Source organism: Pipra filicauda, unplaced genomic scaffold (genome assembly GCF_003945595.2).
Source record: "Pipra filicauda isolate LSUMZ 115617 unplaced genomic scaffold, ASM394559v2 scaffold7_size6619720_pilon, whole genome shotgun sequence".
Taxonomy (NCBI): domain Eukaryota; kingdom Metazoa; phylum Chordata; class Aves; order Passeriformes; family Pipridae; genus Pipra; species Pipra filicauda.
The window spans coordinates 5,813,211-5,955,055 of record NW_024104976.1 but is presented as its reverse complement, the minus strand read 5'-3'; the positions used below and the strand labels follow the sequence as shown (position 1 = coordinate 5,955,055).

Below are 141,845 nucleotides of genomic sequence, written 5' to 3'. Positions count from 1 at the left end.
GCTGATCAGGTGAGTGGAGCATTTTCCCTATGAGGACAGGCTGAGAGGGTTGGGGTTGTGTAGCTGAGAGAAGAGAAGAGAAAGCTCCCAGCAGACATTCAGTAAAGCGGCAGAGGAATATTTGGTCAGGGTTTGTAGTGATAGGACAAGGGGTAATGGTTTTAAACTGTGAGTGGGTAAATGTAGATTAGAGATGAGAAACAAATTGTTTCCGCTGAGTGTGTTGAGACATTGGAACAGGTCTTCCACAGAAGTTTGGGATAACATGTCAGGGGGCTGGGACTTGATGATCTTCAAAGTCCTGGTCATCTCTAAATAATTCCTAGATTGAGGAGACAAATCTGTGTTGTATGAAGTGGGAGAACAACATTTCAGATGAAAGAGGAAAGGACTTAATCAGCAAAGAAGCCTTACAAGTGATGACTACCAGGTGTTTAGATGTTTCATGGGCAAGGAATGTTTGTGGCCCCACAGGGCTCAGGGACACAGCATAAAAGGCTGTGCTGCTGCAGTTTCTGCATCCTCCTCTCTTGCCTCCCTTTCCTCGAGGAACGAGGTAAGCCTGAGTCTGCTCCATCTCTCTCTGTGGGCTGAAGGGCTGCCATGGTCACTCCTCAGGTTGATCCTTGGGTGTCTCAGCTTGGCCTTGACACAGAGTTGTTGAAGGGCTGTCAGCCTTTTCATGGTGGTGGCTGGGGAGAGCTGGGAATTTGGAATTAAGGGTTTAGTTCCAGCAAAAAGGGATCAAGGGCTCAGAGCTGCAAGGGGATCTGCCTAACAGAATTTGCACTTGCAGTGCTGGAATGAAATGGCTCAGTGCATCCCCTGACATCTCTAACACAGCCAAGTCTGTTCTGGAGATGGACTGTGATCAATCTTTTCACAGATGCCTTAAACCCACTCTCCTAGGTCCTATTCATAAACCTGGGCAGCCTTCTTGTGCTTTTTGTCTCATAGGCCATGATGAGGGTTGTGGGAGTGTTAGACTCAGTGTGCTTTTAAAGCAAATGGTGTCTAGGTAGATTACTGTAGGAAAGAGAGACAAACTGATCCTGAGGTTGTTGCTCCCTGCTCTGTGTTCCAGCTCTGCCTCCTTCACCCAGAGATGTCTTGCTGCAGACCCTGTCCCCCACGCCCCTGCGGCCCCTGTGGCCCAACCCCACTCGCCAGCAGCTGCACTGAGCCCTGTTACGCCCGCTGCGCTGACTCCACCGTCTACATCGAGGCCACCCCGGTGGTGGTGACCATGCCGGGCCCCATCCTCACCTCCTTCCCTCAGAACACAGCCGTGGGATCCTCTCTGTCAGCTGCTGTTGGCAGCTCCCTCAGCTCCTCGGGGGTTCCCATCTCTTCTGGGGGCTCCCTTGGTCTGGGGGGGTCTGGGCTGTGTCTGCCTATCCCCCGCTACAGCATGAACTGCTGAGGATGGCACAGCATCCCCTTGCTCCTTGGGAAATGGGCCCCCCTGACCCCTGCAAAAGCCTTTCTTGGTCTCTGCTCTGTTCCACTGCATTTGCTCCTTCTCATTAAAGCCTTTTGTGCAGCATCACTGGAGAGTCGTGGTCCTTTGTTCTCCTCCTCCCTCAGGTTACCAGCTGGTCTGCCAGGATGAGCACTGGCTGCTGTCCTGAGCTTACCATCAGCTGCAGAGAGAGCTCCCTGAGCTTAGAGCAGTGCACCCTGAGCTTAGCAGCAAGGACATGGACTCAAAATAAAAGAGGGTGAATGGCTTTAGCAGCACTTGATCACTGACTGATTCAATATTTAGGAAGCAATATGATAGGACTGGCTGCAAATATAAAAATGAATTAATTCTAGATTTACAGTAAGCTTTCATTCCATCACAAACCTACAGGCACAGAGATGTGCACATCTGTGTTTTGGTGTGTAAATGTAGCTATCAAAAATTTCCCTTGGTCTTTGTGAAATACTCACATCAAATCCCTTTGCATTTCTCAAGAAGTGTGGGCTGGACTTGGAGGAGTGTGTGAGTGGGGGCAGTGTATCAGCCAAGGCCTCCTTGTCAGAGGTGCTCTTTCAGGTATCCCAACCTGATGGTTCTCAAGCTCCCAGAGACATCCCACTCAGAGGGAGGTGCTGGCACAGCCTGTAGCAGTCCAGGAGACCTCAAGGGATGGCTCTTTAGAGGGTGCCAAGATGCTTTCCTAGGCAGGAGGTTCCATCCTGCCTACAACCCAAGTCGGTAACTCCTGGCAACAATGTCCAAGACATTTGAGAATTGTTTCCAAAACTGCAGCAATAGTGGTGGTCTTCCACTTGGGCTCCAGTTCAGGCAGGGAATGCTGGAAGGCTGTGAGGGGCTGACTGCTGATCCTCTGTCCCCCAGCGTGGTTGCAAAGCTGATGTTGCTGTTGTTGTCAGGGCTGTCCCCACCCATAACATGCAACAGCCCCTGGTGTGGGGAAGGACATTTCACCTCCCAAAGGCTTCTGTAAAGGGACACGTCAGCTCTCAGCCTAGAATAAGAGCTTTTTTTTTTCAGGGTAAACATGACCAGCATTTGGCTAGGGCACCACAGCAGACCTAAAAGAGGATAATGAATTCCCTGTTAATTCAAAGCAAAGAGTCTCTCCCTCACTCCTTGGCCAGCAAGGAACTGAACTGTATCGAGGGTACAGTCCCACAGCACCCTGGGAGCACAGCTGGATTTGTGGTGAGGGCTGCAGCCCTCATGGTCTCCCTGGACTGGAGGTGTCCTGGGCCCTGCAAAGCCCTGCGTGCAGGGTCGCCTTGAGCAGCTGCAGAGGGAGTGGGTGGTGGCCGTGCATGGCTGTGGGCAGGAGGTGTGGGAGGAGGGCAAGGCTCGGCTCTGGAGTTTGTGATGCTGGTGGGAAAGGAGGTGAAGTTTTGCGGGAGCCCCTTTGGGTGGCGTGTGAGGTGATCGGAGAGAGGCAGGGAGGGAGGGGGTGCGGCAGCGCCAGGGAGCGCCGGGCCGGGCTGGGGCGTGTGGGAGCTGAGTGGGGGAGCAGAGTGGCGCAGCGGGAGCGTGCTGGGCCCATAACCCAGAGGTCGATGAATCGAAACCATCCTCTGCTAAGACACCTTTTGCACCGCTGCTGCCTCAGCCCACAACTTTTCCCCTGCGCTGCTGCAGCTGTCGCGGCACCCACGGCCATGGCCCTGCTCTGTCTTCTGCCCCTGCTCCCTCACAGTGCCACCTGCTTTCTCCTCTGCTTTCTCAGGTGCCAGCACTCCCCACATGCCCCTCAGCAAGGCAGAGGTTGGCATGGAAAGGTGAGGTCACAAGAGGAGCCTGTCTAAAAGGAGACAGAGAGAGGTCTTCTACTTAAAAAAAGTCCCAGAAAGCACCAGGGGCGTTGGCAGCAAATTCCTCTGGCTCTGCCAGCATGGGACATCCACAGCAAATGCTGGCAAAAGCAGGAGCCTCCAAGCACAAGGTGTCCATCTGGCAAGGGATGCGTGGAATGATTGGGAAGTGCTCCTGTCTCAGCCTGGGATGGGCTCCTTGTAGGCTGAATCCAAGCTGACAGAGAACATGCTGCAGAAATCCGTCTAAAAGGCACAACTCTCCTGGGGCTGTTCTGAGGCCTGGGTTGGCTCAGCTCCTGCTCTGGATAGCCTGTGGCGGGCTGGCCAGGAAATCCTCTGAGCTCAGCAGCTGCAGGATCTGCTCCAAGCTGTGTCTCTGTAGCTCCAGCCAGCCAGTTTTGGGCACAACTCTCCTACCAAGCTGTGAGGATGCTGCCCCCCACATAACCACCTTCTCATAGTGGAAATCTCTGATGCTCTGGTTCTTGTGTTTCCAGGCTGAGCCACAGCTGTGCAAAGAAAGGCCTTGCTGCTGTTTCCTAGCTACCTGCTTTGACAAGGTCCAAACTGCTGTAAACCGTGTGGCCTTGGCCTTGGGAAAGCACTCCAGCCAGACTGGCCCCTCTCCTCTTGGCCTCTGCCCCTCCTTAGCCACATATTCAGAGGTGTTCAGAGCTGCCTGTGAGCAGCTCCCAAAGCAATGATGCTCTATGGGTGGGCTGCAGGGAATGGCAGAGATCCTGGGCAGGATATAGGGGACAGAATCAAGAGGAATCTTCTGCACTTCCCACTCCTCCCCCTGCTCATGGGGTCCTCCAGGCAGCCAGCCACTCTGCAAGGCTGCTGATGGGCATACATATGTCACACTTATAGACAGTGCTGGGGGTGGTGGGAGATTCAGTGCCACTGAACACAGGCTGCTGGGCAAGGCCTGTTGCTGGCCTGAGATGTGGTGACAACACCCAAGGTCAGTATCCATGTACTGAACAACTCTCTGGAGAGATGTGCATTCCGTCACATTACACCAAACGCTGTCATGAAGGAAACCTACCTCACCCAGATGGTGGAGTCCACCCGCTTCACGTGGCAAGGGGAAACCTTCCTGTGTCCACTTATACTCGTGAGGCACATTCTTCCCCAGATGGTTAAGAAGAGGAAGGAAGCAAGGAAAAAAACCTACATTTTCCAGTCTGTCTCTCAGACAAAGGCTTGTGAGCAGTGCTGGCCGGAGCAACAACTGTGCTGAGAAGCAGCAGCTCAAGCAGGAGAGCTGATACAGTGTGCTGACAACCTCTGGGCAGGCACATCTATCTGTTGGTGACTTTAGCCTATGGTGAAGCTTCTCAGAAGCAATGGGTTTTTGAAAGTGTCATGGCTTATAGAAAAAAAAGATGTTTTCACCTTTGAAAAACAGTTCAGCTGAAGGTGAGGCTTTTACACTAAAATGCCATCTACCACTCACCTCACCCCATGCTTGTAGCCTGAATGATACACTTTAAATATGCAGTGACAGTGATACCTGTATGTGAGTGAGCATCATCTTCCTTAGTCACAGATACACTGTTTGGATGTGCTGTTTCCCAGGCTTGGTTGTCCCTTCACTGGCTTGACTAAAACTGCCTCAGCTTGTTCTCTGCCCGAGCAACAGTCACCATGGCACAGGGCAGGTGGCAGAAGGAAGAGATCTCCCGTCCTCCATCAGCATGCCACCAAGTGACACTGTCTGCCTTTCCCCAGAGAGCACCTGCCATCCTCTTCTGCTCACCATGGACACTTGGTAGAAGACCAAGTGGGAGTCCATTCAAAAGTGACTGGCCCGCAAATGAGACAAGGGCAGAGTGGAATGGCTGAGCAGGAGCCTGTGCATCAACCAGTAGAGAAAATCTCCAGCCCCCCGGCACACACTGGCCAGGGGCAGTTGCAATTTCAGGAGAAAGAAACACAAGAAGACTCGGGCTGTGATGAAGCATTGCTTTAATGCAAACAGAAAGGGCTTTGGGAGAGGAGGGGGAAGAGTGCTGAGCACGAGAGGGAGAGGGCTCCACAGGACATCACCCCTTGCAGCAGCGGGATGCAGAGCACCTGCAAGGCGCTCCTTTCTCCCCATCACAGCTAGAGCTGGTGAGAATCGCCCCCCATCCACAGCAAGGGCAGGGGAAGTGCTTTGCCTTGGTCAGGGCAAAAGCTCCGGAGCCTGGGAGGGAGGGAGGGTGAGGGGCTAGCTGAGGATAACAAGGAAAGCATAGGAAGATTAAGAGCAAGAAGTGCACAATGTCAAGGGATGACACACGGCTCCTGTGCGTGGAGGGGAAGAGGCAGGAGCCCCACACACTGTGAAACCACAGGCATCTCCCCCATCCTGGATCCAGATCTCGTTTGTTCGTTCCTGGTCGTCCTTCCCAACATGAGGGATCCACCGTCCCTACCAGCAGGGATTGCACAAACGCAGGGACCCACAGAGACCGCTCCCAAGGCCTGCAAATCTCCCAAATCCAAGGGAGCCCCCAGAAGAGATGGGAACCCCCGCAGAGCTGAGGTTGCTGCCAACAGCAGCTGACAGAGAGGATCCCACGGCTGTGCTCTGAGGGAAGGAGGTGAGGATGGGGCCCGGCATGGTCACCACCACCGGGGAGGGCTCGATGTACACGGTGGAGTCAGCGCAGCGCTGGACACAGGGCTCGTTGCAGCTGCTTGCAAGGGGAGCTGGGCCGCAGGGGCCACAGGGACATGGGGGACAGGGTCTGTAGCAAGACATCTCTGGGTGAAGGAGGCAGAGCTGGAACACAGAGCAGGGCGTGAGCATGACATGGAAGCTGAGGGGAGACAACAGATCAGAACATCAAGTGCCTGTGCAAAGAGCCCGGTGCGGTTCAGACTTACCTGGCTGACAGGGGAGATGGCAGCGAGGGCAGTGGATGGCAGCTGTGGAGACACAGGGACTTTTATACCCTGTCTCCAAAGCCTTGGGGGGCCCAAAGCATTCTTTTTGCATGAAGCATTCTCCTGACTTGCAGTATTTGCTTGCAACGTGCTCCTGGATGTTTACACATTTCCCCCTTTCATCAGACAGGGTTTGCTCCCATTGAACACGTGGGCAAGAATAAAGGTGCCCTTTGAAGTTCATCAGTCGTTATGCTGCTTCTTAAAGCCACGGGTCTTGTTGTCCATCTTGTCTAGGCTGCCCGCAGAAACACACAGCGGCATTGCTGGCCACGCACATTCCTGGGGCACGGTCTCCACCACCGCCCTTCCACACCACACACTGACCTCAGGCACTCAGGAGTTCAGCACCTGAAGACACCTCAATGTTGGTTCCGGCTCAGGGCCTTGGCCTGCCCAGCAGAGACTCATTGGCTTTGCAGTTGTCTTTAGACATTTGGGCAATGATCCACCAGAATCTTTTTTGACCCATCCTCTGCCCAGCTCTTGCACTCTTCTGCACCCAGTACAGGAACTGTTTCTTCTGATCCTTACACAACAGAAGCACCTCAGAGCTCTGGTTCCTAGTCTTTCCCACATCTCAGAGAGGCTGTTTGCCTCCAGGATGAGCATGAGGAGAAAAACAAAGCCATTTTGGCTTGGCTCAGTCTCAGACAAGGAGTCATAAGGCTCTTCGAACATACCTTTCATAGACTTGTTTTTCAGTAAACAACAAACTCTCTCAGCTGAACTCATATGCCCAGTGGGAAGAAGAAAAACAATGGTTATATTGTCTAGGAATAACACCTTTCCCATCCAGGAGTGAAACAGCTGGACAGTCCTCATGAGAGTGAGCAGTTCAGCTCTTTGGCCTACCCTTTGATGTTTTGCTGATGTCCATATGACTTGGACAGTGGGTGAGCCACAAGGACTGATAACCACAGGCCACAGTGAAGGCATATGTCAACAGGTGGGGTGCTTCAGGTGCTGAACTCCTGAGTGCCTGAGGTCAGTGTGTGGTGTGGAAGGGCGGTGGTGGAGACCGTGCCCCAGGAATGTGCGTGGCCAGCAATGCCGCTGTGTGTTTCTGCGGGCAGCCTAGACAAGATGGACAACAAGACCCGTGGCTTTAAGAAGCAGCATAACGATTGATGAACTTCAAAGGGCACCTTTATTCTTGCCCACGTGTTCAATGGGAGCAAACCCTGTCTGATGAAAGGGGGAAATGTGTAAACATCCAGGAGCACGTTGCAAGCAAATACTGCAAGTCAGGAGAATGCTTCATGCAAAAAGAATGCTTTGGGCCCCCCAAGGCTTTGGAGACAGGGTATAAAAGTCCCTGTGTCTCCACAGCTGCCATCCACTGCCCTCGCTGCCATCTCCCCTGTCAGCCAGGTAAGTCTGAACCGCACCGGGCTCTTTGCACAGGCACTTGATGTTCTGATCTGTTGTCTCCCCTCAGCTTCCATGTCATGCTCACGCCCTGCTCTGTGTTCCAGCTCTGCCTCCTTCACCCAGAGATGTCTTGCTACAGACCCTGTCCCCCATGTCCCTGTGGCCCCTGCGGCCCAGCTCCCCTTGCAAGCAGCTGCAACGAGCCCTGTGTCCAGCGCTGCGCTGACTCCACCGTGTACATCGAGCCCTCCCCGGTGGTGGTGACCATGCCGGGCCCCATCCTCACCTCCTTCCCTCAGAGCACAGCCGTGGGATCCTCTCTGTCAGCTGCTGTTGGCAGCAACCTCAGCTCTGCGGGGGTTCCCATCTCTTCTGGGGGCTCCCTTGGATTTGGGAGATTTGCAGGCCTTGGGAGCGGTCTCTGTGGGTCCCTGCGTTTGTGCAATCCCTGCTGGTAGGGACGGTGGATCCCTCATGTTGGGAAGGACGACCAGGAACGAACAAACGAGATCTGGATCCAGGATGGGGGAGATGCCTGTGGTTTCACAGTGTGTGGGGCTCCTGCCTCTTCCCCTCCACGCACAGGAGCCGTGTGTCATCCCTTGACATTGTGCACTTCTTGCTCTTAATCTTCCTATGCTTTCCTTGTTATCCTCAGCTAGACCCTCACCCTCCCTCCCTCCCAGGCTCCGGAGCTTTTGCCCTGACCAAGGCAAAGCACTTCCCCTGCCCTTGCTGTGGATGGGGGGCGATTCTCACCAGCTCTAGCTGTGATGGGGAGAAAGGAGCGCCTTGCAGGTGCTCTGCATCCCGCTGCTGCAAGGGGTGATGTCCTGTGGAGCCCTCTCCCTCTCGTGCTCAGCACTCTTCCCCCTCCTCTCCCAAAGCCCTTTCTGTTTGCATTAAAGCAATGCTTCATCACAGCCCGAGTCTCCTTGTGTTTCTTTCTCCTGAAATTGCAACTGCCCCTGGCCAGTGTGTGCCGGGGGGCTGGAGATTTTCTCTACTGGTTGATGCACAGGCTCCTGCTCAGCCATTCCACTCTGCCCTTGTCTCATTTGCGGGCCAGTCACTTTTGAATGGACTCCCTCTTGGTCTTCTACCAAGTGTCCAAGCAGAAGAGGATGGCAGGTGCTCTCTGGGGAAAGGCAGACAGTGAAGTTATGGTGAACAGGAACAATAGGGTTTCTATCACTTGGGAATCATTTCCTCTCAGTAACACTGGCAGTATTTTTGCTGAGGTAACAAAAGTGTGAGTGGGTTGTGGATATTGTTACAGCTACAAAAAATATTCTACAGCAAGAAAAGAGACCGAAGTGGTTCAGTTTCATCAGGACTTCACTGATTTTTTTTCCTTCTCTTACTAACAAGGTCTCCCTTGCACATGTATCATCAGTCCCTTGTTGCTATTGTGCCCCATGGAGTGTCTCCACCCATGGCATTAATCCTCAGAGATCATTAGCAAGGTTTGAAATCCATGCTTGGTACAGTTCAGCTTTTATCTCTGTCTCTGTGTCTCTGTGAAAGCCGAGATTGACCAAGAGGGAGGTCACTTTGAAAGTGTTTCTATCCAAGATGATGTTTTAGTCAGTGTAAGGGTTTAGTAATAGGACTCAAACTACAGAGTACCAGATAATTAATTAATATTTCTGATACTGACATTAATTGTGCCTTAACTCCCAAAAATAACAAAGTTACTGATGCATACACCCTTAGACAAGGGCCTGAATGCAGATTGAAACCTACTTGCACCTAATGCATTCACAGCTTGGAAAACAGCTCTGGAAAAATTGGACACATGCTGAATATTATGTGCATTGTTTCATCTGTAAGTAACCAGGTACCACTGCCATGTGTATCAGCATTATTTTGAACATGGAAAATGGAGTTCTTAATCAATGCTCTTAATCAATGGCTAGTAAAAGATTATTCTCTATTGTTTCTGTTCTTGAGGTGGAAATTATATCTTCACTCAAAGCATTTAACAAGAAATAATAGTTTGCTGATTAATCCTTGTGAAAGTTTGCTGTCCTTCATGAGAGAACATTTTGAGAGGATTCTTATTTGTACCCTTATATGTGTATGGACCATGCAAATAATTACCTACATTTTTATGAAAAAAACCATGTGTGCATTAACGAGTGGAATATTCAATGCAATAATCACTGTTGATTATGTATATAAGTTTTTATTTCTTCCAGCAGAAAGCAGATCCTTGGTGTGTGTGTGTCTAAGTTCATAAACTGTATACCTGTAAGTATATAATTTTATGGTATTGATTAGTATAAATTATACCTTTATATATTTGTGCACTTTCTTATACATATATTTGTGTGCAACTGGACTATTTGCAATGTATTCTATAACTGTCAGTGTCAAGTTTATGAAATACGTGTTAAAACTTACATTTCATGAGAGAAAGAGTCCAGGAAAGTACAGGGTGAAAAGGACAGAACTGGTAGTGATTTTGATGCTGTTCCCAAAGTTTTATTTGAGAATCCTAATCTTTATAAATTTTAACCACTGAAAGTTATCATATTCTGATACTGATATTTTCCTTAGCAGACAAATCCTAGCTCTTTCTGAGAGATGACAAATGTTACAGCAGTGCTGGAATTCAAGCTACTGGGCTTCAGCAGCAACCCATACTGTCAGATCTTGCTATTCATGGTGGTTATGGTTATTTATATTCTCACCATCTTAGGAAACATCATTATTATATTGGTGGTGAAACTGGAGCCAAAACTTCATTCACCCATGTTCAGATTTCTCCAGAACCTTTCTTTCCTGGAAGTCTGTTACACCACCACAATTGTTCCTAAGATGTTGTCCAATCTGCTGGCAAAGAGGAAGAGCATCTCTTTCTCAGGATGCATGGCACAGCTTTACTATTTCGTTTCCCTGGGAATTACTGAATGCTACCTCTTGGCAGCGATGGCATACGACCGATTCCTCGCGGTCTGTCAGCCCCTGCAGTACAGTGTGGTCATGACTGATGAGTGTTACACACGTCTGGCTGTGGGCTCCTGGGTCACTGGTGTTTTCACTGGTGTTCTGCCCTGCCTGATGATCTCCAGGTTGCATTTTTGCAGCTACAACCTCATTGATCACTTCTTCTGTGATATCTCTCCGCTGTTGAAGCTCTCATGCTCAGACACCACTGTCACAGAAGCTGTCATCTTCATGATCTCTCTCCTGGTCCTTCCCAGCTGCTTTCTTTTGACTCTGGTTTCATACCTCTTTATAATCCTTACCATCCTGAAGATACCCTCTGCTTCTGGAAAAAGAGTAACCTTCTCCACCTGCAGCTCACACCTCATGGTGGTGACTATATACTATGGTACAACGATTTTCATATATGTCCGTCCCACCTACGGCCTCTCCTCAGACCTCAATAAAGCTGTTGCTGTGCTCTACACCGTGGTCACACCCCTTCTGAACCCAGTCATCTACAGCTTGAGAAACAAGGCGTTCCAGAAGGCCTTGGAAAAAACACTCTTCAGACACCATCGCCTTCATTCTTCATAATTTGGGAACTCTTCAATACTGACTTTTTGTTTTCGACTTTTTGTCTTGATTTGCCTTGATTTTGTTTTTTTTTTGGGGGGAGAGGTTGCTTGTTTGGGTTTGGGGTTTTTTTTTGTTGTATTTTTTTTTAATTTACTTATTCAGAATAAATGTCATCCTGTTTTTCTCATACATCACTTGACATGAAACCAGTCTAGTGACATAGAATAGAAAAAATGTATATGCCTTTTATGAGGAAAACATATCTCAGACCCACATTTTTATTGTTACTGCACAATAGTTTACAAGAAGTTAATGTGATATAACAATAAAAGCAACCTCAGCTGCGCCTTGTATGGCCTCTCTAGATCCTTCACCATCTTCGTGTCCCTCCTCTGAATGCTCTCTAATAGCTCTAATCCTTTCTTATATTGTAGCACTCGAAACTGCCCCCAGGACTCGAGGTGAGGCCGCCCCAGTGCAGAGCAGAGAGGGACAATCCCCTCCCTTCCCAGCCAGTGGTGCTTTGCCTGATGCCCCCTTGGACATGGTTGGCCCTCCTGGCTGCCAGGGCACTGCTGACTCATATCCAATTTGCACTGACCAAGACCTCCAGGTCCCTCTCCACAGCACTGTTCTCCGGTCTCTTTCTTCCCAGTCTGTCCATATATGCAGGGTTGCCCCAACCCACACACTTCCCTTTGTTAAACTTCATAAGACCGTGGAAAACCTGATCCAGAAGGGCTTTTGATCTGGACATAATTGCACCAAGCACTTACTGTCAGGAGGAGGACTTCTCATAAGTTAGTTCTGATTTTGAAGAAATGTGTGAGTCACTCAAGCAGAAGGAAACCATTGTATCTCCTCCCCCTGAAAGGGCAGTTCCAGATTGTTAGGAGGTTTGAGCTGCAGGAAAACTCTACCAGCCCAGGTATGACTGTATTTGAACCCAGCTACAGGAACAAAGACATGTACCTCAGAGCCTTCTTGGTGTAAAAGGTATGTGAGCTTTAGTGTTCTTGGGTTTAGATTCCATATATTTTTATTTTACTGAAACTGGTTTTTTTAACCCTATGGATTTGGAGTGGGAACTGAAGAAGAAAAGGAAGAGGGAAAAAAAAGAAATTAGTTAAACAGAGAAAAAATAAAGAAAGAAAGAAAGAGAGAAAGAGAGAAAGAAAGAGAAAGAAAGAGAAAGAAAAAGAAAGAAAGAAAAAACCAAAAAACAGCTGAATAACAAAAACTACATCCATAATTTCAACAAAGTAACAGACACAAGTATAAGAGTCATTACTTGTAGCTACAATAAGGTTGTCTACAAGTACAAAATCACAAGGGGTTCTCATAGAGGCACATCCATTCCACCAGAGCACGGGTATGACTCTGTGCTCCAGGATATAGAGTACAGCTATGTTATGATTTACTGACAAAATGACTGGGTATATAGTAAATATCAAAGCATTATGTGCTGTTAAAACAAAATCTGTGGCTTTACTGTTGGTGGGGTCATAAGGGAAATAAACTAGTTACCCCCAAGAGTGGAATTCCCTTTCCAATTTAATTGCATTATCCCAGGATACCTTTTGAATTTAAGTGGGCAAATTGCTTTCCTCTCCTTCTTTAATAGTTAATGTCACAGTAAATTGCATCCACAACTGAGAAGCATGTGTGGTGCAGAATATGCTATAGTTACCACATTGATTAGCATAAATAAAAGAAGGGAGGGGTCTCCACCCTGTGGATCGAGCTTGTTGATGTGCAAACCAAATTTAGTTTGTGCTGGCAATGGTTGCTCCTGCAAGAACGACAAGCTGTCCTCTGATGGTTGGTTAACTTGATCTTCAGTGAGGGTGTGCTGGTATCATTTCTGGAAAGACAAAACAACACAAGTCTTGGTGGGGTTTGTCCAGACAGGTTACCCCTTGGTGGCTCAAACTGTTTAACAGCTTGGAGTAATGACAAAAGTCCTTTTTCCCACTCAGAATATCTCTGTTCTGTCTCTTGAAATGCACTTGAGTTGAATAGTAAAGACCTCTTTAGTCCGCCAGGACCAGTTTGACCTTAATATTTCTCAGGTGAATCTCAGCTTCTACTTAATTAAGTACTTGCTACCCTGCTGCTGCTTCTTCTCCCACCTTTTTTTGGGGGGGGGGGGCAGGGAAGGGGTCTCCTGCAATTAGAGTTGCCCTCCACTAGTGGGACACTCTCTGAATTTGAGTTACCAATTGCACAAAATCCAGCACAGCAGTACTTAAAGGTGCAGTGTTGACATTCAGTTACCTGCAGTAAACAGTAAGCCACGTCTGTCTCTTTGGCTCTTTCACTGAACCAGACATGAGAATTGGAAGGGGCATGTGAGTGATCATAGCTCTTTTCTCCAAATCTGTCACCACCTAACCAATGCCCAAGATGGCAGCTGCTTGCATTGTGGCTGTGGGGTCTGCAGTGTTGGGCACCAGTGCTGATATAGTGGGGTCAAATCAATTAGAACTTCAGCAAAAGTCCAGCACTGTGGTACACCAGCAGTCCTTGAATCAGGGAGTTCAGGCATCATGTTAAGTGAGCACACAGATGTCTCTGGGTTTCTTTCAAGGTTAATGTTCAACACACACACAACTGCCTTCCATTGTTGAGAACGTTGAAACACAAAAAGTTTGCAATATGGACTTCAACTGCAAAGTGAGTAGTTGACATCTGCTTCTTACCCAGGAGCCATATATTAATCTTAGCATCTTGTCAGATAACATTTGCTCCGTTTAATCCAGTCTTTGCCACGTGGGTTGTACAACCAGCTCCTTGGCATCCAGCTCTGTCAGTATTGAATGTGCTCCTGTATCTATTAGAAATTTAATTAACTGCTGATGAGAACTAACTGGAATTAGAATTATTATGTATACATTGATAGGATACCACTTGCTGGATTTTAATATTTCCTCATTTATGGACATAATTCTCTTGCAAATCAGCCACCTGAATTGGATTGAATGGGGTCGTTTTTCTTGTGTGATTTCCTGCTTCACTGCAAGGTGTAGTAGATCCAAGGGGAGCTGAAGGACATAAGGAATCATCATTCCCTAGTTCTCTGTTGTCTGGATCACCCATATGTTTCCATCTTGTGAAAGTCTGCTATATTTTTCCTGCAACTCTGATATCTTTGATATCTTTGGTATTCCATATACAGCAGCACTTTAGTAGCAATTTGCTGACCATCACCTGTGTGTTCAGTTTTGGTTGGGGGTTGTAATGTTACTTCCTCATCATCAGAAGACTGTGCAAATATTATGCCTTTTTGTCAGGATCATAGACCGCTTTACAGTCTTCCAACTCCTTAATTGGATACAAAAAGTTACAGTTACAAGAGGGTGTTTCTGCAAATGATTCAAACTTTAAACCCTGCAATTCCCCTGGTAAGATTTTCCCTCTCCCCACATCCTCAAGCTTCTCCTGAGGTTGCCACAAGCAATGCCTCTGCCTGCAGCATTCTCTCCCTCTCATGACTCTGCTCAGCAGCAAGTAGCTCCTCTGCCTGCAGCCTCTTTTCTTTTTACTGATTGTTCCCAGCAGGAAGCAACTCTTTCTCCCAAAGGTGGCTTTCTCTCTCCTCATTTAACTGATCCTGCAATCTTTTCCCCAAACGCTGCAGAGGTCCGATCATTTCTCCCTCTGCCCGTTTGTTGGCATATTTCTCATTTTGGGCAGCGATTAAAGCCACTCCCAAAATTGCTCATAGAACTGCATTACCTTTTCCCTTTCATAACTTTTGTTCACTTAACACTACATTTACCCATTTAACCACAGCTTCAGGGTTACACAAATTTTCATTTACCCATTCCAGGTGCAGGGGAGACAGGCAGGCATTATATCCTCTCAACTTTTCTGAATTCAGGGAGCTGACAATATCCTTACCCAGATCAAGGACCCTAAAGAGAGTATTACTCTCATCTGAAAAAAGCTGTTACTCGGGAAAAGAAAAAAAAAAAAAGAAACCCAAACCTACCCTGAAAAAGAAAAAAGACTCACTCGATAAAATCCCCCCAAAAAACAAAGCCAGGAAACAGGCAGTGCACTGGCAGCAATAAAAACAACATTGTGATTACATTTATTTTGCTTGGCTGTTCTAGTTGGATCCCAGTTTCAGGAAATAGACTTCATAGTTGAGCAATAGTGGCAAAAAGAAGTTTATTTTCCCTATGAACAGGCCACTCCTGATCATATTACAATCCTCATAAATCTATAGTTTCCATCTTAATAGAATCATATAATGAAAGATTCATAGGATTACAGAATGCTTTGGGTTGGAAGTTACTGTCAAAGATAATCTATATCAATCCCCCTACCATGGGCAGGATATATTTCACTAGATCAAGTTGTCCAAAGCCTTGTTGTCCACATGGCCTTGAATGCTTCCAGTGACTGGGGTAACCACAACTTCTTTGAGCTACCTATTCTGGTGTCTCATCACCCTCATCAAAAATATTTCGTTTTTACATCCAGTATAACTTTTTTAGTTGTAAACCATTGCCATCACTCTTTTCACTACAGACCCTAGTAAAAAATCTTTCTCCATTTTTCTTACAACTCATCTTACACCGTTAAAATACCGCATTAATGTCTCCCTGGTGAGTTGTCTTCACCAGTCTGCAAAACTGCAACTCTCTCAACTTTTCTTCATAGAAGAGGTATTTCAGCCCTCTGATTTTTGTGGCTTCCTCTGGACCTTTTCTAAGAGGTCCATGTCTTTCTTGTGCTGGGATCCCAGAGCTGTACTCAGTACTGCAGCTGGACTCTCACAAGAGCAGAGAGAATCGTGTCCATCAACCTGCTGGTCATGTTTATGCAACCTAGCACACAATTCCAAGTGCACACTGACAGCTCAAGTCCAATTTTTCACCCACCAGTATCCCCAAATACTTTACCACTGGTCTGCTCTGAATACATTGAATCGTAGAATCACAGAATGGTTTGGGTTGGAAGGGACCCTAAAGATCATCTCGTTCCAACCCCCCTGCCACGGGCAGGGACACCTTTCACTAGCTCAGGTTGCTCCAAGCCCTGTCCAACCTGGCCTTGAACACTTCCAGTGATGGGACAGCTACAGCTTCTCTGGGCAACCTACACCAGGGCCTCCGTCACAGGGAAGATTTTTTTCTAATATCTGATCTCTACTCTCTGTCAGTTTGAAGCCATTCCCCCTTGTTCTGTCACTCCAGGCCCTTGTAAATAGTCTATATCCATCTGTCTTGCAGGCTCCCTACAGATACTGGAAGTCCAGAAAAATCTGAATTCTCTCAGCCTTTCCTCACAGCAGAGGTGCTCCAGCCCTCTCATCAACTTCATAACCTCTTCTGGAGTCACTCCAACAAGCTGATGGCCTTCCTGTGCTTCATTCCCCCCTCCAAATGACAAACAGCATCACCAGGGAGGTGTATGTCAAGCCAGAACTGCTGAAGATGCACAAGTTATGGGTCCTGTTGCTGGCTGTAGCTCTAGTCTCATTTGTCTCCATGGGATTTCTGGTGTTGCAAAGCATGTAAGTGAGGGAGAGGGTAGAGAAATTGTGTTCCCCCTGCCCTGGAAAGGAAGTGGGAACATGGAGAGTGTCTCCAGGAGGCCTCCAGCGGAGGAATCAATAGGGTAGGAGAGGAAATAGGCATAGCAAAGGGATGCAATTATGCTTGTTTCAGGTGAATGTCTCAGGGTTGGGGTGGTGGCAGGCAGTGCCAGGAGATGGCCAAGGGGAGACATTGGGATACAGGACTGTTGGGGTGGAGCAATGGAGGAAAGCTGTGTGAGGACATGGTATTCTGGCTCAGTTTAACCCTTCGTTTTTTTTCCCCAGACCTGACATTGATGTTCCAGAAGCAGAAGCATGTCAAGGACTATTGAGCAACATAACACAGCCTCAGAAGTGAGAGTCATGGCTGCAAGTGTGCTGGGAAGTGGCAGACGGGCAACTATCTTGACAGGGTCACCTGGTGGCCTCAGCGAAGGCCCAGGGTGTAGGAAGGGATGCAACAGAGAGTCATTGGTTTTCAGCAAGTCTTTGTGAGAGCATTCAACTCGCTTTCTTACAAGCTCTTTCTGCCCTAGGGTGAATGAGGTTTGGAGCCTGGAACACCTGAAATTAATGCAGAGCTGCCGCTGGAAGTTCAACGCTACTGCCTTGGCCAAATACAGGTGATTCCCACCACTCACAGAGAAAAGCTATTCAGTTCATCTACTTCAATAAAATCACGACCAAAGTGGTTTATTAATTTAATGATGACACATGCTTAACCCAAAATGGGTGAACTAGAAATTCAGGATCAAATATCAATAAGGAAGCACATAAACCAAAATGTTAAGATGCTTACAAAATTGTCAATATACAACTACAAATTTCTAAATACCCTTCTGCAAATAAGCCCAAGAAATTCTAATCACACAGAGCCACACTTATTGACACACTTACAAGCAAATCCTCCTCACGGCGTGTCTGTGTGCTCTAGATTTGTGGGAACCCCTTTTTCTCTCCAGTACACAAGCTTGAATCCAGATATGCACACTGTCCATGCAGTGGGTCCCTGCTTGCTGCACCCAGTGCTGACAGGCTGCATGCAGGCTCTGCACAACATTTGACTGTGAAGCTGCTCTACCTGGTTCTGGCAGATGTTGTGCTGGTGAGGCAACTTCTGGCACAGTCAGATCAAGTTTTGGCTGCTGCTCTTTTTTGGCCCTCATGAAAAATGGTCATGTTTCATTCATATTTTGTTTCAGGTGACTCCTTCTTTACTCCAACAGTCTCTTGGTCATCTTCTTTTGCATGATGAGTTTTGGGTGAATGCCTGCCCAGGTTTTTTTATTAGATTGATCCTTGCATGACTGCCTGCACCTCCAATTGTATCTAAAGAGATGATGTTCTTCAGGATGGAAAATGCGGACACACCCATACCCAACCTCCTTGCATAACACTTGTTACCCTGTCGCATCCCATATGCTGGCCTTTTATCTCACACATCTAAGCTATGAGGAGAGGGCTTGAATGCAAGCGTGGGTCAAGAGTGAAGCTGAGGATGAAGCAAACAGGAAAGGCTTTGGAACTGTGACTGGGCTACAGAGTGGAAAACAGAGAGAGAATACTCTGGAAGTGTGTGTGGATGAGAAGGAAGAAAATGAAGGATGTGTGGAGATGGATGAACAGAGAGCGTATGACAGAAGTTGTTCTAACTTGACACAATGCCTCCTTTGGGTTCCCTGTACTTTGCAGAGCTTGTTGTCCCTTTACACTGTGCTACTTGTTTACCTAATCCTCTACTTCTGCTTCCACTGTAGCACCTTGCCTAGCCCTCTGTTCTCATTCTCAACTCTCTCTCCTTCTTTATCCCATGGCAGTCCTCCTTCATTCTTCCCCCAGACTTCTGCTCACTCTCTGCCCTTACAGGGCAGAGCTGGGGCGCTGCTGCAATGCCTCTGCCTGGCTGGCTGTGACACAGGAAAATGCACCCCTGGACTCCAGCCTGTTCTATGATGCGAGCAGCTCCAAGAGCTTAAAAGTTAGCAGTGGGTTGCTGGAGATCCTGCCAAAGGTAGGAGTGCTTTATGGTGGAGACTACAACTCACAGTCTGCATGCTTTCCTCTTGTAGACCCTGGAGTGTGTCCAGTTGGAGGATCTGTGACAGGTCTTTACTGTAATTCTCTAAGGATGAGTGCATTTCTACATGATATTCTTTACAGAAATCCCCCTTTCAGGATGGTCTCTACAAAACTTGTGCTGTAGTGGGAAATGGAGGAATCCTCAGGAATAGTAGCTGTGGCTCTAAAATTGATGAGCACGAATTTGTAATCAGGTAATTGCTGCCAGCCTGTCCATGAGACACTGGCCAGAGGAGGGAGCTCTCATGGGAATAGGGTGTTGGTAGAGAAAATGGAGACAGAGGAAATGTTCTGAGTGGGGTTGAAGGTGAGGGGCTGGGGAAATTGTGGATAGTATCACAGAGGGATGGGTAAGATCTCAGGATATCATAGAACATTATTTCTCATTTCCTTCCTTTGCTTATCACCTCAATCAGGTTTAACCTGCCTTCTATGGACTTCCCTGATGATGTGGGCAGAAAGACAAATATTGCCACTGTGAACCCAAGTATCCTTAACACAAGGTAATAGGTGTGCTAGTGAAAACAGAGAACAGGACTCCTAACTTTCTTTCCCCCCCTATACTATGGTCTTGAAGAGGCAATGTCTTTTGCCTCTGCTCTGGGTCCCAGAAAACAGACAGACCTTTGCTACCATGCAAGGCTTGTCCAAAAAAGAAGCTATTGACATTTACTGACATGAGATTCTCCCCTCTGTGCAGAGGTATACAGAGGAATACTGCAAGCCTTGGAGTTATTTGGAGCAGAGTTTTGATCAAGACTGATTGTTTTATCTTACTACTAGAGATTAATAGAATTTCCAGTCGTTCCAGTGAGCTGATCCTCTCAAGGGTGACATCAAGTCAGGCAGAGGGGCTCCCAGCTGCTGCTGTTGGGAGGAGTTCTGATGGGAACTATTCAATCTCACCTAGCTGCATAAATGCTCTTCATATTTAGTGAAGAATATAGGTACTCCTTGTCCTACAGCAGATATGTAAAATAAGACAGATCAGGTTGTGATCCAGCTGTACTTCTTTCCCTTCAGTGACTAAAAAAGACATTTAGGCAATTAGCTCAGATGTAGATACCTGTGTAGTAGATGTCTAAAAGCAGGTGGCATCAACTCTCTCCCAGTCCTCTGCTCCACCAGTATGGGACATCATTCTCCATGAATTTTGAGCTGTGGGACCATGAAGGTTTTAAATTTGAAGATCTCTTTCCAGCATTTTAATCAGCAGCTCACTATCAAACCTTCTGGGTATTTTCAAGCAGCTCCTCTGGTCTGTGTTAGGTGCACCTGAGGATCTGGAACTCAGATCACCCAAAAGGCACGTAGTAAGAGAAAATGGAGGTGAAGAGTACAACTGTTATTTCACTGCTTTGGGGCTGAATAGCATAAGAAGGCAGGAGGGAATGAGGATGGTGTTGGCAGAGGATGACAGTCCCACATCTCTTGCCTCACAGGTTTCGTGGTCTGGTTGGTCGACGCCTGCCGTTTGTGAAGGCAGCATCTTCCTATGGAAAGACTTGGTTTCTCATCCCAGCTTTCTCCTTCCCTGGACTTAGTGATGTTTCTTACCGAGCATTCTATGCCTTAGAGGACGCTGGCTCCCAGTCTCACGTCATTTTCTTCCACCCTCAGTACCTGAGTGCTCTAAGCAAGTACTGGCGTGATCGTGGTTTTCACGTCTATCGCCTCTCCTCTGGTTTCATTCTAGTGAATGCTGCCCTGGAGTTGTGCCAACACATTACACTCTATGGATTCTGGCCGTTCTCTTTGCATCCAGATGGCCATTCCCTGCCCCATCATTACTATGACAACGTGCTTCCCAAAAAGAGCATGCCCAAAGAGTTTGCTTACTATGTGGATATGCACTTCCACGGTGTGCTGCAGCTGCACGTGGGGCAGTGCTGAAGGGTCAAGAAAAAGATGAAGAAACGGGGTCTAAAGAACATATAATTTTAAACTGAAAGAGGAGAGGTTTCAATTAGAAATTCTTTACTGTGAGGATGGTGAAGCCCTGGCACAAGCGCTCCAGAGAAATTGTGGCTGCTCCATGTGGGGCACTGGAACACTGGAACACTGGAACACTGGAACACTGGAACACTGGAACACTGGAAGTGTTCGAGGCCAGGTTGGACAGGGCAACCTGGTCTAGTGTCCCTGCCCATGGCAAAGGGTTTGGAACTGGATGATCTTTAAAGTCCCCTCCAACACAAGTCATTCTGTGATGCTGTGATTCTATGAACATGACTTCTGCTCCTGCTGTTATCCATTCCAGGAACTTCTGATGGAAACACATAGACCTAGATGCAAACCTAGACACTCTAAGGATGAAAAGTATGCACCTTCTCTTTTCCACACTGTTCCAGTAGAGGGTCATCTACTGGATGACCAGTAGATGGCATCAGATAATTTTAATGTTAATTAATTGGGAGGTGCTAATTTTTATCTATTAGGGGTCAAAGCATAACTATAAAGTATTAATTATATAGATATAATTATATAATTAATCATTAATAAAATTATTATATAGTTAATTATTAATTGAATGGTTATTATATTATTAATTATTAATAAATTAATTATATTAATAAATTGCTAGTAAATTCCTTCCTTTCTTGTCAAGAATGCAAACTTATTAACTTATTAACATTTCAGAATTTGAGTACCTACTCTCAAAAGCTTTCATTTCTCTAGCACCACTTGTCAATAAACTATTCAACGCTTGCCACATTTTTATTATGCTTTGTTGGCATCTGTTTGTTTTAATCAGGCTCAGTTAGCTGATTCTTTTATCTAGTTGTCTTACCAGCATTAGTCATAAAGCATTCAGTTCTACCTATTAGTCTGAGCTATGCAGTTAGTCGTCATTCATGCTGTTGCAGATCAGAGTTAATCTGTCAGTCCTCACTGTCTGGGGGATTCCCAGCTGCCCCAACCCCGGCAGTGCTCAAGGCCAGGTTGGATGGGGCTTGGAGCCACGTGGTCTAGTGGGAGGTGTCCCTGCTCACATCAGGGGGGCTGGAACAAAGTGGTCTTTAAGGTTCCATTCCAACCCAAACCATTCTATGATGACATGATTCTATGTCCTCGTGACACTGGAGCCTCAGCAGAGCAGCTCGTTGAATCCCCCGTGGAGGCTGGGTGTCATGTCCTTCACTTGGGATCACAAAGCTCATATCCTATTGCCCCAGGAAGAGCCCTGAGCCATGCATGGGGAGGAGGAGAGTGATAGTCTGGGCTTGGCATTTGCCTTGGTAAATACCCCGAGGCTTTACACAGCATCAGAACCACCTGCGTGGTGCCTCTGCTTGACTCTCATCGCTGCCTCCAGTTTTCAGCATTAATGAGTCCGTGGAGAGGCTTTGTCAGTAAAGGCCCTCAGTGGGGCCAATTAATACTCCAAGAAACTTCAGAATTTCATTCTGACTTTGTCTTCTTGAGCAATTTGTTTAATCTCCTCTCAGTAACTAATTTAGAACCAAATACACCCTGGGGCTCATTAAAATTCTGGAATTTTCTTCAAGTCTTTGAGAATTGTACAGATAATTGGAGAGGTTTCAGGGGAGTAGTGAATGATGAAGATTTCAATGACCATTTAAAAAGAAAGGATTTTTGCTTTTTAAGAATATTATAATAATTTTTCACTTTACAGAAGAAGTGATAGAAGCATGATCCAGAGGGTGTCCTAAGGAGATCTGGGTGGACAGGAAAAGCAGTCTCCTTGAGCCCAGACACTATAACAACAAACTTCCTCATCACCTTCCTTTTATCTGCCCTGTGGGACTTCCATCACTTTTCCTTACATCAGACTTCTCCACTGAAATCTGCAGCTTCAGTGGGATGTTACAGCTCCTTTGCACCAACTCCCACCTGCTTTCCTCAGAGAACTGACTGCACACAGGCACGGGAAGATTTCTCTTCATTGTAAACAAACAAAAGTTACACAAAATACAACTTAATGAACAGGAAAACACTCCTTAACTGTATGCTAAGTCCAAACTGCATGTAGTGATGTCCACAAGGGACAGTGGAACAATAACTTTTTTTGGAAGAGAAATAGGAAATGTTAGATATAAACACAATGATGTAGATTAAAGAGTACATTTTAGTATAAGCAAACCTGTCCCTTGTGCTTATTCTGAACACAATTGTTATGTTCAAGGCAGCTGATAGAGGTATTTCTCTGATCAAATTGAGTCATGTGCCACAGAGAGAGAGAGATGTTCAGTCTCTCTCTTCCCCATTAGCTGTATCTACTAGATGTCCAGTGACTATAAAGGCGGTAGTCTCATGGACATCCCTACATTGCTTCACCTAATCCAGTCCAGCTGCTGAATTTATTAGTCAAATAAAGGCCTTTAGTCCTAATTCAGATATCAAAACCATTGTAGCACATAGCCACAATTGTAGCACATAGCTCGTAAGGGCAGAGCAGGTCATGGTCAACTATCCTCATTCAGAGCTGGTGCACCACAGAATCCTCAGGTCATCTCAGACAGATTCAGCTTGCTTAGGAGAAAACCCTAACACTGAAAGTAGCCCTAATAGCGGGGAGGGAAGGTCTGGCTGCAGAGGAGATGTTTCAGGACTTGGAACACAGAGCCCTGAGGGCAAAGGTTGGTGAGAAGACAAAGGAGCTCGCTCAGAGGAAGCTGTGTGCTTTGAAGGGGATCATAGTTTCTGAATTATCCCTCCCACATTTCTGCTTTTACTTTCCTGTCATACTCTGATCATATTCCTGCTGCCTGGAGATTTTCCTCTTGGGAGATGTTTCCCCTTCCCTAGTTTTTTCCCTATCAGTGCTCACAGACTGCATCCCAAACTTTGTGCACTCACCCATCTCTGCAAGGCACTGGCTGGGCACATGTTCATGTTTGCAGATGGAGAAGGGCAGGTCAAAACAACCTGAAGGGTCTATTAGCATCCAAAGCTGATGCTAATGCTGTCCACAGGCAGAGGAGTGGCTGAAAACACTTTACAAGGCTCCCAGAAGATCTGCTGATCTTTTAAAGTTACAGATTAGGCATCTGAGTGACTTGTTCAAACTGGAGGGCTCCTTTTCCCTCTCTCCCCTCACCCCACTACCTTCAAAGTAGGAAAATGAAAACACAAGAAAGGTCCTTAACTTTAAACTAATCCCTCCATTGAGTTTCCTCTTGAAAAGTCTCTGCTAGAGATGTCCTGTCTGGATGTGTCAGCAGACCTGACTCACACAGCACCCTCCCAAAAGCTGGACCTGCCCTGAAAGGGGTTTCTCTTTCCCCCCAGAGCTTCTTCCTGAGATGCCATGGGAAGCTGTCCAGGCAAGCTGGGTGCTGACCCTGACCCTGGCAGGCAGGAGACCCTGACCCTGGCAGGGAGGAGTCCCTGCCCTGGCACACAGCTTCCTGGGGCACCGGGACCCTGCTCTGAAGGGCAGCCCCGGCCATCTCTGGGTGTACACATGGCTGAGCACCCCTGCAGACCTTCCTGGCAGAAGGAAGATGTTGTGTCCTGTCCTTTGACAGAGCATCAGGGAAAGCCTGCTCAGGAGCACCTTCTCCTCCTCTGCATAAACCATGGTATGTGCCAATTCTAAGAAATACTTCCAGGCTACTGATCTGCATTGCACTGCAGCCAGAGACTTAGCATGTAAAGGTCTGAAAATTTTTCTCCAGCAGTGGGATTTCCTCTGTCCTCCCACACCAGATTTTTAAGCCTCTCTACCTCATTCATCTTGGAGCCTGCAGGCAGTGTCTTCAGCTCTTTTGCTCCTGGGCAGAGGTTCCAGGAGATTCCTCAGACCCAGGAGCCTGTAACAGCTCAACAGCAGAGCACCAGCCTCTCTTGAGGTGTTCTCGAAGGTCCAGGGCTGACAACTCCTGGAATGCTGCAGGGTCCCCCCTGGGGTATGTAGGTTGAAGTGGACTGACATATTTACTGAATGTTCCTCTCTGAACATTGGAGACACTGCATTTGTAAGAGTGATTTGTTCTCCAGAACACAGTAGTCTTTGGGAGAAGGACATTTTCCCCTGCCTCAGCTCCTATCCCTGACATATTGCCAGGCAGGACACCTCAGAAGTGACAGGCAGGGGTCATATCCCCTCATGTAAGGCAGCTGAGGGAGGGAGGATACCACTCCAGAGGAGAAGATCCTCTCCACAGTGTGGAGCTGTCCCCTCCTAGCCACTGCACGACCACAATCATCTCCAGGGCCACAGCCCCTTATAGGAGGTTCAGAGACACAAGGGTGAGGGGCCCTGGGAGGGAAGAGAAGTCCCTGCATTTCCAGTGCAGGCTGAGCAGTACAAAAAAGCAAGTGTGGTTTCCTGCCCCGCCCTGGGCAGCAGTGACATGTGTACCCAACTCCCCCATGTTCAAAGTACCTGCAGCTACAAAGTGCCCAGAAAAGGCTGCAAATCTGCCAGGAGTTGGAAGGAAGTCTGAGCCTTCAGTGCTGGAAGGACAGGCCTTTTCTCTGCTGACCCAAAGAGAGGAATGTGTGAGCCCTTCTCAGCCCCACAATATTACTTTCCTAATTCTCGGTGCACCATGCAAATTCCTCTGGGGAAGCCTGCAATGCTCCTCTGGATGCTGGTCATCACCTTTTCTGCACTCCCTAAAGGTGAGAGCTCTCCCTTTCCTGGGAAGAGTACATAGACAAGGTGGGGGGGGCGGAGTGTGTTTTCCCCTGCCTGGGACACATATAATTCCCAAAATACTTTGTCCTTTCCTGTCCTCCCATAGGATGTGTGGAGGCTGGAGGATGGATGTCTGATATAGCCCTGCAGTACCCCACTGCCAGGCATAGAAGAGAGGTCCACCAGTCCCAGGGCTAGAAGGGATGGGAGCCAGGCTGGGTCTTTGTGCCCTAGGCAGATCTGAGCTCTGCCCTGCCATGGTAACCCAACCCATCTCTGCAGACCCCCAGAGAATGCACTGTCCTGCTGGAGGTGGGGACTGGGGAGAACCAGGCTGTAGCTGGAGGAGAAGGAGCAGGAGGTGGTTCTGATGTTGTCATGTCTTCTCTTGGCAGCAACTGCAGGAGGTAAGACAGGTCCCAAGAGGGGTCTCAGGAACACAGGGCCATTTTGAAGTATCCAGCCTGTGGACAGAGGAAGGTTGTGTCAGGGGATGAGGACATCTTTGGAGCTTTAACTTTCCTCTGTAAAAGGGAGAGGAGCAGGCTGTAGCACCCCAGCATTCTCCTTTCCCCCTACCAAACACCCTGTCCCTGCTGAATGTGCTGTCTGTGGCGGTGGGGAGCAATCCTGAGAGTGTGACACAACAGGTGAAAGTGATGGGGGGCCTTTGAGCACCCTGCACCTATCCTCTTGTGCTTTGGTAGGTGTAAGCTCTCAGGTGCAGCTGGTGACAGGTGGAGAGGGGCTGACAGCACCCAGGGTCTCATTGCACCTCTCCTGTGCCATGTGTCTCCTACATCAGCCACAGTTCTTCCACAATGCAGTGTGGGGCTGCTGTGGACACACAGGCCACCACCCCTAGGAGCAGCTCCCAGAGCACATCTCTAGTTTTGTGCATCCTGCACCCTCAGGACTCACTCTGGAGCTGCACAGTCTCACTCTGAGCAGACTTGGTATTTTCTAGGGGTAGGACATTTCTTGGGAAGGTTTAAGAGCCCCAATAGAAGGCCAAAAAGCTTCTTGTCCCTCTGGTGCTCATGGGCAACTAACAAACCAATTCCTGTGTGTCCACGTCCAGCCTGTTCTCTGCACCCTCTGTGCATGGGGATATGTGTTCAAGCATAGCTGGTGAAAGGAGCAGGCTAACTGGGAAGGGCTGGGAACTCCATGCCTCCATGCTCTCCTTCTACTAAGCTTCTGGATTCATATTTAAAGATACAGCGTTAACGAGAAGTTACACAGGGTCTTGTGAGTCTCCTACCTCAGCAGTTCTTTGGTCTGTGGTGTCTGGACAAGCCACTGCCTCCAGGCATAAGTTCTGGAACTAAAGGCCAAAATTCTGTGGTTTTGTGGACCCTACAACCCCAGGATGGACTACTGCACCCATGAGCTTTCTCACAGACACTCAAATCTCCCACCTGCCCTTATGTCTTTCCAGGTACCCTTTCCAACATAAAGATGGTGGCATCTGGTCCTAAGGCGGGGAAGGTCTCTGGCTCACTCTCACTCACCTGCACTGTAGAGGGAGCAGCTCTGGACAGCCCTCGATATGACTGGAATTGTGTCCGCCAGACCCCAGGAGGGCACCTGCAATTTGTAGGCTGGATCTACCCTTTTGGGAATAACACAGGCTATTCCCTAACCTTCCAAGGCCGAGTTACCCTTTCTGCAGATAAAATCAAAAGCAAGGTCTCCCTGCAGCTGCATTCCCTTACAGCCTCGGACACAGCCACCTACTTCTGTGCCAGGCAGCACACAGTGATGCCATTGCAGGGAGAGGAAGCACAAAAAGGGGGAGGGACTGCAGTGGTGGCAGGGCCCTTTCTCAAATGACAGTTGCCTGGACTCGCTCTGGGAAATATCAGTGAGACTTGGGATCAATAGATGTGGCCTCACCAGCACTGAGCACAGGGGAAGAATCTCTTCCCTGGACCTGTTGGCCACACTGTTCCTGATAAAGGCCAGGATGCCATTGGCCTTCTTGGCCACCTGGGCACACTGCTGGTTCATGTTCAGCTTCCTGTCAATCCAAACTCCCAGGTCCCTTCCTGCCTGGCTGCTCTCCAGCCACTCTGTGCCCAGCCTGTAGTGCTGCAGGGGGTTGTTGTGGCCAAAGTGCAGGACCCGACACTTGGCCTTGTTGAACCTCATCCCCTCGGAATCAGACCATCTCTCCAGCTTGTCCAGGTCCCTCTGCAGAGCCCCCCTGCCTTCCAGCAGATCAACACTCCCCCCCAACTTGGTGTCATCTGCAAATTTGCTAATGGTACACTTGATCCCCTCATCCAGATCATCAATAAAGATATTAAACAGAACTGGGACCAACACTGATGCCTGGGGGACCGCACTAGTGACCGGCTGCCAGCTGTTCACCACCACTCTCTAAGGAATCACTAAGGAATTGTAGTGTCTGTCATGGTGAGGAGAGGCTGGGAGAACCAGGTGGTTCAGCCTGGAGGAAAGGTTGATTGGGAAATGGGGATCTTCTCTGTATAAATACCTGACAGAGGGGAGTAAAGAGGATTAAGCTAAACTCTTCTGAGTAGTACTCAGGGAAAGGACAAGAGCAAATGGGCACAAAGTGAAATGCAGGAAATTCCACTTAAACAAAGCAAAAGATTTTTCACATCCTGGACCTGGGCAGGTCACTCCTGAGAGTGACTGAGCACTGGAACAATTTGCCCAGAGAGGCTGTGGAGTCTTCGTATGCAAAACTCAACTAGACATAGTCCTTGGTGACCTGCTTTATCTGACCTTACTTTGAGCAGGGGGTTAACAGCCTTGTAACATCTCTTCCATTCTCATCTATTCTTTAATTCTCTGTTTCTGGGTCAAATATCACCACCCCTTTCCACCACAACCCCTCGCCCCCCACCCAGAATCCACACAGAAAAAGAGGCAATGATACCAACGAAAATTAACCTCTGAAGAATTTGTGTATCAGAGACTTATTTTTTCTAGACCATGGAAATATTAGAGATATAAATAATTTTAGGTACAGAATAATCTTAATACACAAGAAAATAATCTGACTGTGTCTGGTTCTTGACATTCTTAAGAAAGTATCCTCCCTTAAATCTCTAGAATTTTATTAAAAATATATCTGGAATCAAGTAATTTGAGTTAAAAGGTCTCTTACAATCCAAATTGATCTATATTCAGTGTCACCAACTGTGGGCAATATTTCCGTAAGAGTTGTATTATTACCTTAATCTATCATAAAGGTGATGCTGGCAATGCTATTATTAATAACTGTAACTGTGGTTTGATTTTCCAGCAACAAAAGGGCAGAGGAAGAAAAAATGCAGCATTCAAAAGACATCAAAGAAGAGGTGTCATCTGACATTGAAATGAAAAGACAGTTTTTGTATGACTATTCACCACTGTGTGGTCTCGGTGACACAGTGGTTAAAGGAGACTGAACCACCCAGCACAAACTGACTTCTGGAAAAGCCTGAAGGTGCAACTTAACCCCACTTCCTCACGGCATCATCTTCCCCCAGACAGCTGCATCCTGAAGAACACATCTGATTCTGACTGGGGTTCAAGCTATGGGACAATCACTGTATGCCATGCCAGTTTTTCTCACACTTAAATACAGATGCTGGTCTCCAGATCATTTGATTTTGAACATACTTCTTACCAACTCCAGTTTAGCAGATTCATGTTTTTACTTGACAGAGTTTGGAAGTTTCTATCTAAGTTACCCATTGTGTCCCCTCTACTTCATTGCAGAGAAACAATTGGTTCTAAAGAAATTTTTCGCTTCCCAAGCTACTTTAGAGAGATAGAACAGTTCAGTCAATTGTATTTGGTGCATGACTCTCTTCACAACATCCGGATGACTCTCTCAAATGCAGGCCCTCAAAGCTAGGTAAGAAGATTTTAGCTCCATGTGGCAGGTCTGGTTTTCCCTGACCAGATCATGACCCTACACTCTACTACTGAGCATCACCATTGAGATGGATCCCTCTATCTTCAGCTCAGCTCACAGCAAGCCGTGCCCCTTTATCCACCACCTCCATCTAGTGTTATAATTCTCCCACCCTTCCTGCCTTTTCCACATCTGTTTCTCCTTCCACTCAATGATTTAAGAGATTATGCATTAATTCCCTCTTGATTAATGTTTTCCTCCATGGCCCAGATCGTGATCTCCTTTCTTTGCCCATGACAGATGCAGTTTCTTCCCATTCATTATATCTTCATGGACCACTGCAAGGAACACTGTCTGAGTTTCTGACAATGCCAGTGTACTTCACTATCAGAGCAAATCTAAGTTAATGCATTCATTCTTAAACATCTTCATGGGCTATAGATTAGATTGCTGCAGAATCTCCATAGCTGCTAAACACTAAGGAGGCCTTAGAGCCTGCCTGAAGTCACCCAGGCAACTCATAGCTTCTGGGAAGGAGGAGGGCCCATCAACTCTGAGGCCATTTCCAGTGTGGCCTCTTCATGCCCTGGTCAGCTTAGAGGTCCACTCCCTTCTCCTTTTTGGTGTATGTTTGTTAACCCTCATGGCCAACTTTCAGCACTGCTTTAGTGGAGGACCAGACTAGCACTTTTGCACCTTTTCCACTTGCTGTCCCTGTCACTTGGGTAGAAAAATCCTATACTAGCTCACAATTGCCTTATAATCTCCCACCACATATAAATTTATTTTTTTTCAGGATGTTAATATATTTCCCTTCTTCCTGCCCTTCTCCCTGCTTGACAGCAGTTAGAGATTGGTATTAAAATGTATTTCCTTGGTATACCACCTGTACCCAAGTTTTCTTTTTCCTTATAAGCTGTTAACATGAGTTTAGCTTAGAGCTGCTACCTCAGGGTAAGAGAACCATGACATATCCATTTTCAAGGATTGCTGTTTAAGCACTGTCTGGGGTGGGGGAAGAGGTACCCACGCACTTACCCTACTGCAAATACCACATGATTTGTGTTTCAATTAAAAGTAATTTGCTTGTATCATGTGGCTGTGTTTACATCCTTGCATTACGAAGTCACCTTTTATAGCATCTTCAATAACAGTCAGGCAAGATTTCACCACCACAACTTCCCTTCTAACATTGAAGTGGAAGCTGCTTTGCTGTCCAGCCTACATATGAAGGATGTATTCAAGCAAAATTTATCTTTGCTTGCATTTAATGTTTCACCCAAGTCCTTAGTTTCAGGTGGCACTAAGGATGCAGAACTTGCCCATTGTGCAGGATTTGGTCAATCCTCTTTGCACCACCCAGAGCAAAATCCTTGTTTAATAACTCCTCACATGGAACAATGTATCTCTACCTAGTAAAGAACAATAATTTCTTTTTAATTTTTAAAAATACCAAAAGTAGGATAAAGACTTCCTGAGGCAGCAAATGATCCTCACACTGGCCCATCCAGAAAGATGACAACTCGAAACCCCCAGATTGTGTGTATTCTTTTTCTTCCTGGGCAACAAAATCAGAGCATAGAGAATACAAAAACAACATCAAAAAAGTGCCATGTCTGTAACTCTGAAGAATTTTGCTAATTGCTGTAGAATAATAGTAAGATTCAGTCATGAGACTAGAATCTGAGCCTTACCAGACCAACATTATAATCCTTCATTATAATCTTACAGGTGTCAAGCAGGTTCAAATCTCCTCTTTTCTTTCCACCTTCAGATCCCTATTTTAAAGTCCGTGTGATTTCTTATGTGGTATATAGGGCATATGACTCCAAGTCTCACATGAAACACTGTACAGGAAAAGGGAAGGAAGCAGCACTTTTTGTAACTCAGTATATCACTGTGCTGAGAACTTGGGGTAGCTCACAGTGGCACAAATGCCATAAGGTCTCATTCAAAAACCTCAGATTACCAAAGGGGCAATACATTTTGAAGAAAGAATGGGAAAAGGAAACATATTGAAGAAGAGAACTGCAGAATTCCTAGGAATACTTATTCTGGAAGTATACTGCTTATTGAGGTAATAGAAGAGAGAATCTTTGACCTGGATCAAATTGTTTAAAATCACTCTACAATGAAATTATTGTTTTCTGCCCTCAGGATTTTGCTTATTTTTGAGCACTTTCATTGCTGTCCATATATGGATCCTTTGGACAACTCTGGCATTTTATTGTCTGGTTTTATACACCTTTAGAGCGTGGTGAGGAAGGTGGGTTTATTTGGCTATGTGCAAACAGTGTGGCAACAGACAAGCTCGTATTTGGAACGGGAACAACTTTTTCAGTTGAGCCAAGTAAGTTCCACTTGTTTTACTAATAATGTATTTCTAAAGCCTTCTCTCCCTGTGTGTTATGGTTAAGCCTTTCAGCCTCATCAAGTGAAGCATTTTTGGGTAATTAAAAAAGAACACCAAAACCTTTTAATCTATATCATACATATCAAGCATCTTAAGCTACAGTTGAAGTAAATAGTCTTCTTAGTATTTAATCTTTTTAATTAAAAATTATTATGATAATTTATGTTGTATTCTTAAAACTTCCCTCCCTCATTTCAAGGTCCCTCAGTTAAATATATATATATATATGTGTGTGTGTGTGTGTATATGTATATGAGGACAAGTTTAGGAGTCCAAGAGATTAGAAGCTCCAATGAAAATCCCACCCTTATACTCCCTTTCCATCTTTGATCTCCTCTATGGCAAACAGAAGGAAAAAATAAACATAGAAAGACACTCAGCTGTCAGGGGACAGATGTGGCTGGACTGTATCTGAACCATCCATGATTTAGCTCTCAGAAAAGCATGCAGAAAAATGAAATCAACACAAAACAATGCTTCTTTTTTTCTCAGAGAGTCAAAAAGAATCTGCCCCAGAAGTCATTATGCTCAAATCAAAGAAGCCTAAACAACATGACAACAAACTGAACACGGCTTGTTTGGCGAGGTCTTTCTACCCTGAGAACATCAGCCTTGATGTGCCCGAGAGTGTTGTTTTGTATGACCTGAAGGCACCTCTGGTCACGTCTGGGGGGATGTACAGCACCATGAAGGTCGTTGGAGTGGAGCCAGATGCAGAGGTGACCTGCAAGGCTACGCACAAAGGGAACAGGAGCAAAGCCAGCACAACTCTGCCAGGTACAGTGCTGTTGTCCAAGTGCCGCGTGACTTTGGAAGATGCATGTTCCACGATTTTTTCCTGCCCTTTGAGGATCTAGCAAGGAAAAACGCAGTCAGAAAGATATTTAGGCACTTAGTTAGGTAAAGACAAGATATTTAAAAGCATATAACATATGTGACCTTAATTCAACTATTAAAGCACAACAAAAAACTAAGCCAACCTAAACTTTCCCCATCCCAAAAAAGAATAAAAACAACCCTCTAATATTTGTGAGTCTAACTTTATCTAAGAGAAAATAGTTAAAGGGACACGGGTACACATGCCTGCTAGAAGAAAGCTTGAAATAACTTCTATGAAAAACACAAAATAAAAAAAAGGCATATAATTGTTCTCCAGATATTTTGGTTACCTTTCGATCACTTTTTTAATTGTTGTTTTCCTTCAAAAGGGAGAGAAAAGTAAAACTCAACAATCCTGAGGGGGGTTTTCTGCAATCACAGATAGAAAGCTAATTTTTCTATTCAAGTTAATAATTAATTAATGACCTGCCACCTGATTCTCCAATACTGCTTAACTCCTGCTGGGAAAAGAACTATAGGTATGTTTTGTGCAATTCTTTTTTCGTATAGTTTGGATACAATTTATAGAGTCTGTCTATCATTTGACAGAAGAGAAAACTGAAGAATTTGGAACAGTTAATGATTGCAGCATTACAGATGCTTCTAAAAGAGGTGAGTTGCCTAAAGGAACATCAGAGTACAGTTGCTTTATTGGGGATTCAGTAACAATGCAGGAACGTGCACTGCCTTTGGTACAGAAATGTCTGAATTGGAGATACTTGTTAACCTACACTTTAAGTTTATTAAGCTTATTAAACTGCACTTTCTGCAGGCTCAATATCAAAACATGAATAACTGCTTTCTCCTGTGCAGAAATGTCAGAATTGGAAATACTTATTGAGAAATGACCTTCAGGTTAACAGACTAGATAGTGGACAAATTCCCATGGGATAAAACAGCAATGGGAAGTCCATTCTCCTCTCTTCCCTGCACTTGCTACATTCCTCTCTCATATTTTCCCCAGTTCCTGCATCCCTCATCTGGCTATGTGTGGATTTTCCTTCTTTTTTGGGGGTGAGTGGGGCAGGGTGGGGTTAATATCAAGATGACACTTTCTTCCCTCTTCTTCTTTTTAAAGCAAATGTCAAAACGAACGCACTCTTCGTGGCTGTTTTGGGTTTGAGAGTCCTGCTGGCAAAGAGCATCATCTTCAATGCACTCATGAGTATCAAGCTGTTCCTCTTCTGAGGTAGGAGACACATCATTCAGTCTCTGGGAACACAGGAGGCAAGATCAAAGAGTGGCCATTTGCATCCTTCTGTAACCCCACAAGGAGTGACATCCGTTCAGCTGTTCCTGTTTCCACTGGATGAGTTAATTTATCCTCCAAATTGCACCTTATCCCCAAATCAGGCTAATCCAGAGCATCTCAGGTTCTATTAGAAATCTGCTGGTTGTTTCAAGTGGCAAAGCACAAAGTCTGGGTACACGTCCAAATCAGAAAGAATATAAAGGGAGAATCCCAAAAGCCAACAAAGGCAAAAAGAGGGGCAGGAAAAGAAGGAAGGAAAATGATAAAGATTAGGTAGCCAAACGACCAGAAAGTATTTGGCCACTATATTGCAGATTAACAGGAACTCAGCACCACTGCATTAAATGTGAATAAGAATTTAAAACAAGCATTGTTTGCTCTTTCAGGTACTGGGTGAGACAGCAATGGGCTGAATAAGAGCAGGAAAGAACACACAACAGGGTAACACTGTGTGTCAGCTTTGCTACCCATAAACATCTGAAGAATCAACAAACTGCCCCATTTCTGTAGATCTGTGAGTCTCTTCACTTCATCAAGGTGCTCTTTAGTGAACACCATCTAGAATCCTTCTTATACAGCTAATGCTATATAATGCTGTATAATGCTGAACTCTTGTCTAGCTTAGAATCATTAATAGAACAATTTCTGGTGTTTCTTATTTCCCTCATCCCTCTGTTGAGTAGGAACAGTAAGCTCTCCTACTCCTGGATCCATTGCACTGATACATCCAAATTGCTTACATAGTTTTGAAAACTTAAAATTTAACTGTATACTTAGGATACTTTAAAAATACCACTTCTGGTCATATTACTTTGTTGTCTACAGAAATAATTATCTTCTGCTCAGGGATCCCAGGCACAGGGGGTGTACTGTATAATTTCAGTTTTTACAGGATTTTATCAGTGGCAATTTTGGACCTAAAGGAATTCAATTCAGACAGGCGTAGTGTTTTCATTTCCATTATCATTTTCATTTCCATTTCTTCTTTTGAGCATTTTTTCTCTTTTTTTTTAAAGTATATGGTACCTGCATTTTAGCTTTCCTTAATATGCACCAAAATAAAGTTTTGTTATGTTTGATTTGCACTGTGCCATTTCTTCTGAAAGTTGGATGAAAATCTTTGAAATTCCACTGTCCTACCTGACCACTGAGAACTAGAAAATTACTTATTACATTCTAGATTGCCTTTTCATTAAATTTGCCTTCCTTGGGCTTTCCACGGGGAAAGAGAAAGACTCCCTGGCCAATGTAAAAGATTTCAGGTTAGCTATGAATTCTGGCCCTATTGGGTTTAAATGAATTTTAATTATTCGTGGCCCTTTCAAATTAATCAGGCTCAAAATTGTGGATAACAATACGAGAGACAGGTCTAAAGAGAAAAGGTGAGAGAACAAGCTGCTGCTTTTCCACGCACCAATACTAGGAAGGGGCCAACAGGAAACACTGGGATGTTCTGATAAATCACCCAACTGTTGGCTGGCAGTCACAAAAACCAAACACTAACTTCTCACGAGCTGCAAGCTGACAGGATGCTGTGGTTAAAACACACTGACTCTATCAGGCTACTCAAGACAAATCCCCCCTTGCTTTTAAACACATGTTAACCACTTCCCAGGGGGCAGGGCCCACAACATTTCTCAGGTGCTGACTGAACCACTGTTGACTCCAAAAAGGCCCCCAGAAGGGTGCACGGTGAAATCTATTTAGCTAACTTTGACAGATTTAGTTCAGACCCTCCCTTCAGAAGTTGTGACATTTCTATGGTGAAACCACTGTCTCTAGGTCCTGCAGCTCTGTGCTTGGGTCTCAGGAGCACACAGTGTGGAAAAGCATGGTAGTCTTGTTATTGTTTCCTAGGCATCCCAAGAGCCAGATGGACATGTGGAGCAAGCTGACAGCAAATCTCCCTTGAGACAGCCCCCTTCCTGTCCCAGTTAAACAAGCCATACTCCACCTCTGCAGCCTGAGTGACTCAGCCACAAAACCCCGCTGCTCTCACAGCACCCTTCTGCTACTCTGTTGCTCCCTTTCCACTCTGGCTCCTGAGCCTCAGTTGACTTCTCTGCAGGTAGTGCCCAACACCTGTATTTCCCTCTCTGGGACAAAGGAGGCGGAAAACACGCTGGTTCAGTGCAAGGGCTTGTAGGGAGAGAGGCATCCATGGGAACAGGAGAGTTCCCTCTGCAGTTCCCATCTCCCTGCAGACGTGGACAGGTAGCGCCAGACCAGGCCAAAGCTCGGTGTTCCCTGTGCTCCAAAGGCAATGGATGGAAAGGTGGGAAATGCTGTTGGAGCAGGCCCTGCTCCACCGGGACCATGATTTTCCATCTTCCCAGCTCTTTTCTCCCTTCACTTGGCTTTTCCCTGGAGCTGTGGTATGCCAGCACAGGCAGCCAGTGCCTCCCTTAGTCCCTGAATGCCCAGGACTGGACACAGAGAAAATAACAGGAATATGGAAATCCCTGCACTGGGAGCTTGTGGTGCTCTGGTTTAAATCTTGGATTTATAATGTTAAAATTGTAGGTGAGGTGAGGCATGGGGTCTGAGGAGCGACAGCAGGGAGGGGTGGGAATGGGTGGGGCTGTGGCTATAAAAGGAATGTGTGGGGTGGTGTCACCTGATCAGTTTTTGGGGTCACAGGGAGAAATCCAGTGCTGCATTTGCAGAGCTTGGAACTGAGCCCAAGTCCTGTGATTTGAGGCTCTCAAGCAGACACCCAGTGCTGCATTTTGGGGGCTCAGAACCGGGCTCACTCAGAGAATTTTTAGGGCATTGGACAGGTGTTACCGTCTTCTCTCTTACCTTTTGCATTATGTGATCCTCCCTCAATCAGAGAAGGCATAAAATGGAGCAGGAGGGGGAGCTCATTTCGTTTCTGTGAGCTCCAGGCTTGAGACGGCAGCAGAGTACTTTGTTTTCAAATATTCCTACCAAACACAGTCAATTTTAAGCTCCCTTGGGCACTTTTGGATCTTTCTGTGCTGCTTCTCCTCTGATCTTTTACCTGGGAAGTGTGAGCTCAGAAGCACCTCCCTACTGAATGGGTTTTTATGCTTCCAAATTTTTTTTCTTAGAAAAGCAATCAGGTCTGCCTGCAGGACAGGAGCTGGGGGAAGAGGGAGGGAACTTCAACCCTTTGGGGGGCTGCCCTGTCTTTATTTTTCTAGCAGAGCCCCTTTTTTTTTTTGGGGGGGGGGAATGTATATATTATTAAAGACACGTATATGTATAATATGTATATATTATTAAAGACACGTGCTGCTGTCCACCTTTCTGGGGGTGAGAAAAAGGGAGGGGATTGGAGCCTGGGGGTTGATGATCACATTTGGGACACCTCGATGTCACTGGGAGAGCAATGATGCAATGGAGGAGGAGATGAGTGGGGAATCAAGGGCGTCAGGTGGGATCTCCCCAGAAAGGGAGGTTACAGCCCCAAAATGCCAGAAAATTCATAGGGAGCATGTGTGAAATACTAAAACCTTTAAAGTTTCTCATTTTTATATATGTAAACAAATATTAATTCATACAAAAATTATTTTAAAATAAAACCCCGTGCCTGCTATATTATATATAGGATTTTAGGATATAAGACATTCTTAATACAGATCTATAGGGTTTGAGAATACAAATGTAACTTTTAAATATATATATATATATATATGTATTAACTAACAAAGGGCTGGAAAATGTGAGGAAAGATGATCGATATGAAGGCAATAGGAAGAGCTCTGGGTGTTGGGAGGTTTTTTTTCTGTCCCCTCTGTCACACCCCGAGCTCGGGACCTCGGCTGGGACTGGAATCGTCGCTGTGGTGAAGGCGAGGGACTGCAAGTGTTTGGTGACTCGCGGGTGACGCCTCCTGACCGAAAGCGGCAACATCGAGGTTCTCTGAGAGGGAAAGGGAGGGACAATTTTGGGGTAAAACCTGAGCTAGTCAGGGGATGTTTTAGGGAGTAATATCTAACTTCACGTATAGAGGACAGAATGAACGTTTCTGAGGGAAAAGCAGAGGCAAATTGGGAGGGGGAGCAGCGGTGGCTTTTTTTTTTTTGACAGAAATGCTGAGGTAATTTAGATGAAACAAAATCACGTTTTTTTCAGGGTGAATCCAGGCGTGCTTTGGAGTTGAAAAAAGAGCCTTTCTGAGAGAAAGCCTGGGAACTCAGAGAAGACAGAGGCAGCATTTTGGACAGAAAATCTGGGATTACTCAGAGAGGACAGAGGTGACACTTTTAACTGAAAACCTGACACAGTTGAGAGGGGACACAACCACTGTTTCATGTAGGGAAGTGTGAGGTGATGTAGAGGGGATAGAGGTGGCATTTTGGTGTCTCATGTGCAGGAGATGGGCACTCCATGGGCAGCAAAACCTTTCTGTTCTGTTTCTTTGACTGGGAGGAATCTTCAGCCGTATTCAATTTTGGGAGGCAGACTCGCAATTTCAGCACAATGGGAGTTGTACAATCCTCCTCAGCTCCAAGTCCTAAAGCCTGACAACTCAAACCTCTTCAAATTATTTACCTTGGTGCCAAGTTCCGCAATTGGTGCAAATATGCTGCTTAGTTTCAGACAACCTAATTTCATAAGAAATGGTGACAACCAGGAAGCATCCACCACAAGTAAGCTCTGACAGTGTTTATTTGACATTGAGGTCAAATAAGGATGCAATCTGACCCACACTTTTTGACATTGAAATTGTTTCATAATAACAATGAAGGGGGATGCAGCACAGACTGTCAGGGCCATGGGAACACTAACTAGCTATCCATATTTTCCACACTGACAGTGTCTCTTTCTTTCTAAGGCATCTGGTAATTGTCATTCTCTTTTATTTGAATAATCTTTTGAAGGACCAAGACTTTGGTGATTTTACGTGTAAGTCCTTTGCAAGCACGTATTTATATAAATGGTATTGTTAAAGCATTGCTTTTCTGTGTTTTTAATAACAAATAAGCTCCAACCATGCTAAGTTGGGTATTTGGGAACACAAAGCAAACTTGATGTTTTTTTCCCCTCCCTATTATAAACTCCTTATCATGTGCTCCGCAAAATGGCATGATCAGGATTTTGAGAATTAGTGATGCGATTCTTCGCTGCAGCCTCAGTTTATTCAGCTTCTTGTTTATGAGTGTTATGGAGAAAAGATTTGCAAAGAGCATTTTTAGATAAACTGAAGTGGGACTCCAACATGAGCTATCCAGAGAAGGGCAATGAAGATGGCGAAGGGTCTGGAGCACAAGCTTGATGAGGAGCAGCTGAGGGAGCTGGGGGGGCTCAGCCTGGAGAAAAGGAGGCTCAGGAGGAACCTTCTCACTCTCTGCAACTCCCTGACAGGAGGGTGGAGCCAGGTGGGTGTCAGGCTCTGCTCCCAGGGAACAAGGGACAGGATAAGGGGACAGAGTCTTGAGCTGCGCCCGAGGAGATTTAGGTTGGACGTTAGGAATAATTTCTTCACAGAAAGGCTGACTAGACACTGGAATGGGCTGTCCAGGGAGGTGGTGGAGTCACCGTCCCTGGAGGTATTTAAAGAACGACTGGACGCGGCACTCGGTGCCGTGGCCTGGCTGACACGGTGGTGTTCGGTCACGGGTTGGACTCGGTGGTCTCAGAGGCCTTTCCCAAGCTAATCCGTTCTGTGGATATCGGCACTTCCCAATTGCTCACCGGCCTGGGAGCCGGGCGGGCGGGTCCGTTATTAATTAACACCACAGCAGCGAGGGCTACAAAGCAGAATTCTCTCACTGAGCACGGGTGACGAGAACAGTCCCGCCCCCTCAGGCCCCGGGGCCGGGCCCGGGCGGTGTCAGGGCGGATCGGGCGGGGCGGGGCCGGGCCCGGGGGCGGCGCGGGGCGAACATGGCGGCGGCCGAGGCGGCGGCGCTGAGGGTGTCGCGGCAGGAGAGGGAGCTGCGCTGGCTGGCGGCCGAGGTTGGGCGGCTGAAGGAGCCGCAGGAGCCGCGCTGCCCCGGCACCGCCAGCCCCGAGCTGCAGCGGCTGCGGGCCGAGAATGAGAAGCTGCGCTACCGCCTGCTGCACCTGCGCCGCAGCCTGGCGGCCGAGCTGGGCCGGGCGGCGCCGGCCGAGCCCCCGGGTGGCGCGGAGGTACAGCCTGGCGGCGAGCGGGGGGTCCGGGACGTCCGGGCCCCGGCGGGGAGGGAAGGGGCGGGATAGGGGCGCTCACGGACCCGCCAGCAGCCCGCGGGGGTCGCGGTGCTCAGGGGGGTGCGAGCCTGTCGCGGTGTCCGCCCGCAGCACTGAACAGCGCTCCTGCCTTTGCGCGAGTGTCACAGAATCTGAGAATGGGTTGGGTTGGGATCGTCTCGTTCCAACCCCTTGCCGTGGGCAGCGACACCTTCCGCTAGACCGGATTGCTCAGAGCCCCATCCGACCTGGCCTTGAACACTTGCATGGATGTGGCACCCACAGCTTCTCTGAGCAACCTGTGCCAGGTGTGACAGCACTGAAAGTTGTCGCTGTTCAGTGCTTCCACGGTCTCTCTGGGGAGGCTTTGCCAGTGATAGCTGTAGTAGTGCCATTGGGCACTACTTTACCTGGTGAGCGGTTTTGCTGTGTCTGCAGAGCATCAAAAAGATGCAGCTTAGATGTGTCGTGAGAAGTCTTTGTGCTCAGGACATTACTTATTCCCCTGGAATTGCCTTTTTAGCCCAACATTGTAATGGTCTGGTTTGGTTTAATGATTGCTGGGAAAAGTCTTAAAGACACAGCAGGTGCATACTTTGTATTATCACTGTTTCAGAAAGTCTGCAGTGCGAGTCCAACTGATGCAGTGAATCAAAATAAAGAGGAAAAGAAAAAAGAAAATAAGGCTGTGAATCAACATCAGAGTGATGTAAGTGGTTATTTTATACTACATAATAATAGAAGAAGGAGTGTTGTTTGACCAGGTTCAGAAAGGGTGCTCAAATCTGAAATACTTTGCTGTATTTTGAAATCCCAGCTTTTGGGAAAAAGGCTTTCTGTAGCATAGAGGAAAAAAACCATTATTTAGGAGCTTCATCTTCTGTTAGTAGGGTTACTTTCACATTCTTAGATCTCTGCTTTTAATGTAAGAAAACGATTGGGGTTATTGGGAAATAAAGGTCATAATTCTGCAGTGCCTAAAGAGAGTGAAGGTTCATGAGCAGTTAAACAGCGTGATGGCTGAAAGGATGTTGGCAGCACTGGCTGTAGTACAGTAGAGCTTAATAGCTTATCTTATGTTAAACTAGAGTAACCTTCACATGAACTATCTTCTTTGAATCTGATGCTTGGAATGGACTGGCAGAAGTGAGGGCTTGTTGGAGTGATTCAGATTTCTCTAGGACACCTGCTAAATGCAAATTCTGGGGCAGGAATATAGGCTGCTTTCTGAGGTCAAACCCACAAAGCCACTTAGGCCCAGATTGATGACAGTGCATGGAAAATTGGAAAGCTGCTATAAAACAGTCAGAAAGTTGGATGAAACTATCCTATGTATAATTATTTACAAATGCTTTACTGCATTTTAGTATAAATTCTAGTGCAGTGAAATCTGGTCCAAGTTGGGACCTCTGGGGATGCACCAACACTGTGAATCCTTTATTTCTCTCACAAGTTTGTATGTACATAATCTGCTTTATTTGTTACAGCTACAGTGTGTGCCAAGCTTCATAGAAGACAGACTGAAGCTTTACGAAGCACTGAAAAAAGAACATGATGCTTTGCTAGCTTACAGAGCAGCCAACCAGAGCCAATCTATCAAAATTACTCTGAAAGATGGAACGATGGCTGAAGGGGAATCTTGGAAAACCACGCCCTATCAATTAGCTGTAGGAATTAGGTAACCTGCAGATTCAAGGAGTTGTACTTTTGCAGTGATAAAACTGTTACTGTCATTTGTGTCTTACCTTGTGAAAAATATGTCATGGTCAGTGGATGGTGACTCTCTTAACTTTGTTTATTTGGAAAGCATTGAAACTTCAGCTTAATGCAGAATAAACAGGTGGTTGAAATTACTGTTCTGAGTGATAGTTGAGGTTCATAACACTTGGGATCATAATGCTTGCTTACAGTTAAAGAGTAAATCAGTGAGAGTGCTAGGACTTAATAGAGACATCTGAAGTTCTGTGAGTTACCAGATACAGTAGAACCTGTTGTACAAAGCAGTCATTCCCCAGCACTGAAAACTGTGGAATGAGACTTCTCAAGACTTAAACACTTTTCCACTTTTAAGGTAAAGAACCTTAAGACTACCACAGAAACAAAAATTTAAGGTTTTCAGGTGCTACAAGATGTAGGTGTGATCTCACAGAGTTTAGAAACCTAAGGTCTTTTACAAATTGAACCTAAATCTTCAGGTCTCTTGTCATCTTTTCTGGTTTTTTAGTCAAGCGTTGGCCTCGAATGCAGTCATAGCCAAAGTGAATGGTGAACTGTGGGACCTGGATCGTCCGCTGGAGGGAGATTGTACTCTAGAGCTGCTGACCTTTGATGATGAAGAAGCAAAAGCTGTGAGTAAACACTCTCTGGTTTCTGCTTGATTAGAAGAACTAATGACATAAAATTGATTGCAGCATTAGGCTTTTAAAATCTTGAAATAAAAAAAAAAAAGCGACAGAACTTTAAAGTAATGTGTTTCCTATGATTCAGGAAAGATGAGATACTAAGTGCCTATAATCTGAGAGTGAATAAAATCTTGGTGTTCTTTTTATCCTTCTCTTTTACATAAACAGGTTATTTCTCAAATGAGATCATACAGAACATCTTGATTTGTATGCTAACTTGAAATAGTTTAATGTCTTCTAAGATATGTTTTGTGGTTTGACTCAGTGCATCTGAAGATCAGACTGTGAAAGCAAAGTAAGACTGTCTTACCATTTTCTAAAAATTGTCCAATATTATATTTGAGTCATTAATAAAATCTTCATCTCCTTGTACTGGCACTGTTTAATAAAACCTTAAGTAGTCATATCTGAGTCAATTAAACTATGAATATTCTTAGCAACATGCCCAAGATTTTTTTTTAATGGGGTTCAGTCTGAAACCTTTGTTTATACACTAGAATTAGACTTCGGTTTTGTCAAGTAATTATTCATGTGATTAAGCTTGTCTTAGGCATTTCATGTAAAGGCTTTATCTTGTAGCAATGGCTCTCAATTAGTCCAAATTAATAGAAACTTAAAACATAAGACTGGTATTGATCTACTGGGTTGTTGGCTCCCCTCTGCTGACATTTCAGGTAATGTCAGACCTATTAATAAATGTACTGAATGTGAACAGTGGAAGCTTAATTTGCTACATTGTTTTAGGTCTGATTAGTGTTGCATAGACTTTTGACTGACTGGAAACTAACTTAAAAATGAACAAGGTAAGTACTAAGTTGATGGGATAGCACACAGGTATAATCACAGTCTTTCAGACTGAAGTATGGTGGGCCTCTAATGCTACATCTGACATTATATCAGTCATTTAGAGTACTTCAAAATGAGAACAGGAAATTGTTTTACCTCTCTTAAAATTTAAACAACCTTAGTTCCAGTCTGTTTCCCATCTGCAGATATACTTAATGGTTTGGTTTTTTTCTTTTTAGTTACGCAATGCCATTGACCCCTTGGCTTGCTCACCTGACTTTATTTGCAGGTTTATTGGCATTCAAGTGCTCACATCCTTGGAGAGGCCATGGAAGGATATTTTGGGGGCTGCTTGTGCTATGGACCACCAATTGAGAATGGATTTTATTATGACATGTATATTGAAGATAGGTAAAATTTCAGTGTCTTAGAACTTTTATACTCCGTATTGAAGCTCAGTACTAGAATTATTTTGTTCTGTCAAGTTTCTGCATGTTAAAAGTAAAATCATGTCTCTAATATGATTTGAAGCTGACAGGTCAGTCTTCTGTGTAGACACAAATTGAGTGTGTGTGTGTATATTTAAATTCAGGAGCAGTGTTCAGACACCTGCTCTGTAAGACTTGCAGCTGTTCAATGTTCTGTGGAAAAAATGTAGAGTGGGTAAAACTTTGTGAACTTCTGGGGACACAAGGGAGATGGAAACCAAACCCCCATGATTCTTCAAGGAAACCAAGTCACTTGTACCAAGGGCACGTGTGCATGTAACTTGTATAAGTGTTTACTACTTTTCTAATCCTTGTGCACAGCTTTACAATTCTGTTTGTTCTTTGTTTATCTTTCTGTAGTCAGGGAGAATACTGAATCTGCATCAGCTGATAAACAGACTCCTGCAGCTGGGAGGGTTCCTCCCCTCCTTTTTTTTTTCCTAAATCATATGTATACTTCAACTTGAAGGTCTTCCAGACATTTGATCATGTCAAAGACTATTCTAGGAATGATTGCAGTGGGTTTGTTTAGGGTGGTATTGTTTGTGTTTCTGAGTTTAGTGTCTGAAAATAGAGCTGATTGGAAGAAACTAAGAAAGTACTGTGACAAATCACAACAACGCATTTTTATGGTTTCAAATTAAACCACTAGGAAGTGGTTAATTGAAAAAAATGGGAGTATCAGAATAATTAATTTGTATTTCTTTTGCCTGTGTCTTTTTGTTTAGAGGTGTGTCTAGCACTGAATTCCCACTACTAGAGAACCACTGTAAAAATATCATAAAAGAGAAACAGGCTTTTGAAAGGCTGGAAGTCAAAAAGGAGACGCTGCTAGACATGTTTAAGGTAAATCTTTTGAGTAGCTGTGGTTCTGGTAAAATGATCTTTTAAAATGTAAGTTTTCTTAGAATTCTGCATGTGACTGACTCATCAGAGTTTTACCTGTCTAGTAAAACAAAGAAAAAGAATACCATCCTTTACCCCCTCTATTTCCTCTCAAATGTTAAAAATAATTTTTATTAGTGCCTGAACACATTTTGATTGCACAAAATTGCACAAAAACACCTCCGGATCAATGAGATGACAGATAAGTACACAAAAGGCACACATTCCTTCTGGCTCACTTGCAGGGACAGGTCAAAAAAGACTTTTGGGTTAGCCCCCTGTTTTATACAGTGAATATTGCCAGTCTCACTGTACTGTGTAATTCAGGTGGTACTCGCCATCCTCAACACACCCTCAGGGGACTTTTTGTCCCTCCCCTTGTTTTACAACTCTTCTGAAAGGATGTTGAACTGTTGAATACAAGCTTTTTTTTTTTTTTTTTTTTAAGTTGCAAGTGTCTATTACTGATGCACTTGCATTATTAATACATAATTTTAGAAGAGAATTTTGTTATCCATTTTATTGATATTTCTGACTTTTCATGTTTCCACACACAGTATAACAAGTTTAAGTGTCGTATCCTTAATGAGAAGGTGAAGACACCAACTACCACAATATACAGGTAAAGAAATATACTCCAAAAGTATTATGAAGTATTTTTATACTTAGTTTATTTAAACTGAGAGGAGAATAAATTGGTTTTTTGTTTTGTTTTTTATTCTGAATTCTTGTGTGATTGGGACTTAAGTTTGCAGTTAACATTGCTACTGATGTAAAATGAGATCTTTTCTCTGCTGGGACAGATTAGGTCTCAGTTTGTGGGCAAATGGCAAATCCAGTTTTTAGTCATTCCCTCTGGTTTCAGTAAACTGATTAAAGTAAGTTACCACCCTTGACACTGGATTGGTGCATAGTGGATAACACTAACTCTTAGCTCATTGTGGGATGAGGAACCAGCTTATTCACTTCCTCATTCCAATCAGTTGGAAAATGGCAAAACCATTTTTCTGTTTGATGTGCATAGTTTGAAATGTCCTGGGCAACTTTAACATGAAGTTCACTTGTGGAACTATATGAATTGGTAACTGTGCTATGATGCTCTTGATAATAGATCAACTATGCTGAGCATTTACTGAGTGAATATCCCACTTCAGGTGGAATTCACAGCTGCATTTAGGGTGCACTGAACTTGCTGCTTGTTGCATATTTGTGTTTTTAGCACGAACTTGTCACATTAGTGACTGTACAGAAAAATGTTGGAGAGTTTGGAAATGAACACTTTTTTTCTCTTGGCATATAGATGTGGTCCACTGATTGATCTCTGCAGGGGTCCACACGTCAGACACACTGGAAAAATTAAGGCCCTTAAAATAGTTAAGGTAAGTTAAAATTAAGTATGCATCGAAACTGAAATAAACTAGAGCACAGTTGATTTATTTATATATTTATTTCTCCTGAGCTGATTATGCTAGGGTCCTTTTATTGTTTTCTTTGTTTACTCTGAAAATAGTCCTTCATTTGTTTGCCGGCTCCCACTGTACTAGTAGAACTACAGACTTTAATCATTTGTCTGCATCCAAGGTTTGCTGATTCTTGACTTTCGTGGTAGCACGTCAGTGAAAGTTAACAGCATCCTTTTTTATCAGAGTATTAATGTAGTAACATGCATGTTTAGACTGAAGAGTACTGCAAAAGCACTGTAACTAGTAGTGACTAAATTAGCCGTGGAACCAATTGTCCCATGCCCAGTAGAGAAGTGCAGAGCCTAAGCCCACGTGGCTGTGCTGTTCCAGTATCTCCAGCCATCACTGCACCTGTGTCCTGGCTGGAGTCTGGACTTGCTGTCACATCTCTGTGTGAGTGGTGTTGTGAGCATGCTCTGTTCTGCAGTAGATGGACATCCAAGTCGGAAAAGTACTAATTTGACCTTGTCAGATGGTACAGGAGGTAAAGTGGATGCTGGCAGATCTGCAAGTGCTGCTGTTAAAAGATGGCATTGCTTACAGGAAAGGCAGAGACAGTGTTGGCAGAGGCCTCTGGTTTTGTGGTGTAGTTTAAGTTATTCACAGATGCTAATTTTGGTAACCTTATTAGACTGACCTCATCAGAACATTAATCATAGTTGCTTCTGCTGGCTTCCTAACTGAAGTGTATGGAACTCTGAATTCCAGGGATTACATATTAGATTGTCAAAACAGCTCAGAATTAACTCTGAGAGTTAGGTTTGTTGTGTCTGTCATGTTTCCCCACTGCATTATGTTTTGAGTGTAAACAAGTGCTGCTTTTTTAGCTGCTATAGCATGAAATAATAAAGCATGATGTAAGTTGAAACAAGGTACCTAAGTAGAGTAAAAATATTCCTTGACCAGTCACTTTTGTTTGTCTTCTGTATTAATATGCTGACTGAAAGGCACTGCAATATCTTTGTGTTATAAACAAATGCTGAAAGACTGCATATGAATCTTTTCCCAAGGAAAAAAATAATAATGTTTGAACGTGTTAATGTTTATCCCTCCTTTCCCTGATATTATGTAATATTATCTTAAAGTCTGGGTTTTGTGTGTCAGAGTTCCTCTACATATTGGGAAGGAAAATCTGATATGGAAACTCTGCAGAGAATATATGGAATATCCTTTCCTGATAACAAAATGATGAAGGAATGGGAAAAAATACAGGAAGAAGCCAAAAACCGGGATCATAGGAAAATTGGAAAGGTACAGTATTCCGTTGTCTACTTATTTTATGCTTCTGTAATACAATTCATTCTCTTTCCATGTTTTTTAGTTTTGGTTTGTTTCTTTTTCCATTTTTGGCAGTTTGAATGAGAGCTAGTTCTGTATGCTTCTTGGTGTTGCTTACATTTTGAATTTTTCTTCTACAGACTCAACTTGTCACTTGCATACGAGTATTAAACTAATGTTGGGAAGAAGTTCATGGGTTTAGTCCCTTGGTTTAGGGAAGTACCTCTTAAACCTTTTAATGTAGAGTCTACCTAAACCACTGTATTTTTCGTAGAAGAGATAATTTATTTGAAAAGTGCATAAATACCATGGTTTGGTCTGTCTTTATTATAGGTATAAATAAGGTTTACACCTTTGCTATAGTTTTGTTGAGAGGGTGGAGTTATAGGGAGGGTATTTGGGAAAAGAAAGAAGCTTTGTGGATATGTAAAGGCACAATGAGCAGTACAGGTGAAAGCAGGGAGACATTTACTGGAAAAACTGTTGTGTAAATGAAGGTCAGCATTGTTGGACAGGAGGATGGAGGCATTAACCTCTTGCTGCTCACTGGGAGACATGAAAGAAGAGACTGGAGGGCCTTCACAAGCAGAGGGTGAACAACTGAGGTAACTCAGAAGAGGAAGAGACAATGAGAAATTTACAGAAAACAATAACAAAAATTTATAAAAAGTAGGAAAATGGTCTTTATGGAAGTGATCATGCTTATTTCTATTAACTTATTAAGACTTGAATATTTCTGTAGTATTTGTTTGATTACTTCTATGCCTCTTCATAAACAAATGATCTAATTTCAATCAATCAGAGAGATTCTTCCCCCAGAGGGTGGTCGGGCACTGAACAGGCTCCCCAGGGCAGTGGGCACAGCACCAAGGCTGCCAGAGCTCAAGGAACATTTGGATGATCCTCTGGGGCACAGGGTGTGACTCTTGGGGATGGGCCTGTGCAGGGCCTGGAGTTGGACTGGATGATCCTTGTGGGTTCCTTCCAACTCGGCATAGCCCATGAATTTATGTAGGGTTTATGAATCTAGTATCTATGATATTGAAGTGGGTAAAGCTCTCTGAAGATGTATCAGAGCCACACTGCTGAGCTTCTCTTTTTTTTGGGGTCAAAATGCTGATAAAAAGTGAGTGGCTCACAAGCTTCAGCCATTATCCCTCATGTGTGATGGATATCTGCTTAATTGCTTTACTAAAGCAATTAAGGTTAATAAAGGTAAGATTAGATAAGACTTCAGGATTTTGGGGAAACGTGTTTTTACATAGTCAAAGAATCAAATAGAATTCAGTGTTATTACGAACTTCTAAGAGTAAGAACTGCAGATCAGTTAACTGGTGTTGCTGAGAACTTGTAGACTTAAATAAATCATCTTGTTTCTGTAACGTGCCATCTTTGTGAACAGTGTCTCAATGTGTGTGAGGTAGTTATGTTCTGCAGTTCTATCTGAATTGTTGTTAGAGCAATCTGGTTTTAATTTACCTAGGATCAAGAACTCTTCTTCTTTCATGATTTGAGTCCTGGAAGCTGCTTTTTCCTCCCCAGAGGTGCCTTTCTTTATAACACACTCATGGATTTCATACGGGTGAGTATATGGTGATGTAACTCTTAAGAAATTTAATATCAGTTGTCAATCTTAAATTGACATTCATAGCACTGAGCTATCCACAGAAAAATAAGTATCTATGTATATAAATATTTAACAGATTTTCAGTGTGATTATACAGATCTAACCTGTTTTGAAAATAGTGCAGAGTGAAGCTGTGCTTTTCCAGTTGTGCAAAACTTACAGTAGTCCTTTAGTCTCTCTGTAAATTGCCATCATAATAACACAGTTTAAAAGAATCAAGCTTTGGCCTGTCAAAAGCTCTGTAACCTTTTAAATGGTGAATTTGTTCTACAGGGGGAATATCACAGGCGTAATTTTACTGAAGTTGTGTCTCCAAACATCTTCAACAGTAAACTCTGGGAAGCTTCAGGACACTGGCAGCACTACAGTGAAAACATGTTCTCTTTTGAGATCGAGAAGGAAACTTTTGCCCTGAAACCCATGAATTGTCCCGGACATTGGTTTGTACTCTTAGCTGGAAAACTTCTGATTTTCCTTCATTTATCCTTTTTGAGGCTGAGGAGAATAAATGGAGTATTAATACATGTTGTCATGTATGTTCACAATAGACTACTAAGCCAACTGGGTGTGTCGAGGGGGCTTCTCTGACAGTGTCCCAGAAGTAAGTCTGCCCTAAGTGAGCTAGGTTTGTGCATGCTAATACTAGTCTGTACCACTAGTGAATACAAGTTGTTTTGGGTAGAGATAGGCATCAGATGTGCTGTACCAAGAAGGTACAGATGAACCAGTCTTGATTAACTCTTGCAGTGGTTTTTTTTTCGAGGTGGTCTTCAGCAGTACGTTCTGAGTGAAACACTTTTTCTGTTTGCCTGTCTTTTAGGGTGCAAACAACCTGAATGAATAAATGCTTAAAAATGTGATTACTGTCTGTATTGATCTTGGTTTATTTCTGTGTTGTCTTAAATCTCCTGTAAGAAGGCTAAAAGGAAGGCTCTTTCATGTTCCTTCTAGCTTGATGTTTGCCCATCGTCCACGATCCTGGAGGGAATTACCTCTTAGACTTGCAGATTTTGGAGTTCTGCACCGAAATGAGCTCTCTGGGACTTTAAGTGGCTTGACTCGTGTAAGGCGCTTCCAGCAGGATGATGCTCACATCTTTTGCACAATGGAACAGGTAAAGAAAGACAACTCCAAAATACCAAGCACCTCCCACACCCCCACAAGTCAAAAAAACCCCAAACAAACCCTTTCTTCTCCCAGTGCAAACAGTAAACAAGTAAAGAGGAAGAAATCCCTGAAATATTTCAACTCTAGCTTCTTCCATTGTGTTGCTGTATAGCATAACGGTGCTTTTGATGGTTTCTTTTGGTAGGTTTAGGTGCTTCCTTCTTTGATATTCCATATTTCTTAACTCTGCAATATTGCTGAACTCAATAGCCTGTTGGACTTGGCTGCTTTGTTGCAAGTTTCTCAAATAATAATGCTGTACTCAGTTTTTTACTTTATTTTTATTTTTTTCTTTAAAGTTACAAAATGCTCATATCAAAAGCAGAAAACAGTATTATCTGAGGGATCTTATTGTTTGTGAATTATGTAGTAAGATTTTCTGTATGGAATTTTTCCATTTAGAAAGATGCACTGGGCAACTAAATCCCAAAAAATAATTTTTTTTTTTTTTTTTTTTTACATCTTCCATCCACCCCTGCAAAGAAAAAAGCTGTTGACCATGTTTTGTTTTCTCTAGTAATGCTGAACAAATACTTCAGTTTGGGTTTGTAGGATGTGGGGTTTAATTTTTTCTTATTTAATGGACTCTCTTATTCTGGTTATGATGAATTCAATAGTTTCAATTACATTTTTATGTAAGTGACTTTTAACTAATATATTTTGGTTCGTGTTTAAGATTGAAGAAGAAATTGAGGGCTGTCTTGATTTCTTGAAGTCAGTATATGCTGTCTTTGGTTTTACTTTTCAACTACATCTTTCTACAAGACCCGAAAATTACCTTGGAGAGTTAGAGATCTGGGATCATGCAGAAAAGGTAATTCATTTAAAAGCAAACAAACAAAGCAACTCCTTAATATTTGTATTTGCAGAGGTAGATATTTAACTGAGTTCCTTCTTGTCGAATAGTGAAATTGCTTACCTCAGATCCTAAATATTGTCCTGAGTGGAAATGCCTGTTGAAAAACATCACATTAGATCTGAAGTTACTGTATAAAAATGAGAACTTCCAGGTTCTTACTTAGCCCCTTATCTTGAACTGGTTAGATTTCTGGGTTTTTTTTCTGATTAATCACATAGTGTACAAGGAACTACTATTCCAAGGTTACTTGTCATAAATGAACAAATGCTTGAGCAAAAGGGGTTGTGCTGCCTGCTGGCTGCCTTTGAATTTTAAAGGCAAATGCTTTGACTTCCAGTAATGAGAAACCCTGCTATACCTTCTTTAATTACTCTCTCACTTTTTTGATTAGCAACTTCAAAACAGCTTGAATAAATTTGGAGAGCAATGGCTTTTGAATCCAGGAGATGGAGCATTTTATGGTCCTAAGGTCAGTGATTCAACGTTTTAATATAACTTTGGGGTAGACAAGAATGCAGACATACTGCAGGCAAACTGTATTTAGTAACTGTGTTATTTTGCTTCACAGATTGATATTAAAATCAAAGATGCAATTGGGAGGTACCATCAATGTGCTACCATCCAACTTGACTTCCAGCTGCCCATTCGATTTAATCTTACTTATGTTGGGTGAGTGGTTAAGCTAAATAGCTTCCTCTTTTAAATGAAATAATGAATAAAAATAATCATAAATGCTTTCATTATCTGTAATTCCCATTATGTATTAATGCTGTGCTGCTCATTTAATAAATGGTTAGCCTGGCAAGGAGAGTCACAAACTTGATGTAACAATAGCTCACTTTAGTTGAAATGCTACTGAGTGCAGGAAAATCTCATCAGCTGTCTTGTCTGCCAGTTCTGAGGACAACTGATCATATATAATGCTAAAAAAACCTCAGCTGAGTCAGTTTTCACTTTCAGCCCAGTCACAGTGTCTCCTTGGAAGACATACCATACAAATTCAAACATGCCTTAAGGAGCTGCTGTGTTTGTACTAAGTACTTCTTTGTTTTTATTGGGTAAAACTAGTTAACTTTGAACATAAACCCAATACAAAGAGTTTTTAGTGAAAATCTCACTTTGGCTTCCAGCTAGAAAGACGGATTTTTATCCACTGAGGAGATTAATCTTAATATCATGTTAACTCAAATACACATTTTCTGGGTTGTTTTTCTTGAAGTGTTTGTTTTTTGCATATTATCAAGATATTGATAGGGAAGTGTCATGGTTTGAGATAGCCCCAACATCCAATTCCCTAGCTCCATCCCCCCTCCCACATCTCAACCTAATGTGAGATGGGTTTTTCCAGACAAAACACACCAGACTCAAAGTGGGGAAAAGGGAATATATTACAATGACTGTACAAATAAATATAACATCACATTATACACATGATCACAACTATCTCTACCATGACATATGTATTTACAATGGATCAGATCTCTTCTCCCCTCCAAATAAAAGTCCAGGAGGGAAAGAAGGACAGATCCCTTCCAGTCTCTGAACAGCAGCATCTTCTAAGGCAGCAGGTTTCTTCTCATCTCATGCAGCAGCTGATAGCTGGCTTTCTGCCAGCATCCACGAGGGAGGTATTCAAGCTCCCCCGGCCCCATCGCCTCACAACCGAGGGGTCTTCCGTGGGCTTCGTAACCCCAGACAAGGTCGTTTCACCACGTCATATCACGAAGACACAGGGGGGTCTTCGTGACGGTCTGGTATCTCTTGCAGGGCCTCTGTGCCCTGTCTCTCAGGCTGCCACCGTGGCAGCAGTGCGAGGGGGGGAAGCCAAGGTCAACTCCCCCTGCATTCCTCTCGGAGCTCTCTAGCTCCTTTCTACAGTGCATGTCGCACTTCAAGGCTCTTTCAAGTAAGAGTCCATCATCTTCCTCCTTCCAGGAGGTCTCAAAGGAGTTTTGGGGATCTGGTATCAGTCTTACCCCCAAGAACTCTGTAGCTCTCAGCTGCTGGCTCTCCTTTCCTCGACTCTCCTTCCAGGAGTCTCCTCTGCAGTGCTGCATGTTGCTTCTGCTGCTTCTTCAGTTCAGGTTCTTATCTCTGGCTCTCTGCCACTGTTTCTCTGGTCAGCGTCGGCTGCTGCTCTGTGCCCATGGAGAAAACATCTCCCGGCATACTACAGGCACCTAGCCCAGCTTTATGCTGTTCCAGGTCCCTGCAGCCCCCAGCCAGGGGCTGGGAGGGGGCCAGAGGCCCCAAGGGGCTCAGAGCCCCTTCCTCGTGGCTCTACAACATGGCCACCTCTCCTACAACCAAACTACAACTCTTCTTTTCCGGTCTGGTTGTGATATGTTTACATTTCTGCAGGAGCGCCCATTGGGCAGAACTTCAAAACTTCCAGGGGTTTCCACCCCTTGGGGTCTACCACTTCTCTTAGCCTCTGGGGAAAACAAGGTTCAAACCACTACAGGAAGACAGAATAAGAATCTTTGTTACTTTTTGGTCCTGCTGCATGTTCTACAGTAGGTGCCATAGCTTTTTAGTAGGTGATGGTACTGTTGCAAACAGCTGGCTTTTTTTTATCACAGTATTGTAATTTAAGCAAAGTAATGAACAGGTGAGGTTCAAAAGGGCAGGTAAGGTCCTGTGCAACAAAATAAAAGCAAGTCATAGTGGAAGAGAGAGAACAAGGAAGAACATAAAATATTAAAATGCACAGAAATGGTGCTGAGTCAGTCGAGTGTCTTTTCAAATTTAAGAGTTAGTGTCTATGCCACTGGCCATAGGCATGATTATTTTAAGTCACTGTGATTATTCAGTATTCCTTTAAAAGCCTAGATGACTTAAAGGACATTATTAATAAAAAGAGTAGATTTTGCCTGAGTATAACTAACTGAATTTTGTCCATCTGTTAAAAGTAGAATCAAAAACACTAGTAGGATTACATGTGTGTGAGCTAAGACAATTTCAGTTTTTAAAAAAATTTTACTTGCTTTTTTTTTTTTCAGTAAGGATGGCGACGATAAGAAAAGGCCAGTGATTATTCACAGAGCTATTTTGGGATCTGTGGAGAGGATGATAGCTATTCTAGCAGAAAATTATGGAGGAAAATGGTATGTAGCACAAATGGACTTCTAAGAAGTGTTTAACAATGTAGAAAGTGCAGATCCTTCCTGATGTCCCATATATTATAATGCAAAAATAATATCCCTAGAATTTTCTCCAAATTAGTAGGTAAGATTACAAGAAAAGAAGTCCAGTTTTCTGGTCTGAGTTTGTTGGCAGTTATTATTTCTAATAGTTAATTTCTAATAACAAACTAGTTATTAGAATCAGTTTCATGAGACTGCAGAAAAAATGCAGAATAATGCAGAAATAAGAACTGTAATTAATGTGTAAGCCCTCCATTATTTTTGTTCCTTTTTTTCTTAAAAATCATGCTTTTGTACTGGGAAGATGTCAGACATATGTAAAGCAATTATTTGTATATATACAGACATGAATTAGTCTTAATATATGAAATATTTTTTGTGCTTCTGAGATGGGTTGGTTTATCTTGAATAAGCTCTGAAGGTATTTTTTCATTAATGTGTTTTTAAAGTATTAAGGAAGAGTTAATTCTTAGTTTCAGTCACTTATCTCTCTGACTGTTCACTTTTGACTGTAAAGTTAGAAATGAAAATTATGTGAAAAAAAAATTCTGTTTAAAAATGTGCAGTCTGCTAGGAAGAGAACAGAAAGTCCAAGTTCTGCATTTGTCATTTTACTGGGATCAACCCATTTGCTATTTCACGTGAACTTTGAAAACACGACGATAACGTACTATCCAACGTAAGCTAACATAAAGATTTCTATAAAGTGAAGAAATTATTATTGTGGAACACAGCTGTGGTTATGAATGCAAGTGTCAAGTGCACATTTATCCCATGTGTCCCTCATGCTCTCCAGGCCGCTCTGGTTGTCCCCACGGCAGGTGATGGTGGTGCCCGTGGGACCGACATCGGAAGAGTATGCCCAGCAGGTGAGAGCAGGGCAATTCTAATGGATCCTCAAGGACTTGTTCCAGAACGGAGAATGAATGCTTTAAGGATTTTGAAGGCGTATTTGGGGGGGGGGGAGAAGTAAATTTTTCAATATACAGTTTCCAGTCTAAAACTTGTGTAAGCCTGAGTAAGGGGTATGTAACTTTAAGTGGTTTGAGTTCTGTTATTATGGACATAATTATTAAAGGAAAAACATTCTGGATGACAACTAATGCTTCATTTCACTACTATCAGCTTAAAGTGGGGAGAGAGCCAGTTTCATCCATTTCCCACCGTGTATATTCTTGACTACATCACTTTTGACCATGGTGGGTTTTACCCCTCTCCCCTGCTTCTAATACAAGAATAAGTGGGTTTGTTCCTTCTGCTTTCTCTGCTTTCTCAGACTAAGGACACATTTTTAACACTGAGCAGTGTAGCTGCCTGAGGACAGCAGCACATATTTGATATGGATGTTACCTTCCAACTGCAGTCCTGCTAAGCCCTTAAGTGTGTGTTCAGTTTTCTTCAGATAAAGTCATTGGATTCTTTGCAGTGATTCATAAGAGCGATATTATGCACATACATGAATTAATTATTGGGAGAGATCAGTAATTATAGGATGTACAAATGTATATTTTAAAATATATAGTAATTCTGAGAGTGTTTTGGTTTGGTTTTTTTAGGTTTGCAACCAATTTTTTGAAGCGGGATTTATGTCAGATGTGGATCTAGATCAAAGTTGCACATTAAACAAGAAAATTAGAAATGCACAGCTGGCTCAGTATAACTTCATTTTAGGTAGGTAATTGCAGCATCTTACATTGCTGAATATCACTTAAGTTTTAATGTTAGACATAGAGTTTGTCTAGAGACTCATTTTGTAATGTAAATAGTTTCATATTATGTGTTATGTCTTGCAGTGGTTGGAGAAAAGGAGAAAGCAAATAATGCTGTCAACGTGCGAACAAGAGACAACAAAGTTCATGGAGAGATTTCAGTATCTTCTGCTATTGAAAAACTCAAGAAACTTAAGAGTTCACATATTCCAAATGCAGAAGAAGAATTCTGACGTTGCTGTTGGGGAAAAAAAAGAATATTAGCTGCCCGTGGGAAATGTTTCTTGTGCACAGCAGTGATGCTCATCTGAGAGAATTTTCAGTTAACGGATACACAAAATAAGCCAGTGTAGCAATGTTGGTGCTCCAGGAAAAGCATGAGAGGACAGATGCACCTGCCAACTCCTTTAGCAATCACATGAGTTTCCAATCTGCCTGAGTCAGAGAATGCTTGCTCAAAAAGTCCTACGCCTCTAATAAGATATGTTGGGTTTGCTGTGGAAGTAAATCAGGGCTGCATGACCCCCAGGAACAGGAGGCTGGGAAGGGCAGTGGCTGCTGTGGGAATGCTGAGCTCCCTCACTCACAGGGCAGGTGCATACCTGTGTTACAGAATGCAGAGCTTGGCGGTCGGTTGGTGCCTGAGGAGCAGTTTGGTTTAGGTTTTTTCTAGCTCCAGATTGTTACAAAAAACTTTTGTGGGGGGAATAGCTTGGTTGTTTCAGAATCTGTTCACAGACTACAAATACTTTGATGTCTTTGGAAGTCTCAGTGAAACAAGGCACTGATGGAGTTGGTGTGATAACTGGTTGCTGCAAAGGTGGTTACCAAGAATGCAGCTGAATTACTCCCCATATCTGTGTGTCAAGTGTTTTATTTTTTCCTGTGTTTGCTGTTGATTTGGCTTTTTCCTAAAACAAAAAAACTTTGAAAAACCTTTCTATGTGTAATTTATTGTTGCATTTGCTGGGGATACTGAGAGCACTGAGAAGGAGCAGAGGACAATTCTAATATTAAAACAGCATGTTGGAATTTAAATTTGCCATATTTCTGTTTTGTTTATGCTTGTAAATGATTTTTAAAGTTGCCATTGCAGGCAATAGAACTGGATTTTTTCTGAGATTTTTACCATGATTTCTTTTCACTTTCATATGCTGTTTTCTAGTTGAATAGCTTAGATAGTGTTAAATGTATTGCTCAGTTATCTAAGCTATACAGCTGTGATTTAAATAGTTGTGATTTAAATGCCACAGCCATAAAGCAGAAAATACTATTTAGTGCATAAATGTTACAGAGATGCAAAGCTTGTGTTTTACTTCTACCTGACACTTGTACAGACTCGTGTTTAATAGGCCTTTGTTTAGTTTGGTATTTGTTTGGGTTTGTGCATCTCTTTTTATCTCCTGCTTTTAGAAGAAAAGGAAAAAAACCAGAAGGAATGAGTGGTAGGAAAGCTTTGTGTTCCACTTAACAGAATTAACGGTGTGCAGAGCGTGATTTTTATTTATATTTCTATATTTCATGTATAAAATCGTTTGGCCTAGAGCTTATGTGATGCACGTGTGATATATTCAGACTGCAGAATTCAACTACTGGGTTCGTTTTTCTTACAGTGAAGTTCTAGCTTTTGCAAGTATCAGACTTTTTTAGCACACATGTATCGATGCTCTTGGCATTTCAGTTTTCATGTGACATGCAGCAAGGAGAGAGGTCAGGAACTACACAGAATCACAGAATACTTTGGGTTGGAGGGGACGTCTGGAGATCACCCAGTCCAACCGCCCTGCCAAGGCAGGGTCACCTGGAGCAGGTGACACAGGAATGTCCAGGTGGGTTTGGAATGTCTCCAGAGGGGGAACCTCCAAGCCCTCCCTGGGCAGCTGTTCCAGTGCTCTGCCACCCTGAACATAAAGAAGTTCTTCGTCATGTTGAGGGAGAACTTCTTGTGTTTTAGTTTACGGCCCTTGCTCCTTGTCCTGTCACCCAAAAGAGTCTGGCACCTTCCTCTTGGCACCCGCCTTTGAGGTACTTATATGTATTGATGAGATCAAATAGAAATCAGTAAAAATAATGTCAAGTTTCCTACAGGGAGAAATATGCAGAGAGAAGGGCAGAGGGCCGAAAGCAGTGCCCGGTGGCCTGAGGGGCAGAGGCCGCGCCCGCAGTCACCGCGGGCGGGCGGTGCCGCCTCACGCGGGGTGTGAGGGCCCCGCCCCCGCGGGCCCGGCAGGCGGAGCCAAGATGGCGGCGCTGTGGGTGCTGCGCGCCCTGCGGGGTCTCTGCGGGGCCGCGCTGTTCCTGTCCCAGCTCTCCGTCCTCTCCGGCCGCGGTGAGCAGGGCGGGTGGGGGGCGAGAAGGGGGCAGGGGAGCTGCCTCGGGCGTGGGGGCTGCTGTCCCGAGCGGCCGCGGCCAGGGCTGAGCCCGCCCGGCGGGTCCCGCTGCGGAGGTGAGCGTGGTGCAGGGAGGATGCGCTGCCGCTTCCCTGGCTGGGGAAAGGAACGGGGTGCTTCGGGCGTGGACGCGTTTCGTTGTGCCGGCGCTGCGGGGCTGGGGCTGAGGTGCTCGGTGTTAGGGCAGAACACGGGCCAGGCCCCGCTCGCCGGCTCGTCCGCTGCTCTATTACACAGCACCTTTTGTGCTGCGCCTTGTCGGGAACGTGTCTGACCCAAAACGTAGCTGGCGAGGTCCTGGGGCTCCCCAGCACCGTCAGGGTGGGTGGGTGGGTGTGACAAACCTGTTCATCCTTCCTTCCCTTGTGAGGGCTCGTGGTGGCCCATTGCAGCTCTGCACGGCCCCGAGCCCTCGCAGCCGCGGGGGTCTCACAGACCAGAGCGCAGTCAATGCACAGGTACCGCCGGGGTTGCCGGTCGGTTCGTCTGCTCCAGCTGCCAAAGAATTACCTGCATGGCTTCACTAAACTAAAATCTGCTTTCTGAGCAGTGCTTTTACTTCTCGTGGATCAAAAAATAAGACCGAATGAAAATAAGTGTAGTTCCTTGTCTAAAAGGAACGGTTCTGTTCTAATGCTCATTTTAATGTTTAACATAAGCATCCTACTATTAAGAGAACAGGAAAGCAGAGTTTTCTAATCTCCTTACACTTTCCACTTGTATTTTCATATCAATGTGCTGAAATCAAACTGTTTCTGAAGGTTAATTTTATTCTAGAAATATCACTTTCTCCATGTTTTTTTCTTCTAGCGGGATCTTTGATGACAACAAAGCTTTCACAGCCACAGTCTACACTGGCAAAAAGCCTAACTTCAACAAGTACAAATACTCCCTATTTTAAAGCAGCAGGTATGGTATTATATTGTCTCTTCTCTTTGTTGTCTGTGAGCCCTTCTCCTCAGTGTCTTGAGTCTTAGAAACCTGTATGTGCTTTTCATAGCGGTAAGAAGCATTGTATATAACACATTATGAATTACTCTTCAATGGCCACAACAATTAGTTTCTAATTAGACAAGCGGCCCATATAAGAACTAGAAAATGGCTGGTTAAACTGCCATTGTGGTTGATGTGATTTATACCCTGTCAGGATGGTGGAAGTTCTTGAAAGACTCCAGCATTCTGCAAGAACTTGTTCCTGTTCCCTATCCACCATCAGCTCAGCTCTGTAGCTCCCTGGGGGTGCGTCAGAACTGCCAGCAAGAACAGCATTTCAGTCAGTCTCAGAGGTGATTCTGTGCACATGCAAACAGCAAATGGCTGAGTGAGCTGTAACCTTAATTAGAGCTGAACTAAAAGTAGGTTACCCGTGTCACCCTGCTGCTGTGCTGAAGTGATTACTTGTGAGAAGCGCAGGCTGAGGCGGCACTAATCCACGTAAGCTCTGTTCTGGTTCTCTGCTGAAGTGTTGCCGTGGTGTCCTCTGTGGAGCTTCTGTGTGAGAGTCCTTGGTGGGTGCCCTGCTTGCACTGTGTGGCTCCCCTGGCTGGGAATGCTGCTCAGTGTGTAGTGGGAAAAGCCCTTTATACCACATCAGTGCCTGTGTTTATATATGTATATATATGTATTAAAACAATGCTATATATACTTTAGACTATTTCGCTTTTTTAATTCAGTTTCTTAATTCACTTATTGCCCCTTTCAGAAAGCACAGAAATTCCACCTTACATGATTAAATGTCCCAGCAACGGGCTTTGCAGTAGATTGCCACCAGACTGCATGACATGCAACACAAACTACTCCTGTATATATGGGAAGCTGGCCACTTTTGATTGCAAGGTCAAGCCACATGTTCATTGTGTTGTAAGTAACCTGTTAACTTTTAACCCTAAATTTAAGTAATTATCTGTGGCATCTTGTTTTAAAATCCAGAACACTGATTTCCAGGTTCTGATGCAGGCAGGTTTGCAGTTCTGTGATATGTTTGATCACCACTGTAGGCTGTTGCTGAAGAGGCAAGTCTGCCCTTCCCTGGTTTGCCTTTCTTGTGTTGGATCTTTTCATTACTTGGCCATGCCATTGAGTTGAACCAGTCCAACCATTTTGAGAGTGGGGAGACTAAATATCTGTCAGAGCTACAAACTGACCTTACAGGTGAGACTGAATGAGTCCTCCTTTTGGCAGTAGCCTTAGATTGGAGGAATCAGGAATGTTAAACTTGACTTTAATAACTCTTTGTTGGTTTTCTGATGTTGATTTTTCCGATATACTTGACTACATAAGAAGTAGCAAACAGAGCAGTTTTGCCCAAAATGTACTTTGATACTGCACACTGATTTTGTTTTCAATACTATGGAAGTGATAATGCTGTCCTTTCACAGGATGAGAATAACCACGAGCAGGAGAACTTCACGATTAACATGACGTGCCAGTTTTGCTGGCAGCTTGCCACAAGTGACTATGTCTGCACCAACTCCACCAACTGCATGACAGTTTCCTGCCCACGCCAGCGATACAATGCCACTTGTACAGTCCGGGATCACATTCATTGCCTGGGTAAGGTGGGCTAAGCCAGGTTCTGCAAAGCAGCTTTTTTCTAGAGTATTTTTTGATGGTTTTTGTAATGGATGAATACAATGTTTATGTCCATTGCAGTAACAGTCTGCACCCTGATTAATCTGTTGAATTTTTTTTATTGTTACATTTTCATTTTTGAGCATAATAGTGACATGTAACTGCAAACATTGTCTCATTATGCTGTTGTATACTGTACACAAGACAAAGTAGCTCTTTTTACTTTTGTCACCTTGTACGAGTTTAACTTATTTGGACACCACTAATAGAATTGATATCAAATGTCTCAATAGGGTAATTAAAAGAATTTATGCTGGTTCCACCCAACTAGTTTAATTTTTTTCCCTATTTGTTCAGTGGCTTTTCTGATGAAGGGACAAAGACTGATGGAACTGGGAACTGTAGGGTATATATTGTGTTGACAGTTGTTTTTTCAGTTAGTGTCAACCCTTTTAGACCCCTGATGGATAAATGCAGTGTCTTCTTGCTTGTCATTTTCTTACTCATTATATGGTCTTTATTTATTACATTAAGGTTTTTATGTTTTCTAATGTTTAGGTAACCGTGTCTTTCCTAAGATGCTCTATTGCAATTGGACTGGAGGTTATAAGTGGTCTACTGCCTTGGCACTAAGGTACACAAGAACTATTAGATAATGACAAGCTAAAATAGATTAGTTGTCTATAAAATCTTCAATTTATGTGGCTTTTTGCGTGGTATTTTTTAACAGTGCACTGAATAACCAGTATTTCAGATAGTCTTGGAATAGCTTGGAATGTGGGGGCATATTGTGCCTGAAGGTTTCAGATGCAACAGTCCTGGCTCCCTTCAGCAAACAGAGCCGGAGAGAAAACAGTTACCCCATTTCTGCTTTAAATGTACTTCCTTCAGAGTAAATGCCAATGATTCTTAGGCTTCACAGAGTGATCCATTTTCTGAGTAGAGAGGACATGTTGGCTTTTATTTGTGTGGTGATATCTGCAGATTTTTATTTTTTTCTTACATTTTTCTCTATGTTTTTAAACAATTAGGGCTGGGAATTGCTCACATTACTACTTGGCATTTGAAATGAATGGAGCTGTTTCTGAATTTGATAGGTGTCACTGAGCTGGCTGCAGTTTGTATACATTTGTTACGGGTTCCTTCCCAGCTCTTACAGCTGGAAATGCCTCAAGACCAAATTCCTTGCATTTCCAGTTATTAGGGAAGAGACCAGGGAAGCAATATTGAAACAAACAGTAAAGGTTATTTTTGGAATAAGTCATTAGAGCACCACGATAGCAGTTTGAAAGTAACTGAAGTTCTTTTGGTGGTGAGACCTTTTTCACTAAATGTTAATATTTCAGAAGTGGTTAATATGATAAATTAGGTAGGGACACTGTTCCTGGAGCCAAAGATACAGTACTTCTGTGATTAAGGAAGTGATCTGACATACTTCCCTTTAGAGCAAGAGTTGTTCTTGCTGCCATCAGCTGGAGAAACTTACTGTTGCCTGACTCCTGTGTGGTTCTGAGTGCAGCATTTGGGAATTTTCTGTTGCTTCTTTGTTGCAGGTTTTTACCTTTTGCTAGTTTAGAAGAGTTGAGACACATCAATTTGAGAGTTTTGGGTTTCTTGCTCGTCATGAACGAAAACCTGAAGTCTCTGGATAGTCTTAATTAGCTAAGAAATAATAGTATTTCACCCAGAGCTTTTCTTATTAAATAACTGTTCTTTTTCTACGAAATATGTGTAGTTTCTTGAATGGTGTAGAGCAAAACAGTCGTTGGCTTGTAGGTACGTCAGTGTGTATGGATGCCTAAGCTGAGCTCCTCTAAAAATAATAATAATGAATCATATTTTTCTTCTTTTAGCATCACCCTTGGTGGATTTGGTGCCGATCGTTTCTATTTGGGCCAGTGGCGGGAAGGTCTGGGGAAACTCTTCAGCTTTGGAGGACTTGGAATATGGACACTAATCGATGTGCTGCTCATAGGTGTTGGCTATGTGGGACCTGCAGATGGTTCTCTTTATATTTAAATGTGGGTATAGTGTATTTCAGAGAGGAGTCATTGCCTGGGAAGGGCTCTAAATAAAAGAAGGTGGAAATTTGAGCCTTTAAGGTAGAATGAAGAACAAGTATTTGTTCTGTGTGCATACATTTTAATGTACAGTATCTGTACTTGGTTTGCCTTTAACTAAGGTGAAATAAAAGAGTGGATCACTGAGTAAGTTGAAATTAATTTCATTTCTTCTATGGATATGTTATTTTTCTATGAAAAAAAGTTGAATGGCTATCCAAATTCTGCACTGTGATTGAACTTGGATGATTGAACTGTCAGGCCCCAAAAGGGATGCAAACTAACTTGAATATTGAATTTTTAACTTCATATTCCTATGCTTGAATTTAACTTTAAACCTAACTTTCCTAAATATGTCAGTAATTTTTCTTTTTTGTATTTGTGGAAGGATTCTTTATTTGCCTGAGTTATGCTGGTATTATGTAGATCACCATGCTTTATGATGTTAATTATATTCATCTCTTGTTCTAGGACATAGCAAGAGCTAACATCTGCCTATGGACCTGACTTAAAATTGTGGGGGGTTTAGAATTAGATTGCAGAAACACTAAAAACTAAACATGAAATAATTTAAACAGATTTTTTTATTGTTCTTTGTTTTGGTTGGGTTTGACCTGCATATCAGTGAAAAGTTACAATTCCTAATCTTGTGCTAGCAAGCTTGACAAATTGCTTTAAAAAGGGGTTGGCAATGTAATCCACGAGTTTATCCACTTAGGACTTCGGGACATGATAATGTAGCGGACTAGTGCCATTACAGGAGAATAACCGACTGTGTAGTAGCGGTAAATACCCGGCGGTGTGTGCACGGCGCTGGAGCTGCCGCTGCTGCGGCACAGCCGGGCTGCAAATCGTATCGCTTGAATAAACTGCGACTCGAAGCTTTTATGGCATTAAATATACGGACGGTGTTTGTCGTGATCTCACCTGGCTCCCGCTGCGTTTGGCGGGAGGGGGCGGAGCGGCCGCTGCCCCGGGGAGATCCGGCCGCCGGGGCGCCCCGGCCCTGCGGGGTCCTGCGGGGTCCTGCCGGGGAGCTCCGTCCCGCGGGTCCCGGCGGGGGCGGGCCCGGTGCCAGGGCGGTGCCGCCGTGACCCCGCATGTCCCGCCCTCCGCCGGCACAGGCGCGGCCATGGCGGCAGAGCGGGACCGGGACCGGGAGCGGGAGCTGCTCTTCTACCGGCGGCTGCCCAAAGCGGTGAGCGGCGGGGGGGCGGCCGGGCCCGGGCCCTCCCTGCGGCGGCCTCGGGCCTGACACCGGCACCGGGCTCGGGCGGGAGGGGGGCGGCGGGGCCGGGGCTGGCAGAGCACCCGCGCTGCAGGCGGGCGGACGGACACACAGACACAGACAGACCCTCGCTGCTGCTGGCTCGGGGGTTTTTCCCCAACGCGCGTTTTCCGAGGCCCTTCACCCCACAGGAAAGTGTGTTTGCCCTGTCGAGCTTGTTTACAGACCTCAGCGACTAATCCCACCTAAATCAGTTGTGCGCGATCTTCGTTTTATCTTTTTGTCCTCTTCCCTCCAGTCTGGCCTAAAAAGTCTGGCTCAGATAACGCTATTTTTTCCATGTCCCAAGGGTGTGCCTTACTTAGGGCATATCTGTGCAAGCCTTCCATGCGGGTGCGTGCGGATTTATCGCGGCTCCCGGGCCGCACTTGCAAGAGCCGATGGCACGTCCTGCAGGGCAGAACCTGCACAGATGCACGATCAAACCCGCCTCAGACCACACCATCCTCGTATTCCCGTGCTCCTTTTAAGTAAGTCGTTTTTCAGGGTGTATTGTTAACGTCTGGGAGAATTCTATGAGGTGTTTCAATTGTAAGTCTGTGAAAAATGTAAGGTAGTCGCAGCACTGTGTATCTGGCTCGGTTTCCTGAATCAGTAAGGAACCACAGCTCCTGGTGCTTAGCTGGAGTTACAATTTCAACATGTTTTCCAGTGAAAGACATGAAGAGATATTTCTCCAGTTTTTCTTTTCCCAGTAGGAGGAATCTGTACAGGGGGATGAAGGGGTAGGTAGCAAAGCAGATGCCTTGCAGATACCTTTTGAATGGGTTGGGAGGGCACTAGGGAGTGTTCTGTATGTCAGGAGCGAGGAGGTAAGAAGGAGCAAAGGTGAAGTGCAGAATGGAGCTGAGGATCATGGATTTGGAGCCCAAAGTCAGGCTGTCCACAGTCAGGCAGAAAGAAGCCTCAGGCAAAGGAGTGCAGTTGCTGTTCATGGCAGCATCTTGCTGCACTTCTGGTGTGAGTTGAAACTTCAAAGTATGAACGAGAGAAAGGTGAGTGAACATACCACCTGTTGCTGTTTTTGAATGGTGCACATGTACATTTAACTTGCAGTAGATAGGGAGAGTTCTTGAATCATTAGTGTACTTAATACTGAGGCTGTTGTTGGCTTCCTCCTCACCTTGGCTCACACCACTCCAACAACTGACAGGAGAGCTCTTTCCTGAGCCAGCTGTGCTTCCATGGAGACCAGTGCCAACAGCAGCCACCAAGTGAGAGCAAACAAACAGGGCAGTCTCAGTTGAACTTGATAAAACGTGAGGAAATTATTATTAGCCAAACACAGAGATAACTGTTATTTTATTTTCCCTCTCGGAGTGAAATATTGGTGAAGGGTTCAAGAAGAGCAGTACAAACAAGATGCAGAAGCCATCCTTTTCACAGTCCACAGGATTTTTTTTCCCTAGGAACTGCATGCTCATTTGAACGGCTGTATCAGTTCTGCCACCATGAAGAAGCTCATGGCCCAGAAGCCAAACCTTCAGATCCAGAATGGAATGACTGTGATTGACAAAGGAAAGAAAAGAACCTTAGAGGAGTGAGTACGCACGTGTGTGTGATTTACTGAGGGGTTTTTTAAGTTGAAAACAGAGAAATGTGTGGCCTTATACACTGATTACAGAAAATAAATTTCAAGTTTCATAGTGTAATTGTTAGATATTTTTCATACTTGTATCTACAGAATAACTTCTTAGGTGCTTGCAGACTAAAAGGAAATCTCATGTAATTAATTCCATTTTTAAAGGATTGAAATTTTTTACTTACAGCATATGCTTTTCAGAGAAAATTGACTCACAGAGTTTCCTTTTTTTGGAAACTTCATGTTTTCCTTTGCACTTCAAAAAGCTTTATGATAATAGTAATAACAACAACTTTTGTTGCAAATGCTTTGTTAGCATCTAAAATCAGAAAGTGCTGTTCAGATGGTCTTTTTATTTCAAGCTGCAGGCTGGTTAATTGACCCTACTGAGCATGTGTTTTCAGAGTGTAGATTTTTTTTTTCCTGAATACTCATTCAATGTTTGTTCATTTAACTTTTTATTTTAGATGTTTTCAGATGTTTCAGATCATCTATCAGGTTACCACTAGGACTGAAGATATTTTACTGGTAAGTTAAATAAAAGTTCATTTAAAAAAAGCTGGATTAAGAGCATTGGGTTCCCAGTAGCAACATCAACTGGAGGTCAGAATAATTATTGTAAAACTAATTTAGAAACTCAGGATTTCATATAACTCCTACACTTAATTTTTGTTAAAGCAATGGACTTTCAATATGGTGATCATTACAACCACTCAGGTGCTTGGACTGATAATGCCTTAAAAACATCATGTTTGTTGCTCGTTACCAGAGTTTTGATTTACTGCAGATTCCTGTTCCTTTGGTTCATTACGTACCAAAACATCAGAACTAGAACTGCCCTTTGTTCACCTCAGGTCACAGAGCTGTCAAGGAGAGCTGCTGTGTGATCCAGGCAGGGAGCAGGCAGTGGTGTGGTGTCCTCTTCTTGCCCCCTGGGAAGGGCCTGTGAGAGCCTGTTAAAGATGCAGAGCTGGGCAGGGCCTTGTGACTGCCCCACACTGCACTGAGGGGGATCCCTGCTCAGACCAGGAAATTCTCATTCGTCCTGACTGTCCTCGGTGTCCCTGAGGGAGTGGAATGTGCCCTCTGTGGGGTGGTATTCCCAGAAATGGAGGGTACTAAAAACTCATCAGGGGCTGACAATGTTGCAAGTGTTTCACAACAAACAATAAGTGAGTCTTCTAGTTCTAAAGGAAAATATAAACAATTATAAGCATTACTTTTGTGATGTTGAATACACTGTTACTTAATCAGATAACTAAAGATGTCATTAAAGAATTTGCTGATGATGGTGTCAAGTATCTGGAACTGAGGAGCACTCCAAGAGAAGTAAAGTCCACAGGTACAGTCTGTTCTGGTTTTCAATTTGTAAGCTTGATGCCCTATAAAACTTAGTTAAAGACTATGTTAATAACAAGTAAAGTCAAATTTAGTTGGCTCAATAAAAAATACATATTTTAAATATGAAACCAAAGATTTAACCATGTAAAAGCGTGTTACTTTACCATTAGATTTTTGAGGACAAAAATGTGTTGGCTATAATTCTACTACCCAAGAGTTTGGGTTATTATTTGCTTGATTATGACATCTGAGTCTGCTAATATTTTTAAGAGCTGATCTATTTTATTTTTATTACTTCATTTTTTGCTTTCTTTCAGATATAGTTTAATAGAAACACATAAGAGAAGTCCTGTTTTGACTCTGTGGTTCACACAAAGTTGTTTTCAGTTTTTCAGGTGCTTAGGAGGAGGTTTAGTTCAAATGTATGCTTCACAGTAAAGCTATATTTGCAGCTAGAATTAGAATTATATGGATTAGAAGTCTATGGAGTAAAATCAAGGAGGCTTAGAGAGCTGAGTCTGCAGTATAATGAAATGAATTAAAATATGTTTGTTCCAAATGTGTGTATGTGTTTGTAGGTATGACCAGAAGGATGTATGTTGAAACTGTACTTGAGGGTATGAAGCAGTGTCAAGAGGAAGGCTTGGATATAGATGTAAGGTAAATAAACCATGTGGAGTACCTCTTTTCCAAGGTTCTGTGTATTCTGATGCTCGGTCATGTTTGCAGAGAGGTTTAAAAGCCATCAGTGTAGGAGAGAAAATTGGTTTTAGACTAGATTACATGGAGTGGAAACAGGTAATACATATGAGAACCTGAATTTTTATCTTTTTTACTGCTAGAGAAGGAAATTGGATGTAAAACTTCTCAGCTTTATGCCTGTCCATTCTCTGCAACATTTTCAGGAAAAGCAGTGTTTTTCATGGAATTTGCATTAAAGGTTCCTTTTTCATAGCCTAGATTCACTGCAGAGATTTTGCTTGATTAGCTGTACAAGCAGCCTGCTGTAAAGGAGAGCTGGTCCTGACCAGCAGATAAGTTTCAGAAGGTGTCAGTGGCTGCTTGGAGGTGGTCTGCTCACCTGTCTCTTAGAGTCTCAGCAGCAACCCTTACCAGATTTTTTTGTGGAAGCTGAAGAATTCTCATCATTCATGTGTGCTATTGCCTGTCACAGGCCAACCTATTACCTATTTGTGTCCCCCTGCACTTTGGTACCTTCATTCCTTTGAGTAGTTTCCTATACAAATAGTTTTTATACTCAGCCATGGAGGATGTGAAGTGCCATTTTTGTTGGTGTCAGATCTGTTGAGCTCCTGATATTACAGCTTATATATAATTTAATACATGCATTTCTATCCCAGGTTGTTAATAGCAATAAACAGAAGAGATGGCCCAGCAGTTGCTAAGGAGATTGTTAAGCTTGCTGAAGAGTTCCTGCTTTCCAGTGATGGGGTTGTAGTAGGACTTGACTTCAGTGGTGATCCCACTGTAAGTTTTTGGTTCATTTTGGTCTGTTCTTGAAGATAAACATGTACTGTGGCATAAGAGCAAGCAGTTCTAACCATGCTTTGTTCCTACAAGTTTTTGCCCGATGTTGTTGCTAGTTGGAATAGATTGCTTGTTGTCTTGCTACCAGGTTAATCCCTCTTGCTGTAAGGGGCAAATACTCTAACAAAAAAAACCATAGATTAATAAGTGACTCTGAGAAAAGAGCCACTGAAAAGCAGTGTTTGTCTGGTATGTGTCTGTAACTGAGTTGCCCCAGTCAGATTGGCTGGGTGGAGGCAAGTTGATACTGGTTTCAATTTTGCTTAGCTGCACCAAATGCTTGTTGCATAATTAGAAAGCAAAAACGTTTGAGGACAGCTGTGGAATAACTCAGGGTGGGAGCTGTATAAAAGGTATCAAAATCAAGACAGTTGGCTTTAAGTCATGGGCATCATCTGAGCTACTGATGTTTGCCTCGTTTGTCTGAGTTGGCAGAAGGCTGTGTGACTTCCTGCATTCATTCCAAGTGAAGTAATGGGAAAAGAGAAATAATCAATGTAACTGTATTTGAACGAAGTATTTTGATAGTTTCTCAATTATGGCAATGGCAGGGGTTTTGTCAAATAAGCTCTAGAGCGATGATGTGTTTCTGTCTGCCAGGCAGGACACGGTCAGGATTTTTTGGAGCCACTCTCAGAAGCAAAAAAAGCAGGTCTAAAGCTGGCATTGCATCTTTCTGAGGTAAAAGTTTTCCTTATTTTGGTGCCTCTCTGTAATTCCCACTTCAGGAAAAGCTTGATGAAACTAAATCACCTTTTGTACGTTTGGAACTTCTCAGGCCAAAGTGTTAATGGTTTGGGACATTTGACAAGAGAGAGGAAAACAAGGAGAAATCTTCAACAATCTGTTGCGAATCAGAACAGTCAAATTATTGCTTCTTGTGCTGTATTGGGGGGTTAGGTGTGAAATTGAAATTAGTAACATTCTAAGAGATCCACTGTTCTCTTCCTGGTATTTTACTGTAAATCTTGTATAATGAAATGTAGTGAGCTCTCTTAGCTTTGCTTGTATTAGCAGAGAGTTGGGCTTTGCCATACAATCTGCTGAAGTGGTGACTGGAGTTTACTCTGACAAATCTGATAAATCCTGAAGATAGTTTTATTTTTTCAGGAAATTAAGCTGGACATAGGATGTCACAGGCCTATTTATGCTTGTTCCTATTTCACTAACACTTTATTTTGGATATCCAAAGAGATGCTGTAAAAAAAGAACTTGAAGTCTACTGCAATTATTTAATATGCTGCTTTACACTGCCTTGACAGAATGTAAAATATTTCCCCTCTAGATTCCTAATAAAGAAGAGGAGACCAAAATTCTCCTGGGCCTGCCTCCTGACAGAATTGGACATGGAACATTTCTCAACTCCACAGCAGCAGGTTCAGAAGAGTTAGTGTCAATTGTTCGACAGAACCGGATACCAATTGGTAAGGAAAAAAATATTTACAATGGCTCACTCTCTAGATTTCAGAATGGCACGTGGACTGCTGATCCAGTGACTCCAGTTTGTCTTGGACCAGATGTGGCTTAGGCAAACATGGCAGTGGGAATTGCCCTCAAGGTACACTCATAATGCTTTGGGGATTTTTGATGTGTTTGTGGCAGCAGACAATTGATGTCTCAGATGAAAACAAAACTGAATTATAACTTACAGTTACTGTGCAAGACTGTGGTGATTCTGTATCTGGTCTGCAAGCTCCCAAATTTTGTACCCTGTAGAAATTGATTACTAAACTTTCCTCAGAAGAAGTTACCAAAGAAGCAGTTAGAAAATAGAGGAAACAACAGTAGCTGACTTTAATTTTTATTCAGGAACAGAAATAAGTCAATTAACATGTCAAAAACATGTCTCTCATTTTGATATATATCCTAATTTCTTTTTTTTTTTTTTCCACAGAACTTTGCATGACATCAAACATAAAATCCCAGACGGTGCCTTCCTGTGACAAACACCATTTTGGATACTGGTACAGCATGGGCCATCCCGCAGTGCTCTGTGTAAGTTTTTTGATTTTTAACCATGTATTTAGGCAAAGAGCCAAACTAATGTGAAGTTGGAGAAGCATTTCTCCTTTAATGGATCGGAGCTGACTTACAGTTTCTGACCTTGTAGCAAATCATTCACTTTCAGGAAATCAGAATGTTCAGTTTGACAAATGCTGGTAATACAAAGGGCAATTGATAGTACTTCTCTTGGTTCTGTTGTAAAGCCAGGTCTTGTTTTTCTGTGTGGATAAGATGATCAGCTATACGTGCAATGACCTTCATAGCTGTTTGCATACTGACAGGTTTCCCCTAAAACACAGGGTCCAGTGCTTGCACATAACACTTGTGTGTACCAGGGGGTCCATTGTGTTGGGGGAGAGTTCTTGTGTTCTCTTGACAGCTCGTTAAAGTCCTTAAACACTGAGGTGCCAAGTACTTGTGCTGCAGGATTTTACTATCATCCTATTGGTTTAACCCCCATAATCTGTAGCATTGTTCAAGTGTGTGTATATAAATATATATATTTATATATATATATTTTTATATATATATAAACATATTTAAAAATTGTGCTTATGTTTAAAATAAGCCTCAATCCTTTATTGTCTAAAGGGTCAGAGAGTTTCTTCCTTGAAGATGTGGAACACAGAGTATGCTCTAGTTCCCAGATCTAAGGAAAGGAAAAAGAGGAATAAAGAGACCTGCACATAGCTTGAATGTATGCAGCATTTGATAGCCATCTTTCTAGCAATTTTAGTAGGGAATCCTATTTTCTTGATAAATTATGCCATCATTTTAAGAAGTTAATTCATTTTGAGTGAAAACAGGGCAAATAGAGATGAAATAATTATGCACGGATGAAAGAACCGTGGAATAAAATGTGAGACAGGAAGATAAAACTGGTTTGTATGTATAGAAAAAGACTTCTTTTCATGTTGAGGAACAAATTTAACCTTTTTTTTTTTCTTTTCTTTCACTGTAACTCCAGACTGATGATAAAGGCGTCTTTGCAACCGAACTATCACAAGAATATGAGCTGGTTGCAAAAACATTTAATTTGACTCGATCACAGATGTGGGATCTTTCCTATGAGTCAATCAACTATATTTTTGCTTCAAATGCAGTGAAATCCAAGCTCAGGGAACAATGGTGCGAACTGAAGCCAGCTCTGTTTGATTAATCAAACTGTTGTTCTAAACAGCTCGGGTGTAGTAGGTGAGTTAATAAGCATTTTTTACTGAAGTCCCCAGCTTTTTTCAGACTTCAGGGTTATAAACCCAGCCCTAAACTGCTTGTGCAAAATGAAGATGATGGGAATGTATCCGTTGTTGGTGGGGACAGAAGTAAATGTTCTTTTATAGTTGGGAGTGGCTCTCAACCAGTGACCAAAACTCCAAATGTGTTGTCACGTTGTTTCTTGTCAGCTGATATGACATTTTAAAAAAATACTTAGTTGAAATATGTCATTATAATATTAATATTTGAGAGCTGGAACAAAATGAAGGCACAGCTGTTGGTGTTTCAAGTGTCTCTGTTGGCAGCGTTTCCCCAAGCAGTTTGGATGTGTGGTGTGTATATCTGGGGGTTGTACTGTTTTCAGGTTTTGAGCAGTTGATTGAATGTGAAGACAGAAACAAACTCAGGGAGAATGAACTATTTGTCCCAAAGGAATTTAATATTTTCTCTGTTTTTATTGCTGTACATGTATGACTGAAGGCTGCTGTGGGTTGTGTGGCACGTGCTGGTGCTCTCGGTGGTGTTCAGGCAGTTTGAGAATCGTGAACGCCTTCGGTACCTGAGCTACTCGTGCAAAGTGGTTTCGTTCTTAAAGTGCTTTTTAGAGTTGCTGTTTGTTGTGTAAAAAAAAAAAAAAGGCAATAAAAATATCTTCAACCTCCGTGTTTTTGAAAGCACCCCTTCGAGGCGTGGATGTGAGGTGTGGATGTGGGTGTTTGAGCTCTACAGAAGAGATTCCCTGGGGGCGAGTCCCTGCAGCAGACGAGCTGCCTGCCAGCCACAAAACTGCAGCCAGGGCTCCCTGCCTTGGGCAGCCACAGGGTTCACTGTGCCCTCTCTGTGCACTTGGCATGTGTTTTGGTGCTGAGGGTTCAGAATGTCTCTGAACATGCACATGCAGCAGTATCCAACACTGGGCACTGCTGGCTAGTGCAGGAAGTATCTGGAGAGAAGGTGTTTCCTACCTACAGTCCTTTTGCATTGATTAATTAAACATCAGACGTTCTGGGCTCCATGAGGAATACTGAATGTGTGTCTAATGATACAAAAGCTGTTCATAATACAGTCAGCATAACATAGCTCTGGCTCCTAAGTGGCAATAAGGCTGGGGAAGAGGATAGCAAAGAAGTTGGTATGTCTGTGTGTCTACTGGAGGTTTCCACAGAATATTTTCCAAGCAGAAAACATCTCCCTTTTGGAGATGCAGGGAAATTATTGTGGAGCAGAGCTGTGGGTTTATATATTATCTGAACCAGAATAAGACCATATGTTGACTTCTTCTCTATAAGCAGTACTTTAAATTACTTTCCAAGTAGTTTCACTGGTCACGTTATCAGTTGCTGTTTGATCACGTTTGTCTGTATTTTCTGTTAGCAAAAATAATTACCATGATAAGTGTATTTTTTCTTTCTTATTGAAAGCTCTCTAAAGACAGGTGGAGCAGCTTTCTGGAATTTTATAGTTAAGTATATGTTAATCATCTCAAATAAGATGGCATTCTCATATAAGTTTAGAGTATTTCATAGCTCATGGCTTTCTAATAACTCTTCAGTAACACAGTATTTGATTTATTATTGAAGAAAAACTGTAGACTTATTTATTTACTAAGGAGTCATCCTCAGTGTTCATTGTATCATGTGTAAAATTTTCTAAAGCAAAGTAAGACTCATCATTAGTGTCCGAGACTTTTAGTTCCAAACTGTTGGTGTTATATGGAAGTAAATTGGATTTTTAAGGTTGTCATGTGGAATGTGACATGTAGAAGTGTTAATTCTGAGAGCATAGCCCAGGTATATGCTGATATTTTCAACTCCCTTGTTTTTCTGCAAGTATACAATGTCTTACAGACTTTTTAACAACATGGAGTATTACATATAATTCCCAATATTTCCATTTGATTTACTTCTGTGTGTCTTCACGATACTGCCTTGCATCAGCTGTAGTGCTGCCCCCAGATAGTTTGGTACACGATGGCACATGGATGCTGCACAGTTTTATAATTAAAAACAACCAACTTCCCTGATTATTCACGACACAAGCATTTGGACTGAACCAGTGCAGTTGTATGTAATCTGGAGTTCTGGAATCTCTCTTCTGAAGATTTACCTTGTCACTCAGATATTTGCAGGTGTGCTGGTGATTTAAAAAACCACCACTTTGTGTTCAGTAGTATTTATGTCTTGGTAATGGGAATCAGGAGGTAACTTGGAGGATTCCATTTGTGTGCAGTAAAAGAACCAGGAATCTATGTGGGTGGCTGAAGAATCAGAATCAGGATTTCTGTACATAGGACTCTCACTGTTACTGAGGTTATTTACACTGCAGAAGTGTTATGCTTAGGAAATTGGACAGGATGTGGACTTTTGGAATGAAGAATCACCATCTGATGAGACCTTTGTAATGCACAGTTCCCAAGCTGTTCGTTAGAACCTGAAACCCTCTTACTGTCTCTGGGCTAGTTTTCCAGAGTTTAACTTTTTTAAGTAAAACTGCAGTTTCCTTCTTTGGCTTCAGGTAGGATTATAATTAATTTTAATTTAAACACTTCTTGCTGAGCCTGCTTGTTAAATCCCAAGTTAGCAGTGACCACTGTTTAGTTTATAATATTATATAAAAATGACTGTGACACACAGTCACAGTGAAGCATCACCACACAATTAACCATCGGTAGTGGGGGAGAGGACTTTTTTCCTTGAATGCAATGGAAATTTTGAGTAACTACTACTAGAATTACATGGTATAAGATGAGGTTTAAGTTATCTATTCAGGTGCCACTCAACTTATTTTTAAAGTAAACAAAATAGATCTAGACTGAGTTAATATTTTTGTTTATTTCCATCTGATTATATGAGAGAACACTTACAGAGCAGTCTCCAATGCTCAGTCTTTACTCACATCACATGAAAATACACACTGGTCCTACTAAAAAATACTGCTTTGGCAGTGTACATGAGAACAACTGCTCGCTGTGGCGTAACTTTCTCAGTTCCTTTGGAGGCAAACACAGAAAAGTCTTCAAAACCTCAACTCCTTATGATGAGACTGGTAACATACCACCCTTCTCATAATACAGCCACTAAACTGTAAGTATTTACACACTGCTCTTCAGGATCCCAGCTCTGCAAATGATGTAGTACATGAATGACTTATAGGTCTGTTTGGATGTTTAGGCATTTCAAAATAATACATTAAAGGAACGGATGCAGGTAGGGGCAGTGCACTAGCGAAGCGATTCAGCTGATTAAAAGGCTGGCACGTCCATCCTGTGAGGCCTAGAGAGCAGGTCACACTGGAGAGGAGAGGGCTCTGGGGCCAGATCTCATCAGTGTTTTTGAACACCTGATGGGAAGCAGTAAAGAACACGGAACTAGGCCCTTCTCAGCAGTACCCAGTACCGGAAAAGGGGCACAAACTGGAACATAGAAATTGCACCTGAATGTAAAGAAACACTTCTGTGGTTGTACATGGAAACATATCACCCGAACAGGCAGGGAAGTCTCTGTCTTCACAGATGCTCAAACTGCTCAGTGACTTCTTGTAGCTTGAGACAAGGAGGTGGACTGGGCAATCTCCAGAGATGCCTTCCAACCTCACATGTTCTGTGGAGAAAATATCCAAATATACAAATGATTAAGTCTCTATATGAATACAAAAGCTTGTAAAATTAAATACTGACTTAACTCAGTCACTGAAGTGACAATTTTTCACCAGGCTTGGTCACCAGCAGTTGGCTGACTTGTGAGCCTGTTTTTAAAGAAGAGTTTATTCACTCTTCATAGCCTTCCTTCTTTCACAGCCATTGTGGAATCCCTTGGTGCCATCAGGACCTCTAGGCAGCCTCAGTACCCCTACAGGGAGACCGTCTGCATTTTGTATTTTCCTAACCAACATGGGACTGCTGCTGGAACTCTTCTCTTGTGTGAGAGTTTGGGCTTTCCTTCTCTGTACCCAGGGGCTCCCAGAAGGGGTGATGCTGCTATCTGAGGAATAATCTGAACATTTCCTTGGGATTTCAGGGCTAGTGCTTGGGTTAAGCTTACTGTCTTCAGCCAGCGGAGATTTTTTTGTTACTTTCCTCAGGGAAGATGGACTGTTCCAAGGACTTGATCTGGGTGACACATTAGGACTCAAATGGTTATTTGGATGAATGATGGGGCTCAAATTACTCGCAGTGTTTGCTGCAGTACGTTTGCGCCCTGACAGTGGGGATGTGGGATTGCTCTCTGGGTCAGAAGAGCTGTTTGCTGAAGATTCATCACCAACAAACTGAAGTTCCTCTACTCTCTTATTAAGGGATCGAGTCTTCTTAAGACTCTTGCTGGAATCTTCATCGTGGTTCTTGTCTTTGGGAACTTTTTTCTTTGGCGGTTTCATTCCTATGAGGACAACTTTCATGCCAGTCTCTCTCTTTTCAGTGCACATTGAATCATGAGCACGTATGGCAGCATCTACTTCTTCAAATTCTATAATTGCACATTCCTGAGTTCCCAGCTGGGTGTACCGGTTGCTGACCCTCCTGATATCAGGTGGTAGGTCCCTGCCAGGCTTGAGAATACGAACTGATGAAATGACACCAAAAGTTACAAAGGCTTTGAGGAGATGCTCCATTATCCTTTCTTGCATGCATCCGTTTTCTTGCTTATTAAGAGCCTGCAGCTCAGAAATCATGTGGATGTCATACACCAGCAGCATCCTGGTAGGGACGTTTTCACTTGGAAACAGTGGAACTGGAGTCTTCCTTCGAACCTTTTTGTTGTCACCGTTGAGCTCAAGAGTGCCCGAGTACTTCAGTGCGTAGGCCGTGGTTCTCCAGTCACGGGTAAGGTGTTTCACCTTGGAGACAGACACAGGTTAAACACCACAACTGATCAAACCCACTCGGGTTTGATTACAGAATTTTAAGGCAGATCAAACCCACTCGGGTTTGATTACAGAATTTTAAGGCAGATGCAGTCTACAAACAGAAAGAGGGATTTAAGTTTCATGTAGCAAACTTGGTGAAAGAGCAAACCGTTTTCCTGCTGTAATGGGCCTCGGTGAGCTCTTGCAAAGCTCATGGCCTGTTGAATCTAATGGAAACAGGAACTGACACTAAAGCCCAAACTGGAAATCGTTACTGTATCTGAAAGCCTGCTCAAGGGATGCTTGGTCATTCCACATGTAGGTCTGAACCACGATCAGAATGTGTGTTCTTCTGGCAGGTTTATTTCGTTAAATTTGCCAAACAAGAAGTTTTGTCAAGTTTAGGACTTCATTGTCTTGAACTGTTTTTCCTCCCTCAAAACTCTCATCTTAAAAAACCCCCCAGACTTCTCTATTTCCTTTAAGTGGTTTATCTCTCACCAATATAATCTGTTTGAAGTGGTCTGAAGAAGCCAGGAGTGCCTCAGCTTCCAGACTGAAAAACTCTGCAAACTGTTAGGTGTAGAATCTTGATGAAGTATTTCTGTTGCAATTTTAGAAATTGGTTACATACACATATTTACATTGGTGTTCCTAATTTAAGAAAAAAATAATAGAACTCATCTCACCTTTAAGTGACTTCAGTTATCAGTTACTTTATACTACTCTTAATTTTTGGATCTTCATACAACTGCAAAGATCAGATTCACCATCCCTTCTCAGAGACAGGAATACAACTTTACCAGGATTACTCAGCTGCTCATGCATAGTTGACATAAAAATTCATTTTATCTGATGTCCCAGATGCTATGTTTTCCTCTCTCCCAGAATGATAATTTAAAAGCATACATGTTTTTAAGCCTATGACTTCCCTAGCCAATCATGAAGGAGTTCAGCTATTAAAGTTCTAGATGAGAACAAACCTAGCCATCGCAGCAAAACAAAATCAACCCCTTAGAGAGGCAGATAGAGACTGTAAAATCACCTCTATAAAATGTAATTTTCATCTCTCTTAATGTTTTTAGATGCATCAGGCTTACATGAGGCACTTCAAGTCTTAAAAAGTTAGCTTACCTTCTTAAAAGAAGTGAGGAGTTTAACACTGACATAGCCCATCTTATTTCTTCTCACATGTTTCAGGAGGAAGGCGTCTTTCTCAAGGTTCTCATCTGAGAAGTAATATTCAATCTGTGCTATTAATTTCTGGATCAGGTCATTTTCTGGTGGTTTCCAGTTCTGCTCAGAGTCGTCATCATTTTCCCCACCACTGGAAAATAATTAAATCATTTTTATCAAAAGATCATCTTATTATTAGTGGATTCAAATAGTTTTTCAAAATGAAAAGACATGACCACTTTACCAGTTGGTATTGCTGCTTCCAACTTACTTTATATATGGGCACTGAACAGTTACCACCCATCCATCTGGGACAGCTGGCCAGCTCAGAGGAGGAAGCTTTTCAGTCAGCATAAGGAGTCAAGTTCCTGAGATCATCCCCAAAGCTGATCTCAGGGCAGAATAAGCAGACATACACACTAACCTCTTGAAAACACTCTGCCAACTCAAATCCTCCACCAAAACATGAAATGAAGTTGCACAGGTACGTGGTACCATACAAAGCTCCTCCAGTGACAGTGTTTTATTTTTTAGTATGAAGATATTAAACATAGGCTTGACCTTTATGTGCTTCCTGGCTCACACATCTGAGGATGAATATCCCAACGTGATGCAGTCGTGATTTCTCAAGCCTCTTACCTGCATGAATGCAGGATCAGGAATCCAAAGAGTAAGCAGGACTGACAGGAGTGTTGCACTTTCAACAGGTCACTTCCAGAGTGACAGAGTAACATAACTAGCAGTTTTCCATAAGGGCTTTTGGATGTATGTGTGGTAGCAGCTCATGTATCTCAGGAAGTCATTCTCATTTTTTCTCTCCTTCCCATCATACTGACTAGGTATCTGTGCAAAATGGAGCACTACTGGGCATCCTATCCCAAAAGAGATACTGCAACCACGGGTTCAAGATGAACTCCTTGCCACGCACAGTTACAGCACGTTTGTTGCTGAAATAGCAATTTAAGTGGTCATTTCCATCTAGAATTGAGGCAAACGGCTCAGCCACAGGTGACTGTAATGCACAAGCCTGTCTTAAGCCAGAGTAATTTTTTAAGCTGTTAGCAATCCAGTTTTGTTACGGGACCATCATGAAAGTTTCTGTTAAAAAAATAAAATCACCCACTAAGTACCTTAGATCCTATAAATCATGTGTTACTTCAGTCTCCCACATACCTCATCAACAAAAAAAGGAGGAGCCATGCATTTGCCCAAAATTTTCTTAAATGGCTTTTGCAGAGCTTGTGAAATCACTAGGAAAGGGAGCAGGCATCACACTGGAGTCCCCTGAGGCTGATCTGGCAGGGAGGATGCAGCCTTGCTGAGTCACCCTGCCTTGAGACAGCTCTGTCCTGGAGATGAACTGGAGGCTGTGAGCGCAGCACTGCCTCGGCAGATGCTCCTTTTATGTCTGAAGGCCATGTTTAGGTCAGTGGGCTCTGCACAGGGACCATGCCCCCACCTGTGAGGGCTACAGCAGTTCTCTGGGACCTGGCTGTTTGAAGCTTCCAGTCCATTTACTTCTTATGGCTCTTCTGATGATAGGGCAGCACATCATGGCACGTATGTGGATACTTGTATGATCCGAGAAGTCCCACTGCTAAAATCTCCCTAGCCATTAATGGGGTACAGTTCAAAGGAAGGGTGAGAGAGCAAGAGAAAGAATTTACTTGGCAATGCCAGAAGTAGAGGATAATAGATGAAGTTATGATTAGGATAGTAAAAAATATTCGATGACCAGCTGTGGGTGCTGGTTTCAGAAGGAAGAAAACACCAGTGCTGTTTATTTTTCATTATTGATATTCCCTTACCCCACTACTCATTCTTCATTCATTAGCAATTCAGAATTAGTGTCAACACAAGAAACTTGGAACATTTCAGCCTTTTTGCATATCCACACTCTGCTAGGAAAAGCTTACCTTCAGTTCAGGATGGGGCTGTTTTAGAGAATATATTAGCACAGACATTTGCAGGTGTTGGATGGAAACAAAAAGGGGCATCATGCCTTAGAAAACAATAAAAATGAACTGCATGTTTGCAACGACCAGTGTTGTTTGCAACACATTGAATCAGAGCAAAACAGGCCTCATTGCACCTCTCACATATTGGTCACAGCCTGATAGTATTTGGCAGACAGCTCAGCTTTTACAAAATCCCATGGGCTCTTTCAACAGCCCTTGCTAAGTGCTGTATGGAAATGCCACCTACAGCAAATGCAGAAATTTGTAACTAGCCCCATATTAATTCATATTAGTGATCAACTGGTAGTACCTCTAGGGTATCAACTGTACTACAAAAGTAGATGATAAATCAATCCCAGTCGACACTGAGAATAAACCAAACCCTAGTAGTTATTCACAATTTTATTTCTTTAATATGCTTATCAAAACAGACAAAAACAATCTTTTAACCTGGTGACTCATCTGGCCATTAGTCACACAAGAAAACATATCTACATAGAGAGCAGATTTGGAGTTTTAAATATCAAGACTCACAAACAGTATATTAACTTGTTTGGATAGTGTCTAGCCTTTTGAAAAGTTTTAGCTGAGTCCCAAATGAATAAAGTATTGTATTAATAAGCAGTATGTGGTAATCTAATTTATGAGTTCCAACAGTACAATCTCTCCAAGGCAGTGCAAGTCTGTTAACAAAAATGTGGATACAATACTTGGTGCCTCCTTATGGAACGTGTGGCTGCAGCAATCATTCATTTTAATTTCTATTGTGAAACATTATCTTTTAGACTGACAACATCATAACAACATTCACTTTTCAAACTCACATTCATCCAAAATAAACTTGAGTAGAAATAGCTTTATTTCATGCACATGAGAACTACCTGTTTATTATCAACAGTCTGGAGATGGTTCTGAAGCACCTGGCAGCTAAAAGGCTGAGGACTGTATGTCACAAATACCCAGAGATTTCCCAAAGAACTGCAGGGCTTGACCACTGGGGAAACAGCTTTCATTTCATAAGTTATAAAACCTAGAAATTGAGGGGGGGGAAATTCAAATTGTCTGCTAGCTTCAGCTGGAGAGTGAGATGGCTCATTCCCAGCAGTTTTAGACCATCACTAATAATTTTCAAAATGCTTGTAAATAATTTCCTATCATATAAATAAGTGGCATTTAAGAGTAGCTATTGTGTGTTACAAAGCTTGAAAAAATAACCACCCTTTTTTCTAGTCTAGGCCAGGGCTAGAAGCTCTTACACAAGTAATACTATCACAGATAACAAATGTAAAGAATTTCCCAAAACAAAGAAATCAGTAATTGGAATGCAACACTGTAGACTGCTGTACATATTTATAAAAATAATAGTTGTATATGATTGTGGAAAAACTAAGCAGACTCAGCTTAAACATCCTAATTGTGCCTAGCTGTTTTCAACTCCTGTTTCTGTAGCATATAGTTGAAAATTTTGTCAGCTGCAAAAAATTCCCCCTCCCCAAGTAGCCCTCTGTAATTTAAAATAATACGCTGCAGTTCATTCTGAGTCAGTGCTAGGATATGAAGTTAGAGAATCAATTAGAAACGATAGATCTACAAACAGAATACTGGTTTTCTTGCTACTGTACGTAAATCTTTACATGACAATTTATTACTGCATCTGTACAGTACATTACTGAACGACATTAGTACAAATCATAAGATGAACTACAGCTAACGAGCATTGTCTCTCTGCATTTTTCTGGCACAAAAATCCTGGATGTGCCTTTTACTAGTAAGATAATCTGGTAGGCATCAAAGCAATTTCAGGCACCACTAGTAATTCCTACAACATACTACTGAGTGCAGACAGCACTACTGGCATTATCAAACAGTAAAACGCAGAGTATAAAGTGTCAGTTTTTTCTGCATTCCTAACGGCCTTGATTTTGTGTCTAGTCAGCTTGTTTCCAAGGCCATAACACGGGTCTGTCTGTCCATGTCTTAAATATCTAAGGAGATAACTCTGTCTGTATAATAAAATATCGAGTCCATGCAATAAAAACCAATCAACCAAAAAAAAAAAAAAAAAAAAAAAAAAAAAAAAAAAAAAAAAGCAAAGCACAACAACTAATCCTCAAAACCCTTTCTGTAAAAGGCAGTGAAGTGGCAGGGGGAAGCCGCGGCCCCGGCAGCTCCCTGGGGGGCGGAGGGGCCGCAGCCCGGGCAGAGCCATCGGTTCCCGGGCAGAGCCATCGGTTCCCGGGCAGCTCCCGCCCAGGTGTCTCCTCGCTGGGGGGGTTCCCGTCTCCCACCCGCCCCCTCAGCGTTGCATCAGCCGCGGCCGCTCCGTTACGTGGTGACCGCGGCGGCCCCGCTCCTCGGCCCGTTCCTCGGCCCCGCTCCTCGCCCCGCACGGCCCCGCCCGGGGCGCCGCCGGACCCCCTTCCTGGGAGCTCACCTGGAGCGCCCGCACCGCCCCGAGTCCTCCTCGCTGCAGCTGGGGCACAGCGCTCCGCCGCCCCTCTCCTCCTCCTCGTCCTCCTCTTCCTCCTCCCGCTCTTCCTCCTCCGCGGCTGCCTGGACGGCCACTCGGATCTGCACGGGGCCGCTCCCCGCAGCCCCGGGCTCAGCCGGCTCCTGCTGGGCCATGGCCGGGCTCAGCCCGCCGGGGCTGCGACAGCCGCCCTCCGTCCCCTCCCGTCCCCTCCCGCTGGGGCGGCGCTCCCGGCTCCACTCCCCCGGCGGAGTCGGACCCTCCTCCAGCGGTGCTGTGCCCAGGCCAGCCGGGCGGCTGAAGTGGCCTTCTCGTTGACGACTCCAACGGGATTGCTTTTATTTCATCGGAAGACAACGCGTTCCTCGCCGGAGAGCAACGTCTCAGCTTCTCGTCGCCTGGTACAGCCCTGGGGCTGAGTCGCTGTGCCCCGACCAGAGCGTTGCGTTTTAAGAGATTCGGAAAGGTTTCGCTGGGGTAAGTGTGGTTTTAAATGCCGAGGATGAGATTTGGAAATAAGAAACACGAGTGAACAAGGACATGATTGGATACGTGTTGTTTTTGTAGAGCAGTCTGCTCTATAATTCTGTATGGTACTTACACAGAATAAAAACATTCCCCCTTAAGAACTAATTAAAATAGAGGCCCTTTTTCTGAAACGCTTATACAGTGGTTATTTTGAACTTAAGAATATTGCACTTTCTTTCAGTAGACTGTTTCAGCTACTAAAGTGAAGTTAACATTCATGTTCTGAAGATTAGAATCAAAAACTTTTCAATTTTCCATGTAAATATTCATTCTTCAGTCAGGGAAGATCTTTTTTTCAATAGTGTCTAGACCTAAACTGTCAAGTATAACTTGGATCTTGAAGTCACAACTTCATTTGTGGCATCTTTGTCTGTATTACTTCAGTGTTTTCTTAAAAATTTGGATGGACGAAAAGTGAGGCTGCACTTGGGGCCAGTTTCTCTCATCCCTGTGACAAACAGTCCTCATGAGTCAGGTTTGTTGGCACGGACACATCCTGAGACTGCTCTGCCTCAGTGGGTTTGGATTATTTTTTAACGTGCCTTAAGCAATGAAATATTTTGTTTATGAAATACACTGACGTGCATCACTAAGCAAATCTCTAGTTCTCTGCTAATGGGACATTCTGTAATATGTCTTGGGTAGGGCATCGCTTTGCTATTGATGTCAGTGGGAGCAGAAATACAAACACAAAGGGCACATTTTAAGACAGTACAGACAGGGACTGTGGGTCTGATTTTGCATGAGTTCGTGGGAGTTGTTTGCCTCCCTGGGCAGGCACAAGGTCAGGACCAGTATGAGCAAAGAACTGTTCTGTGCTGCAGCTGACCTCAGGGATTTACATGTTTTGTGACCAGTCTGTGCCCACAAGGCAATTCCCTGAGGCAGAACCTCAGGGAAGGTACATCCAGCTTCTTGTCCTGTCAGGGGTTTTCACAAACAGCCACTCGGATGTAGAATTCAGAAAAATACAATTGTAATTCAGTAAAAGATAGACATGGGGCTCCTGGAGTGGATCCGGTGGAGGGCAATGAGGGTGACTGGGGAACTAGAGCATCTCTCTTATGAGGAAAGGCTGCGGGAGCTGGGCCTGTTCAGCCCTGAGGAAAGACCTCATCGAGGGTTATAAATATCTAAAGGGAGGCATCAGAGGGTGGACCGGACTCTGCTCGGTGGTGCTGAGCAACAGGACAAGAGGCAACAGGCAGAAACTGAAGTTCCACTTGAACATGAGTAAGAACTGTACTGTGCAGGTGACCGAACACTGGCACAGACTGCCCAGAGAGGCTGTGGAGTCTCCCTCACTGGAGATACTCCAGACCCATCTGGACACAATCCTGTGCCACGTGCTCTGGGATGACCCTGCCTCTGAGCCGGGAGGTTGGACCAGGTGACCCACTGCGGTCCCTTCCAACCTGACCCGCTCTGTCAATCTGTGGCTCTGTAATAGTGTCTTTTCACCACGCGGGGGGAACGCGGTCCGGCACCGGGCACAGCGGGGCGGCCGCAGGGCGCCACGTCCCTCCCTCCATCCCTCCGTCCCCTCACGCTTTCCCGCCCCTCGGCGCCGCCCCGGCCGGCGGGCGGGACGGAAGCGGCGGTCGCCGCGGCAACGGCGGGGCCATTTCCGACAGGGCGGCGGCGGCGGCGCGGGGCTGTGCGGGGCGTGGGGGCCGTGGGGGCCGTGCGGGGCTGAGGGACAGCGGCACAGCGGCACATGGTGCCCAGCAAGGGCCGCACCGGCCGGGGCCCGCGGGCCGCGCCCGCACCGGTAGGTGCTGCGGGGGGTGCGGGCGGGCGGCGGCTCCCCCGGCGCCGTTTGTGTGTGTGCCCCCTGCGATGCGCTGGGAGGGGGTGTATGAGCCATTCGGTGAAGGGGTTCTGTTAATCGTTCTGGTTACTTCGCACGTAGGTGCCACGCTTTGTCATTCAAACCCAAAGACTAGCATGTTCTGCCTTTTGAAAAGAGGCGTGTTTAAATGCAAGCGCTTGTTTTCTTCGTGATGAGAATTGCATCCCCGTGGAAGTCGTGCTTTCAGTGTATTTTTAAAACTAAAAACAGCGTGATTTTTTTTTTTAAAGCTAAAAATTATTTAGTGTTGCTTAGTACTGTGCTGTGTTCTTCATAATATTTTTGCAAAATAGTTCCTTTCTTGACACATTTTGCTGTTGAAAATGCCTGTATTGTTACATTTAACTCTTGGTGTTGATATCTGGTTTTAACAAACGTAGTATTTAATTTCTTTTTCTTTCAACTTGCAGGTTAATAATTGTGGTCTTCAGCTGGTTATCCAGACCTCATCAATACCAGATAAGAGCAAACCAGTAATTATTACCTTTTCTTGGATAACTGTATGAATTAAAGCACTTGTATGATGCATACAAATTTGTATGCTTTCAGATAGGAATTACCTTTTCAGTAGTCATTTGTTCACTTATAATATCTAATCTATCTGATAGTATTTTAGTAATTTATTTCATCCTCTCAGGGACATCTAAAGTAAAAACAGGGGAATGTACTCTACCCTGCCACAAACTTTATATATATATGTACATATATATATATATGTGTGTGTTTTCTTATGCTTCTACCTGAACCCCTCTTTCTCCTGTACTCCTTACAGGGTGGGATTATTTTTCTTTATTTAGTCAACTACATATGCATGTGCAGGTAACTTCCATATTTTCATTTTGGTTTTCAACGCTGAAGCTTTTTTCCTAAAAGAATGAGTAAACCTTTTACTGGAGAAGTTATTATTTTTTTAAATAATTAGTAGAATTTCCTGAGAATCCTAGTTACTACTGAGGTTGTGTTTGTCTGTGTAGGTGTTATTTGCATTTGAAAACTTTAACGTTTGTCTTAAATGTTGTGTTACAGTTTGAATTCAGGATAAATAAAGAACCGTCATCTTTCCACAACAGACTTCTGCAGCATGATCTGGAAAAAAACTACTCAGGAAGACAAGGTGATATTCAGTAGGGTTTGCTTTGTTTTTCTTTTGTATCTCTGTTTTATTAACCAAACAGTAAAGAGAGATTGTGTCATGATTAGAATAGGTAAGAGTGACAGCTTTTCCTTCTTGCCTACAGTAATTCAATGTCATTACTGTTGCATGACATCCTTAACTTGCTGTCCTGGTGCAGATGTCTTTTCTCATCACATGTTTTCCCCTCATGGAAGAGCATTCTTTCTTCTACCTATAAAGCCACAACCTATCAAGTGCCCTGCTGTTCGTTCCCTCAAAAAGCCACACAGTTCTGTAACATTTTATGGGACATTTAACATCTTAATATATTTAGATGAAATTAGTTTCTAATTCAGAACCCCAATATGAAAAGGTAGTTTTCCTGTTGTGCTTGTGTGCTTTTGGCTTTGAAAAGCAAGATATTGGTGATATCACTGCTAACTGTGGTGAGGACTGGAAGAGCTTTGAAACAGCATTTCTTGACGTGCTACTGCTGCTTGCCTGTCATGTAAAAACAGTGATTGGCTAGGATAGAAGATCAATTTAAATATTATGGCTATTCTTTATTCATTCTGGTAAAAAATAGAGACCAGCAGCCACTCAGAATGGGTTGATTTTTAGGGATATTATGCAACTTATGGAGTAAATGTAAGTCTGCAGCTTGGTTTTGTTCCCTGCGCAGGAGACCAAAGAGTATTAAGTCCTTTGGTGCATAATAAGCAGCTCTGTCTCCCAGTCCCATCCAGTCTGACAGAACTGTCTGGTTTGGAGTTGAAGCAGAGTACAGGTTCTTTATCAGGATTTGGTGAGACTTCCATTCACACCCCTACAAAATCCAGATCCTTAGTTCACATGCTTCAGGTAACACTGAGAAACATCAGTCTCTCTCTCTTTTGCTGGGTGCCTTACCAGAAGTGTTCCTAGTGCTCTCTTTGGGTATTAAGAGAGGTTAGTAGGTCATTGTCAGGAAGCCACTAGAAATATTTTTCAAAAATGTAAGATAGGCATTTAAACAGAGGCTTTTTATAGATCTTTCTGTGATGAAGGGGACCTTTCACACATGTCTTTAGGAGGATGACAGTAGAAGGAAAAAGGTCACTTTACTGCCATCCTGTCGTGTTTCAGACTGATTTTTAAATCCCTGGTCTTATGTTTATTGGCTTAAACACATGTGACACAACTAATTTAAGACTTTTGCAACAATCTTGATTTTTTTTTTTTTTTTAGTGTCTCCAGTTTTTTTTTCTTCACAGTTGTTTTGATTTTGAAGGATACATAATGTTGCTAGAGTAGCTAGTGATAAAATGTTAAGAGTAGCACTGAAAAGATTCTAAGTTGAACAACAAATTGTTTTACTCAAATAGCGGTATATTTTAGACAGTAATGAACTAACTCACTATAGCAGTTGTCTTTGTTTGTTGAAGAATTAATGTTTTTTCTGTTAACATTTGATTTATTTGAAGGAAGAGAATAAAAAAGAAAAAAAGGGGCAAACACATAGATGTGTTAGTGGTTTAGTTTCTAGTTCTATCAATATCCACCTGATCTGTGTCTTTAAATTTATCTTAAGTTGGGAAATACCTTCTTTAAGTTGAGATTCTGAAATTATGAAACAATTGCACAGCTTTATGTTAAAACGTCACTGGGTAATTCTAATCAAAATAAAAGCGTCTACAAAATATCTGCTTACAACAAATTGCTGACCAAAAATCTCTCAGAAATAAAACAAAGGGATGTACTTTGGAAAGAGGATTTAGGGGGATATAGTTGAAAACAAAAAATAGCAGGAAAGAAAACTGATAAATCGTAGTACTGAATGGAGGCAAAAAGCACTTTGTATACTATGTAATGCTTTGTTCTTAATAAGCAAGAAAATTTTGCATTTAACACCTGTAGTTAATGAAATGCACTTGCAAAGAAGTAATTCATATGTTCTCTGTATGATTTTTCTAATAGATAACACAAATTTTGGGAGCAGTTCATCAGTAACATTTCCTGTATTGCAACGCACTGCTGAGGAAAAAATCCTGAACTCTGATAGACTTACCCTGGAAAGGTGAGAAGGTGACAGTGCACATGCCACAGCACACTGATGCATTTATATTTCAGATGTCAAGTTCTATAAACCAAAGAGAAATTTCATAGACATGGAACACTGAATTGTGATATCAACTGTCTGTTTCTATAGTATCTGATGAAAAACTTAAAAAATTGTGAGGCCGCATCTGTTGAAATTTGAGTGTGGTCACAACACAAAACTTCCATGTAGTTTCCATGTAACAAGCAAATCTCTGACTAAGAGGAGAGGAATTCAGAAAATTTTGGAAACACTTCTGCTATGTTTTCATGCTGATTTTTTAATAGGTAGGAGGAGTTACTTTATTTACAGACTTTAATTAGCAAACCTAATTACCTTCATGTTACCTTAACTAAGATAATATACTTTCCTCTGGTCAGTCAGAATGGGTGAGTTGAAGGTGGGTTACCAATTTGTTACTTACATGTGTGGTTTGGTTTTTTTGTTTCTTTTTTTCTTCCAGGCAAAAACTGACGGTGTGCCCAGTTATTGATGGGGAAGATCATCTTCGTCTTTTGAATTTCCAACATAACTTTATAACTCGGATCCAAAATATTTCTAATCTTCACCACCTTGTTTTCTTAGATTTATATGATAATCAGATCGAGGAAATAAGTGGGGTTTCAACTTTGAGATCCCTGAGAGTCCTTTTGTTGGGAAAGAACAGGTAAAAATAATAAAACTAACTTAAAGCACCCTGCTTCTTTATGGTGTAACAACTGTGATCTGTCATTGTTTCTGTTACTTACAGTTCTCAGTTTGTGATGTTGCTTTGAGACCATCCCTAACACTTCCTAAGGGATCCTACTGAGAAAGGACACAGCTTTTGTGTGTCATGTTCTTCAGAAACTTCCTTTCTTACATATATTTTAGCAAGAATTCTGAAGTACTTTACATGTATCCATCTAATCTTCTATTTTGATCAGCTGTTAAATATGTGTTCTTAGATTGGCGTGACAGATGGAATGTCTTTTCACATCAATTGGAGCATTCATTGATTATTTATAACCTACAGGAAGTATTTCTGCCTGATGTATTTAGCTGGGAAAAATACCAAGCAGATGAGTCATGAATTTGATGCTTACTTATTGATTCTGATCTTTAAACCTCTAATACTGATAATTTAATAGAAATATCTGTGGAATTGCTCGCGCACCTAAGGGCTGTGCTCTCATCTTGTTAACTTTCCTTATTTTCTTTATATTCAGTGTAGTGGGAAGTGGTGAACAAATTTCAATTATAAATAGATTATAAAGAATGTACCTCCCAATTCAGCCTGTATTCAAACCTGACAACTTTCAGTAGTGCAGTGTATTACTGGAGCTAATAGCTTTGGTATTAAAAATCTCACTTGTAGATATCAGTTTTGTTTATAGTAAAATACTGGGGCATGGGAACTATAAATTTAAGGTGAGGAATTACTTTCCATATCATAACCAGTGCAGTGTAGCCTGTTTGCCTAGAGGGATAGTTTGCCTGTTTGTTTTGGGGATAGTTAGGACTAACATACTCAGGAGTGATTGATTACAGGTCAGACACAGTTGAAAGCAACTTGTTTTCAGCTTGATCTGTATGTGATCTTTGGTTACTCTTGAAGCAAATGCTTAACACACATGTGTGTAATATCATCAGCCAGTAGATGATGCTGTTGAGAATATAATAGCCTAGGTTTGGAATCTGAGAAAATAGGACAGGACAGAGAAGTTTTAAGAAAATGAAGTTGTTCAGGTAAGAAGACGTACTGCCAAACCTAGAGATCTCTCTTGTCTAGAAAGGGCTTTCAGGGTTTTTTTAGTTCTGTGTTCTTTTAACAAACTCTCAAAAGCCTGTGTCACTACAGTTTTTCATTAAAATGGTTTGAAATTAGCTGTTTACCAGTAAGATTCTTTTTTTAATTACTATTATTTAGGTATCTGGATAGGTTGGTTGTCGACTTTGTTTTCTAGGGGAGCAAGGATTCCTTCCTTTTTCTCTCTCTAGAAGAGCCACATACATACTGCTGCTATTGCATTATTGACAGTCAGGAAGGTAATAGTCTAAGGCATACTCATTTATTAATTTTTTTTCATGGTTCAGAACTTTGTTATTCTTCTGTTACTCTCGGTAGTCAGGAAAAAATGGCTAATGAAAGATACTTTTAATCTAATATTAAAAATAATCTATGTCGTAATTGAAATCTTTCAGAATAAAGAAGATCTCAAATCTGGAGAACCTAAAAAACCTTGATGTTTTAGATCTCCATGGAAATCAGGTATAGTACAATAACTTGATTACTTATTTTTCTTGTGTAGACATCACGTGTGTGCTGTGCCTTTTACTAAAACTATTGTTTCTTGAAAGGGAACTGGTGGCAAATTTTTCAACTTTTGAGGTCACAGAAATAAGTAAATTAATAAAAGGGGACATGGTGTTTATTTTGAATCTTTGTATTAAGTCTCTTGTAATTCCAGCCTTGTACTTCAGGAGAGTTTCAGCAGTTAAAATTGAGTCCACTGGGTGTAATAACCCTCACACCTACACAATAGTCATCTACCACAAGTATTTGTGGTGCAGTTAAAGTAACACAGTCTTGGAAGTCATATAAAATTTTAAGATCCCATTGATTGTTGTGTTGTTTCTACTGTTGGTGGTCTTACAAAACCAGATCCCTTACATATATGTGGAAGACTTAAATTTGTGCAGGAAAAAGCAGAGTGGGTCTGAGCTCTTCGTTGATTCGTGCTTGTGAAGGGACTTAGGTCACTTAACATCTGTTCAGGTTCTTCAATTTGATACTAAGCAATCATTTGTGCTTCAAGGGGTGCAGAAAGCTTTAGCTGTAGTACATGTAAGAAGATTTTTTGTTTTTAATGGGTACGTCAGAAGCAGCACGGAGTATCAGGGGCAAGCTGGATATAGTATTCTTTGTCAAATAAATTCAAACCACGTGTAATACAAAATGTCCCATAATTCAGATGTTTAAAACAACATGTGGTTATTGTGACTGTATAGGACCAATGTGTGAGTTCTCTGCATTCCTCTTTTGACGGTTTTAATGTCTTACTGATTTCTCTGTGTGTGTTTATTCTACAATTGCTTGACAGTGAAGAGTGGAAATGCTTTAAAAAAAAAAGACAAAGACAAGCCAGCACTATAGGGAGTTATTGTTAAAAGTGCTGCAGTAAGTTTGGGGCTGCATTGAGTCACACCAGGCAAACAGTGTGTGTGTTAGGCAGTGGCAGAGGCAGTCTAGGACCAGATGGTGACAATGCCCTTGGAGTCTTGGCCATCTCCAAACGTGTTCATTCTAAGGTTTTGTGTGGTTATCATCCTTTTCTTACTGCTGTTGGAAATTTAAGGGGAGTTATGTTTTTGATAAAAATACTTGCAGATAAAGCTGTGCCAGTCAGCACACTTTCACAGCACAGAAGAAGGAATCACTGATGGAAATGAAACACATCATGCACAGCTCTTACAAGTTACTGTGATGTAGATTGGACTTGTTTTTCCCCCCTTCCTTTTTTTTTTTCCCCTTCAAGTATCTGTACAACTCTCTTTACATTAATTACAACTTCACTAGGAGTTGTGGGCATAGTGCCCAGCTGGCTGTTGCTAGATCAGCTTCATAATGATAGTCCTACTTTGATCCAGAGAACATAACAAACTGACCTATGTAAGGAACTAATACTGTGGAATATAGTAAGTTATTTTGGTTTTCAGAATGTTTGAATCATAAATGTATATGTGAAGGGCACAAATGTTAAAAAATGGAATTGGGGGTTTTTTGCATTTTTTTTGGTGGGTTTATTGTATTTTTTTTCATGGAAAGACCTAATAAAGACTCCAAACTTCATTTCTATTAATAAATTACCTTTTTGTTCCTTTCCAGTTTAAAGATATGCAAGTTATCCCGTTTAGATTCTTTTTTCCTGTCTTTGAGAAATTCAAAATTTGAAACACCAGTCTGCTGTACATAGTATTAGTTCTTTTTGAAGGCATAATGAAGGGAAGAAATGCTGGTGTATCTGCTTAGTGTATTAGTGCCCTGTTTGAAGGCTGTTCTTTGTTGTTGTTGTTTGCTTATGTAACAGTGAATAAGGGGCTCTTTTAACTCTACTTAAATTTGTGGTATTTTTATTTAGGGCAGCCTTCTAGTCTATCTTAAGAGATATTTCTTCTACATTGTAAATTTTTGAAGAACAGATTTCAACAGCAGAATTGGCTGTGAGAACTTCAAAATACGGTTTCCAGTGTTCCAGAATGTAACAATTTAAAAAACAGATCAGTAAAATTAGAGCCAGCCTTATGTCAGTGGTGTTCTGCAGAAGGACAACAATCATTGAGCATTGTTAATTATGCTCAGAATCATTTCTATGTTCCCAAGTGATCCCAGATGATCGTTGAACAATGACCTTGTGTCCAAGTTATAGTAAAGTATTGGAAATACATTAGGCTATCAAAAAATGTTAGCTGTTTTCATTATACACAGTAGTTCTATGTAAGATGAGAGATCTCAGTGGGCATCTGAGTAGATTGTTGTGGTTTAACCCCAGCCAGCACCTAAATACCAGCAGCCCCTGGCTCACCACCACCACCCCTCCCTGCAGTTGGACAGGGAGGAGAATCAGAAAAACAGGTGAAACCTGTGTGTTGAGGTAAGAACAGTTTAATTGGATCAAATTAAAATCCAATTCTAAAGATAATAACAGTAATTGTAATGAAAAGGAGAAAGAGAGATGACTAAAACCCAGGAGAAAGAAGAGGTGAGCAGTTAACTGCTCTCCACATCCTGACCAATGCCCAGCCTGTCCACAACAGGGAACTGGCAGTTCCTGGCCAACTCCCCTCAGTTTATACACCAAGTGTTTCATGGCATGGAATGTCCCTTCGGCCAGTTCAGCTCAGCTCTCCTGGCTGTGCCCTCACAACTTGTGCCCCTGCTCATTGGCAGAGCATGAGACACTGGAAGGCCTTAACTTAGGGAAAACACTGCTTAGAATAACTGAAACATCAGCATGTTGCCAACATAATTCTTGCACTAAATTTAAACCAGCACTGTAACAGCTATTAAGAAGAAAACTAACTCTATTCCAGCTGATGGGGAATATAAATACTCAAATAGGACGTGTCCAGAATATGAATATTACTAATTTTATTTATCAAAAATAGTTCTAGAGCCTAGCTAGAACTTATTTATTCTTGTTAGTGTTCATGAAGTAGTAGCAGTTAAGAGGAAAGCTGGATTCATGTTTTAGTCTTAGTCCCTCCCTTCCTCTCTCTGGGAGTGTAAATCAGTCCTGCAGATGGAATGCAGATTGGGAAGCTTCTAAAGATGTAATGTTTCCAAAAGGTTGGAGGTGAGGAAAAAGAGAAGGAGAAAAATTTCATTTTTGTTGACTTTTGGGAAAGTATTCTGGTTTATTTGCATGCTGGGTTCTTTGGATGATATGATTTGCTCAGAACTTAGAAACTTCTCCTGCCAAGTGAGAAATATGCTGGGAACCAGATGTACTTTAAAACATTGAGGTATAGTATTCCACAGTGCTAAATGATAAACCTTGTATGATTTTTTTCTCTTTTTCAAATCAAGTTTTTAAATGCATTATACTTAAAAAAATCTCTTCATGTAATAAGTGGTCAAAAGAAAGTTAACCCCCACCCAGTGTTATGTCTAATGAAATACTGCACTTAATGCATATGCCTCACAAAAATGACAAAATATGAATTCTTTTGTCATACAACTACTCTTTACCTGTGTTTCTACATGATTTATTAAGGCTCTTGATATTAATACTGCCCAGTAAAAGTTTGTAAGAATACAGCATTTTAGTACCACTGATTGAATTTTCACATAGAGACTCTGTTTCTATGATTAACACACTAATATGGACACAGGATACTGCATCATTCAGGGACCCTACTCAGGAATTTTATTCTAGAATGCTTGAAGTATAAAAAGTCATTGGAGTAATTTCTTGTGTTCTGTTTAGTTCTGTGAGTTACTTTTCTTGCCAAAAGTTCAAGATATAAGTAAAAGGACAAATAACAAAACCTGATTTTTTCAGACGTGAACTTCTTTTCAGGAATCTCAGAAATGTTTTTTAAAAGATGCAACTTTTGTGCATTTAATTATTTGTGCAGTTTAATTATTAATGAGTGATTATTGAGACAAAAAAACCTTCTTCTGAGCTCTGTTTCATAGCAAAGTATTCAAAGGTACAAGCAAACAAGAAAACAGAAGTGGTTTTGTTCAGTGTTTACAAGTAGTCTTTGACTTGTATACTTGAAAAGGCAAATAGAAATGGTTAACAATCCTTTTTTATTTATAATTAATAGAAAACAGACATAGATATAATTTCTTTACGATATTATCAAAGTGTTACTTGAATCACCCAAAAAAAGGTGATAATAACTTGTATTATTCCATATCTAATAGTATATATGAGAAGCTGGTGTCCCTTCATGTGGGCATGAATAATTGAAACAGGAAATCCAGTAGAGTTAATCTGGAAATTTAGCAAAGTGTGAGAGTATCTCTATACATTGCTGATGAAATCATTATCTTTGCAGTAGCAATAAAATGCCAGGATTAATATTCCACCCTGTGGCATGCAGTAATTCTGGCTAAGCAGATATCTGCAGAGGTCTGTGCTCTTCGTGCCAGCCATCTGCTCTCAGCATTGCTTTTACAAGTTTTTTTTTTGTCTAAATATATTCTTCTAAATGGTGGCATTTTCTGTTCCTCTTGCTGTAATACTTTTGTATCCTGATAATTTTTTCCCCTGCATAAAATGCACGTAAGTGGATAGTTTAATTAGCACTTGAATCAAAAGCAGGCTTAGGATGTTATTTAATTTTGATCTTGGTGTCTACTTTGGTGTGTTTTTTAATAGAAAAATTGCTGAAGTACTGTTTATAGCAGCATATTCCAGTCATATGCCACAGACATATGTGGGTACATACATGAAAATTACCAACTCAAACTGTTAAATAATAGCTGCCTTGCCTCTTCTATTCCAGGAAGTGTCAGGAACTTGCTGTAAACTGGCACAGCCAGGGCTGTGCTGGTCTAAAGCCCCAGGAAGTTCACTGTCCCTGGGAAGGTGACACCAGGGAAGGTGTGCCCGAGGACTGGGCGTTGGAGGGGGCTTGCAGTGGCCCAGCAGATGATCATTCTCCTTGAAAGGGACAATGTTAGGACATTGTTAGTAGCTCTGTGCCCTGTATCCTTGGATGCACTGCCCCACAGGGTGGCTGGCTGGAGTCTTTTCCACAGGAAAACCTGCTGCCTTTTTGCCACACAGCACAGGTTTCACCAGGAGTATGACAAGCACATTCCCCATGCAGTGGCTGTGCTTCCCCTTCTCCTTGTATGCAAGTCATGCATAAGTGTCTGCATGGGGGCTGGAGGACAGACCACTGTGAGAAATCTGCATAGACAACCTTGTGTGGATCACTGAGGAATACTAACAGCAGGGAGGGAACCCATATTGTGTCACCAGAGCAGTAATCAATGCCTTTGTAAAACACAATTGTTTTTCCAGAAGTTAAACATAAAATTAAGGATCATTAGCTATTTTTACTCTTTTTATTACTTTTTTTTTTCATTGTCACCTGAATCTTTAGAATAGGGTATAAAGTATAAAAGCAAACGTCTGGCAGCTGCCTGTTTACTGTAGCTCAGTCTCTTTGTTTGATCCCTGCATTTTCTAATCCCAGGAAACCATGAGTTGCTGAAGTGCTGAGGACTGTCAAGCAGATGTGCTGTGTATCCCAACTAAGGATGCTGCTGCTTCTTTCCTAACTTTTGAGTATGTCTTTCTGATCCCAGCGATTACCTGCTCATAAAACTTCCTTTCAAGCTGCAATTTCAAATAGTTGTTTTCTTCTTCAGAGGCTGTGGGTGCTACTGGCCCCTGCCTCACAGCAGGTGAGGCATGTCCTCATGACCTGCTGCAAAATCTGTCTGTGGAGCCCCTGTAGATAGAGCTGTGAGTGCTGCTGCTGACTTAAAGAGTCATGAAGGGAAATTGGTGCAGAGTTCTGTGATGGTGGGAAGGTAAGATGCTGCTTATTCTTGCAGCATAGGCACCAGGAGATTTGTTTGAGTGTCTCTGCAGACAAATTAAGGGTGAACCATGCACAGAATTTCCTTATTTCAGCATACCTTGGTATCATCAGTGTTGTCTTGGTTTTATGGTGTCTTTGAGATTGCTGCTGCAGAGCAGCACAGCTGAAGTAACCTGATTTCTGATGGCAGGAAGGAAATGTTGACTGAGGTTTACTGCAGCGTGGCCAGAAGGGTATTGGTGAATATTCATTCTGAGTTTCTGGCAGACTGTAACTTGTTTTCAGCTGTTGGATATGAGTGTCATGGTTTATGAAAATCCACAAGCACAGTATTGCATTAACTCAATTGTTCATGTTTACTTTTTTTACAAAAAGTATGTGCAATGTGTATCTATTTTATATCCATTTAAACCACAGTGAGCATCTTTATCATACTCTTTCACAGATTACTAAAATAGAGAACATCGGTCATTTGAGTGAGCTGAGGGTGTTAAACCTTGCCAGAAACCTACTGACCATTGTAGAAAATTTGAATGGACTGGATTCCCTCACAGAGCTCAACCTTCGTCATAATCAAGTCTCTGCTATAGTAAGGAGCAAAACTCTTTCATTTTTCCTTTTTTTCCCCTTTTCTTTGATTTTGACAAAATGCACTATAACTTCTTTAAACCGTATCAGCATTTCAGATTTGTGAAATCTTGTGTTTTCCTGTGTTGTGTCACTCATGTTTTTCTCCTGCAATATTTCAGTTCACAACATCAAGGTGAAAAAAAGAGAAATTAATTTTTGGTGTTATTGTCTTTAAATGTGATCAGGGAGGCTGGACTTAGGTGGCCTTTAAAGATCCCTTCCAACCCAAACTTTGCTATGATTCTATGATGACTTGTAGTGCTTCAAATTTTGAAATCTCATGACGTTTCTCTATCAGGGGGGTAAAAAGAGTTTCTGGAGCAGATTTGTGGTCTGCATACAAATTTAGATACTTTTCTTCCACACAATTTTGTTTTCTAGAAACAGTCCCAATTTCTGTAGTTTAGCTAAGCAGTCAGATCATCTTAAATTTCATGATCTTAAGAATGTTTCTGAGGCAAATGCAGAGAAAAGAGGTATTGATCATAAAAGCAGAATTTCCCAGTTCAAGTTTCAGCCTAGCATTGTAAGTCTTCATGTTCTAAAAATAAAGTTTTTCACTCCGCAATTTGAGCTGTAGTTCAGGTATGGCAAGTACATTCTTTGAACAAGAGCCTTTTAAAATAAAACAGTATTTATTTATGGCTTGTATGGCATTAAAAGCACGAATCTATACATACCATGAGCTATGAAACAACTACTTATTTCCTTGTTGTGAATTAGGGACACTGTTTCTTTGAAAGACTGATCTACTTGTTTGCTTTGAGGTATTAAAAGTTTAGAATTTTGGATTTTGTCACCTTCAACTTGATCTTAGACTTGAAGGAGGACTGCTCAAGGTGTTCACCATCTTTTCACAAAAGAGCTCCTGCCTTCTATGTCTACTGCCCTATAAGACTTTGTATAAAAACTGAAGTAACTGGAGGCTTTTTTTTTTTTAATAATCCTACCTAGTGTTTGCTGTCACACCTGTGAGACTTCCAACATATTTTACAGGGCAGCAACATATCATTTTAGTTATGGGAATTTGTCTTCTCCAGTGATTAGTTGAAATCATTGCTGCTAAAGAATTATCATGTGCGACCCTATAATGCCTGTCTTCATGTGTATGTCCACTGATGTCATGTGTGCCCACCCCCCCTTTAGGCATCAGCACTGAGTAGCCTTAGGGCAGAGGGGATGTCCAGATGTAATTCTCTTGTGAACTCCAGCTTTCCATGGTCTGACCTGTGAGGATTCAGAGCAGCTCTAACCAGGAGTTTTGCAGCTGCAGACTTGACCACGTAAGCCCTGCTCGCTGTACCCAGCAGGGACTCTCAGCAGCCCTTGGTAGCTCACATTTGGGGTTTCAGTAATAGCAGCTCCGTGGTTTGTTTAGAGCTGCCTTTGTTCACCTGTTTGGTTGGAATGAACTGGTTCTGGAATGCTCTGTAGATGTGTCACAAATCTTATGGAGGGAGGAAGAGCTCTAGATTTGATCGTGTGGCCAAAATCAAGGCAGGGAGCTCTGATGCTCCTTTCCATTTCTGAGCTTTGTGTCCCCTGGCTTCAAGCAGGGTAAGGAGATGCAGGCTTGGAACAGAGGAGTTAGGTGTGCAGGCTGAATGGTTTGAGTCACTGCACACTGTGATATCTGTCTGTTATGGGTTTATATTTCACAAATGAAGTTACTTGATATGTTAAATGATATTACTTGATACGTTTCATCTTACTAATATTTGAGCTATTTGCTGTTTACAGGTTTTCTGCAAAGGTCTTTAGTGGCATATATTAAATTTACAGTTGCTTATTCTGGAAGCTCGCTCCTTTTTGAAAATGTTAATTGTAGAGGTTGTAAAGGTGACAGAGTCCTTCAGATCATTCTCTGACAGAAGAGTCACTGCTGTTTGGTGGTGCTACTTGCACTGCTGTATTGCACTTCAAAAACCTTATTTCAGCAAACCTTTTTCTTTTCTTTTTTTTTTTTTTTTTTTTTTTTTTTTTTTTTTAGCGTGTTTATCCTGCAGCTTAAATGCTGAGACAGCACCCTGGCTTGTTTCCCAAAAGCCTGTTCAAAAAGCAGCAGCAGCCCTATCTTCTTTTTCTTTAACATCATTTGCTTTGCAAGTGATGCAGCGTGTTCTGCAGAGTGGGGATCTGCACTGAAACACTCCCTTGCAGTCTGCACTGGGGAGAGATGGAGCTGCACCTTCAACAGAAATCGATGTTGCAGCAAGGTTATGGCATCCAGAAATGAAAGTGTCTCATCAGGCCAGGTAGAGAGGTTCAAAAGCTACTTCAGCTACTGAATTTGTGCCTCTATCTCTTCCTTCTAGAAAGATGTGGATACTTTGCCCTGTCTCCAGCGTCTCTTCCTCAGCTTCAACAATATATCTAGGTAAGGGAAATAGTAGTTTGCTTCCTATCAGTAATTTGAAATATCCTATTGGAGCTGTATTTCATTACAGTTAAAATTCAAACACTGTGAGTAAAGATACTTTTCTTCTCCCCCCTAATATATCAGATAACATAACCAAGCCATTGTGTATTTTCTAATTTAAACATGAAAATTCTTTAAACCCTTTGCATTTAAATGTTAGTTGTACTATGAGTATTGTACCAAGAAACATGTATTTTTAATTTAAAAATGATCATACTGTTTATAGGGGTCAAAATTAGACGTGGTTTTGTGAATGTGTTGTTTTACTGTTAACCTAGATGTCTGTTAGAGCAACATTATGCAAGGTACAAATTATGCCTAAAATACCATCCCTGTATTTATGGAGTTACACAAACTGCTGAGTCAGATTCTGCTTACAATGGGGAGATTATGTCATGCTTGTATTTTACTTTTCCATATATTAATAAAGTCTGAAAGGTATATTCATGGTTCCCTTTCAGACCAGATGCAGAAGCAGAATAGCTCAGTTCACAAAGCAGGTCTTCTATAGTTTCAAGTAACTAAGGGCATTTTGTTATAAATAGAACCGTTTGTCTTCTGTGCCTTTTCATATTAATGCATTTTTCGAGTCTGCCTTTATACTCATGCCAGTATTTAAACAAGAAAAAGTGCCTGCATTATCTTCAGTTTGGTATGTCCTTTTTTTAATCCCTTGATCACCAGCAGCTTTCTTTGTTTAGAATCAAATAATTGAATGTGGGGTAGGGGAAAGAGGCTTCATGTTCTAATTACTGGAAATGCCTTGCTGTTCTTGTGCTATCTGCTTTCCCTGTAAAATGTTGTGCTTAGTGTGGGCTTTTATTGTAACAGCTACTCAAACATTTCATGCTGACCTGCATTATGTTTTTTGCAGACAGCTCCAACCTACTTGTCTGTGTTCCTTAGGCTCTTAAAGTACAAATGCAGTACATCATCTTAAATACTCATGGCTATTAAGCACTTTAAAAAAAATTCAAAGGTGAACTGCAGGGATCTTTAATATGCTCTTCCCTTAGTTAATTAGCTAGCCTTTTTATCTTATGTTTTCAGTTGGCATAATGAAGAGGAGGGTTTAGCGTTTTGCTTCTCTTGAATAATTTCCAGAATTGAGACTTGCCTTTTGTTTCTGGTTTTCTAAAAAAAGGTCTCAGGTTGGCAAGAGCAAGGAGGGGACTGCAGTAACTGCCTCCCTTGCTGTCGGGGAGCATCACTGCAGTCAGTGCAATTTCCATCTCTTTTTACATACTCGGTATATTTTGTGTCTCTTTCTGACTCCTTTCTCAAATTGTTTTATGCAAATTCCTGGTATTTTTACAGTGTTCAAAGAAGGGAAAATGTTCTGGTTTTTTCTGTGAGGTTTTGAAATAAATTTCTCAAAGTTCATGTGATCAGTAGCTTGCTTCTTCGTCCTGTATCATAATTTTTGTTATTTATTTATCGGGGCTTCAATTGAGCTATTAATAAATCAACTCAGTTTTCATGTAAGCTAGAAATATTTATTTAGAACATGTGTGCAAATACATAATTTAGTTTTAATTTTCAGTTGGAATAGGTATAAAACCCCTTAAGGTTAAACAAAAGACTTTGCTCTTCTATAAATTTTGTGCACATATGTGGGTAGATAGGTGGATGGATAAGTTTAACTCTTTATTTACTAGTCATTATTTTAAAACAAATTAAAAATTTCTTTTGAACACATTTAGCTTGGATTTTTTAAATAGCAAACTTTTATTACATATTGCAGTTCTGAAGGCTAAAACCCCCATTAATTCCTGATTTTGAGTTATGTAGTAGATCTGTCCTCAAGCAGGAAAATGATTAAATATACAAGATATTCTTGACTGTCTGTTTTTGATGCTTGGCTTGATACTGTTTGAACTGACTGAAGAAGTTCTATGTAACCATAATACTTGTGAATTGCTGTGCTCCATCTGAACATTCTTACACCCCTTTTAAATGATTTTATGTGCTTTTGAGTTTAATGTGTGCCATGTGGTAAAATGAAGAATTATTTTCCCTAGAAACAGCCACAGAATTTTCTTTGACAAGCAAATTGGTGCACAAATACTCTCATTCATTTATCTGTAGGTGCATAGAAAAAACCTGCAAGTGGAAACAAACAAAAAAATTGCCAAAACTTGAATATGTTTGTTACAGTTTCATGAAAATATTTTATTAATGCTCCTTTTTAAAAAATAGCATTTTTCAGGCAATGGTTCCGTGGAAAGTTTTTCTTGTTCCTGTTTTTGTGTGTCAACAAAAATCCTTGAATCTTACATTGACACACACTGACATATTGAATTAATATTTCAGCAGAAGACTCGGGAATGCCATTTAAAATTGTCACTATTTAAAGCATGAGAATCTATCGTGGGTTGAATCACTATTTTTTTTTTACCTCACGCCTCAGAGGAGGGCTCAGAATCCTGCTGCTTCTCTGCAGAGCAGTCAAGTAAAACAGGATGCATTGGCAAGATAATGGAAGTGAAAACCAAATGCTGTAGGAGTTGCTGCTGGTCTGAAACAAAGAAGTCCTGGTTTTGGCTTCAACCCAAAAATACTTAGCAGTTGCAAACTGAAAGTGTTCATAGCTGATGGCTGAAGGTAATACATATATATCTCCAGAACTATATCCCCCTTATAAAGAAGGGGTGGATATCCCATTTTGAATTTGTCTTGTGGTACAGGGAAAAGGTTGCAGAAACTTTTTCAGGAAAGATATGCCACTGGGATTCAGGAAGAGGGTTAGTGCTCATATTTTCAGATGTGACACTGGGAAAGACCGTTTTTTAGTCTTGAAAACAAAATACAGATTGTCACTGTTATGTTGCTGTCCAGGTCAGCACTTTGTTGGCTTTTTCCTTTAGCAAGTATCTTGTCTGGCCATAGGGGAAGAGATGAATACAAGCTCATGTAATAGTTTTTCTTCATTTGGTTGCTGACTTGGAAACCCAAGAGAAGGAACATTCTTAGCCTGATAAAAACAGGACCATACCTTTTTTTCTCAGCAGAATGAAAATTTGTAAATAGGTTGTTAAATGCTTGAACAAAAGCAGTGCAAGGGGAATGAAAGGTTGGCTGTGGTAACACCTGTTTTCATCGGTAGTTTGGTGGTTAGAAATATGAAAAAATCCAAGTTTTCCTCTTTGACTGAATGTTTTTTGAACATACAGTTCCCTCTCAGGTGTTTTATGAGACTGTAGTGAGTATGTTGCCTTCCTTCTCTATTTCAGAGCTTTTCTCCTTTATGGAACATGCTTTTAAAAAGCAGAGGATAAGTGTTCCTGTGTCTTGTGTGTAAATGTGTGTCACTGGTGGAGGTTGAGCTTACAACACTCCAGAATGCTCTGCTGTTTAGTAATTGCCACGTTCTCATATGAGGCAGGAGAAGTGGGTTTGCATCCCCTCTGGCAGGGGGAGAATTGGTTGCAGGACTCTGAGCATGAACACAAGATGTAAACCTGATCTATTCTGAAAAGATTTCCAGGAAACACTTTTTGAGAATTTAGCCCAAATTCACACTTTGTTTCTGTGTTGCTGAAACTACCGTTGTAGCAAAACCATTTTATCTAAGAGGAAAGAAGGACAGGAAGGAGAGATGGTTGCCATAGTTTGGTGGGACTCCTGCAGGAGAAGGTCTTTTGGAAAGGGAAATCAGACATTTCACTTGAGAAGGCTGAGTCAGTCTGAAGCAGCATCATCCACAGCTGCTTTGTATTTCAGCAGCGGGTTAAGGACTCCTTTGTGGTGGACAGAGGCTGCAGAGAGCACTGAGACGTGGCCTCTGGTTCCCTCGGGGTGGTCACCACGTGGCCATGTCACAGCAGTCTGTGTGCTGGGAACAGACAGCAGCTTGGGTGTACAGTGTGTCATCTGTTTGGTGAGTGTGTCACACGAAAGCTTTACTTGGTTTAGGGTTGGGATATCACTGTGACAAGTACAGCATATTAAGTTTTCTACATGGAGTTTCTGAAGCTCTGGTTTTTTATGTGTGTATACAAAGATGTGAAAATGGTTATTTTGCACTACTGCTTTCTAAAACTGAGCTGCCTATAGGGCAGCTGAAAGTAGGATAAAACAAGCACATCTGTTTTGGCTCCAGAATGAATGTTCTGGTGTGTTGAAGCAGTGAGAATTTCAAAGCACAGCAGTATGTGTAAGTGGAAGGTCTTGAAAACGCTAGCAAGCTTTCAACTTTCCTGTCACTTCCTGAAGAAATTGTTTTTATTAAAAATCTGTAAGTCATATGTAATGGCAGAAGTACAGTTTGGTTAAATGTTTAGTGGGAAGTACTTGGAATAAATATATTTAATGCTTTTAAATATATTTAAATTTTTAAATAGTTTTGAAGACCAGAAATTTTCACGTTTGTCAGGCAAAATCTCTTCTTATTCAATGGAAATTCAGTTGTTTTATTCTAACATGTTTAGAAGTTTACTAAATTCTGTGTTATTTGGGAAGAATATCTTCCATCTTCAGGACATGTTGAGTATGTATTTTAAGTAATATGTCAGCCTAATCTTCCAAAAATGTGGTTCCAGGAGTTGTTTTCTGGAGAGGAAACTGAATCTCAAAAAGAAGCAGAAAATGATAATCAAACTTGTCACTTTAACCACATGTACAGGACACCCAATTCTTCAGATGTGCTCAGCACCCTCACTGCCCTCAGCACAGTCTGGACATAGTTAATTTTCTGTTGGTTTTTAGGTTGTTCTCATACCCTGAGCACAAAGGCAGAGTATCTTCCTCTTTATTCTGTCATTTTTTTGCTGTGTTCATTGGGGGTAGCATGCAGAAACTCCTTGCCTGCTGATAATTGCATGATAAAAGCAATTGCCACTTTATTCAGTGCCAGTCTGCAGTGTGAACCTCTTCAGCGTGGATGATTTCGGATCCCCGAGTTCAGGGCGTACTTAAGGTTTGACTTGGCTTAAGGCAGACTTGACTTTTGAAGGCCAAAGTGCACAAGGCTGGGTGCACAGTTGTACATTCATACATTGAAATCAACTTCTTAAAAGGTGTTGGAGAGTCTTATTTATTGCCACAACTGTGCAGCCTTTTTTAAATCCAGTTAAATAGTTCTCTGTCGTTTGAAAATGCTGTTCCTCTGAGCTGCTTTCTTTTCACATTCCATCATCAGTGAAAGGAGCATGACACAGGCTATACATTTCTAGATGTAAAATTTCTAAATTTTACCCAGGCCAGTTTTGTACTGGCAGGTAATAAAGCCCAGTGTTGTCTAAGAAGCCAAGTTGGTGCTGTTTGTAGACTGAACTCAGAACAATGTCCTGATCTGTTTTGAAGATAATATGCTTTTGTAGTTGTTTCACTTCCAATATTAATCATGTTGCAAACACCAAGGATCATTCTGTGGTGTTTGTGGTTGGCTTTTCTCCTTGTATTTTCCATGTTTTTTATGCTGCCTTGGATGGCAAATACACCTTGTATTATTTTTTTTGGAATATGAGTTGATATGTATCGTATTTTAGAGGGGGGTTTGATGAAACTGTGCTTCCATAGTTAACAAGTTCTCCTTATTCTGCATCTCTTTATTTATATATGAAGAGATAAACAAGTTTAACAGCAGCAGCTGTTGGTATTTCAGAATACTTATAATTGGATTTATCATACACAGTATTGATGGGTGGGGGTTTTTCAGTACCAGTAAATATTTGTTCTATCCTTAAGAAATAAAATCTTCCATCTCAAAATTCTTCTTACTCTATGACATTAAAACTTTAAACTTTTTTGGTTACAGTTTTGAGGATATTCTGTGCCTTGCTGATTCCTCATCTTTGTCAGATATCACCCTTGATGGCAATCCAATAGCTCAGGAGACATGGTACAAACACACTGTTCTCCATCATATGATGCAGCTCCGACAGCTAGATATGAAGAGAATCACAGTAAGAAATTTCTGTTTTCATCAAACTTAATAGATCCTTAAATTCAGAAGTAAAATTTAGGGTTTTCTGTGAATATATGTATATTGAGAATACATTTTATTTTTTTCTTAATTTAGCATGGAATTGAATGGTGCATAGGCATTACAATATTTAAAACTTTAACCTTTTTTCTTTAGTTCAGTATAACGTAAGGGTGTGGGTTTTTTACTTCAACTTAACGTGTATTTTGAAGTGCTAAAACTTTTCAGCAGTAAATACTGTGTGTTCAGTTGCCACGTGACGTGAGGGAGTCTGCAAAGTTTTTATTGTATAGGTGAGAAGGAGCAGCATATTCCTTCCAAAGGAATGGTCTGTTTGCCCTAAAATTGGTGTAACTGGTATCTTCTTTCATTAAGAGTTTCATTGGCTTCTTAAATCTGCCTCCCTGAGGAAACCTGGTGATCACACACTTTGTGTGCCTGTATTTCTCCTTTTCTTACCTGTCCTGCTCTCCCAACTCATTTGTGTTTCTGCTGCTCAAGTCCAAATAACCTTGATAAGGGAGAGAGGACTTGCAGACAACTAAGTCTCCTACACTCTGAAGGGCAATCACCAAGGGTCTTAGAATCACCTATTTTCCCTTTTAATAAAGGAATAGCCTTGCTAATTCTGTGTCTACTCAAAAGTGGTGTGTAAGCATGGCCTTACAAGAGAAATCTATCCAGCAGTAAGCAAGTGTTGCAGTGTTATCTTTTTTGACCACATACCTTATTTTAAATGCTCATTTGCTTTGTACAAAGGCTGTACTGCATTACAGCAGCTGTTGCTTTGCCATGTATCCTGTTGTCCTGCAGCCAATCCACCACTAGTATAAAATAGAGCCAGTTAGAATGTAAAATAGAACATGTATGTGGAAAACATGAATTTTAAAAATAAAGTGCTTGGGACATGAGAGGTTTTGCTCCCAGCATTGAAAATACTTAATACTTGTTTGCTCACAGATATTCTGTGTGTTGGGATTTTTTATATTTTGTGAATTTATACTGACTTAATTGAATACTTGGTAATTAGTTTGCTTTTAAAGGCATTATTTTGTCAGTATTATTTGAGCAACTTGATCACATAATGAAAATCTCTCTCCATCTTGCCCCCCTGCTCCGCCCTTCTCAAGAGGGGATGATCGTGGTAGAAATCTCAGTGATGGGAAAAACTGTTAGAAAGAGCTCAAACTCCTTTTTAGACTCTATGGGATCTGAATTGGGAAAAAGTTTTTAGAAAGGCACAGCCATGGGAAGAACTTAATCTGGGTTTGCACCTTGTTAAACATCAGAGAGTGAACCACAAAGACAAAAAGCCATAGAAAACCAGGCTTCACCACTTCTGCTGCTCATAAACTTACTTGTAAAAATAATGTGCTTTGCATTCTTTATTTGCCTTCTGGTTTTGAGCATTTTAACATTTTCCTCATATAGAGGGTGCTGTATATTTTCTCCAGTAAAAACTGTGTTACTCAGATAATCATATGACTTAAGACACTGGGATTTAGGGAAAAATAACAAGTATCCTGAGATGTGTGATAAAATTTGAGAGTTGACAATCTCAAATCCAGCTGTTCTGCCTCATAATGCAACATCCTGTGGCCACCACCTGTAAGGGTAGGTATTACTTGGAGGGGGAATGAAAATACAGCTTTGAGTATGTGCTTTTTCTCACTCAAGTAGTGAACCTAAACTCTAATTATATTTGGATCTTTTCTTCATTAACCTGAAAAGTGCCCAGATCATTTTGAACTTAAGTGTTGCTTTGTCTTGTAACAACCTGAGAGTTGAATGGTGGTGGTTTTTTTCTGACTAGGAATTCTTTGTTAACCTTTTCAGAAGATTTTCTGCTCAAGAGCTGAGTTTTATGCAATTTTTACTTCTGCTTTTAACTTTTACCTGCTGACTTCACCGGGACAGGAAAATTATTTCAAGAAAAAATAAAATCTTAAGGATATTTTCAAAACTTTATAAGAGATCTAGAAGCTTTATTCACATTGGGTTTCAAGAAGACACGTGCTCTTTGGTGCCAGGCCTTTTCCATAGGATTCCCTGGAAAAAGGGAACCTTGGTGCAAAAGTCTGGTGCTAACTGTCTCTGCCTTAGGGAACTGTTCAGAAACGTAGAGCTGCTATGAGAATCAAATACACTGCACTTGGAATAAAACATTTTTGCATTGTAATTGTTCTAATACTGCTTAAGTCAGGGCAGATTTGCCTTTATTCAAGGGATTGTGTGGTATTATGGCAACTCTTAAACCCTGACCCGTGAGGAAGCCAATGTTTTCTTAAGACATCTCATTGCTAAGCCATTTTTGAATGTAAGATTGAAGCTCTCAAACCACTGAGGCAGGAACCCAGTGGTGGTGGCATCAGTGGAGGTTACACACCTACACTGAGTTTCACTGTGAGCCCATAAAAACTCGTTCCTTGTCCACGCAAGAAGATGGTTTTCAGCTGAAAAATCTGTCCACTTTTTCCATGGAAATATTTTGCTTTCTTGAGCTTTGGTAGATCAGTCCTAGAGACTTAGAGACTGGGGAGGAGGCTGAATTACCATGGCTGGACTGATTCCTCAGTGTCACTTGTGTGTCTCTCAGCTTCACCTTCACCTCACCTTTGTTGCAGGGTGATGGGACTGGATGAACGTTTTCATGGAATAGGCTTGTGAGGTTGAAGTGCCTTACAGTCAGGGCAGGCTCGGGCTGCATTTGTAATTATTTACTTTGGTTAAAGCACTCTAATGGTTGTTTTTCTGGGCACTGAAGCTTTTTCAATGTGTTTTGCAGTTTGAACTCTTCCAAAAGGGGGCCTACCCAGTGGTGCTTTTAGTTTAGCTGTGACCAATCTGTTTTCCTCCACTCTTTGGTAAGAGTAAGCAAATATTGTCTGCAGACATGTAATAAAATATCAAAATATGAATGAAATGAGTACATAGTCCTTACTGAGGAGTTATTTAACAAGGAACAGTTGCTATTCATCACTTCAAATAGACTTCCTCAAAAGAATTTGCTAAGTGTATATATATTTCTACATGTGTGTGTAAATATGATACACAGTGCATATTTCTTTAAAATGTGCTGCGGTTGCCAAATTGAAAGACAAGCTGTGTCTCTTTAAAAGTAAAATTTTGCTTCTTTTCATTGAGGTTTTATAGGTTTTGGATGTCTAAAGTAAGAGAGCTGTGTTTGGTTTCGATTATTTGCTTAGACATTTCATTGCTGATCAGGGAGTAGGTTCTACTGCTTTATCCAGAGTAGAATTTGTTACTGTATTCCATCACCACCATAAAGTGTTCTGGGTTTTTTAGGGAAGGTTCCCTTTTCTTTCTTTCCACTGGAAAATAAGATACTTCAGGAACTTCTACAATCATTATTCTGGATCATAATTCTTTCTCTTTAATCAGGTCTTGTGAAAATATACCAACTTAATGCTGAAAGTAAAAACAGAAGATGTAGCTCATTGTCGAATCATTCTTTAAGTGATATTTGACAGAATGTTTTACCAATAATTTTCCATGGCTATATTTCTACTGGAACTATTCTTACTTCATTCCTGTTTAAAATCAGGTGTACAAAACAAAGAGCAGTTTGCCTTCTGCAAGTGTGAGCTGAATGCTGGGTATTTTAAGTGTACTGCGTTGGGTCTCTCCGTGCCTTGAAAGTGCAAAGTATGTTCCAGGCCATTCTTCACATTCTCCATGTGGTTTTGATTACCTAAAATAGGTTTATATCAAGTAGACTATAGCTGTTTCTAATCTACAGTACAATTATGTGAATAATTATAAGGTAGGTGTACTGTGGTGATCAAATGCTGCGTTGCCTGTGTGCTGACCCAGCACCTTCTTCTCCTGTCACTTGTGTCATTTGTTGAAAAAGAACTTGTTTGCAGAGTATTAAAGCAGCAGTGAGGACGAATACGTGCGTTCCACTGCGGTCCCTTTAGGATTCTCCCCAACTGTTCTGGAAGAGCAGCTGTTGGATGTTTCCTCCTGGAACAGCGGCAGCGATCGGGGTGTTGCGGTAGCGCCCCGGTAGCGGCAGAGGGCGCTGTCGGCTCATGGAATTCGCGTGAGCTCGGGAATAACCCCCTGGAAAGGCATCCCCACCTTGTCCGGCAAGGTTTGGTTTAGAGACAAAACAGCGATGGAGCGTAACAGCAGAACAGTGAGGGGAAACAAGGAAAAAGGGGGATGGCTTCAGCTCTTCTGAAATTCTTTCTAAAGGAGAAGTGATGATAGTAAAAACTAATTGTGGCAAGATTATCTAGGGGTTCGTTTCCTGACTTTTTCAGTATTCTGGGGGATTTTTGTGGTTTTGAGGGGGATGTGTTTTTTTAAGATTAATTAGGAAATGTGTATGGATTTGAATTCCATAAAAAGTAGATTTGACCCAGTTTACAGCTTCCTCAGGAGAGGAAGAGGAGGGGCAGGCACTGAGCTCTTCTCTGTGGTGATCAGTGACAGGACCCAAGGGAGTGTCCTGAAGTTGTGTCAGGGCAGGGTTAGGTTGGATCTCAGGAAAAGGTCCTTCCCCCAGAGGGTGGTCGGGCACTGCCCAGGCTCCCCAGGGCAGTGGGCACAGCCCCAAGGCTGCCAGAGCTCCAGGAGCGTTGGGATGATCCTCTGGGGCACAGGGGGTGACTCTTGGGGATGAGCCTGTGCAGGGCTGAGGGTGGACTTGATGATCCTTGTGGGTCCCTTCCAGCTCTGGGATTCTGTGGCCCTTGATCTTTATTCAGATTTTCTCTATCCTTGTGCCTTAATGAATAATGAGTTAAACTGGGGTGTATTTTATTTTTTGGCTGAGCTAAATTCTGTTAAAAATAGTGGGGTTTAAATGTCTGTAATTAGGATAAACTCTTGATCAAGGAAAAAAAGTCTTATTCAGCTAATACTCATTAGGTTATAATTTGCATTAGTTCATGTCAATCTTTGTATGAAGACTGTTGGAGGGAGGGTACTGAGCTGACTTCATGAGGGCAGTAGACCTTCGTGTATGGAAGACAGAGTCCTAAAGTACACATTTGGACTGGATTAAGGGAAAACTTTGAGAAGGAAGATAGAGTGGGAAGAGCTTTGTGGAAGCTGAGAGAACTGATTTAGGGAACTTTGTGGATGGTTACCTTAAAGCTTGGGGAAAAAAACACCAACAGGTTGTTTTGAAAGGAATAAAATTAATGAAGGCTAATTTACCACAGGTGACTGTAATTGTGTTCTCTAGTTTTCACCTACTCCAGCGAGAAACACAACACTACCTCAGTTAGTTTGGAGTCAGATGAATGACCAGATGTTTTCTGCCAAACAGAATGGATAATTTCTGCTTCCTCTTCCTTGGTGGGAAAATTAGCTGACGTTTCTCTTCATTCTACATATCAATTTTATATAATCAAACTTGTAGGGAACAAAAGACACCAACCCTTAATTTAAGACTTCTAAACACACTTTAACTCGTTTGATATATTCAGTGTATTGAAAAGTCATTAGAGAAAATGAAGACACTGAAATTGTAAAAGCTTGTTTCTTTAGGAAGCCCAGTTAAAAGCATAAATACCAGGTCAAATTGAGAGATTTAATTAAAAAATTAAAAATTCCCGATACAAATCTGTCTTTCTAGAGAAAGATATCACTAATGTAGTTTGGTAGTGTCCATCCTTTATTTTAAGACTTTGGGGTTTTTTACTGAAAAGCAAACTCTACATTGGAGTACATAATTGGAATGAACAGCTATCATGAGAACAATGTTTGCAGTTCTTGAAGTCTTGAATTCTTGAGGAAGAGAGTATTTTGCATTATTACTGATTATTCATATTATATGCAATATATATGATATATTATTATATATAATGTTGTGTTTTATTATGCAATATTAATAATTATTCATATTTGTGCCATGTTACCTGCATGGGGTTTGTGTCATGATTTTCACAGCTTGCCCCTGAACCTTCCCATTCAGGTGTTGAGTTTCATTATGTGGTATTTTGTTACATTGCCATCTAGAAGGCCTTTTGTACCACTGTGTGCTTTCATTTTATTATTTAGATACTGGTGATCCTCTTTTAACGTGCACTAGTGACCTATTGATCCTTCTAACCTGGATTAATCTGTAATTCTGTGACACTTCCTGCTTGGAAATACCCTGTTCAGGAATAACTGAAAATCCCAGTAGCCAAGGAGGCTGCCAGCAGAACTTTGCCATCCAAAGGCTACAAGTTGCTTTCAGAACAAGAAAAAAAAAAAAGTTAAATTAAAAAAAAAATTAAAAATTAGGCTTTCCAATTAATGTTCCAGGGAAATTCTTGCATACATTTGGGTTAGAGAAGCTTGCTCTGGCCAAAACCTCATGCCTTAATCTGCATTGAGGTACTCCTCTTGTTTAATACACGATATTAGGATAAAAAGTCATGGAGGAATGATTTGGAAATCTGTTGTTTAACCACTTTTCAGAGTGATGCTGAAACCTGTGGTATGTCAGTGGGTTTCAGGGGGACCGTACACAGATCAGGGTAGGTCTGTCACATGAACCAAACTTCTTGTGCTTGGAAATTGTTCTATGCTAAGTGTGAAGTTCCTGTTTTGTTTTCCCTTCCAGTAAGCACTCACCCATGTGCTTAGGGGTTCTTACAGTCCTCTAAACATAGCATGTTTTATTTATGTAGAAATTTTGACATATCAATTTGTCTTCGTGGTTGATGATGCTTTCAGTTCATTTTTTGTTTGTTAATTTTGTTAACACATAACTTTTCCAGAAAATGCAAAGGTTAGGACAGGAGCTTTCTATTTTGAGGGAAATGAAAACACTTTTCATATGTTCTGGGAAGACACTTTAATAGAAATGCCCAAATGGCATGTGAAGTAAATCAAAATAAGTTAAAGTATGCTTCCCAAATATTTGTGTTGGAAGGAATCTACACTTTTTACTTCATAGTGAACATTTCTTTTGTTACTTGGAAATTATATGTTCTAAAAATACTGTGCTGTGAGAATGTTTAAACTTCTGTAAACAACAGGCATCCAACCTAATATGGGGGTATTGCAGTATCAAATTGCTGTACCAGGAAAATTAAGCAACTTCAAATTCATTGTTTAGGAATCAATGGCTTTCTTCTTGAGACTTCTGCTTGATTAGGTAATAATATTGAGAAATAATGCTAATTATTTGTTCCTTTTCTTCTCAAGTTGCCTTGATGATTGAGAGAAGGCAACCCCTGGAAATAGTTTTTAATGATGCAAATTAGTCTTGGATTATGATTAAGCATAAATAGAACCCAGGTTTTTTGCTGCATGCCTTTTCTTGCAAAAAAAGTCCTACTAATTGCAAAATCTGCTACAAAGATACCAAGATGTATTGCACTGTTATATTTAAAAATGTTCTTTTTCACTGTCATACTCGCCATTTGCTTTCTACTTTTTCAAAGGCCTTTACAAATATTACTTTTAACTTGGGGTAGTTATCTGTTTATTCTGTATACTTCTATAGTTAATAATTTTATTGTTTTACTAATACTTAGAAACATTAAAATGATAAAAATTCTAAAACGGTATCGAAGTGAAAATTTACATTTCAAATACCAACACAAAACCATATTAATGATTTATCAGTAATTACTTTTCAGAACCTGATTAGTTCCTGCTTTTAGGAATTTGGTTTTTTGGTTTGACCTCCAGGAAGAAGAAAGACGTATGGCCTCTGTTGCAGCAAGGAAAGAGGAAGAAAGGAAGCGTGAAAGCCATAGACAGACCTTGCTTAAGGTATTTCCTATGGATGTTCTACAGATTACAGCAATAATTTGTCTTCTGATATTTTTGTTGCTGAAGATCTTACGTATCCCAATATGCCTCTGGTTTTTTTAAACTCTCTTTTTAGAGCTTGAACAGTGCACTCCATGACTGAAACTCTCTTCAGTCAAATAGGCAGGTCGTACTTCAGCAAAAAACCCCAGTTAAATACATGAGTGTGACACATGTAAATGGGGGGCAAACGTCATTTTCCTAAATGCAGAGTAAAGAACTTTTCCAGTGATTTCAAATTCCTTGAACTTGGTCTCCCAGTGTCAGGTGAGTGCTCTGGCTGCAGCCACGCAGGGTGTTCTGAAGTAGTTTTTCCTTCGTTCTTTCCCGTTGAAGTTGTTCCTTTCTGCAGAAGGAGTGAAGCTGCCATGAGAGCACAGCCAGACTCCAGCTGTTGTCTTTGTCAGGAGAACACTTCTCTTTATCTCCCAGCACAGCTGGCCTGGTTAGTGCTGACACATGAGATGGAATATCCCGAGCAGGAGAGACCGAGGTGCACTCCAGAATACTCTTTCTGGGGCTGCTGAATAATGAGCTGTGTTCCTAATAGGAGACCAAAGTTCAAGGATCTGAGAGCATCCACATTCCATTTGCTGCATGAATATCACCATTTGTCTCCAAATCATTCTCCTCTGGAGAAGAAAAAAGTGCCTGAATTTTTTTGTCATCCAGTAATGGCTATACTGAAAACTCTTTCAGTTTGGCAGTCAAACAAGCAAACAAAAATGTTCATGTATGCATATTAAGTTTCCTAGGTAAAATAATATTTCTGGAAGGGGATTAGACTGAAAGTAGTTGCAGGAGGCTGTAAGAAGTTTAGCAAATGTATATAACTCTGAAAAATAAAAAGACACAAAATGTATATTAAAAAATTATATAAGCATATTAAAAGTATTTTTAAATTATTTTTAAAATATAATAATAATATAAAGTATATTAAAACCACAAGTCTTAAAAAATCCTCAAGAACCTAAACATATGAATTGGGGAAAAAAAACCACTTCATGTCTAGTGCCTAAGAATATATTTTGATTTCCTATATATTTATATCCATATATATTTTCTGTTTAAAAAAAAACAACAATATAATAAAAAAGTCTTAGATACAGTTTTGGTTTTTTGAGGTGTTTTTTTAAGCAGTGTTGTGGTTTGGGAATTTTTGTGGGTTTGGAAATGTTTTTTTTCTGTAAGATAGTGATGTATGTAAAGTCTCTTCAGGTTGGAAGTGTTGGTGCCAGTTCTTAGTAGCACAAAGAAATGGGAAATTAGTAAATAATATTCACATGTGAACAATTTGTGCTGTTGGAAATATAACTGTGTCTCTGACTAGAAAAAAAAAAGTAGGTGTTTATTTGTAGTTCATGTTCTTAACTCTTGATGTCCCATTTCCTTATAGCAGCGGAATCGTTTGCTCTGATGGCATAGATTTCATGAGGCATTTTGCTAGTGGAAAATTCCCTTAGAAGAAAAAACTATTGTTAATGTGTAATGCCATTATTACTTGATTTCAGCATTAAATTGCAGTTCTTTTAATTTAATAAAGGTATATTTCTCATCTTCAAATAGTTAAGTGGCGTAAAGGCCAAATACCAATCTTTTTTGTATGATTTGGTGATTTCATATATCTTTCCTTTGTAAATGGGTCCTTATGATTCAGACTTTTTTCCCGTTCCACACATTTGCATTCAAGGAACAAATCTGCTCTTAGATACAATGTCCAGCACAAAAAGTCATGGACTACAAAATTTTCTTCAGAGTTCAATCTGAAGAAAATATTTAGAGAATTGTGTTCTGCAATTTTTGTTACAGTCACATTTCTCCAAACTTTCTTAAACTATATGAAGTGTAAATGAAATTCTAGGCCCTCATTCAGTAGCAAGCAATCACTGTTTTGCTGTTTGCACTGCATTGAAAACATTAATTTCATCGAGGTCATCTCTTTTTTTTTTCTCTTGTTGATACTTGTCTGCCCAAACAGCAGGGTTTCTTCATCTCTTTTTCCACAGTTTTTTTATTGCTTCCAACCCACTCTTCTGGTAAAGTTTGTGATGTACTTTGAAATGTATAGAGAATGTAATTCCTTTCCAACAGAGGTTAAACTTAATACTTACTGGAACAAGAAAAAGTTATTGCTAGCAGGATCTTCACACCTCTAAAATGTGCTCTTTGTGAAATGTGTTTTCAAAGCTCTGTAGGAATCCAGCAGCCCACAGCTGGGGGCACTAACAAAGAGCTGTACAGTAATTAAGGTGGTGAGGAGACCCTCTGCCTCAAGAACAAACAGAATTTTCTAAAGGTGTTTGGGAAAAAAAATGCTACTTCTTTCAACTTGCCCCACTTTGTTACGTGGAGCCCAGTCATCACTGAAGTTGGAAATGTCCTCTAACAGGACAGTGTCAGAACTCTCTGGGCAAATGGAATGGGAAATAGAGTTGTGAGCTCTTTAAATGGAAAAACTTCCAAAAGTAGTAGTTTTCATGTAGTTTCAGTTCAGTTCTAGACAATTATGGATGTGATTTTTGTCACTGTTTAAGGACTAGAAGCTCCATCATCAGTCATTGAAATGAATTGTGCTGTTTGAGGATTATAGCTGCAGCAGGAGCTTGCTCTTTGGTTAATCTGTTATCTTCTGGTTTTCAAAGAAATATTCATTTGTAGAGCTTTACACTTCATATTTCCAACACTGAGTAGTGTCAGGAACATTCTTGGTGAACTGCATTGCAGAAATGTCCAGAACTCACCCAGTGTGAAAGGAATTATGTAAAAATGTGATGGTAAGAGTCACATGTTACTTTTATAGATTAGAACCAGGACCATAGTGTCTATAGGTCATGCTTAATGTATCAAAAGTGTTAATTTCAAATTGTAAAATCAGAGTTACCCTGGTCCCCTGCCATTCTCCATAGACACATCAAATAAATTATCTTTTTTTTTTCCTATTTGATAAAAGGGACTATAATTTTGTGGTTAGTGTTGATATTTTTTTTGTGCATATAAACTTAATTTATGCTAAGCTCCCGTATAATATTTTCCTCTCAGAAATTCAAAGTCACTATTCAAATTTGACTGAGATGAATACATCAGTGAGATGACTTACTCTGAGAATTACATCTAGTTCAGAAAAAACAAATCAAGCTTTCATTTGTGAGAGTTCAGCTGCCAATCCATGAGTTCTTACAAAGCACCTTTTTCTTTATCCTTCTTAAAGGTTTCTGAGTTGACTGTAATAAATCATTCATATCTATATGATGCAATAGAACACCTCCTATTCTTTATATATAGGTGGTTATTTGACATGATTTGCATGATTACACAAGAACAAATACTTAATAGAGTTTTAAAATACTGGTTTATTGACAAGAGCAGCCTAGAATACAAAAACTACCTAAAAAAACTACCTAAAAAATATTTGAACTTAGATCTGTTGTAGTCCTGTCCCTGTGTCGATCATGAAAGTAATTTTAATGTTCTGGTTTTATAAAATCTACCTTTTCCATTTTTCAGAAGATGATTTTTTTCAGAGTATGTTGCAATTCCTCTGAAGCCTTAAAGCAGCTGCATGGCTGTCTCAGCTGAAGTGTTGGGGGTGGGACAACAGTGTGCCCTGTTTTGTGGCAGGAGTGTTACAGGCAGCTCCAGACTGTCAAACTGAGACTTCTGTGATTATCCAAACTAAATATTTTAACTTTATGCTTTCCTAAGTTGTGGATTTATTTTGTTACTTTGCTTGTTTCTGTTACTGCAAATCCTGTGAAATTGTTTGCTGTCAGTTACGCAAACTGGCCCTGGAATGGCACGTTGGTTTTAATGAATAACCACCAGCCAGTACTGTCATTTCTTCAGTTTGAAACATTTAAAATGTTTTCAGTAAGCAGCATTTTTCTTTCAGAGCAAACAGATGTGTTGATACTGCCCTGTCTTAACTTAATACGACTCCTGTATCTTGTCTCAGGAAAAGAAGCGGTTAACGATTTGTAACATTGCTCGTCAGTGGGAGATCCAGCAGAACAGAACAGCCCTTGAGGCTTCTTTAAACCAGGATAAGGACAGTGAGCCCTGTCAGATCAATGGCAGTGCTGCATATGTATTTCCTGAGGAAAGCAGGTATTTTATTGGATAATATTTCTACTTGTTCGTGTCTTACATTCCAGGTTGCTACTTCTCACTGTATGACATTGTCAAAAGTACTATATCCAAATCAATCCTGAAAAGATGTCTTACTTATTACTACTGGTCAAAGGGTAATATATATTTAAAAAGTAATAAAACAGCAAGCTAAATTATTAGGTGATTTTACTAAAAAGTGGACAACTTCATGTTTGCAAGAAATGTTAAATATGAATTCCCGAGCCGCCTTAAGACTGTTCATTTCCTTGACAACTTAGATTGTTGCCTTCAGTTGAAATGAACAAAATGAAGATATATTGGCATTGCAAACATTTGTAACCTCTTTGTGTATCAGGAGGTTTCACAGTTGAATTCATGCTCTTACTTTGAACAGCAGCATCTTCTATTGGACTACTTTCACACCCATTATATTTATCAGTAGCGGTTTTTTGACTTAGGAATAAAACTAAGATAATTTTTATATTCTTGGTTTAAAATATATTATCTTTTTAGCTTACTTATTTGCATCTAAAAGGTGACCATCTGGCATTATATAGTTTAAAACACACTTACTTAAATGCTTGAGTGATTGCTCATGTCATAACTCTTACGTTTCACATGGCAAACACAGTGTGAAGGGGACATTGCTTAAATAAATACATTGTTTGAAGTTGTGTTTAGATATCTAAAGCAACACCAAATATGCTAGGTTAGCATTCTGAGTTAACATTTTTAACCAGTTTTTTAAATATGAATGGATTCTTTATTTAATTTTACCCCTCCACCAACTCAAATACACCCAGAGCCCTTATGCTGAAGAAGTAAAACATTTGCAGTGTTACTTGATTGAAAGAGGATTTTTCCAGCCTTCAGTGTTTTTGAACCAGCACCGGGTGGGGTCCTGAAAATGAATGAATGAATGCTGAGAAATGCCATTGTATTTGACAGCTGGGTTTTGGTGAAAGTAAGGACTGTCATTCGTTGATGTTATTATTTCAAAATAGTGTCATTTTATATCACTGTGTTTTTATTTCCTTTGCAGGTCTCTTGATGCAATTCTGAGCAGTGCAGTACAAGGCTTGTCTGTTCTAGAGTCTCATTTAGTGGAAGTGGAAGGGGACACTCTTGGCTTGTATGGTGCAGGAGCACTGGAGTGCCTGGATCGGAACTGGAGTGTTCAAACAGCTGGAATTATTGTCACAGTCTCCTTTATGTTCATAGAATTTGATGAAATTGTTCAAGTGTTGGCAAAACTGAAGATGAAATTCCCTAATTGTGTGGTGAGTGTGCCTCAGGTTTCAGCTCTGTGAACAACTATGGAAGGTGCATTTCCTAATGGAACCTTCCTTTGGCACTGTCACCCTTGAGTGGCTTCATGTCAGTAGATACAGTTATGAATTTACATCTTTTCTTGGTATTATAATGCCAACTTTAACTTGATACTTCTTAAAAATCAATACTTCAGTTTAGATTCCTTTTCAGACTGGTTTTTATTTCTTTTAATTCCTTTGACCTAGCTGATTATTTTGAAGTTGAAAAACTGGTGTGTAAATACAGTCATGCTACTCTATAATATTGTTATGGATCCATGGTATCAGGAGGACCTCATTTGTGTTGTGAGTGCAAAGATTAGATAGTTGATAGGATAAAAAGAAAGAAGTAAAATTGAAGGGAATAGCTAACTCAGTCAGTACAGCTCTTGGAATTACTCGGTTCTTGATGAAGCCAAGCAATAAATAAGATGTCTCTTTAGTATGTCTCTTTTTCATTTTTCTCCTTGGATGTTTAAATCAGTCATTTTGAAGGAAATAGTAAAATAAAGATGACATACATAAGCAACTTGTAACTCAGGCATTATGACTCCCTGCTGCTTTTCAAGGTTTTGAGTCTAACAAAACTTCATGGTTTAATTGAAATAGATGAATTTGTGGGGAGCTTGAGACAAATTTATCCATATTAATGAAACAATAGTTTTGGGTGACGGGAGGGGTGGAATTTGTGGGTGCAGAATCTTAAACTAAATTTTTATGTTCCCTGTCAATTTTTCCTCCTTTTCTTTCCCTCAATAATGCTGCTGTGTAGCCAGATATATGATGCTCATAGGATCATTAGTGTAGGGCACGGTTCAAACACAGCAGGGTATGACTTAGCCAGCGTGTTGTGCCCAAAAAAGTCAGATTTTTGAAAACGTGTGTCGTATTTACTTTTATGTGTAGATGTTGCAGCTGCTTTACTTGCAGAATTAAAGAAAACATTGCTCAAGTAGTATCATTGCTTTTTGTAACACTGAAAATATTGCTGTTAGTAAAGGATTTATGAATTCCTTGGGGGCTGTGAAGTTGACATCTCTTAATATATGTAATATATAAGCAGTTGAAACACTGATGTGTTTTGCTACAAAGACCTCAAGCGGAAAAGAGCTCAGTTGCCTCACCAGCCCCACGGCTGTTTATCCGAGTTTCCAAAATGGAGTGGCACAAAACAGTGGGTTCACTCTTTGCTGTTTATTTATGGAGTTTGCTGTGGTTTGACCCTTCTCAGCACCTGAAGTTCAAGGAGACAAACCTGGTGGCGCTGCAGCAGTTCCACGCCCTGGCCGAGCTGCATCGCATGGAGCAGCTGACGGTCGATCCTCAGGGAAACCCGGTTGTGAACTTCACCTTGTGGAGATACTACGTCCTGTTCAGGCTGAACCATTTCAATCTGCAGAAGATAAATGGAGTGAAGGTAGGACAGTGTCGCTTCTTTCTTCTGATTGGTCTCACGGGGTCAGTTAGCGTTGGTTTTTAAAAGAGCAGATGAGTTGATAATAAAATGAGCACAGCCCTGTCGGGGTCTTTTCAGTACTAGGGGGAAAAAAATGTAAGTAGACTTCACCATGTAATTTGTTGTGAAATAGATATTAAAATTAACACAATTTAATAATGTTGAATACGTGCAATTAATATTAAATAACTCCATGATTTTACATACTTTTAAGAGGCACTTGTTTATTGTGTTTGAGAAGATCACAGTGCTGACATTGAATACTTATGCAAAAGTGTGTGTTTGACAGACTCCTTAGTGATTTACAGCATATGATTATTTAAAATTTAAAATTCCCAGTGTTACAGAATATCATAGAATCATGTTTTCTTCTTTAAGGCTATCACAGGGAAAAGTAACACAACTACTTAAGTAGACTTTTTGTTGCAATCTCGAGGTCAGGAAATTCAGTCTCTGAAGAAAAACTTGGAATTTAGTATTTCTTGGGGAGAATTGAGTAAATGGAGCACACGTAGCACAGCACGATTTTCTGTAGGACATATATCACATCTTAAATATGTATGACAAGAACATTTTTGTCCTCAACAAATTTTTTCAGCCAGACCACACTATATGAAGATGTGCATGCACACAACTTTTTTCCTAGTGTCATTAATCATTTGAAAAGTGTCATAGCCAAGCTGAGGAAAGAGATGAGCTCTGATTGCTGTTTTTCATTATCCTACAGCAGAAATCATGGCATCCAGCTTTGCAGATGTATATCACCTTTTGGATTAACATCAGTAATGGAAAATACTGCTTCAGTGTAAAGAACACAACCCCTGAAGTGTGTTCTCAGACCTTAGATCAGCCGTAGAGAATCGTTTAGATGACAGAAAGGGAAATGTGCAGGTTCTGCTGTTCTGATCACCATTTGTGTGCAATGTTTGTGGAGACTCTTATGTTGCCAACTCTGAGGTTCACAGAGCTGTGAAGTAAAAGCAATATATACTAACTGAATTAACTAAATAAATTGCGTAACTCTGGCACTTTTAAACTGTAAAAAAAACCCTGCATAACAAAGCTTTTACTTTCTCCAGCTCATGTTCCAGGCTAGAAGCTGAGTGTTCATCTCCCCCAACAATGATTCTAATCCCTTGTCCAATTGTTACATTTACTGTGAAGAAGCAAACTCTCTTAGTTGAGAAACACCATTTGAAGTTTTTCCCAGTGACAGTAATCTCAGATTAATTCCAAATTGCGAAGGTTTGCAGTTACCAAACCCTACAGAAAGCTGTACAGCCGTGGTGTGGCACACAGTGTGACAGATGCACCACATTCCCTGAGCTGGGCCTGTTGGCACAGTTGGTGCCTGTCCCCTGCACTTGGCAGGACCCAGGCCTGAAGCCTTACATTTATGTGATACTACCGTTAAATCTTTTTGTGATTAATGGAGCAAACAATGCACTGCAGTAAGAAAGAGAACATGAGTTTTTGTGAACTGGAGAGTGTATTCAGCATTGCTGTCTCTGTTGACCTGGTCCTTATGCTTCTCTTAACATAAATAAATACATTAAAATCACTTTTTTCTCCAGCAGGCATTTCTGCCTGCAGTGGGCTTTGTTTCCCTAGCTGCCTTCTGTGCTCTTTGTTTTAGACCTTTCTTCTGTTACAGGCTGTTCAGCAAGACCATCTACTCCTAGGCTACTAAGTAAGACTTATTTAATTTTAAGTGAAAATGAACAAATCTAAACACTGTGAAAATGGAGTTGACTTTACATTTCTAATTTCCTGGTCTGTGTTTTCTCTGGTGAATTTATCCCTGCTTTATGCTGTTGCAATATAGTTTAGGCAAGAGTAGATTGAATAGTCAATAAACATTAAACAAGAATATAGTAGAAGTCTGTTAATGTGGATCAAAGTTCCATTTTAGTCATACATTTGAATAATATAGAACACAAAGTTTGTCTGGAACTGCTTAGTAAATATTGTGAGTATTGAAGTTTATTTAATAATGGGTTGCTCTCCCAAAATATGTTACAGGATGAACGGAAATTAAATTTGATCCAGAAGTTAAGAAGTCAGTGAGTAAGTTTCATCATCCAGTGTTATCCAGGTCAGATTTAGATGCTCATAAAGATTGCTTCTGCTCTCAGTGGAAAGCCAGGAGTCCAGAAACTGTGCCAACAAACTTTTGGCAGTTGAAGGCAGTTCACAGTCTGGCCATCCACAGGCCATGGTCTCCAGAGGTTATGAGCCAAGACAAACAGAAAACAATAACAACCACCACCAAAAAATGAGCCCCTTCACCTTCTTTACACTTTTCAATTTTGTATAAAATGAATTCTGAAAACTTTTCAAGCATTGAAAATTAGCTTAAAGAGACATCTGTAACTTAGTGTTGACACAACAGTATGGTTGATATTTAGAGAAGTGTAATGGAGGAACACTTATTTTTGGGAGTTGAAAAATGCAGAGAAAATACTTTTTTTTCCCTTTTGAAGTCTCTCTTCCTGTAAGGTCTTCTCCAGGATTCTGCCAAAACAGGAGAGTCTGTAACTTACCTTTTCACATGTGCATGCCCAGAATCTTTCTCCAGCATAACTTAATCAGAAATTTTCCAGTAGACCTTCTGCAAGTACAGACAATATGGAGCAGAATTGCTATGTCTGGCCTTTAGAAAATCAGTGTAAGAAACTGTTATGAAATTCCTCATTTCACAAAGACTGTCATGACATACAGTACATAGATTGGAATTTCCAGGGTTACAGGAAGTCAAACAGGCACCACTACCCCGTTTGGTTTCTTCTAAAGTACATTCGAAGTGCCAGTAAAAGCAAATCTGTTTTGAAGATGTGCCTGGAACAGATCTGTTTGCAGTGCCCTGTGTAACAAGTCTGAGTTAATTCTCCATGTACGTGTGTAATGAAATACGAATGTGCTAATTCTAAAATGTAGCTTTTTTCCTTTTTGTGGCCTTCCCACTCCCTCACAGGTCACTGAAGATGATGTTGTAAAGGCAGAAAGGCTCTTTGGCATCCTGGCATATGTAGCATCTTCTGAGCTGCCACATTATCGTGTACTTTCATTATTTGGAGAATCCAGGTAAAACACAATGAACAGAACTGAGATTTGTCCAGAACGTGTTGTTTAATTCTTTTGCACACTGTTGTGGTAAATTCTTTTTGGGTAAAAAGATAATTTCACAAATTCTGTCCTACGGATGATAAGTCCTCTGCATATTGCACAAGTGTAACCATCTCCTGGTCTTTGTAGCCAGAGGTTTTCACACAATTTGTGTGAAGTCTGCTGAGTAAAGTGAAAAGGCACATGCACACAAATGTACTGCTTGTTCAGTTCTCCAGTTGTATTGGTATTGGTGAAGACTTGTGGACTTTGACAGTGAAAACTGGCTATTTTTCGTGGGTATTTTATAGTGGGTGACTGTAACAGTTAACAGATTTAGTTGTACTGTAAAAAAGAGGTGCTTAAACCCCTCTATTTTTAGTCTTCTATAAATGAGTACTTAATACAAGTTCAAGCTGCAAGACTTCCTATTTGGAGATGCTGTGTGATATATGTCAAGGTCAATTGTATAGAGGCAAATTAATGAAGGAATATCTAGAATCATATGTATTTCCAATAACTTGAGGATGCAATATACTTGAAAACTCAAAAATATATGTTCAAAAGGAGAAAAAAAAAACCCTCACAATCACTAGAAACATCTGCACTTGAAAAAAAATTCCAATAATTAGGACTGTAAACCTCTTATCTTTTCACAGGAGGAAGCAATTCCATTATCTGCTAGAGGGAAAGGGCAAGAAATCTGGGGTTGGGAGTGAGGAAAGTAGTGATAACAGAAGAAATGGGGGGGAAAGCACAACTCGAGCAACATTGAATTACATGACAAAGGACTTCCATATGGAAAAGCTTGAGGTAAGTGTATCATTAAAAGTACTTTCATTCTCTATTAGGTAACCTTAGGCTACCACCCATGGAATTTGTCTAGATATCAAGTTTCAGCTGTTGAGAATGATGGTTTTAAAATATCACTGCTTAACATATTTACATACCTGATCAAACACTTCATCTGACTGATCTTTGCCAGAGTATTGGAAAATGCTCAGTTTCTCTTTACTGAGGTAGTTGCTGAACAGTGCCACTGTCTCAGAAATACATTCTCACCTACAAGCCTTATGTTCATGACAAAATGTACCTCAATTATTAAAATATAAGAAGTGAGCACAGTTTTTTACAAAGAAAAATGTATATTGCACGTGTTAGATTTTCCCAAAATGAATTGGTGAAGGAACACCTTGACACAGCACTTTAGAGACTGTAGGCTGTAGTAATAAAGAGCTCTTTCCTAGCTTTTAAATGAGCTACAGGCAAGTAAATATATATGAAATGTGTTAGGTTTAATTATTAATAAAACTGCAAGCTGGCTTGTTTCAGACAAGTGCATCAGTCACGGTTGTTTTAGTTTGTGTTTCTGATCTGCTCACTCTTTTGCTTGGGCAGAGGGAAATTGTTCCCAGAGGGAACATGATTCTTTCAGCCACAGTCTCCTTTCTGAGCAGTCATCATGAGTTCTAGCTGTATACACCCTAATTGCCACATTTGTCCCATTATTTGCTTTTTACTTGTGTAGAAATAGATGAATCCTCTAGTGCAAGAAATTTAAGCAAGTTCAGTAATCACTGAATTCAGTTATGGCATTGTGGCTTTGTTATCTCAGATCCACAGCATAGAGCAGAGACAGTGACTGCATGTGTGGAGGGATTAAATTAAGAAAACATTTTGGTTTCAAAAGCTGTGATTGTAGCTCTTAAAACTTTGAATAGCATGGAGTAAGGCAGTGAGGTATTCCTCTTGTCCTTTACCATGGAACAAGCACTATAATATAATAAAACAAAATAAGCTTGGTATTTGTGCAGTCCATTAAATATATGTATTGTTTTCTCTTCCCAGTGCAGCAATTCCCACCTTGTCCTTGGCTATAGCACTATGTTTGCAGCAGATATTGCAGGATGTAAGATAGGCAAAACCAGCTGCTTCCAGTTCCCCATCAGCAGTAAACTAACATGATAAATGCACCTCAATAACCATGTTGGTAAAGATAACAGTCTTGAGTCATTGTTTAATAATTTGGGTTTTTAGCAGAAACCACTGGAAAGTATTTTCTCTTCTTCATCGCTCACTGAAGAAAACTTCTGTTTGGGTGGCCTGAAGCATGATCTAGCATTTTAAACAATGCCATAAATCAAACTAGTTAGACATTTAGCACCAATGTAACTTATTGTTCAAAGCTTATGATGGCATTTTATAGAAACTTTGCAGAAACAGAGATTAATACTGTTGGAGTTACTAAAATGCAGAGCTAGTAGCTGCACAAGGCACCGTATCTTTTTATTAGTTTTTAAAGGTTCAGCTTGCTTCAGTATCTAATGTAATGCTCATTAGGAACCATGCACTTGCCAGAGTGCCTGTTGAAAAGGATATGTACTGGCATGTTTTTCTATGGCAATATGCTTGTTAGGGCAGGTAGATAAACGTGTACTCTCCAACTGTTGTGCTGTGATGATGAAGTGCTGGAAAGGGAGAGAAGGAAGAAAAGTGGTTTAGTGCTTTATAGTTTCTGTAAATTTTCACTGTGATACCAGAAGGCAACAAAAATAGTTAATGCTGTTAAAAGTTATTTATGACCACTTAAAAGTTGATTTCAGATAATTAATGAATTAATATAGAATGGATATTATGAATACACTAAGATTCTGTGGCTCAACACAGACCCTGGGCCATGAGACTTAAAACTAAGAGAAGAAAGTGCACAATAACCTCTTTGCCTGTTAATTGCTACGTCCCTTAATTCATGAAATTTCTGTGTTTGTTTTTTTTTTTTATTTACTCTCGTTTAACCTTTTTTTTTCCCCCCTCTTCCTTATACAACGTGTAATGGTTCTCTCATGCAGGAAATCAAGGAAAGGAAAACATTTTGCCGGACATACGTGGAGAACTTGGTGAAAGAGGCAGCTGACATCAACCTGAAGAACGAGTCGCTGCAGAAGCTCTGGCCTCAGATGTTCATCGAGCTCGTCAGGGATGCAGTGATAGAAATCCGCAATAAAAATTCCTACATGAAGCTCTGCTTGCAGAGGATCACTGAGCAAAAACAGTAGAGCCAAGGAGTGTTGCCTTGCAAGCTTTTGGGATCAGTATTCCATCTTGTTTTACAAACTTCATCCGGTAGAATATAGAATTACCATCACTATGGCACACTTCACCTCCCCACCCAGAGGGATGCCTTTAAATCTTAATCAACTGTCAATAATTTTGAAATACAAGTTTACTTTCATACTGCTTCAACAATGCTTCCTTGGCCAACTAAAGCAGTGAGAGCATTGGTGAGATAACTCGGTGATTGTCGTGTTTTACTAAGTTATTGTTTATTTTTTTCTGCTACCCTTGATTCTGTAGTGCTACAGCATTGATTTTTGAGGAACAAATTTACAATGCTTGCCTTATTTTTTTATTGAACACTTTTCAATTGTCACCTTTTTGACTGCTGCTGTTTAGGAAAAAAAAAAATCAAAAATAGTAGCTGATTTTTTTATGACCAAAAGCTAATAAATTATTTTTACACCCTAAACTCGATGAAGACTTATTATTGTTGCTTAACCTGTGAGATTATAGAACAGTTTTTCACATCAGTGTCATGAGTGCTCAGCATATTGGCATTTAATGAGCCAGATTCTCAACTGAACAAATTGCCCAAACTTGATTTCAGATGTTTTTCATTAATTTCACTAATAAGTTTGTGTGAATTATTATAGGTAAAATATGAACTCAAGGTAGCTCACTTAAGCTTTATTTTTGTTGTGTTAAAATATGTTAATATAATTTATTTTGTTTCTTGATTACTAAGTTATTTACTTCTGAAGTTTGCCAAGATCAAATGAGCTAAAGTGCATGCATTACATTTGGTAAGGAGACTGATGACTACTATTGAGTTGTAATTCATTTCTGTGTGACTGTGTGAAAATTTCATATTATCAATAAAAATAAATTCTTCAATTTTACCCTTCACAGATACTGTAAAGAAGTACTGTGTGCAAAGAAAAGACTTAATGCTGCATGAAGAGATGAGACACAACTTGCCCCTAAAATCAACTGTGAATGGGTAGAAAAAAAACCACATTCCATAGTACAGTAACTTCCACTGTAAACACCTTGCCAGCTTCTGTCCAGAAATTCAACTTAAGAACTGGTAGCAGGTCCAGCTGATTCCCATGGCTGGCATTCATGCCCAGGTAGAAAGTTGTGCCATTTAAACTTAATTTTTTAGTTCCATTGTATTTTAACTAAAAGAATCCAGAATCTTAGTGCATTGTTTTACTTTGTTCAAATTGTTCTTATTTTACTTAAGCTCATTTATAAAAAACAAACCAAAGAAAACTTCCTGCAAGGGTTTCTATGGCTCAGAACTGAATTTATTTTTAAACTTTATCTGGAAAAGACTCTCTGGCAAAGCAGAGATGCAGATACAGTTTAGTAGGTTTTTATACCTTGAAAATCATGGAATCATAGGAAGGTTTGGGTTGTTCTTGAACACTTCCCGGGATGGGGCAGCCACAGCTTTCCTGGACAACCTGTGCCAGGGCGTCACCACCCTCACAGGGAAGAATTTCTTCCTTATATCTAATTAAATCTGCCCTATTTCAATTTAAAGCTATTCCTTCTTGTCCTATCACCACATACCCTTGTCCAAAGTCCCTCTCCAGCTCTCTTGGAGCCCCTTTAGTTACTGGAAGGAGTTTGAGGTCTCCCTGGACCCTTCTCCAGGCTAATCAGACCAAACTCTCTCAACTTTGAATGAGTAGCAGGAATCAGGTGTTTTGGGATCTGCTTGCATTCTGGTCCAGGTGGTGTATCTAATTTGTCAGAGAGAATGCATTTTCAGAGCATGTCCCGGGTTAACAGTGACATCCATCATGTTAATGCAGTTTTCCACTTGGTTTATGTTATATGTGATGTTCTAGACCATACTTGCAGGTGGTTGGTTTTCAGCCTTCATAGAATGTAGTGGAGGTTAAGTCACTTAAATTCTAAGGAAATGTTAGAATTCCTGAAGAAGCTGCTCCAGCACTTGAGAGAATTTAATAGAAACAGTCGCCCATCTGGGCTTTTTGAACTGCTTCATGGAATTTATAGGAAGATTAGTGTATTTGATAGGATTTTTTCCCTTTGCACTGGAAAATTGCACTCTCGTTTTATGGTGCATTTTATTAAGGGAACAAATGAAGACCCTGCAAAATGTGAGCAAAGGAGAGTTTACATTTAAGAAATAACCAGTGTAGAAATGCTCATGGAAAAGTGTTTTGGATCCATCAGTTACTTCACATCATTTCTGTGAAGGGGGTGGGTGGAGCAGTTCCAGCTTCTGCAGGGGGACAGGAACCTTGGCAGCTGTGGAAGTGCAGAACTCTCCTGATGATGTAGCTGGAGCAGATGGGCCCCTTTTGAATCAGATTCAGCAGCAATGAAAGACTGGGGGGGGAAAAAGTGTTTTAAGAAGGGTGTATTGGTTTAGAGGAACAGGAAGTTCTCCTTGGGAAAATCCAGAGAAAAGCCAGACTTTCTGATATTGAGGCTTTAGAAGCATAATCCTGATTGGGGGCTTTAAGGTAGGGCCTAGAAAAACCTAAGATAAGTAAATCAGAGGATATTGAGGGTGAGTTGTAGAACCATCTCCTTAAAATGCTCTGTATTCCCAGTGGTCTGTGAAAGCTGCCAGTTTGGACTTTTTTCACTAATAGCAGCTGTTTCATAACAGGATTGCTAAATGGCTGAAGTAAGGGGTAGCTGGGCAGCTATAATAAATAAAAGATTAATGTTGGGCTGCTTATGTTCTTTTCACATAAAATCAGTAGGAAAATTGTTACTAATTCTTTTTAGGAAACAAGTGAATGATGGATTAAAGAGATGTTAGACCTAAGAGTACATAGAAGTTTCAGTAGCCAGGGGATCTTAAAATTGTTTGCCTGCTATATGTCATTACTGTGTTTACCCAAATAATTTGTAACCTAATTTGTAATTTCATGTAGACTCACAAGATATATTCCTGTAGTTCATTACTGAAGAGTTTTCAAGTACCTAAAAATTTGAAGGTCATATAAGAAGTAAATTCTTAGATTTTCTGAATTTTTTATGGTTACAGGTATAATTTGAGGAGTTAAAGTAACCTTTAAATGCTGCATAAAACCAAATTTTGATATTGTTATTATTTCATTGATATCCCATCCAGAATGGACTGTTGTGATCCCCTAATGTAGCCTGACTTTGTGCACAAGACAGGAGCTATTACTATAAAATATCTGTATTTACTCTGACTAGAAGTCATCCTAAGGGTTAAAAAAATACTGTGTTGACTTTTAAGTCTTATGAAAACTTTTTTCGCCGTTGATTTTTGGATTATTTGTACAGTTTCATTATTTTCTGAGAGGAATTTCTGCTGTATCCAGACAAGGGAAGATAATGATGTTATTTTTTTTTCAGTTTCAGTTTAGCTGTATCACACGTGAAGGCCTCATTATGTGATGCAGAGTCACTGTTATGCAAGTGAAATTTGATCTTCGGTAAGGAGGCTGATGAAGGGCCGAATTTCCTTTTGATCTGAAAAAGTCCTAGAGCTGCAAATGTGCTGCCACAGTGGAGCAAAGGGAGAACAGATTCCCCTGATGCAAACCAAAAGCTGATGCAGTCAGTTACGAGGGAAAAAAGGTACTGGGAAGAGGTTTAAACTGAGCACAGAACTAACTAAAAGTGCCTCACTGCCTGGGACCAAGTGATAGATCTGAATCTGGAAATAGCTGAAAGTTGTTTACAAGTGAATTATTCATACTTTAATCAAGTAAACTACTTAAAATAACGACAATAATAAAAAGGTTAACTTATTAAAACACTGGCCATCTACAGATTAAGCTAGGCTATTGTAGAACCAGTACTAAGTCCACAATCTATGTATACATTCTGTAAATTCAGGACAAGCAGTTGATTTTTTTTTTTAAAGGAGCTATAGGGCTGCAAAAGTAACAAACAATGATACTTTCAGTTGCTACTTTTAATCATAGTGACACATCAGCATGAACTGCTTTTTGCTAACTAGTTTATTTAAAGAAGTTAAGCCAAATACTTGCTATTTCATATTATTAAGCAATATCCATAAAGATGTGATTTAGATTGGGAGGTCTGTGTGCATATTCAGAATCACAATAGCAGCTATTTGCTTTGATTGGGAAAACAGACTTCTTGGATGTGTTTCTGTTTCCACATCATCCAAACTCTGCTACATCTTGAAACCCAGTTTCAGTGAAATTATTTTTCTTTTTAAGTTGGAAGCATCATATTTTTGGTGCATTTTAAGACTTGGTGTTTTGTTGCACATGTGTAGAACAAGGACAGGAAAGAGGAGACTATCTGAGTTTGTTCTGTTGTCTGATAAGGTGGCTTTTGCTCGAAAGTGAATATAAACTGTTTGGGGTTTTTTTCATATGAAAAAGTAGACAGTGTAGGCTACACAGACATTAGACAATCTTAGAAAAAGCTGATAGGTATCTGCTTACACACATCACCTCAGAGCTGGATTTTCTTGAGCATAAGCTCAAAGAAATTGAATCTATGGGACTGTTTATACAACCCAAGCATTAATTTTGTTGGCTAGATTTGCTAGGCTTCTGCTCTCAGAGGAAGAAGGAAAAACTCATCTGGAGGAACTCCTGTCTCTGCTGTGGTGAAAACAGCATTTCTTTACAAGCTGTGTACTGGGCCTTACATGCCATGCTTGTGTACAGATGGAGTGCACAGATGCTTCTGCTTCTTGTATCAAATGTCAGGAAATCCTGGTGAAGGATCAAGAAGTCTTAATGGGGGAAAAGGTGACTCTTCTTGAATTCTACATTGTATGGTTTTGGTGTTTGGGGTTTTTTTTTTCAGTTATAGATAGATATATTTCAAGCAGAAACATACTTGACTGATGAAAGCACACTGAGTGTATAAAAAAGCAGAAAACTGTAGGTTAGAATATTTGTATCAAATCCAGCATTAGAAGTGTCCAGCATCCCCAAGGAAAATGGTTGGTACAAGGCAACCCTATATTCCTTACTACTGATACATTGACTTGAGGATGCCCTTATGGGTACCTGTTTTATCCAGCTATCTGGAAAACCCTGAAGGCTTCCTGATTGCTGTGGACTTGGATTGATTGGTACAGTGCAAAATAATGTATCAAGACAGCAGGATCGGATTTCTCAGTCATGGGTTCCATTGGTTCATGCTTATCCCCACCTTTTGCTGCAATCTTCCCAGTTAGGTAGGTACTTGCATATTCAGGAAAATCTTGTGTGCAGCCTTCATTCTTATATAGTGCATGGCATCTGGAGTATTGCTACATCCATAACTGGGACTTTCCAGTTCCAGACCAACTGTTCCTTTCACTTCTGTTTGACTAACGTGTGTATCCCAGGGGTTAAATGCTGCAATTATCCATTTTACACCTAACAAAACTGGAACTTATAAGGAATACTGAGCAGGTCATAAACAAGTTCATTATTTCTGGAATACTAGACATAGATAACATCAACAGCACTAACCTTTTAAAACAGTGAGAATGATACCTGTCTAGAGTAAAGGTAAGGAAAAACCTTTCTGTGTGTAGTGTGGAGCACTTACCACTTTAGCACAGGAGAAGATAGTCTGGAATGATAATGGTTTCCATCTATTTATAATGTATCATTAGACAAGAGGTTGAAAAGTTAATTCAGATTACAGTGGTGAAGAAATTGTGCCTGTGAATGTGATGTTTGTCCTACATGCCAGTGTAGTCTAGACTTCTTACTTAGTCATGCAAGTAACAGTGATATTAATGTAATTTACATTCAAATGAAAGAAATCATAGTGATATGTAGAGAAACTGTGACTTTACAGAGATAAAAATTGAGTTCATTGATTAGCTATTATGTGACACTTAGAAATTATATAGTGACACAATATGTGCTATAGTTTGTGTTCTATATGGGTGTGTAGCACATTTGCTGCCTGTGTGCATTAGGCTGCAATGATCCATGCTTTCTAATAAAGTAAGGAAATACTTCTGAGGGATGATGAAAGAAGCACAGAGTGCAGATTTTTCAGTTTCTAACTCAGCACTGACAATAGAGTATATTGAGCTTCATACAACTGCTGTATCCTGGGTAAAGTGCACATGTTGGAGCTTCCAGAGTCATTTGACTATGAAGCTGTTGTGAAAGTCTTCTCTGCAGATGTACTAATGCAAGATTTAAATGCAAATCAACATCCTGCTGAAGATTCTAAAAGGTATTTGCATTGATTTATGCTCTTTATTAGGATGCATAATCAAAACAGGAAGATCTAAACCAGGTAACCTATGTGAGCTAAAACCTTGATGCTGTTGAAGTTGTTGCAAGTGACAATTTATATTTATGGTGATGACATCTATGTCTCAATCATCTGTGCTGACTAGAGGAAAATAGACACTTCTACAGTGTGAAAAATCTGATTTGTTTTAGATGTCCATCTTTTCAATGAAGTAGAGTTGCCTATTCTTTTTTTTCTTCCCCTGTTAAGGTAGTCCAGGCAGTCATCCAGATGTTGATGTCTGCAAAAGTTTGGATTTGTACAGACAAGTTCCATCCTTCCCACCTGTTGCCTGCTTCCCTCTCATGTGATTAAATCCAGTGTTTTCTGCCACGCCAGTCAGAGCCCACAGAAGTAGCCCTTTGTATGATGAACAGGCATGTGCTCTGCTTGGCTTTGGGGTAAAATCTGAGTATCCTAGATTTCCAAAAGGAGACATGCTAGTCTTCAGTGAAGCCTTGTCACACTTGAAAAGGCTTTGAGGTCTGGCACACAGACTCAGGGTCCTCAGAACACAGGTTCTCTCCTCTGCTCTTTTGAATGCATATATTGCTGAAGGGGGGAGAGAGACTGGATTGGAGTAGACATTGTTAGACAGCAGATAACTGCTTTTTCACTCAGGTCGTTGCAAAAGCATATGCCTGTGAGTAGTAAAGAGTGTTGCAAAATATGTTAAATGTGTTTGGTGACAAGCCAGAAATACATGTGTTAAACATGTCAAACTAAGCAGCACATCTCCATTGTCAGGCACAGCCCTTTCTGTGGTGGGGAGCTGACTGGTTGCAAGGCAGCTGCTGTCTCTTGTAAGGGATTATTGTGCTGGGCAACTGCAAAGAAAGTAGGTCATTTGCAGATAGTATGGGTGTTCAAGTTGTTGAACAGATTCTTCATATATTCTGCAGGGTATCATTCTCAGAATTTTCAGATTTATTTAAAGGAAAAATTGCTTCAGAGATGTGAGGGACCCTTTAGCTTGGCTGTTAAGAATTTTTTTTTAAAAGTGCACAAATCTGTGTCTCATTGCTGCTTGTAGAAGAAACCAAAAAGGAACCACAGGTGGTCTGAGAAAGTTGTATTATTTGTTCTTCCTTCTTTGTTGGTACTGAACTTTTGCCCTTGCTTGATGATGCTGTAGCTCACTCACCCTCAGGGATTAACTAGAGGCTGTGTCAGGAAACTATTTTAATAGAACTAGGTGTGCTCAGGGCAGTCTCCAAATTCCATCAGCATATGGTGCCATCTAAGATTAGTCATTTATTTTCACACCTTCCATCAACACCTCACTTTAATAACCTTTGTCACGTCGCAGGGACAAACTACCATTTTGATAATGTGCTCCTCAACATGTGACCTGTGAATGTGTTTGAGGTCTTTCAGTGGAACAGATGAGTGTCAATTGTAAAAATTCTCCTATTAGAATATTTAGTGTAAGGTGTCTGTGCAGCCTTACTGCTGACTGGCTCTCAGTTTTTATTCTGTTACTGTTATAAAATACACTTGTCAAACACCTCCAAAATGGTATTTAGAGGAGACTATAGGATAAAAAGCTGTGCCTTGGTGAGGGTCATCCCCTCATGGCCTACATTTTAACAGCAGCAAGAGTGAAAGAAAAACACTTATTTGCATTACTTATCTGGCAATGGGCTGACAAAGGTGTTAAGGTAGCCAGGTGCTGTTTATCTCATCTGTGCTGTATATTAAGTGTGGGGCAGCTACAGAGAATGAGGCAGTCTTGTGTATTTTTAGAGGTGTGAGAACTGTTGTGGGGAGCCAAATCTTTCCAAATTTCCCCTCCCCTACTCTGCTGAGGAGGCTCTGACTTTCCCCACCCTTTGTTTCCAAGCTGCAGTGTATTCTGTTGTTATTTAAGGAAAATACTGTCAGCACTGCTTGTGTGTTTGTTTGTTTTGCCCGTTCCACCCATAGCATGTGTGGAATCTGTGATAAATAAAACGCACTGAAAGCAGGTATTTTTGTGTGAGCTTATGTGCTAAGCATTTAATATCACTTTGAAATATTTATTGATTTAGAGGAGTCTTTTACTCTTGATTCTTTCCTACATGTGTGTTTCAGAATGCTATCAATTCAGTGATTCCTAGTCTAAAGCATTTGGAAATCTAGAACAGGATTGCCAAGTCTTGCTTTTTTATTAGTATTTGTGTAGTAGGGGGTTTTTTAATGACAATTTGTGATACAGCTAAAAATCTTGTAAAACTTTAAGTAGGTTCTTGGAAATTGTCTTTAGAAGATCAAATAAAAATTATTTCAAAGTTTTGGCTGAAATTTTTTCACCTATTTTAGACAAAGCTTTCAAAGGCTTGTTTCCTTAACTATTCAAAAGACAGTTTTGTGATGTGCTTCAAACTACTTCTTTCATAAAATCTGTTTTTTCAGAGTGATTCACAGAATCTTCTAGAGATTAACTTGGTGAGTGTAATTGTTTATCTTGTTCTCATTCTGGACTAAAGTGATATGATGCTGTTTGACTTTCTTCTTTCTAGCATTGTGTGATGACATCAGTCTTCACATCAGAGAAAATTAGAGCTTGAAGCTACAACATATTCTTGGCAGGAGTTATGATACTGGAATCAGGATTTTGGCTAGGGCAGACTCCAGGGTGATCTCCTGGAAATGAAGAACAACAGTTACTTGTACACTTAAACCAAGCAGTTACATGCAGCTTGTTTACTGGGGGTCAATAAAGGTTTTTGTTCTTTAATTATTTTTTATTTTGTTATTGGGATTCTTGGAAAATTTTCATCTACTTTCAGATCTGAGAAAAAATTGCTTGCATTGGTAGCAAATTATATCATTCCGTTCCTAGGAGGATCTTGGAAGGGATTCTTGCAGCTGCATCTAGAAGTTTAGGGTCTCTTCTTATCATATAGAGGTGAAGAAAGTGGTTATTTTTGTGACTGGAATGGAGATAAGGAGCAAACCAGGTCAAACTTTGTAATTTTGGTCTTCCTGTTTTTACCTCTCTGAGACTATTGAGAAGGGGAGGGAGAGTTGGAGGGGTGGCAAGAGTGTGGGCTGTGAGATAGGAAGAGGGACTAGAATGGTGATCTGAAATTGGGAAATAGGCCTGTTTGAAGGGCTCCTTCAGGAACATGGGGAACTGGCAAACCAGCCTGCTCTGGTGCAGAGTGCTGTGGAGGAGAGGAAGGCCTGCAGGACTGCAGTGGAGTGAAGTGGAGAGCTAGACACGGGGAAGGGGGAGCTGGGAGCCAGGAGTGCAACTTTGATTTCAAGCCTGTAGAGTTTGGCAGGTCTCTGCAATTTTGAGTAAGAAATATGTGCACCCCAACCTCAGTGAACATTTGTCTTTTTCTCATAACATTCTTTAACTGTTCTCTTTGGTTGCTCTCCCAGCTCGTTCCAGAAGGCAGCTTTCTGCAGGCTGTGTTAAAGCAGGATGCCTCTGGCCTGTGTCAGGTCAGGATTTTACATCACTGTTGAGTATTTGCTACTACTTTATTTACTTTGGGAATGCCTGGTGATCACTTTATAAAATGACAAAGAATAGCTCTATCATACAAATACCTGTCGGGTTAGAAAGGGTAGGCCCTTTACAAGCAGTATTGATAATCCTTGCTGCGTGATGTCTCTCTCCTGGCACTCCACCAGAGACATTCCCAGGCACCTTATGAAAACCAGGAACTGTGCAAACTTTCCTGCAAGTCTGTGGCACCCATCATCTTTGTGTTTTCTGCAGGGAGCAGTTACCTGCTCACTGCTGTTAAAGGCTTAATACATTTCTCAAAAAGCATTTTCGCAGTTCTGTGTTAGAGCAGATAAACTTAAGAGAAATTCAAGGTAAATGAATTGTTCTGTTGGGGCAGCAGCTTGTTCCCATCTGCTGCCTTTGCCAAAAAGTTGGCAGATCTTTTCAGCAGGGATGAAAGATGGCATCGAGGATAAAGTGCCCCCAGTGCTAATTTGAAAAGCAGTGCAAGTGGGTGAGAAGTGGTGGGTGACTGCAGCTATGGATGGACACCTTTCCTTGGTGCTGCACAGATCTGAGCAGAAAATGTTCTACTGGCAAATGTCATGCACATGTGTTAAAGGTTTGAAAAGAGGGGTCGGAATTTTTTCCCAATATCAATCCCCCCCACACACATCCGTTTTTTTCCAGGGTGGGGGGAGGCAGGAAGGAGCCACTTGCTGTTTATTTGGTTTTGTTAATAAAGAGCTGTTGTTTTCCCTCTCCTCACCTGAACCCTCTTAATTTCAAAGTTGTAAAGTAACGTGGAGGGAGAAGGTTGGCTTTTCTTTTCTGCCCCCCCCAACGGACATTTGTGTCTTGCTGAACTAAGACAACATGGAAATTTGCTGTACTGTTCCCTTTCCAGGTATGTAGCAGGGGAGGGTCTAACCCAGACACGTATTCCCCTTTGGTGGGAAGAAGTTTATGGTTTGAGCTGGCTTAGATTAGTGTCTAAGGACAGAATAGGACCATTCAACTTTTAATGCTGTCTAGGAAATCACTTCCTAATCTACCAACAGTCCAGTGCTCAGGGTCTTCCTCATACATGGGATTTAAGAGGATGGTCTGTTATTTCAGGATTCACTGACATTGCTATGGTGCTGACCTTGAGCAAAACGTGTTTGCAAAACCTGTGCAAATCAAAGGCCTCAGGTCTGAAAATACTCCTGAATGGTGTGGTGGCTTGGAAAATCAGAGACAAACATGAAAAGAATCTTCAAACTGGTCCAAAATGTTTCTTAAACAGAACAGTTATGTTACAGAAAATGTTGCTGTTACTCCATTATGCCTCTCCCAAATATTTAAAAAAGAAATAAAAAGGTATTTTCTCTGGCAGGACTTGAGCTTTAGGCTATAGATCAAACAGGTTCATACATTTTTCTGGCCTCTTCTTTTAAATTTTGTTTTTTGATTGATTTCTTTATATTCCCATCAACATCTACTCATATTATATTTCAGAGTGGTCTGGCCAACAGTCTTGATACAGAGACAAAAATCTTTAGTCTTATTTAACCAAGCTGGTAAGAGATCTATATTTTCATCCTGAAGTCTGGGGCTGTCCTTGCAATATGTTACAGGAGTTCTGTCTCAAGATTTTCAGAAGTTTCTGACACTGAATAAGTATTTAAATGCTATTAAATGCTACTTCATTGGCATTGAGCTCTGAGCTCTTCTTTTCTGGAGCTGCAACTAAAATCAATGACTAAAATCAATGTAGCAATATTAATTCTCATTCTTCTAATGTGCCTGGATGCCACAGGGAATTGGATTGGGATCCCATGCAGCTACTTAAAGCATATTGCAGCTGGTTTTGCTGCTCCCAAACTTTGTCCACAGAACTGTATGGTTGGAGAATGCAGCTGGTTTTTGCATTGCTGAAATTTGGCTGACTCTGCAGCAACATCCAGGCCTTTTTGGATGCCTTATAGTAAAAGTCCAACACTGCTAGTGCTCTGCTTTTATTATTAGTGAAGGTGCAAGTGCTAAAAATATGTCTTGCTTTCACAAGAATTTAAGCACAGACAATGCTGCAGAGAGCTCCTTTCTGTCTGGGTCTCGTTTGCGTGATCTGCATCTGGAACTGAAAAGGGCCAGGAGGTTTCCACATAAATAAATCTTTGGGATCTTTGAGATTTCCATGATGTCCTGCTCCCCCCCCCCGCCCAGTCTCAGCTTTGATATTCTTTCTTTAAAGAAAGTTAGGCCTTAGCTGGTTTAGTATCAAAGGAAACCTCAAATATGTGAAGTTGGATGTAGGGGATGCAGACAGAAGTTTACCCAGAGCTTGTGACAGTAGTGGGAGGTGTGAACTACTGCCTTTGCCTCTACTGAATGTTAGCTCAGGTATTTAGCAGAGGTGTCTAGTTGTGTATATTAAGTATTTAATTCCTTAAAGAAAGAGTGAAAATACTAGAGACAGCAGAGTTTATTGATGTGTGGTGGGAGGCATGTCAGTTTGATGGCTCAAGCCAGTGGCGTTTGGGAGTTGCTTCTGGTTGTTGGTGTTACAAAGGAGAAGTCCAACACTAAACTTGGTTGGGATAGGAACTAAAGAGTGGGGATTTTAGGTTTCTAGCATGTCCAAGGAGTGGTTTGTCCTGTGGGCATAAAACCTGTCACCCTTCATCCACATTCCTACTCTCACTATTATTAAACAAGAAAGCATTAAAACACTTCCAAGTCTGAAATGAGACACTTCCTGGAGTCCTGAATGCTGGACTGGTTGGTTGGGTTGGGGTTTTTTCACCCTGGTTGCCTATCCTGTCAATCCTTTTTTCTTTAATAAGCTCTGTTTTGAACCTGATCAAACAGGACTATTGATACATATCAATCTGTGGATATGAAAGGTGAGGAAGAAGAAAATAAGCTTTTTTTAGGAAGAAAAAAATTACATCCAACTTCACCTTGTTTGGCTCCTGTGCTCCAGTTGATTCTTTAACTTAATTGGTTAATGACTCACTGGATGACTCAATGCAATAATTCTTTTTTTTACAATATGCAGTTTTTCTATGTTGAAAAGGTTCTTTCCTCTATTGTTCCTTTAAAAAAAAAAGGCATTTAACAGGTTTGGGCATTGCTACGGTCTCTGCACACCTCAGGTACATGCTTTCAGAATAAAGCTGCTTATCCAAAGCAGAGTTTGAAGATCAGCATAGAGACTTTTAACTGTAGAATGGATGTTAAGTACTTTCTTAAAATTCAAAACCAGTCCTACGTTCAGACTTGTCTTTGTAAGAATAAGAACAAACAAAATAACTGCAAATGCAGACCTACTTTTCGATATACAGGATAGACATAGTTGATACAGATTCCTTCTACTCTTTTTCAAATTTGAGACCACAAGAGTGAGAACATTCTCTGATGGTGTTGGAGAGCAGTTCATTCCCTTAAATTTGCTGACAGCGCTTGAGAAAAGTTTGTTTTGTTTTGTTTAGAACCCGGGGCCAAGCAGTTCCGGAGTTTAATAACCCAAGACAGGGTTATTAAATGGACATATAGACCATTAAGAACACTGGAACAAACTCAGAAAACCTGTTGAAAGGAAGAGGAAAACTATTTTAGCCACGGGACACAAGACCACACAATAGGAGAAGGACTGTGTGCCATTTGGAAGCCATTGCACTTTTCTTTCAGGAAGTACGAGGACTCTAATGGTGTAGATTTCTACTATTCTATGGTTCTTTCTTTGACTGGATTATAAACAATTCTGTTTACCATCCTTTTTTACCTCAATGGGATTTATAAACCTCTTTTTTTTTAATTGATAACCAAATTTGAAGCAACATCTTCAGTGAAAGAAGTGATAAGGACAGACAAAACAACTTAAGTGTTTACACCTAAATGCTGCAATTGTCAATGAACAGTTGTTTGAGCAACTGGGTGGAATAGGCAGGACTTGCACTTATTGTCTTGAGGATGATTTGCTTAGCAGGGTTTCCCTCAGTTTACTGTTGATTTTCAAGTGTTTCCAAATTCTTCATTCCAGAGCTTCCACCTGAAAAATTCCACCAAGTAAAGTTTCAAGAACTGTTAAATATGTGTATAGAGTTTTCTAGGAGCCTTCAAGAAATGAATGAGATTGATTTATTGTCTAATTGGAAAACTGGTGAGTGAGTGAATTGTACCAGTTCCAGGAGTTCAGGAAAAGGTAAAGTAGCATCACAGTAACTTTAAAACCTTTATCTACGTGTGTGTAGGTTCATAAGGGCCCTGTCCCAAAAGTAAAAGACCAAATTTTTCTTTGCAAAGACTGTAAGATTGGATATTGGAAGCGACAAGGAAAAAAAAAAAGGCAAAGCCAGTCTTGAAATTGTGAGATCAGTCCTATAGATTTTAAAATAAATCTCTTCTGTTGGTTTTCTTTTTCTCTGCAATAGAAGGTTTTGGGTACACCCTGTTGCATTTCTTCCCCTTACAGGACATGAAATACACGAAATATTATTTATACTAGATAAACCTATTTATTTGATTATTCCTTCCCTTTCAAAAATTGCTCATGTGATTGCTGTCACAAAGAACAAAGATTCACTTCCTCTTATCTTGCAGGATTTCGGGAAAAAAGTGTGTTCTGTTTGCTTACTTTGTGCCTCAGGGAACTTTCAGAAAGTTCTTTGGAATTTGGGGTTGTTGGTTGGGTTTTCCTGTTTGGTTGTTTTGGTTGGGAGGGTGGTGTTGTTTTTTTTTGCTTGGTGGGTGGTGTTTGTTGTTTGTTTGAGGGGTTGTTTTTTGTTCTGTTTTAGGGATTTTCTTATGAAGTGAAAAAAGAAGAGAAGGTGTGAAAGGAGAAAAGTGGGGTATAAAGGAATCTTGTAAGGAATGGAATTTGAAGGATAGATTTGATTCTTTTGAAGAAGTTAGAAATGTTTTGCCCTTGACTCTTCAAGTATTCTTTTAGCTTTTCTCTTTAAAAGCATAAATATGTGTGCACAGACACTGTGGTGTGTTTAATACTGTAAAAGTAATGTCTTTTCCATGTCTTTCCATAAGTTCTGCTATCTTATAAAACTTAGATATTTTACAGGGTGGAGGGAGTAAGAAACTGTATAAAAAGCATGCTAGATAATAGCTTTTTTGGAACTCTTGGAACGTTTTGTCCAAGATCAGGCACGTCTGTGTGATTTCACTGACTCTCTGCCTGGGCAGTGGCAGGTTCTCCAAGAATCTTGATTCTGTTCAGGAGGAAGCTGTCCAAGAGCACTGAGAGCAGAGCTAGAGGCAACCCATGAGCACAGCACGTAGGACCAAAACATCAGAAGGCTTTTGGAACTCTCCCTTGGAAGGGCTTGCCTGCTCCAAGTGCTTGACTTGGGATGAAATGTGGCTCAGAGCACTGATCTTGGTAAGAATCAAGGAAATGGAAAGTAAATGATGTGGGAGACTAATGTGTAATTAGAATTGTAGTGGTAATTTTTCTTTTTTTCAGCAAAACATTGTTCTTCTCAGGGCCAAGCAATGATTCAGGTAACTGCTAAAGTTTTGCAGAGCATTTTTCTTGGCACTGGGTAGTAGGTTTATTATTCTCAAACATAGTGACACTTGTTCATAACACCAAGAGTCCTGTTACAACTACTGCTTTTGTTGATTGAGACAGGACGAGATTGGATAAGCATTGGAGAAGAAAGGGACAGAGACAAAAAGAATTATTTCATTCTGTCTGGCATTCCTCTAAAGTGATACACAAGAAGGTAAAGAATTTTTTTCTTCCATTTCAAGTATCCTAGAGATACAGTCATACATAATGGTGGAATTTGTTCTTTAAATATCTGCAGTAGTTTTTATAGTCTCCTAAAAGTTTTAAAGGAATAACCATGAAGTGAACATGTGGAGAGTGTAAGTCAGGAACATACCAACATTCTGGAATGTTGCAGGTGTTGGTAGAAGCCATTCCAGAAGCTGCATTAATGAAGTATTTGTGGCTTGACTGTGAGGCAATATGAGCTGTGTTTCCTTCTCCTACAATGCCAGTTGTTCCACACCTGAAGTTTCACAGTATTTAGGTTTCCAGTTGCAAAGTCAGTGAATTACTCTCAAGTAGTCGAATATCTTGTTTAAGATCACACACTAATTACTTGGCCAAGGTGGGAGGAGAGGCAAGTATTTTGGCTCCTTAATCCACATTCTAGTCTTTACACTGTACTTACCACTTCTATTAATAATTACCAAATCTACATCTTTATCAAAGCAGGTTGTTCCTCAAGTAGAATTGCACTTGGTGATCTTTTATAGAGATACCAATATTTGGTACTGCTGGATGTGATTCCCAAGGATGTGATGATACTTTGTTGAAAGAAGATAATAATTTTAGATTAATATCTGAAAAACAATTTCCTCATGTTTCTAATCTGGATCAGCTACATAATGACAGTTTTTCCATTCAGTGGAAGAAGTAGTTCATGTGTGATAGCAAAACTGGAAAGAACTTCCTTGAACTCAGCTCATTCTCAGGACTCACTTGAATGAATGTGTTTTTACTGGTAGATACTGGTTGTTTTTCTGTTGCTTGGGAACAGGTCTCTAAACAAC

General features: G+C 41.4%; 6 protein-coding genes and 1 pseudogene across 8 annotated transcripts; 6 read left to right on the top strand and 1 right to left on the bottom strand.

Annotated features, from left to right (window-relative positions):
* Positions 1 to 10,118: 10,118 nt before the first annotated feature.
* Positions 10,119 to 11,133, top strand: LOC113998824 (olfactory receptor 11L1-like). The gene has a single exon (XM_027741858.2). It carries the CDS (start codon positions 10,195 to 10,197, stop codon positions 11,131 to 11,133), a length of 939 nt encoding a protein of 312 aa, XP_027597659.1. The 5' UTR covers positions 10,119 to 10,194.
* Positions 11,134 to 25,290: 14,157 nt separating this feature from the next.
* Positions 25,291 to 33,973, top strand: LOC113998804 (annotated as a pseudogene).
* A 5,637-nt stretch (positions 33,974 to 39,610) lies between these two features.
* TARS3 (threonyl-tRNA synthetase 3) lies at positions 39,611 to 57,269 on the top strand. Its single transcript, XM_027741825.2, has 19 exons — positions 39,611 to 39,875; positions 40,531 to 40,623; positions 41,402 to 41,592; positions 42,139 to 42,262; positions 43,392 to 43,513; positions 44,319 to 44,436; positions 45,033 to 45,097; positions 45,776 to 45,854; positions 47,043 to 47,189; positions 48,700 to 48,798; positions 49,117 to 49,283; positions 49,795 to 49,957; positions 50,687 to 50,824; positions 51,261 to 51,338; positions 51,438 to 51,538; positions 53,872 to 53,976; positions 54,812 to 54,884; positions 55,572 to 55,686; positions 55,809 to 57,269. The coding sequence occupies exons 1-19, from the start codon at positions 39,630 to 39,632 to the stop codon at positions 55,955 to 55,957; spliced, it is 2,373 nt and encodes a 790-aa protein (XP_027597626.1). The 5' UTR covers positions 39,611 to 39,629; the 3' UTR covers positions 55,958 to 57,269.
* Positions 57,270 to 57,934: 665 nt separating this feature from the next.
* TM2D3 (TM2 domain containing 3) lies at positions 57,935 to 63,643 on the top strand. The gene is made up of 6 exons (XM_027741838.2): positions 57,935 to 58,053; positions 58,925 to 59,023; positions 59,817 to 59,974; positions 60,493 to 60,667; positions 61,244 to 61,319; positions 62,539 to 63,643. The coding sequence occupies exons 1-6, from the start codon at positions 57,966 to 57,968 to the stop codon at positions 62,702 to 62,704; spliced, it is 762 nt and encodes a 253-aa protein (XP_027597639.1). The 5' UTR covers positions 57,935 to 57,965; the 3' UTR covers positions 62,705 to 63,643.
* A 138-nt stretch (positions 63,644 to 63,781) lies between these two features.
* ADAL (adenosine deaminase like) lies at positions 63,782 to 72,384 on the top strand. Its single transcript, XM_027741799.2, has 10 exons — positions 63,782 to 63,943; positions 65,443 to 65,573; positions 66,083 to 66,143; positions 66,870 to 66,957; positions 67,535 to 67,616; positions 68,318 to 68,444; positions 69,105 to 69,185; positions 69,790 to 69,928; positions 70,399 to 70,499; positions 71,476 to 72,384. Exons 1-10 carry the CDS (start codon positions 63,878 to 63,880, stop codon positions 71,665 to 71,667), a joined length of 1,068 nt encoding a protein of 355 aa, XP_027597600.1. The 5' UTR covers positions 63,782 to 63,877; the 3' UTR covers positions 71,668 to 72,384.
* Positions 72,385 to 75,253: 2,869 nt separating this feature from the next.
* Positions 75,254 to 82,783, bottom strand: LARP6 (La ribonucleoprotein 6, translational regulator). The gene is made up of 3 exons (XM_039390125.1): positions 82,134 to 82,783; positions 77,700 to 77,892; positions 75,254 to 76,556 (listed from the first exon to the last, which is right to left on the bottom strand). The coding sequence occupies exons 1-3, from the start codon at positions 82,322 to 82,324 to the stop codon at positions 75,486 to 75,488; spliced, it is 1,455 nt and encodes a 484-aa protein (XP_039246059.1). The 5' UTR covers positions 82,325 to 82,783; the 3' UTR covers positions 75,254 to 75,485.
* Positions 82,784 to 84,383: 1,600 nt separating this feature from the next.
* LRRC49 (leucine rich repeat containing 49) lies at positions 84,384 to 133,806 on the top strand. 3 transcript variants are annotated; one of them, XR_005566784.1, is made up of 18 exons: positions 84,384 to 84,468; positions 84,960 to 85,022; positions 85,576 to 85,663; positions 87,620 to 87,719; positions 88,204 to 88,407; positions 89,925 to 89,991; positions 96,235 to 96,378; positions 98,735 to 98,796; positions 104,597 to 104,744; positions 112,427 to 112,510; positions 116,502 to 116,653; positions 117,699 to 117,936; positions 119,198 to 119,383; positions 122,397 to 122,506; positions 123,187 to 123,340; positions 125,377 to 125,808; positions 126,494 to 126,714; positions 128,960 to 133,806. XR_005566784.1 is itself a non-coding variant. In XM_027741792.2 (16 exons), the coding sequence occupies exons 1-16, from the start codon at positions 84,415 to 84,417 to the stop codon at positions 125,581 to 125,583; spliced, it is 2,061 nt and encodes a 686-aa protein (XP_027597593.1). In that variant the 5' UTR covers positions 84,384 to 84,414; the 3' UTR covers positions 125,584 to 126,490. The 3 variants fall into 3 exon arrangements, 1 of the variants encoding a protein (XP_027597593.1); XR_005566783.1 differs by having other exon boundaries at positions 126,494 to 133,806; XM_027741792.2 differs by lacking the exons at positions 126,494 to 126,714; positions 128,960 to 133,806 and having other exon boundaries at positions 125,377 to 126,490.
* The last annotated feature ends 8,039 nt before the right edge of the window (positions 133,807 to 141,845 follow it).

Excerpts from the sequence above, each read along its gene's own strand:
- LOC113998824 (XM_027741858.2), top strand. The coding sequence starts at position 10,195 with ATGACAAATGTTACAGCAGTGCTGGAATTCAAGCTACTGGGCTTCAGC.
- TARS3 (XM_027741825.2), top strand. The coding sequence starts at position 39,630 with ATGGCGGCGGCCGAGGCGGCGGCGCTGAGGGTGTCGCGGCAGGAGAGG. Across the intron at positions 51,539-53,871 it reads TTTAATCTTACTTATGTTGG|TAAGGATGGCGACGATAAGA; the intron begins GTGAGTGGTTAA and ends TTTTTTTTTCAG. Across the intron at positions 53,977-54,811 it reads GAAAATTATGGAGGAAAATG|GCCGCTCTGGTTGTCCCCAC; the intron begins GTATGTAGCACA and ends CATGCTCTCCAG.
- TM2D3 (XM_027741838.2), top strand. The coding sequence starts at position 57,966 with ATGGCGGCGCTGTGGGTGCTGCGCGCCCTGCGGGGTCTCTGCGGGGCC. Across the intron at positions 58,054-58,924 it reads CTCCGTCCTCTCCGGCCGCG|CGGGATCTTTGATGACAACA; the intron begins GTGAGCAGGGCG and ends TTTTTCTTCTAG. Across the intron at positions 60,668-61,243 it reads GGATCACATTCATTGCCTGG|GTAACCGTGTCTTTCCTAAG; the intron begins GTAAGGTGGGCT and ends TCTAATGTTTAG.
- LARP6 (XM_039390125.1), bottom strand. The coding sequence starts at position 82,324 with ATGGCCCAGCAGGAGCCGGCTGAGCCCGGGGCTGCGGGGAGCGGCCCC. Across the intron at positions 77,893-82,133 it reads GGGCGGTGCGGGCGCTCCAG|TGGTGGGGAAAATGATGACG; the intron begins GTGAGCTCCCAG and ends ATTATTTTCCAG. Across the intron at positions 76,557-77,699 it reads TCCTCACTTCTTTTAAGAAG|GTGAAACACCTTACCCGTGA; the intron begins GTAAGCTAACTT and ends TCTGTCTCCAAG.
- ADAL (XM_027741799.2), top strand. The coding sequence starts at position 63,878 with ATGGCGGCAGAGCGGGACCGGGACCGGGAGCGGGAGCTGCTCTTCTAC. Across the intron at positions 66,144-66,869 it reads GGACTGAAGATATTTTACTG|ATAACTAAAGATGTCATTAA; the intron begins GTAAGTTAAATA and ends TTACTTAATCAG. Across the intron at positions 66,958-67,534 it reads AAGAGAAGTAAAGTCCACAG|GTATGACCAGAAGGATGTAT; the intron begins GTACAGTCTGTT and ends ATGTGTTTGTAG.
- LRRC49 (XM_027741792.2), top strand. The coding sequence starts at position 84,415 with ATGGTGCCCAGCAAGGGCCGCACCGGCCGGGGCCCGCGGGCCGCGCCC. Across the intron at positions 85,664-87,619 it reads AAACTACTCAGGAAGACAAG|ATAACACAAATTTTGGGAGC; the intron begins GTGATATTCAGT and ends TTTTTCTAATAG. Across the intron at positions 96,379-98,734 it reads ATAATCAAGTCTCTGCTATA|AAAGATGTGGATACTTTGCC; the intron begins GTAAGGAGCAAA and ends TCTTCCTTCTAG.